Here is a 144,179-nt window from a genome sequence, read left to right as displayed (position 1 = left end):
GAGGACATCAATGCCATGACTGAGTGTGTGACCGACTATATAAACTTCTGTGTGGATAACATCATCCCCACCAGAACTGTGAGATGCTTCCCCAATAACAAACTTTGGATCACCAGTGACCTGAAGGACCTGCTTAACAAGAAAAAAAGAGCCTTCAGAGAGGGAGACAGATAATTATTGAGGAGTTTACAGAAGCAACTTAAAGTCAAGATAAGAGACAGCAAGGAGGGGTACAAGAAGAAGCTGGAGAGCAAGCTCCAGCAAAACAATATCAGAGATGTGTGGACAGGGATGAAGAAGATCACAGGCTTCAAGCAGAAGGATGATCAGACCGATCAGAACCAATGAACTGAACACATTCTTCAATAGGTTCAGTTCAGAAACAAGCTTCGCATCCTCCTCTCCTGCTCACAGCCAAACAGACATTCCATCTTCCTTTGACCCACAGGACCCACAGCTGTCCAGTAACACCTCACATTTTTAATCTTCCACCTCAGCCCTAGACCCTTCTGCTTCTACATGTTTGCCTTCAACCATATCAGAAGATGCTGATGCTTCCTTTGCCTCCACCTTCCACCTGTGTGTCTCAAGAAGTCAAGTGAAGATGCAACTGGAGAGACTGAATCGGAATAAGGCTGCAGGTCCAGATCATGTCAGCCCTAGAGTCCTGAAGGCCTGTGCAGAGCAGCTCTGTGGGATTCTGCAGCACCTCTTCAACCTTAGCCTGGCCCAGAAGAAGGTTCCGGTGTTGTGGAAGACCTCCTGTCTTGTTCTGATACCAAAGAAAACTCACCCATCAGTCCTCAATGACTATAGACCTGTTGCCCTGACATCTCACATCATGAAGGTCCTAGAGAGACTCCTGTTGTTCCACCTGAGTAAGCAAACAGTAAACCATCAGGATCCCCTTCAGTTTGGTTATCGCTGTGGAGTTGGAGTTGAAGATGCCATCATACACCTGCTTCAACAAACCCACTGTCATCTGGACAATGCCAGCAGCACTGTGAGGATCATGTTCTTTGATTTCTCCAGAACATTTAATACAATCCAACCTGATTTGCTTTGTCAGAAACTCCAGAAGACTCAGGTGGAGGCCTCAACAATCTCCTGGATCAAAGACTATCTGACAAACAGACCACAGTTTGTGAGACTGAAGGGTTGTGAGTCTAACCAGGTAGTCAGCAGCATAGGAGCACCACAGGGGACGGTACTCTCACCATTCCTTTTCACTCTGTACACCTCAGACTTCCAGTACAAGACAGACTCCTGTCATCTGCAGAAATACTCGGATGATTCTGCAGTTGTGGGGTGGATCAGAGATGGACAAGAAGCTAAGTACAGGAAGGTGGTGGACCGCTTTGTGGCATGGTGTGGAAACAATCATCTCATTTTGAACGTGACTAAAACAAAGGAGATGATTGTAGATTTTAAGAGAAACAGGAATAAGTCAAAATCTATTTCTATCATGGGAGAAGAAGTGGAGGTAGTGGAGGAGTATAAATACCTCGGTGTTCACCTGGACAACAGACTAGAGTGGAGATGCAACTGTGAAGCCATCTACAAGAAGGGACAGAGCAGACTGTACTTCTTGAGGAAGCTTAGGTCCTTTGGTGTTTGCTGCAAGATGCTGCATATCTTCTATAAGTCTGTTGTGGAGAGTCTGATCTCTTCTACCATCATCTGCTGGGGAAGCAGCATCAGAACCAGGGACTTAAAAAAGCTCAACAAGCTGATAAAAAAGGCTGGTTCTGTTCTGGAGACTCCTCTGGAACCTCTGGAGATCATTGTGGAAAGGGAAAGATGGATTCTTCATAAAATGAAGAACATTATGGAGAACCCTGAGCATCCACTTCATGAGACTGTCCTACAACAACAGAGTGTCTTCAGTCAGAGGCTTCTTCAGATCTGCTGTAAGATGGAGCGCTACAGGAGATCCTTCCTGCCCACAGCCATCAGCATCTACAACGGCTCTTTGAGGAAACCTTCATAATATGAGCTGCAACAACGTTTAATTTCCCTTTGGGATTAATAAAGTATTTTTGAATTGAATTGAATCTCATCATTTTTGGTTGTTCTTCAATTGATGGATACACTCACATTAGATTATAGTCAGATTTAGATCTAACTCTCCAGCAGCATTCCTAAGACATTCAGGAGGTGGCACGTTTACTTCCCAATGCAGTCAGCTGCAATGAGAAAGAAGCATAGCTGGGAGTGTTTTGTAAGTGGATTTTGTTCTTCTGTATATTTTTTCCAGCTCATGCAGTGCTAATTTATGAGGTGTTATTCCTTCAGGTGTCGAAAAGAGTGCCTATTAAAACGTTTTGCTGTGAAACATCACTCAGTTTTTAACATGGTGAATAAATCTCCTGTATATAACCACTCTTTATAACCAAGGTTGACAAAATAACATTTCTGAATGCACAACACTAGAAACCTTAAAGCATCACCAGCGGGAGACCACACCAGGTGCCAAATCTGTCAGGTTGGAAAGGGGGAACTGAGCTTACATTTGACACAGGCTTATCAAAACTGGACAGTAGCAGATTAAAAGAAAAACATTGTTTGCAGTCTGAATTGCAGCTGCAACAATAGGATGGTAGGTAGGGTCATGTAAACAACATGAAAGCATGAATTCATCCTGCCTTATAAAATGGTTCAGACTGCTGCTGGTGGATTCCATCACATCCAACGAGCTCCTTTTGGATGTGGTGGAATGGGAAATCCACACTGTGTGCATCTGACAAATTTGCAGCACCTTTGTGATGCTGTCATGTCAAGATGGACCACAATCTCTAAAGAATGTTTGTGACACCTTGTTGAGTCCATTATGCAAAACTTTAAGGCAGTCCTGAAAACAAAGCGAGGTCCAACCCAGAACCAAGTAGGTGTATCTGTTAAAACGAGTTCATTTGCTGAGCTGGAATCTGCTGAAGTGAAAAAGTGAGAAATAATACAACATACCTGAACGCTTCTACAAGCGAGGTAAGCATATCTCAGTTAGGGTGTACTTAGTGTTTCCGCCTCATCAGCAGAGCAAAGAAACCATGAAGCTGCACCAAAGGAATGAACGCCTGCTCCTATTGTCTGATTATATCAACAAGAGAACATTTAAGTTAAACATATTGTACAGGAGAGTGCAGTGTACTGTTTGTACAGAATCAGTGGGCTACACTGATTGGTGTGTGTGTGGGGACGTGGCACTCTATGGTTTGTAGTGCAGCTTCAGGCTTATGTGGCAGATTGGGGGCTATGTTTGTTGAAATAAGTCAATAATACACAAAATATAGTCACTGTGCTGGTACTACATGACTGAGAGAATAAACACTGCAACTGGATGGATGGATGGATGGATGGATGGATGGATGGATGGATGGATGTTCTTTATTGCCATGGCTTAAAATACTCTTAATACTCTAAAAGATCCTTTATCCAAAATCAAACTGGTGGAGATATTTTCCCAGAGGTTGAGTTTCAGAGTTTAAATACTGCTGCTCTGCACTACCTATATTGACCTGACACCTAGGATAGACTTTAGGAAACACCCTGTGTGAGAAAGAGGATGTTTGTGGAAAACATTACCTGAGCAAATAACCCTTTAAAGATCACTGACAATAAGACAAAGTGGATTCTGCGGAGGTAACGACTTAAGTGTACAATATGAAGGTCTTGGCAAGTCTTTCAGTAGCAGAAAAAAATAAATATATCAGAAAAATAGAGGGAGTTCCCTGCCCCTTTGATAGTTGACCTAAGGTGTCGAAAGGTGCAGAAATGGTGAAAGAAAAATAAATTTAGAAAAGCCCAAGAGATTATCGCTTTTAAAACCACAGCAGAAAATACATAGTGTCAGATAAGAAGCCTCAAAGAAAACATTTTCTTTTGATGAAAGGTAATATTTGTTGGCTTAGTCACCAGGTGCAATTATGTGCCCGCATTCCTCACGCACAGAGTTGGATTCGGGACTCATTGTTATTGTATTGGCTGCTTCACGTAGAGCACAAAAACCAGACCACAAGCAAAAACCTGGAATTATCTACATTCCAGAATGAATCAATCACTCTACAGTGCTGGTTACTGCTGGGATTCACACATGGGTTCTTTCGGAATGGCAACAGTTTGCAACATTTGGTGTAAGATTTTCCTTCTTATGTTCTATAGGTCTTGGCATATTCTGTTATTTTTGCCATTTGGGTTTTGCCATATTGTTCATTTCCTTGTGCTAATTACTGCTAGGTGTATTTCTTTAGTTCTTCCTTTGTGTTTTCTTGTGATCCTTTCACATTTAGAAAGTTTTATAGTAGATCTCTATTTGGCATTTTCCCTAGGGTTTCTTGTTCAGTTCCATTCATGTTTATTTGTTTTTTCTCTCATTCTCTGCACAACTCTCTTCTTGTGTCTTAGCTACTCCACTTATCCTCTGATAGCTCTGCCTTCTCTTTGCCTCAACTGCAATTAATTCCCTCTGATTAGCTTTTCTGGTTTGCCTGTCATTTCTCCACCCTGCCTCAGTGTGCATACTTACCTGTTTTCCTTGTTCCTCACTGGTTCCTTCCATTTTACTGCCATTTGGTCTGTTTATCTGCTCAATGCCTGATTTCTCCATGTTTCCAGTTGCTTTTGCTAGTCTGTCTGATTTTGTAAGTCATTTTCATTTTGTCTATTAAATGTTCTCATCCTCACTTTAAGTTTGCTCTACAGTCTTTTACAACCCAAGCATGACAATTCAATTCAATTTAATTCAATTCAGTTTTATTTATATAGCGCCAATTCACAACACATGTCGTCTCAAGGCACTTCACAAAGTCAGGTTCATACATTCCAATTAATCCTAACAATTGAACAGTGCAGTCGGAGTTAGCTTTTTATTCAAATTGGATAAAAAGTTTTTCTATCTAAGGAAACCCAGCAGATTGCATCCAGTCAGTGACTTGCAGCATTCACTCCTCCTGGATGAGCATGTAGAGACAGTGGACAGTCACTGGCGTTGACTTTGCAGCAATCCCTCATTCTGACAACTTTATTCCACCTTCTGCTGGCACTGATAAAAATGTGTTGGACTACACTTTGTGTCAAACTTTGTTCCGAATGGGGCAGCATAGCTATAGACCAGTCAGGGTGCTTATGTGAACCTCTGTACTCCACTGAAAACACCAACCTTGAGAACATGAGCATCAAAACCAAATTACAGAGCAATAGAAGAAGAGGTCACATTTTCTTTTACATCACATGAATGGCTGGGTGCATGTGCCTCACTTACCTGGGGAATACGTAGCACTAGAATGCACTATGGCTAATACAGTATGCCAGTGGACACAATATGATGCTTTGGGCAATTTTCTGCAGGGAAACCTTGGGTTTTGCCTTCTATAAGGATATCCCATCCTCCTAAAGCTGATGTCAAACTGTTTTCTATTTATCTAAATATACTGGCATTTTGAAAAACAATTGTTAGGTAGTTTTAAACATGAGGAAATGAAAGGCATTATGTGGAACATCAAGTCCTGTTATGTGTTCAAAATATTCACACAGTCCTGCTGCATCATAACCAGGTCAATATGTATTTCCTTTTTATATAAACAATTTAACTAAAATTTCACTGCCCTTAAGAGGTCTTATAATAATCAGCAAGTTATCCCTTAAATTTCACTTTCACCTTCAACCAACCAACCTCCCAAGGTGAAGAACCCATCTGTAAAGCTTAGCATAACAGTGAGTTGTTAGTGGATCATTGCTGCAATATTAAAGTCAGAGCTCTCAATGATAAAAGCCTTGAATCACATGTAGTATGCACAGTCTGCTGTGTCAGTGCAGTGTCTTTCTGCAGAATGAAGATGTCACCACAAGGAAGGCTTGAATCACACTGTGTACTTAGCCAAATAAAACACCTGTGCACTGCTTAATTCCATCTGTGCCAACGTCAATAAAAACAGCAGAGTAAGTTCCAAAAGCAGCCTTAAACGTTAAGCCCCGATACGATCTCCTACATGCTTCACTGAGGAATGTGAATGCAATGGATCTGTCATGTCTCCCCTGTCCGTTAACATTTCTTTTCAAAGCCATTTGTTACTTCTGATTTATTGTTGATAAGTGTTTAGCATACTGCAATACTGCCTCTGTGTTCAGTGAACAGGCAGGTTTAGTTTTTCTGTCACCAGCTGTGCATTTAAACTGAAGTACAACAGTTTTTTTATTTTTCTTAAAGGTGCACTTGATGTATTTATTCTTAGTGTTATATTTTGATGTTTTCTTACAGATGAAATGTAGTTCTGTCCTAGACAGTTCTGGGCTTGTCATACTGAAGTCAATAGATCTTTCTGATTGAACCAGTATATTTTCCACACAAACTGGACCAACAGTACAGATATTGGTAGAGGTATTTTTCAGAGAGGTCTGTAATGGCTTTTAAATTTAGTCCTGACCATGACACTGCCACCACCATGTTAGATGTAGAATCAGGAGACCTTAACGGGTTTTGCAATGCAAGGCAGATTCCGGAGGTATGTGCAAGATAAAAGTACACCTCTAAACCAGTGCTGCTCTTTATGTTAGTTGTGCTTTAATGTTTTTGGCAATGAGAGACAGGCAGCAATTAATCACACTAATTCCAGTAAAGAAGTGCAAGGCACTTTTCCAAGACTGAGCAAATCAAAACAAACCAAATGCAAAGGGGTGATTATCACTGGAGATGATCCTAAACCTATAATAATATAAGATTATCTAATAATATAAGATTATCTAATAATAATAGTAATAATGTGGCTAACCCTAACCCTAATGGACTATGTACAATATAAACAAGTTGATTAAAGATGATTGAAAATTATGACCAAAAGAGTGATGCAACATTACCATGCAATGTTTATGTTTGAGAACCAAGGATTATCTTGAAGAATCTGGAAATGAAGTTAAGTTAGTCTTGGAACCAACTTAGGCAATAATCAGCAAACGTTTAGACAACCATTCACAATGCAAGATCAGATAAAATATTATTTTAATGAAATAATGTTTTAAATAATGATCTGCTGAATAAAACCAACCTTCTGGGTGACCATTTCTCAACGGTGTCTAATTAGCTGCTTTTATTTATTGAAATAATATTTGAAGAAATATTTTTAAGGGAATATTTTGGAAAAGAGCCAAATCTTTCTGGAGAAATGGGGCTTAATGGTGTTTACTTAGTTTTCAAATCTAGTAAATGATGTTGAGGGACTATTATTCACTAGCTTGAAAACTAACAACCTTTCTGTTAAATACTCTTTAGTAGCTAGCACGTGTTCTTACCGGTTAGCAGTTAAGCTAACAAAGAAGCGGATAGCTTAGCACCAGAAACAAACACATACCTTTAAAATACCTCGGTTAATATAAGGCTTAAAATGCATAAGGGCAGACGGCCCGTTATGGTCAATGTTCTGTTTAAAATCACCCTTTAAATAAAGTTTGTCTTAAATTTAAAAACATACAAAGAACACAAATGTGTGCTGCAGATAGCCTGCTAGCACTAAAATAACCGAGTTTCACCCAAAACCAAACTTCATAAAAATGAAAAATGTTCAGATCATTTCATCCTAAACCTGTCTCTGCCCAAAACACTTAACCTCATGAACCGTGGTGAGGAAACGTTGTCCAAGGGCGAAGTTTGAAGAAGGTATCCACAGTGAACAAAGGGTTAGCTTCCCGCTAACCTCCTCAGCTTCTCACGATCAGAAGGTGCGTTCACTCTCTGAACAAAAGGGTTAGCTCCGGAGCTGTAGCTGGGCGGCCCGTCCTGTCCGCTACGGTCTCTGCTCCTACAGGGCTCAGAGAGACAGTCAAGCAATGCTTGTACCTTAATTACCCCGTTCATGAATGAAAATACCAGATACACAGACAGTATTTCATTCGTACTTAACTTTGCATATGATCAATGATCGTATGACATCCTTGGATCCAGTTGAAGAGTTTATGTCTGTTTGCCAGCAAAGAGACATCAGCGCGCTGTTCTCCCCTATCCGGTCCCTGTGGAAGGCCGTGTGGAAGAGGACAGATGTAGCAACAGCTGTGCATTAATGTGGGTAGCGGCGTCACAGGAAGTCTGCAGTTATCCCGTTTCCTGTCTGTGCCGGAAGAAAGTTAATGCACTTTATTTTAAAAGTTCCAGAAAAGTCCGTACCGGAGTTTAATGTTGAAATCCATGGCTATGGGTCCCAACACCATCGTCGGCGCCATCTTGGTTATATGGCTGGAGAGAAACGTTAGAGGTAACATAATGCATTGCGACATGCCTTCATTTTTTTAAATTGTCGCTTTCATGCCCACAAATTCATTTCTGGAGTAACCCCCAGTCCAGAGCAGACTCCATCAGGGTGCCAGAAGAACCAGACATGCAGACACACTTCAGCCTAACCTATAAGATTTGATATTTATTGCATGAACCTGTAGTTTGTATTGTTAAGTGTAAAGTGAAAAGTGAGGCATTCCAATAAAGGATCTCTAACAAACTGAAACACTCGCCAACATACACGACAGTCACCACGATCTTGCCTTTGAAGGGAAAACGCTGCATCACTTTTTGCTAATATCCAATTAGAGTCAATACATGTCCCTCAGTTTGCAGAAGCCATTTACTATGTGGCAGAACATTGCTTAATGTTGCCAACAACAGTTGCTCTCAGTTCCAAGTTCTTTAGGTTAAAAAAACAGCATCGTCTTGTGTCTGATAAAGCACAGTTCAAACTTCTTCAATTATTTAATGCCAACATACTCATCTATAAATATGTTTCAGGTCAATGCAAACAATTTTTCCATCTGTACTCTTGATTTAAGACTGATTTTCATCTTGTTAATAATATACGCAAGGAGTTTAGGGATAGAGTTGTAAAAAAGTTTATTTTTTAAATGACTTCATGTTGAGCCATTAATCTTTGCTTTGTGAAACATTTTAGAAGCTTTTACAATAACACTTTTAATTAACTGCTTGGGGAACTTAACTGAAAGCCTTTACCCAGTGACTCCTATGAGACTTTTATTTTTGTCTCTCAAAATTTAAGAAATCTGTAATTTATGCACGTAATTTTCATAAATAAGTAAATAAAGGAGTCATGCCCAGTGGCATTATTCAGGAGATCTGGAGGCAGATTTACTGCTGTGGGTCTACATAGATATATAATGGTTGCATTCCCATGACTGTCAACCATTTTTACTCCAGTTAACTTTGTCCAAATGAGGAAGGAGAGCACACATACATACAAGTAGAGTTATTTAAGGCACACAATCTGGAGTTTGAAAAATTTGGGAAACATTGTCATCCATCATGCCAATAAAGTCCAAACTTCTCTGCAATATATTTTTTCAATTTTTATTTTAATACAAAAACAGTTTTGTCAAAACAGTCTTGGTTTTCATCAAAAGCTAAAACCTTAAAAGCTTAATTTCCTTTTATTATTTCAATTTATTCTCCTTATAGACACAAAATTCTTACTTTAGTTGGTTTTAGTTTGATTATTTGCAAATTCAGAGCCAAAACATTTCCTGAAAGAAATTTTAAACTTGAATCATATAAATTGTTTTCAAAAATACAACAAAACATAATTTATCAAGTAATTCAATTAAAAAAGAAAAAGTTATATAATTATAGAAATTAATTACATGCAGTGATATATTTCAAAGATTTATTTGTGTTCAATTTGATGATTATGGCTTACAGCTTATGAGAACCCAAAACTGTTTATCAGAGAATTAACGGAATATTTTAGATCAAATTAAAAACAGAATTTTAATAAAGAAATGTTATGTAATGTTATGACCTACACAATCATGGGGAAGACTGTTAGCAGAAGGTCATTAATGCTCTTCACAAGAAGGGTAAACTGCTGAAGAAGCTGTTCAGACAGTCCTGTATCCGAGCATATTAATGGAAAGTTAAGTGGAAGGAAAAATGGTTGTAGAAGGTGTACAAGCAACAAAGATAGCCATAGCCTGAAAACTATAATTGTCAAAAAGAACATAAATAAATGTTTCACTGTGCTAGTAGTAAAATCATATAATCTATGAGTTTATATTTTGAATTAAATTACTGGAATAGATGATCTTTTCCATGTTTTATTGAGATGCACCTGTACATTTGCAACAGGAACAGGTCCTTAAAACATCTAACTTAACAGCAGGCATGCAACCTCATTTAATTTAATTCTTCCAAATGGGTGACACGTGTATCTCAATGGCTTGGTTTATTGTAGAAGTGAGTTTGTGACAATGCTTTTATAAAACGACAAACAAATTTCATTTTTCCCAGGTTATGGGAGCCAGTGAGAACTGGTGCATGATTAAAGCTTACTGTAGAAAATAAAACACATTGTGAGGTTGGTGAATAGGTGATAAATCCCTCCCTGTCTGTCCCAAAGGGTAAAGGCTACACAACATTTGTCCTCATATATTACATCCTTCCGGCCAACATTTACCTCCACTGTTGATTACCTACTGCTTTGTCACTCTAAAGTCCCATTTAATTCTCTGCAGGCAACACCCTTTTCCTCTCTATTGTACGCTTCCCCTGTTCTCACCAAGCACTCCGTGGCTTGCAACTTCATCAGACTAGTTTGTGTGAAAGCAAACTGATCTCTCCTTCTTGTAACAGTACAATATATAGTTCATTATTGCAATGAACCGCAAGATCTATCTACAGTGTTGAACTGAGCTTTCTTACATTTACTGGACATGTTGGACCCTGTGCTTTTAATTTTGACTCCACCACATTACATTTTTTTTTCTCCAAAAGTTAATAATACAGAACCGACCAGTCTAAAGTAAACTGAAAGCTTAAAGGTGTTCAACACTTTAAAGTTTTAGTCAGAATTATAATTTTCTTCTTTGTGGGGTATCCTAGAGTGGTCTTTTTAAAGTTGGGTTTTGTGGAGCATTTCCAAGTAATCAGTTTAACTTTTCACAAAACACTCCCGCAGTCCTGGCTAAGCGCAAGTGCAGAGCAAGGCAGATGTCACGGGAGGCACCAGAAAGAACTGCCCGCGGGGTTGCTCTGACCCCCGCAGGACCAAAAATCTAGGGCAATGGTCGGAAATGTGATGTGGAGGGCTCCCTGCAGCCCGGCGTGTGGGAAAACCACGAAAGAGATGGGAAAACTCGAGTAGTGCACATGGGGTCCGTGCGACCCCTCTACAACTGCAGGAGGGTTAAAGGTGTAAAGGACCACAATGTCATGGGTGGGTAGAATAAGTGACCTGCTGCTGAGATACCAAGCCACATAGCCACAGCTTTCTATCAGCTGACGTATGATTAAGTTATGTTTGAACAAGATGGCAATCTGTTTTTCCTAGGTAGATTGATAGTTTTCTTTCTCTGGATGCTGTGTTTATTCAGGTTATTTTTGTAAAATTGAATTAAATAAAATGTAACTATTTTGATATGTGTGTATGTTATGTGTAATTGGGCAACACTTTTTTCTAAAGCAGTAACATCGTTCAACCATCTGTAAGTTTAAATTTCCGCAGGATGCATCAGTATTGTTTCTATCCTAGCTGAATTGCCTCAGGAAATCCTGTAAATGTGTTTTATAGCAGCTTCCTAAAATAAATGCCTATGGTTCTTTGTACATGTATGTGGATTTTCTTGATTGAACTAGGAGGCAAATTTCTGCTGATGACCAGTGGAGTTCATGAAGCTTTCCAGGGATTTCCTGGAAATTATTGTAAAGGAGAACTACAAAAATTCTGTCCAACACAACTGAGCCTGTAAAGCCTTTTAAACATGGGAGGAGTCACAATCTTTTGACTCTTAATGTGTTTGCAATAAACTAAATAAACTAAACCAATTCCTTGGAAATCTAAACACCTCATCACCCACCTGTCCACCACTCTTACTCTTGTATAGACTTCTTTCTAATCAGCAACTCTGTTAAAAAGGAGGTATGTGAGGCACACATTCATACTACTTCATTAAGCGTCTGCACACCAGTAACTATGATGGCCATGGAAAAAACATTAACACCACTTATACATCTTTAGAGGTTTAACACCATTACTGCAGGAAAACGTTTTACCAGATTCTTTGAGAGAGAATGGACCAATTAATAATATCTTTTCTGATGTGCTCTCGGAGGCAGCAAAAGTTGTTATGTGTGGTAAAATAATTTCCTATTCATCATATAGGGAAATAAAAGAAAAAGAATCTGATGTAGAGCTAGAACAGAACATAAAAGACTTAGAAACAGATTCTGCTACACTTCAAGAGGAAAGTCTGTTAAATGAAACAAGAAAACTAAAACTAGATCTTAATAGAACACCAGAGGCAATAATACAATTCCAAATACAGAGATTTTAGTTGGAGAACTTCGACAATAGTAATACATCTAGAAAACGTCTTGCAAGTCAGGTGAAAAAGAATAAAGAAAAACTAACAATAGTAACAACAACTGACAGTAATGGTATACCAACGAATGGACCCTAAGAAATGCATTAAATTTTTAGAATTCTTTACAAAAAACTATACTGAAATAATGCCGATCCCTCCAAATATGACATGGATGAGTTTTTAACTAATCTTCCTAAATTAGATGAGCAACAGAATACGGTTGTAGCTTATCCTTAAGTCAGATAAAGACACCATGCTTCCATCTGGCTACCGCCCAATGTCACTTTTATGTCAACCCCTCATATTATACAACCTGACCAGCCTGGGTATATTCAAAATCGATATGCAAGAAATAATACAAGAAGGCTTATTAATTTAAAAGACTATTCAAACATTCAATAAATGATTCAATTGTTTCATTATGTGCAGGGAAGGCTTTTGACAACATTAATTTCTATTTGCTACCTTACTGGTAGTGTCACAGGCCTTTAATCATTCTCACTGCAAACCTCTAGTGACAAACTCGCACATTTCCACCCAATCAACAAAAACAGACTTATTTCTACACATACACCCCCCCCCCCCAACACACAAATAGTCCAAATAGTTGAAAGTCATACAAACACCGGTTACCATTACATCAGTGTGGTCTTTGATGCAGGATCCAGACTTATTTAATAAAGTCAATCATGCAGTTAGGATTCCATCTCCAGATTGCCTGAAACGTCGCACCAAGACACGTAAAAAAACAAAAAAATAACAAAGAGATCTAAACTGCAAATATTTCACGTCAGTATGTGTTGCCTCTTTGATGCCTGACTCCCTGTAACTAGAAGCCCTCTCCCAGCTCTATGAACGTTCCAATTGTCTTCCCGACTCCACTTCCCCTTCTCGAAGAGAGGGCTTTATTTACTCCATGAGGACCACTTATTCTAATGTTACCTGTTACCTTGCTACTCCCAAATGGGAACTGCTGGGTTATCAAACTGGGCAATCTAACCCAACAACTCTCCAGTGCTCTTGTACACTCACACAAATGCAGATTAAATAAAAAAAAACACATCTCCTTTTCTCCTATCTGGCTGAGTGATCTAATGCAGCAGCTCTCTTGCCGTCTGGCTGCCACGACTGGTAAACTAAGGCTGCGGCTTTGAATTACTCCCTGTCCTTTTACTTCCCTCTGCCTTTACCTGTCTTCCCCTGCTTTTCCTACCCTTTCTGTCCGCCTACACAATCTCACGCTTTAGGGAAGTGATCCATGCTATTGCGCTTGCCCTTACAACAGAGGCCCTATAGTGTACAGGTCCCCGTGTATATGTAAATATGGAAGAAAAGCTGACAGGTAAAGAGTGGCAGATAATGATTTCAGACACAAAACTTGCTCACATCTCTTAGACTAAAAAGGTTCTTATGGAGGTTTGCAGGTCCTGTTCTTGAACCAGTTGCAATCAAGGTATAAGGCGCAAAAATAAAGCATGTTTTTTGAATTTCCTCAGGTAATCTTATGAGTAGGAGTTACTTAATATATAAAATATGTAAAATATAAAAAGTGTTGCTCTGTTTATTAGGACTTGCATTTCTACTTAATGTTACCAAACCGGGCTGCCTGCACAGTGGCAAAGTTGGTAGCACTGTTGCCTTGCAAACAAGAAAGTCCTCGGTTGGAGCCCTGGCATAAGGTCTTTCTGCATGTAGTTTGTATGTTCCCCATGTGCATGCTTGGATTCTTTCTGGGTACTCCCCCCCCCCCCCCCCCACAACCAAAACATGACTGTTAGGTTAATTGGTCTCTCCAAATTGTCCCTTGGTATGAGTGTATGTGTGCATAGATGTTTGACCTGTGTCTCCGTGTTGCCCTGCGATGGACTGATGACCTTTTCAAGGTGTACTGCTCTTCTCACCGTAGACTGCTGAGCATAGGCACAAGCCCCCCACGATTCTGCAAGGATAAGCGGGTGCAGACAATGGATGGATTTTACACAAACTGACAGAACTTTGAAAGAGTTGCCCTATGGAAGTTCAAAAATCCCGCAATTCAGTAAAAAGACTTGAATTTTAAATGATTGTATAAATGCTTGTTTAATGTGATAAAGGAAAATAATTCCATAAAAATGTAATTAATACTTATTTTAGCAAAGAAAACTTAAAAAAATAAAAACAGCCCAAAAAGTGCTATTTATTTTTGCTTTAACAACGCTTGTTGACATTAAATTTATACCACCGGAAAGCATTATGCTGTCAACAAAAAGACCTCCGGGGAAAAAACCCTTTGGGGCGAACATGTAAGGGAGTCCTCAGGGAATGGTTTTCTCTGTGCTTTAATTACATAAGTTGCTCTGTGCAAGCTCAAATCTGTATTTTTATAGATTTTTTTTCAATGTCTACCTAAAAGCTGTCATAAACATAAAAAAACTGATGAATTTACCGTCAGATCTCTTGAGCTGTTAATTGAAGGCAAGGTAGAGCCATAATACATCTGATGGAATGCAAGTTAAGACAGATGGGTGTAAGCAAAAGGAAGGCTGCAACTGAGAAGTGAAAGCTGTGTGGCCATTACCTGTGCATTGGAAAAGTGTAAATGTGAGACTGTGCCAACAACAGGGCAGAGGAACGGAGAAGCCCCAAGGGAAGTGCTGCTCACTATTTATTGGCGAACCTCCCACAGTTCCTTGTTTTTCAAAATTGGTTTTAATTACCAGTTTTGTTCCTTTAATTGTTCATTGTGTGTTTAATCTTATTCCAAGAAATGCCTATTTGTAGCTGTTAGGTATTATTTAGTCAACTCAGAGGTAAGAACGATACAGTCATAGTTACTTGTGACAAGGGTAGCCCACTTTGCAGTGAAACTACAAAGTTTTGACACCCTATCTCTTTATTTATATACACAGTTCAACAGACAGTTCAGACAGGGTGTATGTGTGTGAGACGGAAAGGAGGCTGGTTCACACAGAGATAACAATGATCTCACACACACAGGGAGGAAGGCATAGTGCAGGTGCCTTGCAACCCAAGGTTTTTACATGAGTGATAACAAGTCCTCACACCCATCCAACAGTCCCTCCTTTTATCACAAGTAAAAACATTTAATATAAAAACGAGTAAGAAAAATACTTTGTATGAGCGAAAACCCACGGACGGTAAACAGATTATATTTTGTGGGAAATACTCATACGGCCCCGCCGCCCTCGGCGACCATTAAAAGTTAAATGTTGATTAATACTTGAAATCATAAAAATAAAATAATGATACTTGAAATCATAAAAATAAAATAATGATACTTGAAATCATAAAAATAAAAGAATAATACTTGAAATCATAAAAATAAAAGAATTAAAAAATCTGCCCTGTTTATGTCATCATTGTACTTTTTCTCATTTCACTTAAGCAACAACTTCTTCCGATTTTCTGCTGTAAGGTTATTTTATGAAATACAATGTATGAGTACACTCAGGCTTTTGATGTGATTTATTTACAACATGTCATCATAATCGTCCCCTTCATTTTCGTGTATTTCTACCTAGTTCAGTGTTGCATATGCCACCATGAACAATACCAGAAATTCTGTAGGAATGGATGTGCGTCATGTTCTTCCGTCAGTGTTCTGAGATGGGTCCCGTCTGATGTCCATCTCTTCTGGTTCGGTATCACCTCCTGTGGATCCTGCTTTAGATAGAGAAAGAGTCCTGCTACCAGAATTAAGCTCAGGCTTATCAGTCCTGTCCACAAGTTACAGAGAGCCATTTTATAATTGGGCGCAGATCAGCTGTTTTCTTCACCGGTTTGAGATGCTGGGCCATCTTTGAACCCGGACTTCCTCTGCTACCCCGTCGGTTGGTTTGGCTCCTGTAACGGCAAAACTGGCTTACAGTGGCTTTTATGGATCCAGGAAGACCTCTCTGCTATTTTCAGAGCTGTGGGCGTTGTCAGGAGTATTTGAAACGGCCCTTTCCACCAAGGAGTGCTCCAATCCTTCCGGTGGAGTGTCTTAATCAGGACCATGTCTCCAGGCCTCATTCTGTGGGATAGGAGCAGAGATTATCGGCAGACCACTGGACATTTGTTCTTCTTTTGTCTGCAACATTTTATTCATCCACTCAGCTAATGAAGGTTCCTGTTGTGCTTTCTCTATTTCATTCATGTCAGAGGGCAGAGAAAACGGTCTGCCATGTACTATTTCTTTGAGAATACAAATTCACATCAGCAACTTGGTGTCACGTGATCTCAGACTCAGAATATAGTGGGTGGAGCCATACAATGATGTACAGTAGGTGGCAAATGGAGTAAGACCAGTTTGATTTGGAGTTATTCTCATCCATAATTAACCAGGGATAGGCATTCGGGCCATGGCCTCCCTGTTTCTTCCATTGTTTTCCTTAATCTTTAACTGAAACCCTAATGCATTAGAACTTAGATCTATTAATTTATTTACAAAATGAGTTCCATTATCTGACCTTATAATCTGTGGGATACCATATGTGGGGAAGAAATGTGTCACTAGGTTCATCTATTACAACTAGGCAATATTTCTTCCCCCGTGTTTGCAACAACTTATGCATGATCTGCAAAAATGATTTGCATAGTCAGAAATATTTATAGTGTAGCATTAATGCTTTACCAGATGTGACATATTCCCCCCTTGACACGTGGGTCTTCCCAATGTGTCACTGTAGCCGCTGTGTTGTATAACTTTTTTGGGAGGATTGGTTTATCTTCTATCTGATAGATGTCATCTTTTTTCTGTGCTCCTCTCTTTAGCCAGGCCTTTATTTCTGTCTTGGGTGCTGACTGTTGGGCGTCTTTCAGCACGTCTGTGTCTATAAATAGCAGATCTGACATTTTCTCTTTAATAGGTTGAAATGAGTTAGTTCTGTCCCTGATGATGTTTTAAAACCTCTATTTTGCCAAATCTTAGCATGGTGATGTACTGATCTGAAAACGTATTGGCTGTCTGTGTATATAGTAAGTATTTGTCCCTCATGTAATTCACATGCTCTTACTACAGCATATAATTCTGCTGTTTGGGCTGAGCATGTATTGGGTAGAGATTTAGCTTATATTATTCTGTCGATGGTTGTTATTGCATAACCAACTCTATTCTTTCCATATTCATCTTTAGATGCTGAGCCATCTACAAACACAACACATGAATCTGGTATAAGGATTTGAGAAATGTCTTGTCTGGGTTTGGTGTCTTCTTCAACTTTTGCTTTATAAGAATGTGGTTTTCCATCTTCTGCAGTAGGTATTAGAGTATTTGGATTTAAAGAGCACATCTTTTTAGAGTTATGTTTGGCTGTGATAATAATAGTGATGTCAGTGTGATATGTCTTGCATGTAGCGTCAGGTGCTTCTCTTAATATTCCTGACTTCAACATATCTTGTATTACTGGCTTAGTACCTTCTTCAGCTTCTGGCTTTAAGGGGTATTGACGGACTAATGGCCTTTTTTCAGATATTAGTTTAACCTTGTATGGTGGGAACCCCTTTATAAGCCCTACATCAGTTGATGATTGGGACCACAGTTCAGGTGGGACAGCAGCTAGGGCAGGATGCATGTTGCTCTCAGCTAAGCCCTGTATTTGTCCCTCTGCCTCATCTAAATGTATCCTTGGATGGACTTTGACTATCCACGCCAGAATGAGCTTCCAGATTCCTGTATTAGGATCTACCTTTGACAGTGTCAGTGCTGTTCCTGCAGAGGTTTAAAGCCTCTGTTTTTCCAAATTCTTATTATTCTTTTTTATTATATTTTATAAAGTAAGTCCTTATTACATTTAAAAATGAGATCAATATTTTTGGTAGTTGCTATTATTATAAATAATGCTTGGTTTAGTTCTTATTAAAAATAAAAAATAAAAACTCACTCACTGATGAACACAAAAAAATGAAGGGCATATTATATCTTATAATCTTAGTTTATCTTACCCAGTTTTATAGATACAACATACAGTTTCAGTCAGCTTTGTATTTAGTTCAAGTAACTAAAGTTTGTTTCAATTAACTCACGTTTTCTCTATTTCAGTCCAGTCCAGTAATTCTGTTAAGGTTCATTTCATCTTATGTTAAGTTTGAGTCTAATTCAATCATTTTGAACCTGACTGGAAAAAGTCTAAACATCTGTTAAAATCTTTTTGTTTTACCATAGAGAACTGACCTAATATTATTATGGTATGTTGAGGACTCTAATTTTTACATAACATGAAACAGACATTTATTTCACAAAAACAGAAAGTCAAACACAGACATTTGGCCACATGAAAGTTTAAATAACCTGTTTGTAAAAGAATTAGGAAAAATTGAAGACAGATCTATGAACTTTCCTATGGTTATCAGTATTTTTAATACAGGTAGAACCTTTGCTATCTTTATATGATTTTTCGGAAAAGATTCTGGAAACCTTATTAAGATATAAATTTGGCAAAGATCATCAGAACATCAGATCTTTATTAGTGCTTTTAAGGTCCCTCAAAGATGCATTACAATGAAATCAGTCATTCCCATTCACACACATTCACACACTACTTACTTATTTTTCTGTCAGAGTAATTTTTATTTGCAAAAATTTGAACATAATTTGACTTCTATTATTCTTAAAATGCACATTGTTTCCTCATAACCCCTTTTGTTTCCACTAGGTCTGTTTTGAACGCTTCAATTCTTTTTTTTTTATTCACCAAGAATCAATAAGGTGGTCTTAGTGGGTCCACCTTAAAGGTGTTATCTGTTGGGTGTCATGTTATCATTGTCAGGTCAGTGAGGTTCATAAGTCAGTCAGAACCTTGGTCATTTGGTCTGTGCACATAATGTTTCATAGATCCAGCCTATGATTAATCAGCAAAACTTCCACCTATAGGAGAAAAATTGATTGTTAATGAATGAGCTGCATTTCCTAGGAACACTGTCTTCCTCCTGGATGAGCATCACCTGTTGAAAAACTTTCATCATTGTTTGTTTCACATATTCAATCAGATCTTTATATTATACCAGTAGGTGAAGTTGTTAGTATCTCATGTAGACTGACATATACTGTTGCATTTGGAGAGGATCTCAGATTAAATAAACATAGTTAGAGCTTCAATCCAAGTTCATTTTGTGTCTGCAGACTTTAGCCAATTTTTCTTTTCTTTCTTTTTTTTTTTATACATAAAGAGCAAGATTCAAAACATTTTCAAAAGGCAGATTGTGGCAGAATGTAGACAAAACTGCTTATTGATTGACAAAATAACATTCAAGCACACAATCACCATATTAAAAGGCTCTACTTCTAGAGAATCACTAAACTTCTGGGGTCCGGTTTTGGCCCGCGGACCTTGAGTTTGACACATGCAGGGTAGAGTTACAATTTATTTCAGACCTTTCAGCAGAGACAGGCTTCTGCTGTTTGCAGAAGTTTTATCTTTGTTTTCAGGCAGCTGCATCTCTTTATCAAGGTCGTTTCACAGAGCTGAAATTTAACTTCTCTCAAAGAGGAAAAATCAAGAATGCAAACAATCTGAGCCAAATATGGAATTATTTCCCTGTAAAATGAATCTTTTGCATTTTATCATGATATTGTTGGTAGTATAACACCATAGAATGATTTTTAAAGCACCTGTTTCTCACTAATGCTTGCCTACAAAATCTTTTACTCTCAGATTACTTCTTTAACAACATTCTGTTCTCTCTTCTCTAGTCATTGTTCACTGGGTTGTCCAGTTGGACAGTTTCCATGTTGTCCACATTGTCACCTCCTCTTTTAACTTCTTTTACCACGTCCTCTAAAACCATCTCTTAGTCTTTATAATTTGGGGCTACCTTGGTATTCTAAACTGGGATGGGTGGCAGTCCGCCCCCCTTTATTTGTTTTCAGTTAAGCTGAAAGTTTTTTCCTGTGCTTTTCTTAAGGCCTCAGTATTATGGTTATGTCAGTTAAAAGCTGCTCTTATTGTTGTTTTTTTAATTCATCTTTTTGTTTTAATCTGTTTATCAACTGTGAGCACTCAGGGACTGAAAAGTCCCCTTTGAAATTATAATCTGGCAAGGTTTTTTATTGTCTCTTGAATCTTTTGAATGCATAATCTCCAGTTTAAGATCCCCGTGTAGTTTTAGGATTTCAGTGATAATTAAGTTACCTGAAAATCCGTATTTTTATGCCATCGTGTACATATTTCTGTTAAATCAGAGCTTTTTCTCTGTTCTTCCCCATTGTTCTTTGTTATTTTTCTCTTTTTAGTTTTCATTATTGCTAATTTTAGATCCCCTTGTAATTTTAAGACATCCTTTGTATCTAATTTGCCCAAAAACCCATGTTTTTTATTTTTTATTCCATCTATGACAGATCATACCTGCTCCTTTTACATAGTTCTCCATAAACTTTACCTCCCCTTCTAAGTCAATTAGTTTACTTTGTTTCTTCTCCATTATGTTTTATGTTAGTTTAATTATAGTATAAATGTCCCAGATAAAAGGTCACTGGCATGAGACTTTAAGGAGAGGACATTAACACGCCCTTCTACTGCGACTAATTCGCAGCGGTGTTAATTTTCTGGAATGAAATCCGACCTGAATCTCCAAAGTCACCAGTACGTAGTTTTAATCTGGGCAAAAGAAAACACAGGACTAGCAGAATCCTGCTATGATTCTATTAAAATGCTTAGTCCTCCATACACACACAACACAGTCACACAGTTAGTTTCAGGTACCTTGTAATTTTTCTAAGTTAACTTGGTGTTATTTTATGAGCTCAATTTACTCCGTTCTTTTTACTTGTATAGCGCTTATTCTATTCCCTCGCAGGGGAATAACCCTTAGTCGTTTTATTTGGCCCCCTTCTTGGCGGGGCCCTACCTTAATTTGTCACTATTCCTTTCACGGTGGAATAAAACCATCCCAATGCAGCGTCCTTACCGGCGACGCACTACCAACGACTTTTAAGTACTTTTCTTCTTTTATTTATATAGCGCTTACTCTATTCCCTCTCAGGAGAATAATCCTCAGTCGTTTTCTTTAATCCCCTTCACGGCGGAATTGTACCAAATTTGTCACTATTCCTTTCACGGTGGAATAAAACCATCCTAATGCAGCGTCCTTACCGGCGACGCACTACCAACGACTGTTAAGTACTTTTCCTATGAACTGTATTTTAAAACTGTCTCACCTCGGAGTTGACTTCTTGGTGACTCTTTGGACCCTGTGAGAGTCACCCCGCGCAGAGGAAGGCAATAACCCACTGGCCAGGTGTGAATTCACACACACCGGGACTTTCAGCCACTCCGGCTAAAGGAGGCTGTGCAGCGGTGCTTCGCTCGACGTCAGGCTTCCCCCACGGATCCCAGAGTCACTGTTAAAGCAAAGAGAAATAAGGTTATTGAATTAATCCGGCTTCGAAGGACCAATAAATGTTAGGTATTATTTAGTCAACTCAGAGGTAAGAACGATACAGTCATAGTTACTTGTGACAAGGGTAGCCCACTTTGCAGTGAAACTACAAAGTTTTGACACCCTATCTCTTTATTTATATACACAGTTCAACAGACAGTTCAGACAGGGTGTATGTGTGTGAGACGGAAAGGAGGCTGGTTCACACAGAGATAACAATGATCTCACACACACAGGGAGGAAGGCATAGTGCAGGTGCCTTGCAACCCAAGGTTTTTACATGAGTGATAACAAGTCCTCACACCCATCCAACAGTAGCACTCCAAGGTTTGTACTTGTTCTTAGTGACTAGGGTTTTATGTGTCTATACTGTAGTTTTATAGACATGTGAGAGAGAGAGAGTGACATAAAACACAGAGCAAAGAACTTCAAAAGCAGGTGGAAATCTGACCCAGATAGCTGTAAAAGTTGATCTGCTGCTCCTTTCTCTGTCTTTGCCTCACCTGTTTCTCCGTTCCTGTCATCCTGATTGTTCTCTACAATCCATCATCATGTATTTTTCCACTTTCTCTGTCTCTTTTGTCCATGTATTAACTCCTCACCAAACAAACTTACTAGCCTATTTATGCTCTTCTACGTTTTCTTCTGCTTTACATTATCTCCCTCTGTCCTCCCACTCAGCTTCAAGGATCCCAGGCACACAAATTTACTTAATAACCTGTTGCAAGCGACAAGGTAATAATAGACGAAGGTTGGCGTAATCCTTAAGGATAAGTTAAAGATATGACACAGTAATGTTAAAACATAATGATTACATTTTATTGTGCCTTCCATTATCAGTTGAAAATTGTCATTCAAATCAAATCACTTTATTTTTAGTTTGTTCTTACATTTAAAACAGAAACAAGTTTTTAGCAGATAGAGATGGATGTTTGCATTATTTTATTAGATATGAGAGAGGTAGACAATCTCTATCTTAGTGGATACGGTACTTTGTACCATGACAAATGCTTGAAAAGTTTAAGTATTTTCTTCTGAGTGAGCTCAGAAACCAGGCAGTGTTCTACCTTTGCCTGGTGAGAACAAACAAACTCTGTGCAGAAAAGCCTGGGATGACTTTCTGCTAGACAACGGTGTTAACAACCGCCCTACCATGTGGCCCAGGTGAGCCTACCTGTAAAAGAGACAAATACTCACTGTCCCCTACCAGTCCACTGCCACATTCAGGCACCCTGGGATCCTAAGCCTACCCTCTATGCCAGGAACCAACTTGCTGCAGATAAGATTATGTCTAAAAATCCAAACTGCATTCCCACCTGATATTCAACCTTAACTTAAGAAGTGATGTTCTCGCCTCCTAATGAAATCCTTGACTGTAACACAGACTGCTGGAAGCAGTTTAAAGGTATCATTCACTTCAATTTCTATAAAAACATTTTTATAGAAATGCCGCTGAGGTCTCCACCTCAGCGGCCCGATCCCCGGATGCTTAGGCTGGCTCTAGGGACGTGGAATGTCACCTCGCTGGGGGGGAAGGAGCCTGAGCTTGTGCGGGAGGTCGAGAGATATCGACTAGAAATAGTCGGGCTTGCCTCCACACACAGCGTGGGCTCTGGAACCCATCTCCTTGAGAGGGGTTGGACTCTGTTCTACTCTGGAGTGGCCCACGGGGAGAGGCGGCGGGCTGGTGTGGGTTTGCTTGTTGCCCCCCAGCTCAGCCGTCTCGTGTTGGGGTTTACCCCAGTGGATGAGAGGGTTGTATCCCTGCGCCTTCGGGTTGGGGAGAGGTCTCTGACTATCATTTCAGCCTACGGGCCGAGTGGTAGTGCAGAGTACCCGGCCTTCTTGGCGTCCCTGTCGGGGGTGCTGGATAGTGCCCCTCCCGGGGACTCCATTATTCTGCTGGGGGACTTCAACGCCCACGTGGGGAACGACAGTGACACCTGGAGAGGCGTGATCGGGAGGAATGGCCTCCCCGATCTGAATCCGAGTGGTGTTTTGTTATTGAACGTCTGTGCTAGTCACGAATTGTCCATAACGAACACCATGTTCAAACATAAGGGTGTCCATCAGTGCACTTGGCACCAGGACACCCTAGGCAGGAGGTCGATGATCGAATTTGTTGTCGTATCATCAGACCTTCGGCCGCATGTTTTGGACACTCGGGTGAAGAGAGGGGCTGAGCTGTCCACTGATCACTACCTGGTGGTGAGTTGGATCCGCTGGAGGAGGAGAAAGCCAGACAGACTTGGCAGGCCCAAGCGCATAGTGAGGGTCTGCTGGGAACGCCTGGCGGAGCCCTCGGCCAGGGATGTATTCAACTCCCACCTCCGGGAGAGCTTCGACCAGATCCCGGGAGATGTTGGAGACATAGAGTCCGAGTGGACCATGTTCTCCGCATCTATTTTCAATGCTGCTGCCCGTAGCTGCGGCCATAAGGTCTGCGGTGCCTGTCGTGGCGGCAATCCCAGAACCCGATGGTGGACACCGGCAGTAAGGGATGCTGTTAAAAGCTGAAGAAGGAGTCCTATCGGCTGTGGTTGGCTTGTGGGACTCCTGAGGCGGCTGACGGGTACCGTGAGGCCAAGCGTGCTGCGGCCCGGGCTGTGGCAGAGGCAAAAACTCGGGCCTGGGAGGAGTTCGGTGAGGCCATGGAGAAAGACTACCAGTTGGCCTCGAAGCGATTCTGGCAAACCGTCCGGCGCCTCAGGAGGGGGAAGCAGTGCTTTGCCAACACTGTTTATAGTGGGGGCCGGAGACTGCTGACCTCGACTGAGGACATTATCGGGCGGTGGAAGGAGTACTTCGAGGATCTCCTCAATCCTGCCATTACGCATTCCGTGGTGGAAACAGAGGCTGGGGCCTCGGGGTTGGACTCTTTCATCACCCAGGCTGAAGTCACCGAGGTGGTTAAAAAGCTCCGCGGTGGCAAGGCTTCGGGGGTGGACGAGATCCGCCCTGAGTACATCAAGTCTCTGGATGTTGTAGGGCTGTCATGGTTGACACGCCTCTTCAACATTGCGTGGCGGTCGGGGACAGTGCCTCTGGACTGGCAGACTGGGGTGGTGGTCCCCCTTCATAAGAAGGGGGACCGGAGGGTGTGTTCCAACTACAGGGGGATCACACTCCTCAGCCTCCCTGGTAAGGCCTACGCCAGGGTATTGGAGAGGAGAGTCCGACCGATAGTCGAACCTCGGCTTCAGGAGGAGCAGTGTGGTTTTCGTCCCGGCCGTGGAACACTGGACCAGCTCTATACCCTCTACAGGGTGCTCGAGGGTTCATGGGAGTTTGCCCAACCGGTTCACATGTGTTTTGTGGACCTGGAGAAGGCATTCGACTGTGTCCCTCGTGATGCCCTGTGGGGGGTGCTCCAAGAGTATGGAATCGGGGGCCCTTTATTAGGGGCCATCCGGTCCCTGTACGAGCGGAGCGGGAGTTTGGTCCGCATTGCCGGCACTAAGTCGGACCTGTTCCCAGTGCATGTTGGACTCCGGCAGGGCTGCCCTTTGTCGCCGGTCCTGTTCATAACTTTTATGGACAGGATTTCTAGACGCAGCCAAGGGCCGGAGGGGGTCTGGTTTGGGGACCAGTGGATTTCGTCTCTTCTTTTTGCGGATGACGTGGTCCTGCTGGCCCCCTCTAGCCAAGACCTACAGCATGCGCTGTGGCGGTTCGCAGCCGAGTGTGAAGCGGCTGGGATGAGGATCAGCTCCTCCAAGTCCGAGGCCATGGTACTCGACCGGAAAAGGGTGGCTTGTCCTCTTCAGGTTGGAGGGGAGTTCCTGCCTCAAGTGGAGGAGTTTAAGTATCTCGGGGTCTTGTTCACGAGTGAGGGAAGAATGGAGCGGGAGATCGACAGACGGATCGGTGCGGCTGCCACAGTAATGGGGGCGCTGTGCCGGTCCATTGTGGTGAAGAGAGAGCTGAGCCGAAAAGCAAAGGGTGGCCGGGCACTCCCTTAGAGATAGGGTGAGGAGCTCGGCCATCCGGGAGGAGCTCGGAGTAGAGCCGCTGCTCCTCCACATCGAGAGGAGCCAGTTGAGGTGGCTCGGGCATCTATACCGGATGCCTCCTGGACGCCTTCCTCGGGAGGTGTTCCAGGCACGTCCCACCGGGAGGAGGCCCAGGGGACGGCCCAGGACACGCTGGAGGGACTATGTCTCTCGGCTGGCCTGGGAACGCCTTGGGCTCCCCCTGGAGGAGCTGGAGGAGGTGTCTGGGGAGAGGGACGTCTGGGCGTCTCTGCTGAGTCTGCTGCCCCCGCCACCCGGTCCTGGATAAGCGGAAGACGACGACCGAATGAACATTTTTCCTTAACCTTACCTGACTGCTTCTGGTGTGTTCATGCATTAGAGTCAGAAAAACCTTTTAACTCTATTAGTACAACAAAGAACATATATTTTTTATGTATGCTGTGTCAGAATCCACAGTGGCTGTGTGCAGGTCTTGTGTGTGCTGTGCTGTGCTTTTCTGTTTTTTCCTTTTTAGGGTGTGATGGGCAGGTGCTTCTGCACAGGTGTTCCGCATCTGTCAGTAATCAGCTGGGCTTCTTTAGGGAGTGGCGAGCCAGAGGAAGGCGTCTGCCCGTTGTTGTTCACTCAGTGGTAAACGGCTCGACCCCTGCTACTATGCAATCCTTGAAAACTAATTGTTTCATTGTTTTCCCTGATCTACGGATCCTGCCTTGTGGGGTGTTTCATGGAGTTATCTGCACCAGCCTTTTCGAGTCGTTTCTGAAGGAGTGTGGAAACTCAAAGACGCGAGGCCTTTGACTTATGGTCCTTGCTCTATTCTCCAACTCCAAGCCCAGCCTCTCAAGGAGACTCACCAAGCCTAACTCAGAGCAGCATTCACCTGTATGTCCACCCTCCAACGTTCCACTCAAGCCACAGCGGAGCTTCGCCGCAGAAAGGGGACAACACCTACTGGAGATTACTGGAATAAGTCGGCTCACAGCCTGCCAACCACAGACACTGTGGAGAAGGACTTATTCTCCCCACCGTCTAGCTCAGCCTCCCACTCAGTAAGTCTGCCGAAGGAAATCACTAAACACCAAGATCCTATTTTCCTGTATCTGAGCCCATCTAAGTTTGCCTCCTTTTGTCCACACGCCTAGATAAACTCCAGTCCGATCCACTGATCCAGTCCTGGTTCCTGTTCATCCACACACCGGGCTTTAAGAATAAACTGTTTTCTAAACTTACTCTCTGCTTCTTGTGATTGTGTGATATCAGAGTTTTAAACCTGCCATTATGACATGCTGTGTCAGTGGTGGTGGTAGGCAACGACTTTTAAGTGAGCATAATGCACAGCTGTGCTCCAAAGCAAATGTTCATTTGTGCCCATCATTTTTAGGGGGTTTTATTGCTAGGTAAGAGTGACTCTCAGATCTCACTGTTTTACTTCAAGATGAAATTGGATTACATGTTACAGAAAGTTTCATTTATAATAAACACATTTCTCTCTTCTATATCTCTACCTCCTGATATTTCAAAGAATTTATGATGACCTGCGCCCTATGAAGGTTCCTTTGGAAGACAACAGGCCCACAGCATTACAGTTTTCCACCATACCTTAAAATGTGGTGCTTTTTCATACATCCATTGTTTTATGCCAAACTTACCTAGTGTATTTGTTGCCAAAAAGCTCAATTATAGCTTCATCTGACCAAACCACACAGTCCCAATTAAAGCAATTTATAGTATATGTTTGCAATGAAGGGACAAGAAAAGCTTTTCTTAGGGGATGTCTCCCAAGCGTCTTGTAGGCATAGTGTCTAATGCTTGTTGTGGAGACTAGGTGATCCCTAGATGCTGCTCTTTGTTTCAGTTCTCTAAAAGTGAGCTGTGAACATTTGATTGACCCTCATTACCATCCTATTCATTATTTGTGGTGGAAAAATAAACATTACTTCTGCTGCATTCTATATCAAAAACCCAGTTTTTTTTTAAACTGGCTTATGATTTGACTGTAATTATAGATCAATGTTGGTCAATAGCTATTTTTCTTTCATTTATCCTTAGCACACATCTGCCATCAATGAATTAAGAAAATGTTGAGCAGCGGTGCCGTTTTTAAATAAAGAAAAGGCTTCAATGACATTTATTATATAGAAATAGCAAAGAAATAACTAAGCATGTCAGTAATGTATTGTGTCTCTATTATGTGTTAGAAAATGACTTGAAGACATTCTAATGGAACTGGATCACATGTTACTGTAAGCCTAATTTATAATAATATTTATAAACATGATTAAACCCACCAGTTAAATATTATATACAGCCTTAGGGAAGCAGAGCACATAAAAAAAATTTTAATTCTGGTAATGCTACTTTGTCCAAGAAACTTTCGTATTGTAAGTAACAAGCAGTAGTCTGGGAATGAAAAACATGAAAATAAACTTAGCTCACCAAAAATTAAAAATTTTCAACAGTTAGATATTTCATTCTGATTAGCTCTTGTAACATTTTCTATGGCTTTACTAAAAGCCTGTGTGTTTGGTTTAGGTGTACCCAACTGGCTTTTTGTTTGCCTGCAGTTTCAGTGCTGTTATTATGTTGCGTCTGTTTGTTCTCTGGCCAGTCTGGTTCATGCAGTCGTGTAGGTGCTGTGGAAAATATTTGTGTTTATTGAGATATGGTAGATGTTCCATGTGGATCAGCATCTGCAGCCTATTAGCAGAGTTAAAACAAACTCGTTTGTGATGGATAGATATGATGGCTGATGAACAAGAACTACAACAAGGGGAAGACAGGGATAAAGGGTTTTGCTTAGGAAAGGAAAGCTGCTGCACAGCGCAATGCTAGCCAATAACCCCCTCCTTCACTAAAGTTTGATTACATTTCACAACTAAAAGCACTTGAAAGAAAGCAGCACTCGGCAGGAGACGGGATACAAGGAGGCTCTGGTGCTTTTACCATTACCCTTTGAGAAGTGTCACAAACAATGTCACACTCAATACTAACTGACAAAACTAAGTAATAAAATAAAGGGATTGTCGGATTCAGTAAGTGTTTGTGATCTAAGCCTTCTGTGTACAGCTAACAGTGAAAAAGTAAAATCAATATTTTGGAAAAACTATAAATCTCAGTTTTTTGGTATTTCAAACAAGTAAATGGTATAAGCTGGTGTTAGGAGATGGATGGATGGATGGATGATGGATGTTTAACTACAGATGATCACATGTTGTCTAAACTCATTAAAAATCTAAAATAACTCTTTAGTTCAGAAAGCTCCAAAACAGGTGCTAACTTCAGCACTAGCAGTTAAATGTAAATAAGCCAGTGACTGCATTCTTTTCTATTGATTTGTCCTGTAGTTTTCTTATTTCATTTAACAGATTTTGTTCTTGGGATGTAGCATAAGTTGTTTCTGTTCTAGTTCCAGTTCAGTAGCTTTTTCTTTTTTATTCTTATATGATGAATAATACATTATTTTGCTGTGCATAACAACTGTTGCTGCCTCTCAGAAGACACCAGAAGAGATATTAGGTTGATCATTTATTTTAAAAAACTTCGGCCACTCTCAGATAATCTGGAAAAATCTTCTTCTTTAAGTAATGATGTGTTAAACCTCCAAAGTTTTACAGGTGGTGTTACTGTTTTTTCCATCACCATCATAGTTACTGGATGAAATTGTGCCATACATCCTTCATAACAGAGTTGCTGTTTAGAAAGAAGCTTATAGTCGATGATCAGGTGAGAAAAAAGTTAATTTCTTACCAGATGGGTGGCGAGCGGCTGGCATCACACAGTCCAAAATCTTCCATATACTGCTTTACTGTATTAAAGTTAGGAAGTGCAGATGATCTGCTGAGCCTGTTTAACCCCGTGTTCAGTTAGGTTAAAATCTCCTCTCACCACAAGTGCTGTACCAGTCTGAGTTGAAAGGGCAGAAAAGTTGGAGTCATCCACATTCGGACTGTATACATTAGCACTACACCATTCTTTGTTGTCTATGTTAATAGTTACACATCTGCCTTCTGGATCAAATATTCTGTTTTTGCATGTAACCTATGTCCTTTTATGATTTGTTTGAAATACCAGGATATTTCAAATAAAACTGAAGTGGACTTTGTCAGAAAACTGAAACTGGGTAATCTATTTGAGAAGGATAATAAACCAATATGGGCAAATCAACAGAGGGATGGTTCACCAGACAAATCTACTTTCTTCCGTGGCCATCTCAGTCCCCGGACCTAATTCACTTAGATAACCTGATGAGAAGAGAAATTAAGAGTGGATTTAAGGAGATTGTGCAAATAGCAATGGTCAAAGATCACCTCCATCCTTATAAAATATTATAGAAGAAGATCTACATTGGTAAAACGGTTTATACAAAGTCTAAAAAGCAAGTGCAAACTGTAAGATTTTTAGCAAGGACTTAGGATATCCTGAAAGGAAAAATAATTGCACACACATACTGTCATAGACTGATGGTCCTCCTTCTAGTTCTTAAAGCCCAGTAGTTCATTATGAGCTCGTGTGAACACAAATCCTCTCAATGGAAGGTCTGTGTTTGCTCTGACATGTTCCACTCTGTCAGAGCCATAGGTAGCGTGTTCAATGATACACACACATACCACACAGCTCCCTACTTCCGCTGTATATTTGTCTACATGTCTGGGAGGCAGCAGAGCAGAGAGACATAACCTTCCTCACCCTCTGTTTCAGCCTCCATTTTTTCTCCTGCTTCTTTATTTCTGTCTTAAAATCCTCCTTTAGCTTTTACTATGTCATGTGACCCTGGGGGTCATATTTCTTGTGTTCATTATTTTTTAATAGATGGATGTCTATCGTATGCTAGTTATTTTCCTATACAGCAAACCGCAGCACGTTTGGAAGAATGTGATAACGAATACACTGACATCTCCTGTACTTGATATGTTCAACAGAAAGTGTTTGTTTTAGCTGGAAATTTTTACGAAAGAAAAAAGGTTAATGAGTTGATTGTCTGACATTTTGCTTCAGGATTTTCTGCTAGAAAGCAAAATTCTTGGTTCCATCAATTACAGCAAGCCATCCAGGTCTGGAAGCAGAAAATCAGGCCTAGACCATCACATTATCACCACCTTGTTTGACTCTCTGTTGTTTTTCTGACTGTTGGATGTTCTGAATGTGTTGGTTTTGATCCAGATGCAAAGGTATGCCACATTCAAAAAAGTTCTACTTTTGTTTCATAAGCCTGAAGACTATTTTCCTTGTGGATATTAAAATGTTTTTTTGGTAATGTTAAACAGGCCTTTGTGTTATTTTTGGTCAGCAGTGGTGTTTACCTTGGAACTATGGATGCCCATTGTGCCCAACACTGACCTTAGCTGATGCTAGTGAAGCATGCAGAGCTTTAGATGTTCTGGGCTCTTTTGTAACATGCTTCATGACTCATCAATGCACTTTTGGAGTAATTATGGTAGTTCCCCCGGGAAATTTCGGTACTGTTCCATATTTCCTTCATTTTGAATAATGGCTCTTAACTGTGGTTCAATGGAGTCCCAAAGCCTTAGAAATGCCTCTTAACCCTTTCTAAACTGATGTCAATGAGTGTTTCTCATCTCTTATTGAACAGGTTGGCTTATGATTGCCTCTTCTACTTAATAAATGGTAAATGGTAAATAGACTGAACTTATATAGCGCTTTTCCAGTCATACAGACCGCTCAAAGCGCTATACACTAGAGCCACATTCACCCAATTGAATTCATTTGAAAACTGCTATTTGAAATCTGTAAGGGGTTAAACCTTTCACAGCACTGTATGTGACGTAGAATTTTCTGTGCAAACAACATTTTTGGTTCCTGTAATGTAGGATGTTGCTTGGGATCCTACCAGCTTTCAGTTTTCCAGAAAAAGCTCAGTTCTCTTGTTTAGGGACATCTGGGTTATCCAACAGGGCATCATATTTCACGCCATGGGCTGCAATTCCACACATCATCTCATGAATTCATGAATTCATTGTCCACTGGTACCCACTTAGCGTGGTGTGGCATGGCTCTACTCGCTTTTAAGGCTTGTAACGCTTACTTGGAAAGTTAGCTTACCTCACACGTCCTCTAGCTCGTACCCTTCAGATTGATGCCTCGCCATGGCTTCCCTCTCTCTCTCGTGTATTTATCCCGACAGCCTCTTCTTGCCACCACCAGCCTTCTATGGCTCTCTTCTTTCACTCTGAGGCTGACAACAGCCATAGACTGAGCAGCTGTCAAGGCTGTTGTTGTGTTTGTGTCGCATACAAATCACGTCAGGTTACTTTTTAGGACTATTTTTTGATGAGCAAGCCCACACTGAGATGGTCCTTAATTGCAATGGAAAGCGAAAGAACTTTGTAGAGCTTACACGACCCGACCCCAGTCAAGGAGAGTAGGTACTAACGGAAAATGGCCATAAGTTATATTTGAGAATGGAGAGATTTAACTAGAAAAAAAAAACCACCAAGCTAAAACAAAAAGTAGAAGGTAAAATTAAGGGAGAATCAGTAGGGACAGCAGATCCTACTTTATAATGATGGAGTAAACATATTCACCCATTTATCACCAGTACCTCAGACCTAAATGTAGCACATTTTGTGTCCAAGTATTGACTATACATTATCTTGTATTTCAAATGAACTAAAACAACCTTTGCGTTTCATTGAAAAGTTTATTTTAGGGAGTAATCCTAACAGTACTGTACTGTCTGTTATGTGAGTTAATAGGTCCCAGTTTATTGTAGGTATAGGCCAAATCTTAAGCCTAATCTTGGCACCGTTTCAAACTCCAACTACAATTAATTACAGTATTTACTCAGCAATTAGCAATTATCTATATTATTGTAGTATTATTCATTATTTCTTAACTAACAGTGGTGTGTATTTGAGGAAAATATTTTCTCAGAGCAGGAAATTTAAAGAGTTCAAGCTGGTGAAACACTACAAATTGTTCATTGTTTCATATCCACAGAACTGTGTGCAGGCTGGTGTATGTCCTTATCTTTGTACATACAGTGCCTTGCGAAAATATTCGTTCCCCTTGATGTTTTCAACCTCTTGCCATATTTCAGGCTTCAAACATAAAGATATAAAATTCTAATTTTTTGTGAAGAATCAACAACAAGTGGGACATAATCGTTAAGTAGAATGAAATTTATTGGATGTATCAAACTTTTTTAACAAATAAAAAACTGAAAAGTGAGTCTTGCAATATTATTCGTCCCCCTTGCGTTAATACTTTGTAGCGCCACCCTTTGCTGCAATTACATCTGCAAGTCTCTTGGGGTTTGTTTCTATCAGTTTTCACATCGAGAGACTGAAATTCTTCCCATTCTTCCTTGCAAAGCAGCTCGAGCTCAGTGAGGTTGGATGGAGAGCGTTCGTGAACAGCAGTCTTCAGCTCTTTCCACAGATTCTCAATTGGATTCAGGTCTGGACTTTGACTAGGCCATTCCAACACATGGATACGTTTATTTGTGAACCATTCCATTGTAGATTTGGTTTTATGTTTTGGATCATTGTCTTGTTGGAAGATAAATCTCCGTCCCAGTCTCAGGTCTCTTACAGACTCCAACAGGTTTTCTTCCAGAATGGTCCTGTATTTGGCGCCATCCATCTTCCCATCCATTTTGACCATCTTCCCTGTCCCTGCTGATGAAAATCAGGCCCAAACCATGATGCTGCCACCACCATGTTTGACAGTGGGGATGGTGTGTTCAGGGTGATGAGCTGTGTTGCTTTTACACCAAACATATCATTTTCCATTGTGACCAAACAGTTTGATTTTGGTTTCATCTGACCAGAGCACCTTCTTCCACATGTTTGGTGTGTCTCCCAGGTGGCTTGAGGCAAACTTTAAACAAGACTTTTTATGGATATCTTTGAGAAATGGCTTTCTTCTTGCCACTCTTCCATAAAGGCCAGATTTGTGCAGTGTACGACTGATTGTTGTCCTATGGACAGACTCTCCCACCTCAGCTGTAGATCTCTGCAGTTCATCCAGAGTGATCATGGGCCTCTTGGCTGCATCTCTGATCAGTCTTCTCTTTGTTCGAGATGAAAGTTTAGAGGGACGGCCGGGTCTTGGTAGATTTGCAGTGGTCTGATACTCCTTCCATTTCAATATGATTGCTTGCACAGAGCTCCTTGGGATGTTTAAAGCTTGGGAAATCTTTTTGTATCCAAATCTGGCTTTAAACTTCTCCACAACAGTATCCTCACAGAGATCCTCACTGAACTTCTGGAGTGAGTTTGTTGCACTGAAAGTAAAGGGGCTGAATAATATTGCACGCCCCACTTTTCAGTTTTTTATTTGTTAAAAACGTTTGACACATCCAATAAATTTCATTCCACTTCACGATTGTCTCACTTGTTGTTGATTCTTCACAAAAAATTAGAATTTTATATCTTTATGTTTGAAGCCTGAAATGTGGCAAAAAGTTGAAAAGTTCAACTCAATTTAATTCAATTCAGTTTTATTTTTATGGCGCCAATTCACAACACATGTCGTCTCAAGGTTCTTCACAACAGTCAGGTTCATACATTCCAATTAATCGTAATCATTGAACAGTTCAGTCAGATTCAGTTATTTATTCAAATTGGATAAAACGTTTTTCTGTCTAAGGAAACCCAGCAGATTGCATCCAGTCAGTGACTTGCAGCATTCACTCCTCCTGGATGAGCATGTAGAGACAGTGGACAGTCACTGGCGTTGACTTTGCAGCAATCCCTCATACTGAGCATGCATGTAGCGACAGTGGAGAGGAAAAACTCCCTTTTAACAAGAAGAAACGTCCAGCAGAACCAGAACCAGGCTCAGTGTGAGCGGCCATTTGCCATGACCGACTGGGGGTTAGAGAGAACAGAGCAGAGACACAAAGAGAACAAAGAAGCACTGATCCAGGAGTACTTTCTATGGGAAGGAAAAGTAAATGTTAATGGATGTAGCTCCTTTAGTCGTTTAATCTAGAAAGAAAGAACAGATAAACTCTGAGCCAGTTTTCAAAGTTAGAGTCTGAAAGAGAGCACATAGAGTTTGTTACAGTTAAGCTCAGTCAGTAGCCATGTCTAGGAGAGAGAAAGGGTTAAACACTAAAAGACAGGACTATGTGGATCATCTGTAGAAGGTGAGCATTAAGTTGTTCAAGGGGGCTGAGTACTTTCGCAAGGCACTGTATTACACAATAAACCCTTTTCAAACTGTCACCTCTGTGTGAATAATCGTTGCCTGCTCCAGTCTCAGATTCTTAAAACATGACAAGTTGTCCTCACCAGGTAAAGACCTGAAAGAGTACATCAACCATCGATCTCTCAACTATTCATTTGTTCTTCCGTCTATCTGACTGTTCTTCAATCCATCCTCATCCTTTTAACTTGGACCACATATGTTTTAGCTGTCCCTAGATTGGCAGTGCATGGTTGGTGTCAAAGATAATCAATCCCTCTCATTTTCAGTTAGGGATTGATTGGGGGACCTGGTTTGTCCACAGTCACATTAATCAACTTTGTGAAATACTGTGTGACTTTGCTATTGATGAATGAATATTACTGATTGTTTAGATTGGGAGATTGCAAACTCCTGTCTTCTGAAGTTTTCAGTTTCATTTTTAGAGGCCTAATAGAATTAGTTGCAATATTAAGATTAATCTTCCCTTAAATTCACTTTGTAATATGTTGCTCCTTCCCTTTAGTCCATCATTCATTCCTCTTCTTTGTTAACTTAGCCTCTATCGTCTGATGTTTATATCTCCTCTCTGAGCTTCTCCCACCCCCCCTCCATCTAAACCTTCTCTTCTTGTTACATATTTAACGCAGTTGTCCTGCCATGTTCGGAGCCTCCAGGACCTGCAAGCTAAAGATGTGTGTTATCCTTGTAATGATAAAACATTTACAATGCTTTGAACAAAAGGCTGCGTTAAGGGACTTCTCGTGATGTATGACTAATGCTTAGTCATACATCACAAGAGGTTGAGGGAAAGATAAGTAGAGTGGTAATAATTTTCAGACTTAAAGGGTAAGAAACAAAGTGTGTAGAATATAAACGACTCTTTGTAAGAAAGCAAATGTACGGAAATGTCTTGTAATTAAAGTTTTAAACACTCTGGATTGTCATTTAAAGGCTCAATGTATAGGATACAGTGACACCTAGTGATAGTAACTGCAAACTGCAACTAACAGACCATCACCTACCTACCCTGAAACTGCTCAGATCATTAAAGTATAAAGAAAAAGAGGTGTTGTAAAGTCTGTATTTGTGTTGTCCAGTTATTATTTTTACTAAACAGTTTAAAAAGAAAAAGATGCGGAGTCGCGTGAATTTTTTAAAAACAAGTTGATGATTATCAGGTATCACTATGCAACATGATTGCCTAAAGTCCTGTGTCATGCATTAGTAACACTGATGCATGACGCTGCATGTAATATTGTACATATACTTAATAAAGGGGGAAAAAACGCAAACCCTTCTACAGTCAGATTAGTCACTGATCAGGAAATTTGTGTCATGCTCTGCCCTTTTGGAGTGAATCTTTTGTTTACCTTTTTCGTTTATTGATTTTTTTGTTTACTTGTGTCGGTTTTTACCTTCTAGCTTCTTGTGTTCATTTTAGTTCATTTATTTATCTGTGTTCCCCGGGATTTGTCATTTTGTATTGTTTCTTAAGTTTCTGTCCTCATGTTTGTTTTTTCTCCCTTAGCAGCCCAGTCACCTTCCCTCAGTTCCCCTGCAACCCAGTTCCACACTTGTTTCATGTTCCATCTGATTACCTGTCACCCATTTTCATTGGTTCACACTCCTCTTCCCTCAGTATATATGTTTGGTTTTCATTGTTCCTCACTCGGTCCTCCTGTTTACTTCCATGCTGATCCCTGTTCCTTGTCATTGTTTTGAACCTTTGGAAACTCGTGTAAGTTGATCTATTTTGTTATTAAAGCCTAAAGATTCTTATATCTGCAATGCTGCTGCCAAGTGTTTTTCTACACTCCGGTTCCGTTCAATCTCACATTATGATAGTAGGACCGAGCCATGAAACGGACCGGGCAGAAAAACTAGTGCAATGGTGTCAGCAGCAGGATTTTGAATTAAAGGCTAGATATGGGGAGAATATAGAAATAGAGCCCTCACCCATTCTGTTGGCCGACATTGAGGAAGTATTTGGAGGTTCCGGGCTGGTTCTGGCTTCTCCTGGCTACAAGCCGAATCAGAGGTCCTCCATGTTTGTCTCGTCTGCTCCAGTGTCTTCTTTCTCTTGCCAATGACGTCGTCGTCGCCCGTCATCCAAACCAGCAGCAGTGACTGCCGAGCCATTCCCACCAGCATCAGTCGCTGTCGAACCATCCACGTCAGCTACAGCCTCTGCTTAGCAGCCAATGCCAGCTGTGTTTAGGGAGGAGCTCTCTTCTTATGCGGCTAAGATTCCGTGCCTCCCAGACCAGATGATGGAGGCAACCAGAAGGGGTAGAATCCTTGCCGGCTTTTTATCATGTCTGATCGATTCTAATGGTTCTCCTTGGTGGATTCTGGATATATTAAATCAACTCAAGGACTGGCTGGGAAAATGGGGAGATTGTTTTCCAGGCCCATTGACTACGGAGGTGATCGAGTGCTATCGCCATGATACCCTAAAGAAAAATTTCTCACAGCCCGCTGCTGAGTCCCTTGAACCACAGCCTGCTGCAGAGTTTCCGGGGCCTCAGTTCGTAGCCAAGTCCCCAGAAGTCCCAGAGGGATCCGAGGACGGACCGCCTCCGATCCAAGTCCCAGAGGGGTCCGAGGAAGGACCGCCTCCGATCCAAGTCCCAGAGGGATCCGAGGACGGATCGCCTCCGATCCAAGTCCCAGAGGGGTCTGAGGAAGGACCGCCTCCAATCCAAGTCCCAGAGGGGTCCGAGGATGAATCACTTCTGATACAAGTTCCAGAGGGGTCAGAGTGTGGACCGCTTTTGGTCCAGGTTCTAGGTCCGACTGACTGGTTTCCAGATCCGACTGACCGTGTTCCAAGGCCTACTGACCATTATCCAGGCCTTATTTACTGTGCTCCTGAGCTGACTTACTGTGCTCAATATGACAATTTGAGATTTCCAACACCATCGTGTGTCAAAGCGTCCATCCTGTTACCTTTGATATTCAGCCATATGCCAAAAATTTTATTTATTTACATTTTGTCATGTTAAAACCACAATATTTATTAGGATTCTTTGTGACGGAAAAATACAAAATAGCGCAGGATTGTTAACTGGACTGAAAATAACGCATAGCTTAGAAGTTTTTTATAAATAGAAATCTGAAAAGTGTGGTTGCACTACTTTGTATTGGGGTGTGAATACTTTTGCAAGCCACTGTGGGTGGGCCCACAGAGGAATTACTGCTTATGACCTCCAACAATCTTGGCTCGCCTCTGTAGGTATTAGCTATGTTAGAGATTAGTAATGATAGGTGTTTTTATTGCATTTTGTTACAAAATTTTGAACTTTTTACCTTTGAGAATCAAAAAAGGTTGCGTGAGTGCGTGCGTGACTTTGGGGTTCATCCGACACGCACTTCCTCACTTCAAACACATGTTTGTAATTCGGTGTCCTAATGCATGTCAGCAGGCACTCCAGTGATACAACGGCCAGAGCTGCATGCAAGCACGACTGTCTTGTGCTAGAAGCCATCTGTCTTTTAAGAGAGAGAAAGAGAGAGAGAGAGAGAGAGAGAGAGAAAGAGAGAGAGAGACTTCTCCTCTCCCGCACAGATCCAGTGTGGCGCATTGACAGGCGGCAGTCCTCAGAAAGTAGGAAGTTTTCGCCGAAAGCTTCTGTATGAGAATTAATCACATTCATGTCGACTCTGTTGGATACTAACCCGCCGATGCTATGGTTACCTTTATTACGGTAGGACCATTTTTTTTTATTGTGGTGCTTTTTCTGTGTGCAAATTTGTGAACTTGATCCAATTGAAACAGAGAATATAAACCTAATTCTGCCAGAACTCTGAAAAGTTTCCAAAGAAGCGCTTTTTAAAATGTCAGCTGGGTTCAATCAGATTTGGAGATTTCAGGCTGAAAAAGTTTCGTAGAGTTTAGATTTGGCTCTGATATCATATTAAAATTTTCTTTCTATTGTTTTTTCCTTGAGATATTCCCAAAAACACGAATTCATACAGGTTATTCTTGAATTCTGGTAGGAAGACTATAGAGAGTATAAGGTGAGACGCGCATTGTGCGCTGCCTCAAGGCAAGACAGCATGGACACACTCATTTTACTCGCCTCTCTGGCTGTGTGTAGACAAAAGGGATGGGTATTTCCACACACATACTTAGGCGGACGCACACACACACATGAATGTCAGGGACTCCATTTGGTTTTAGAAGCCAAAGTCATAAGGCGGGTGCTGGTTGTTGCTGCGGGGAGTAAATTTGGCTGAGTGCGCACGAATACGGTTCAGCCTGCGCCGTTCGGTTCCCCACGCGTCAATTGTGGCCCCTGCGCGCGGTTTGTAGGTGTGAAAGCTGATATGTAACAGATGACTCCCAAAACAAAGGCAGGCTATGTCTTCAATGTGGTTATTTCTCCCCTCCTCACCCTCCTCTCCACCGCCGCTGCCTTGCGCATAACCCGCTCCTACTGCATGGGTGCATAATTGTTGGTAAATGCAAAGAGTCCCTCATAGAAAGTGTAAACGGGCTCTGAGACCGATCTTTCTCTGGGGAATTTACTGTTTTGGAGCAAGTGCAATATGACGCACTCAAAGAACCACAAAGTATGTAAATTTTGTGAACGTTAAACAATTTATTAATCTGAGTTTTATCAAGTTTACCACTGCAGTGCAATGCCCGCTTTGCGTAATGGCGCGCCTGAGTGGGCGTTGTGGGCCCTTTGCCGGATGCCTTCCTGCTGCTGTTGCAGAGGCCTCGAATAAAGGATCCGACCTTGGAGCCGAATGAGGACGCACGGAAGGAGGACTGTAACTTCATGAAGTCAGTAATGGCTTCCCTTTGGCACTGAAAGAGAGAGAAGCACCAGCTGCGCTCACCTGCGTGTTTTGCAGCAATTTGTGAGCCGGTTGCATGGTGATCCGCTTTTAAAACAGAAAGAAAACAAAATGGAGAGTTCCGTTTTCAATACATTTTAGGTGGAGCTAATAGGAAGCGCATGGAGTACGGTACAAACAGACGTCATTGTGTTTTATTTACATTTTAATGCGATAGGCAAACACAAAATACATTTTTCCTAGTGAGTTTCCCACATGACTTTAATTTTTTTATTGAATAAAATCTAAAAACTGCAGCAAGCAGTTGTATTCAGCCCTGACTCAAAACTGAGGTATATCAGTACCAAATCTGAGAGAGTGACTTTTTTGCTGTCCTATTATCTGGATCTTTACCTTCCAATTTTTCCGACTCTGTATACATGTGACCTATCTCTTCCAGCTTGTTGTCTTCTGTGTGTTTCCACATTAAAAAGGAAGACTCTTGACACTCTGGCATATGTCTGGATGTTGACTGGGTCTTTGTAAAACATAAATATGTTTTGATTTGAACGATTCCATTGTAGCTCCGTGTGTATGTTTATGGTCATTTTCCTGCTGGAAGATGAACCTCTCCAATTTTTTGGCAGACTCTAGCAGGTTTTCTTTCAGCATTTCTGCTCCATCCATCTTTCCATCAACTGTAATCTGAAGTGTGTCCACTGTATGCTGTTCTTCAGTAGGAACAGGAAAGATGAAAAAGGATAATCTCGGGACACATGGTGGAGGCAGTTACATGCTGTGGGGATGCTTTTCTTTAGCAGGAATGGGAAAAAAGAAAAGGATTCCCACAGCCTGATACTGCCACTTCTAATACCTGGTTCACAGAGCAGGATTTCTATGCTGATTTTTGACCCAATCGTCCCTTTCCGACATGCCCCGATCATTGTGGTGGCTCTTAAGATAATCTTATGAGATATTCCTGCAGTGTGTGGTGTGGTAAGAGTGATTTAGTCTGCTCGGAAGGATGTCGGGACCGACCTCAAATCGTGGAAATTTAACATATTGCATTGTTTTGGCCAGATATCCTACCGTGTGGGGTGTTCCCCAAGGACAAACGTGTAGCCCTTTAGAAAGCGAGGTGCGGAAACACAGAGGGGAATTATTCTGAATCTCAAGAGGGTTTGTGAGATTTCCCGTCTGACATCAGAACTTAAGTGAGTGAAATCTGTTTGTGTGTGGTGTGTTGTGTTTGCTGTGTTGCAGGACACCACAAACTGTAGGAACAAACCTGTTATATGTAAGAGTTTTTTATTGTCATGTGTGGGATCTCTCAGGTTTTGAAAATGAACAAACAATTTTAAAATCTTGCTGTGTGAACCAGCCATTAGTGTCAGCAAGAGGATGTTGTGTTCAGGGTGCAGTGTTCGTTTTATGTTTCACGCAGCCTTTTAAATGTGGACCAAAATTTTGAATTTTGGTCTCGTCTGACCAGAACCCCTTCTTCCACATGTTGACCATGAATAGCGAACGTTAAAGAGGACTGCTCGTTGCTGTCTTCCAACAGTTGCTTCATTTCCATGATGCAATAATTGTCCTGTTGATGGATTATCCTACCTGAGCTGTGGATATGTGCACTCCTCCAGGGTTACCAAGGGCCTTGTGGCTACTTCTGTGATTAATGCTCTCCTTGCCTGGCCTGTCCGTTTAGGTGAACAATATGGTCTTGTTAGGTTTGAAGTTGTGATCCTTCCTTTTCTGATGATGGACTGAACAACAATATGTGACATGTTCAAAGCTTAGGAAATTATTTTTACTTGAAATCTTGTTTTAAACTTTCCCCTTGGCCTGTGTGTTCTGTTCCTTGGTCTTTATGAAGCTGTTTGTTCACTAATGTTCCTGCCTTGGGTGGACCACATTTATGAAAGCAGCTGTTTGTATTGGAGTGGGAGGTATCAGAGTATCATAGTAAATGGAACTAAATATAAGTGCATGCCACATTTTTGTTTTTTAAAAATTAAGAAAACTGTCATTATCCTTCTACTTCACAATTATGCTATCCAAATAAAATGTACAGAGGTTTCTGGTTGCAACCTGACCAAATGTGAACCTGTTCAAGAGGTGTGGATACTTTAGCAAGGCTCTGTATCTCCAATTTGCTGCTGTAAATCCTTCAGACAATCTAAGAAAATGTGTTACCTTCAAACTGATTGTGCTGGCTGTGCCAGGAAGTAAAAGGTGAAAGATTAAGAACAGTACAAACCCATTCTGAAAAGAAATGATCCCAGACACTAAACTTCAAACATATAGTAATGGATATATTATTGTGTGCTTGTGATTGGGCTTTGAAGATGCATGTACCTTTGCCACAGTGATGCTGGTAGAAAGGTGCCTGAGAAAATGTGACCATGTGACCAAACTCCTTTCATATTCCTGAGCTTGGTTCAGCCAGAGAACAGGGCGGTCTTAGTGGATCAAAAGTATTATTTCAACAGATGTTCCAGTTACACTTCCAAAAGTGGCTGGGTTAGTATGTAATGTATTACCTTTGTTTTTCACCTTTACTAATGTCAAACCAATGAGTGTAATTTACTTGAGAGATGGCTTTACTCAATTTCCAGAAATTTAAATGAACATTTCTCTAAAAAGGGAAACTAGTTAACTTGATCACTGATCAAGAAAATCAAATCTCTTTCAAGGATTTTTGCCTCAATAAGGGGGAAATCCCATTTACGCATTAGCTTAAAAGACTAATTGGGGCAAGTGCTCTGAAGTCCCAGCTTCAAAGAATGTTACCCTGATGTACATGATTCAAGTGATTTATAGCTAGTGAGGTTTTAATTGGATACTGAAATATAGCTGGATAGCTGCATAAGTTCATATCCAGTTTACTCAGATGAGAAAAGATTGATCTGGTTGAAGGAATGTTTCAGTGTAGGACTACTGCATGTAATGGAAATGGGCTGAATTCAGTCCATCCATCTATTCATCCACCAGCCGCACATCCTATGTGTTCCTGCTTGATTACCATGTGAGTCCTCTGAAAGAATCTGTCAAATATCTTCAAGTAAATAAAAATTTAAAACAGTTTAAGTTGTGTGGGTTAGTGCTTTTAAACAATATAAAATGTAGTTTAAATTGAATCATGATGGGACCTAGTCATTTTGTCCCTTCACCATGTCGTACTTTTAGCAGTTTTTGTTTTCTGTCCGACTTTACGAGTACAAAATGATGACATCCACTGTAGGACATTTTGGACTGACCATGTGTCAGTTTCAAATTGGGATCTAGAGTAATCACATTTCATTAGAATCAGCTGGCAAAACATGGATATGAATCCAAACAATTGGGAGAAGAGCATAATGCAAAGTTGTCTGACAATATTATGTTTAATTCTATGTGAAATTTGCAAATATTTAGGAATTACTCTATAATTTGTGGAAATACTTAACTACTATTACAAATAAACAACAAGTACGCAATGATTAAAAAGGGGTACGAATTGTTGAGGGGCAAACTGACCTGGAGCCATGCTTGGCATATATATATATTTTACACTAGCGGGTTAAAAACTATACAAATGTTTAACCTGTTAAAGGTTTTTTTTTTTTTTTAACAAAATAGTGCTATAAAGGATTTTTGTTGCACTATTGGCTTTAGACATGTCTAAGCCTTTGATACTGTGGCTCATGACATCCTGTTGTCACAATTCGAACGTGTTGTCGGTATTAGCATAATAGCTCAGTGTATACATGTATATTTCACAAATTATGCTTAGTATATGAATTGTATTCACCACTTACAAATTATACTATACTATAACCTGCTAAGGTTCATTCTGGGTCTACTTTTCTTCTCATTTCATAGGTTGTCTTCGGGGTTTGTTGTTAGAAAACGTGTCTTTGCTGATGATATTTCTGTATATCTAACGATACTGTTCTGTTGAATTTGTGAGTGGTCGGTACCTTAACTTTTTTTAAATGAGTATTTACATTAAAGTCTAGGGGTGTTACTCTGAAGACTGTGGCAGGTTGTGGTTTGTAACAATGACCTTCCCATTTGTAACACTACAAAATGAAAAATGTGACCTGCATACAGCTATTTAACAAAATATATTTAGCATTCACTAACAAAGGAAAAATATTCATGAAAGGACATGGATAGAGGTGGCCAGAAGACAGATTATATTATGTGCCAAAGTTTGTCACCGGTCCTGTTCATAACATTTATGGAAGGGATTTCTAGACGCAGCCAAGGGCCGGAGGGGGTCTGGTTTGGGGACCAGTGGATTTCGTCTCTTCTTCTTGCAGATGTCCTGCTGGTCCCCTCTAGCCATGACCTACAGCATGCGCTGTGGCGGTTCGCAGCTGAGTGTGAAGTGGCTGGGATGAAGATCAGCTCCTCCAGGTCCGAGGCCATGGTTCTCGACCGGAAAAGGGTGGCTTGTCCTCTTCAGGTTGGAGGGGAGTTCCTGCCTCAAGTGGAGGAGTTCAAGTATCTCGGGGTCTTGTTCACGAGTGAGGGAAGAATTGAGCGGGAGATCGACAGACGGATCGGTGCGGCTGCCGCAGTAATGAGGATGCTGTGCCGGTCCATTGTGGTGAAGAGAGAGCTAAGCCGAAAAGCAAAGCTCTCAATTTACCGGTCGGTCTACGTTCCTACCCTCACCTATGGCCATGAACTTTGGGTCATGACCGAAAGAACGAGATCCCGGATACAAGCGGCTGAAATGAGCTTCCTCCGTAGGGTGGCCGGGCACTCCCTTAGAGATAGGGTGAGGAGCTTGGCCATCCGGGAGGAGCTCGGAGTAGAGCCGCTGCTCCTCCACATCGAGAGGAGCCAGTTGAGGTGGCTCGGGCATCTATACCGGATGCCTCCTGGACGCCTTCCTCGGGAGGTGTTCCTGGCACGTCCCACCGGGAGGAGGCCCAGGGGACGATCCAGGACATGCTGGAGGGACTATGTCTCTCGGCTGGCCTGGGAACGCCTTGGGCTCCACCTGGAGGAGCTGGAGGAGGTGTCTGGGGAGAGGGACGTCTGGGTATCTCTGCTGAGTCTGCTGCCCCCGCGACCCGGTCCCGGATAAGCGGAAGACGACGAGTACGAGTACGAGTCTAAACAAATCCTGTGAGGAAACATTGTCTTCTGAAAGAGCAGCAGTCCTTCACCCATCTCTCTACAACTCTAAAAGCAATGTTTCTTGTCCGTTGTCATTGCTTTTTCAAAGGGTTTTGACAATAAAGTCAAGTAGGGCTCAAGTATTTTACAATATTAAGATTTGTGTTAATATGGTCCCGGGTCAAGTACCTAAATTAGGATGGAGCTGTTTGTAGCAGGTTACATAAGTTTTCTGACCCGATCTTTTATGTTTTCTCGGTATTGTTGATATTCTCAATACTTCTCTTGGTGTTTGCTGTTCCTCCAATCAGATATGCTTGCAGTCTACAGTCCCGGCTGCAACGAGATGGTTTACACATTTAGCAGAGTGTTTATGTGCTGCACATTCTTATGACTAGTTAGAGCAAAACATACCGCAAGGATGTGGATTAGATGGATCTCTGTGTTCAGTGGAAGTGTGATGACACGTTACAGGCAGTTAGATGCAGCAACTCTGGACTTTCTTTCCCATAAACTTTACACTTTCCCTTTATGTGAATAATTCTAAATCCTCAGGTTTGTAATGAGCAAAAGCCTCCCTGCTTGTCTTGTTCTTACACTTCCTACAACTCCCAGGGACAAAACAGATAGGGAACTTGAGGTTTAAAGGTGAGGCTTCCTGGTATATTGCTCATATGGCTGCTCAGCTGTCCTCATTCTGTCTGTATCGACCTGGTAAGCATTGTCCCTGTCCCAGCAATCTCCATCTTCCTTAAATCTATCGTCTGGATCTTTACCTTCCAATTTTTCTGACTCTGTATACACGTGACCTCTCTCTTCCAGCTTGTTGTCTTCTGTGTGTTTCCACGTTAAAAAGGAAGACTCTTGACTCTCTGGCATAAATTTAAACATAACCCCATGCATATGCAGACTCCTAGCATATATATAATATTGATGTAAACCTGTCTTGTTATGGCCTAACAAAAGGAAACAACCAAGAGTAACATTGTGGATCCATACTGGAAAGCCCAATTGGTACCTCATAAAAAAATTCCAATCACGACTTTTAATCTGAACATGGTTTTGTCAGGGCACGGTACATGTATATGTAAAAAAAACAATCAAAATAAATCCAAGAAATCTTTCAAAAATTCCAGGAAACATTTGTTTGCAACATCTCATCTTTCTTTAAATGTAACTCTGTAGCTAATGGCTGACCTACATTTGCAAAGAATTATATATCCATGCTGTGTTTCTTAGTCAATCTAAAAACTACCCAAGACACAATCTGAAAGTGTTGTTTTGGGGCAGAGATTTAACTTTCTTTCCCCTTTATCTCCAAAAATAAGCTGAAAAACCCTGCTGGGTTTCCATGTATTTCTCACCCAGGTGACCCCTCACAGCAGTAAGACCTATCATGCCGTATTTAAGGTTAAGTTGAACTACCGTGCTAACAGACTGCAGATGGACTCAGATGGGCACACTAGGAAGATCCACCTTATTATCTCCTCTGAAAGAGACACCTCGGAGTGACACATGCATGGACTGATGTGGCCACCTTTGATATTTGAGCTGGCAGATATTCAGATGACCCGAGGGTGAAACCTGCTGCTTTAAACATCATCTTGCAAAAATCCAATCCCCTACATTTGTCACCTTATTTGAACCTTAATGCTATCAAAATACTAATCCAGACATTTAATCTTTACCTTGGACCAAAACAGCCCTAAAAACTAACCCTGCTGATAGAAAAGAGCGTTTTTTTCACTACAAAAACGGAACTTATTTTGGTTATCTGGTTTTGGTCGCCATTTTGGTGATGCTTAAAATTAAATAAGATATACAGTTCTGTAAAAACGTATGTACCCCTTTTCAGAGTTTTTCAGTTTTTTGTTTTTGTCTCTCTTTCTTTCAGATCTTTAAACAAGTTTTAAAATTAAAGATAATGACAGTCAGTCATTCATTTTCTACCGCTTATTCCATAGTGGGTCAAGGGGAAGCTGGTGCCTATCTCCAGCAGTCTATGGACGAGAGACGAGGTACACACTGGACAGGTTGCCAGTCCATTGCAGGGCAACGCACAAACAACCACGCACACACTCATTCACACCTATGGGCAATTTAGAGAGACCAATTAACGTAACAGGCATGTCTTTGGACTGTGGGAGGAAGTTGGAGTACCCAGTAAGAACCCACGCATGCACAGGTAGAACATGCAAACTCCATGCAGAAAGACCCCCGGCCGGAAATCGAACACAGGACCTTCTTGCTGCCAGGCAATAGTGCTACCAACTGCACCACCGTGCAGCCCTAAGATAATGACAATTAATAGAAAATGTAGTTTCCAAATTATGATTTTATTTATTAAAGGAGAAAAACTATCCAAACCAACCTGGCTCTATGTGAAAAAGAAATTACTCCCTAAACCTAATTCTGCTGTACCACTCTTGGCGGCAAGAGCTGCCATCACACATTACACATCATCACTGTGGAGAAATTCTGACCAACCCGTTTTTGCAGGATTGTTTTATTCAGCTGCTTTAGACGGTTTTCAATAATGAATAGTTTAAGATAATTTCACAGCATCTAATCCAGATTTAACCCTGGACTTTAACTAGGCCACTCCACAACCTATATTTACTTTTTTTCAGCCATTCAGAGATGGACTTACTGGTGTGCTCATGAGGTCATGAAGCGATGGCCGGGTGCTCTTCTTCAGGATTTTCTGTGAGAGAGCAGCATTCATTGCTCCATCAATTACAGGAAGTCGTCTGGGTCCTGAAGCAGTAAAATATGCCCAGACCATCATACTATCATCAACATGTTTGATTGTTGGTATGATGGTCTTCTGATCTTCTGTTAGTTTTAAACCAGATGTAAGGAGATGCACACCTTCAACAAAGTTTCATGTTCTCTTGTCACTCCACAGAACATTTCCCAGAAGTCTTTAGTAGTCACACTTGGGAAAGGAGAAAACTTATCCAAATGTTCTCAATTTGAGGCTTTTCCACCAAGAGCTTAAAGAGGGCCAGTACTAGAGCTAGTTCTTAACCGGTTCAGTAAAAACTGTTTTGCTTAGCTACAAACTCGGAGCCAAATCCTAGCCATGTCATTATAAATGTTTCCCCATGCAAATTCTCTCATTTATTCCACTATCTTTGCAAACAGATGCCCTAATATCACTAGCATAATTTATTAACTCTGTTTTAAACAACAAACAGTGCTTGTGAGTGCTTCACAATCCTGATCAGCTGATCTTTTATCAGCACCAGCAGCGCTGGAAGCCAGGAGTTAAGCAACTTTTAAAGCAAGATTTATTAAGAGCATTGGGTAATATAATAAAAACCACATACTGAGAGATAAAAATTCAGTTTATGGATTTAATGGAAAATAATCAGCAGTGAACGTATCCCAAATTGACCTATGTAAATTCTGTGATGGGTGATTTTAAAATTAAGAGAGTCGTCAGCTTGTGGTTGCCTGATGCTAATCCAACCTTTTTTATCGTTGAAGGGCAGTGTTTTTACTGTTTTATTTGTTTCCAATTAGACAGTTTCAAAATCCAACTAATCTCCTTAGTTCTAAACATGACACTCGCAACATTTTCATTGGGATCTGGTCCTCTTGTAAAGCAATAAACTGGTGCTAGATTAACACCAGTTTTCTGGACCCAGATGGCGTAAACACACAGAGCTGTTGCTTAGTAAGCACTAGTACCAGTTATGCACCAAAACCAGTTTGGTATAAAAGGCCCATATATTGATAATGGCTCTCTCTGTGGTTAGGTGGAGTCCCAAAGCCTAGAACCTCTCTTTCTGAATGTCTTCAGATCTTTAGCCCACCAAGTGAATTCCTAAATGTACAGGTCTGACAGTAATCAGGTCTGGGTGTGGCTAGTGAAATTGTTCTGAGCTTTCCAACAAAATGTTGTCAATTGATAACCAAAAAACAAAACAAACAAAAACACACAAGATGAAATCTGTAAAGGCGCCCATACCTTTTTGCAACACTACAGAATTCATAAAAATGCAATCAAATTTCCCTCAATATCAATTGTTGTTTGGTAGACTGTTCAGACTTTGGTAAATTGGCACCAAGTACAAATGTTTCCCTACGTTATTAGCAGTTCCAGTGTATACAGTGGACTAGTACAAGTTTTTAACATTTGTTTACAGAAATACCCAGACAGTCACCACTCACAGGATGCCTGCCTTTTATCTCCTTTTGCTCTCTTTACATGAGTTAAAATATCAAGGACAGCCTTGAAGGGCCTCAAGGAGTTTATACCAGAAGGTCAATAGATGGCAGTATTGGTTGTGTTTAAATATTTTTCTGAAACCAATATTTTAAAGACTTTTCAGCAACAACTCTTACAATGATTTTTATATTTTTGCACCATATTTGATTTCCACACAAAAGTTTGCAGTGACAGTTACCTATTGTGAACTGGGTCGAGAAGTTGCAGCCACTGAAAAACATGATCAAAAAATCAGCAGCATCAATTTCAAAAAGATTACACAAATAGACAAACTGGATTTTTTTTTTATATCTTACTGATTCCCATTCTTCACTCCCAGGATCTTACTGCATTTCCTCTGGACAGAAAAAATTAAATGGCATTAATCAACGTAATCAACGTTGGATTCTGGAAATGATGTGACAGGAACTTCCTGTCTGTCGTTCTGATATCGAATTAAATAATGATCTGGGATTATTCAATTCAGTCTCATCAGTACAGTCAAAAGTCTATTATAAGTAAAATTAAGTAATCAGGCTTCACAGGTTCATCAGTGTTTGCTAAGAATTGACCTTGCTTTCCCCAGTTCTTGGGAACATGTGGCCTATTTATTTTAGATAATTAGCTAAGGAGTCTTATTCTTCTCACATGCAAATTTTTTGACAAGTGAGAGCTTTATTTCCTCATCAAAGTCTTAGATCTCTAAATATTATGATTCAGGATTCCTTTGGCCATTATATCAGTTATTTTAGGTTGGGCAATTTCACATTTTCAGATTGAGCAGCTGGTCCTCGGGACAGAAAACCAGGGACCTCTGGTCTACAGTAGTATTATAACTCATTCACCAATGATGTTCTGGACGATGCAATCTCTCCTATCCATTTTTCTTGCCAGCCACAGACATTTTGTCCCAGAGTTTCTGCAGAAGAGCTGTAGTATTGTGCTCCAACCTAGGTTTAGCTAAGTAGGAGAAAGCAACTATAATGTTTTAAAAACCAAAGTTATTTCTAATCATGTATCTAAATCAAAAGATACCCCTGCGATCATGTTTCGCAACTAATAACAGTATTTTCATACAAAGCAGTTTGCAAAAGTGACAGGCTAACACTAGCATGTTTACTGTCTTTTGATAATTCAGGTCTGAACATATTTTAATTGGGTTTCAGTAATTGTGTGCAGATTAAAGTAATTTTTTCCCCATATTTTATAAGTTTAACATTAAACTTTATGAATGTCATAAAGTTTAACATTAAGTGTTTCAGCTGCTCTCTAAGTAGCTGTCTACACTGAAAGCTGTTTTATCACCGTTGGCAGGACAGGTCACATGACAGGGGGAAGCTCTAGCAACCAATTTAGTCTCTTTTTCAGTAGGAATGTCATTATAAGGGGTAAAAACACAAATTGTTTTTGTAAAACCTAGATTGTTAGAGTAACATAATGTGCTTTTCCTATATATACAATATTGGGAGTTGGGTGAAGTTCAGAATTCCTGTCATTTAAAAATGCCTTGATGGAAGATCTCCTTACTAAGTATGCTTTCATTTTTGGGAAGGTTCATCATTCCTATATTTTTACAGTACATGAAGTTAATTCTGCTTCACACTGTATTAGATTTTTGTTCCCCAGGTTGACCATTGAAGAACAAATATTCTTAGTATGTAAACAGAACACACTGAATTATTTCAATATTACTCTGATTTCTGTAGCGTTGTAAAAAATCTAAATGACTGTAGCTGTTAAATAGGCTTGGAGTTATAATGATTGGAACCAGTGGCAGGGTTACTGGTTATCAGCCAATCCTGTTATTTCAGGATAATCCAAACAATGCGCAAGAAGAGACGTTTACCACAGCCATTACAGTCTCGAAATTAAAAACCTTTAAATTAAGTGAATAAAACCCCAACTGGTTCTGCGGATATAAAAACCTCACCGTTCTTAAACCAAGAAGCAAAAGCCTGAGAATAAATTGTGTTTACAAGCTGTAATTCTTGCCAAAGGCAGTGTTAATAAGGACTCAAAGAATGTTGGTGCCCAGCAATTTCCATGGTAGGCTATTTGCCTTTTTTGAATCTGAAAATGTACCCAACTTTAAATGATGAAGCATATTGATATAAAATGAATTTTGATGCTTTTTCTTGCTGAATATTTATACCACTGGACCAGTGGGGGTGCTCTTTATGGGCAACAAGGGTGTCTACCCGTCTTAGGCTTCATGGCCTAAGACAATCAAAAAGGAAACAAAGAAAATTAAGCTACGCTCAAATGCACCCTTCATGACTCTTCTGTTGGTTACTTTTATGTCCAGTCAATAGGAATGGGTTGACCCTTAGTCCTGCTAATCTTGACTAGGTTTAGTGCAACATTTTCGCCTGTAAATATCATCAGACAAGGTTGCTCTGGCAATGGCAGTGTGGTGGTAGGATTTAAGTGGGGATTGAAATACATCAGCTGCTTTACTCAACTGTAATGGTTTCAAGCTCCAGGTCAGAAATACAAGAACAGGGCCTTAAGTTGAAATCTTGACCTGGAATATGTCGGAATATGTGAGTAAGAGTTATTAAAATATTACTCTGGGTTTTGCAGCATGATGGCTGTTAAGCAGGCTTGGGGTTATGATGGTTTACTAACTTACATTAGGGTAACTGTAGAACTGCTATAGAGGTGCAGTGAAATAAAAAAAAACATAACTGAAACTACATTTCCACTTGTTTCTGTTTATGCACAAACTAGCACTGCAGCACAGCTTGCTGGTACAAGAAGTTAGAAAGGTTTAAACTCACATAAGTATTTTTTCACAGTCACACTTAATTATGATCTATAAACTTTGCATGTTCAACAGTGTTTCAATACATCTGAGGATGACACACTGATGAAGCTTGAATTCGGTCAATGACATTTTGACACAAGAACATTTTTTTTATTTGCTTAATATTACATGAGACAACTTACAATGTTTTTAATCACAAGTTAGTTTAAACCTGAGATGTTTCAGAGCTTTTCCTAACAAGTGAGCAATCTTTCCTCACAGCTTGAACTGTCTGCTGAGGTTTCTGCAAGAGCAGTAACTAAATACATTTTTAGCAGGAAGTAATTACTAAATAACATAAGCATGCTAATTTCCTGTCATTGTGGTTAAATTTAAGCTTTTTCACTCTAATCTGTATTTATGAATGAAAATAATCGTTGATTACTGAATCAAAGTTGTCCATCTTTTTCTTATATGTGCATAGAGTTACACTTAGGCATAACATCTTGACACTTGATAGTTAAGGACTGCTTTCAGTGGAAATAGGCATCTCCTGTCCTGAAACATACTTGTTGACCGGGGGTAAGTACAGCATTAAAGCTCAAACATTTTCAAGGAGCTAAATCTAATAATAAGTTGGTAACCTTCAAATTGGATTCTTGTGAGATGAGTATCTGTGGTTCAACTTTTTATTTTGGTATGATTTACATTCTTTAGTTTAGAGAGGAATATTTGATTGTAATTGATTTATTCTGTATAAAAATACACTATTAAAACAAACTTACAAACAGCTTTTTTGAAATTCCTATCAATCTTAGTTAAATGGTTCAGTTCTTGGATTTTCCTTCCCTTTCTTTAGTTTAAGTTCTTTGAAGGACTGGAGACCAAAGCAGATCCTATTTCGACTCTCTCCTGTTTGTACCTTATTTTAACAACAAAAAGGGCAAAGAAGAGTCCTTGTCAACAGTCTCGCTCTTCACCCAAATTCTTCTCATTTCCAGTGTGATGACTGGAGCTATGTCAATAGCCATGTGGTATTTATTAGCATTTGTAATATGTTTGTTTCACTGGAACTTTTTAGGGTGTGGCACTACACAGTTGCATGTAGTTTTCTTGCCACTCAAGGCTGTCTTGTATGACATTTTATTATAACGTTTGAAGTAATTGTACAAACGTTGTTATGTTGTAGTAAGCACTGTTTTCCAGTGATTAATTAATTGCTGTAAGGCTTAAAGCTAAAATGAGAGCCTATTGGGGGTGGTTTTCTTTTTAGAAAGAGCTACTGTACAATACAAGCTCTACCGTTGTAATTTGCCGTGCTGACATTAATTTGTTTTTCAACTCCACCAAGTACACTCTGTGTAGGTGTGCCTCTCAGCTAAATGAGATGAGAGAAGTGATTGAGATGGTAGACTAAATCAAATGGTAATCTCTGACCTGATTAGAGAATATTGTTATATCATTCAATTCAATTCAATTCAGTTTTATTTATATAGCGGCAATTCATCACACATGTCGTCTCAAGGCACTTCCCAAGTCAATACAATCGAATCATACAGATTTCAAGTCAGGTACATACATTACAATTAATGCTGACTATCGAACAGTTCAGTCAGATTCAGTTATTTATTTAAATTGGATAAAACGTTTTTCTATCTAAGGAAACCCAGCAGATTGTATCCAGTCAGTGACTTGCAGCATTCACTCCTCCTGGATGAGCATGTAGAGACAGTGGACAGTCACTGGCGTTGACTTTGCAGCAATCCCTCATACTGAGCATGCATGTAGCGACAGTGGAGAGGAAAAACTCCCTTTTAACAGGAAGAAACCTCCAGCAGAACCAGAACCAGGCTCAGTGTGAGCGGCCATCTGCCACAACCGACTGGAGGATTGAGAGAACAGAGCAGAGACACAAAGAGAACAAAGAAGCACTGATCCAGGAGTACTTTCTATGGGAAGTAAAAGTAAATGTTAACGGATGTAGCTCCTTTGGTGGTTTTATCTAGGAAGAAAAAACAGATAAACTCTGAGCCAGTTTTCAAGTTTAGAGTATGATAGAGAGCCCTTCCAGTTTGTCACAGTAAAAGCTTAGTCACTAGCCATGTCTAGGAGAAAAATAGGGTTAAACACTGAAAGACAGGGCCATGTGGATCATCGGTAGAAGGTGGGCATCAAGATGTTGGCAGTAGAAGCTTGGACGATGCCCCTCTCCAGAAAGGTGGGAAGGATATCATGTAGTGAGAGAGAGAGAGAAACCAATAGATTTAAATCTTATAACATCTGGGTAACCTGGGTGTGATCTGAATTTTTATACATGCAAGTTATTCATGATCATTAAGTAAGGAGATGACTGTATTTTGGCAATTTCAGATATGGATGTTTTTACGCTAACGATTAGTGATGGTCAGGATTTGTTTTTTCTCCAATACATATAACATATAATACATGTACTTAATCTAACTTATATCTGACTCAGGACATACAGCTATAGTCCTCAACCAAATTAGGCCTTGCTCCTGCTGATGATGTGTTCATGCAGAGGAGTATTATGAAGTGCTGAGGTAATGCTAGCATGGCTTCTTTCCATTTTGTTAGGACTCGATAATTCAGTTAATATGAACAAAATGTACAGAAAATAATTGCTGTGTAGCTTCATAAATGAATGCTTTGCTTTAAACATCATAAAGTTTAATGACTAATGTTTCAGATTCTCACTAAGCAGCCCTCTCCTACACCAACAGCTGTTTTAGGATAGCATGAAGAGCAAGTCACATGAGGAAGGAAAGCTGCAGCGGCGAATACATTCTTTATTTCACAAGGATCATAACTAAACAGAATTACAACTTAATTAGAAAACATCCGGATTTGTTAGATGAATAAATTCATGTGAATGGCATAGACTAGTTTTGCAAGTAGGGCTTGCTAAAATAGACCAAGATTTAAGAATATTTTGTACACTAAATGCAGCTACATGACCCACTAAGGGTGTTGCTGACAGCACCACAAACAGGATTCAAAAGTGTGTTGATTGAGACCCTGGCGGAATACTTGGGATCAGATCAGGACATTTTTGTCAAAACTCTCCATGATTTTTGTTTTCGAAACTCAGCTATTGTCGATTTAGATTGTTGACTTGTTTCAGGATATTTGGTACATCCTTTGCTGGAGGGAAAATTGCTCACAGTGTGTCATCCTTACTGAACTCGACACACTATGTAAGTGAATTATTGGATCTTGAAGCAAACTGGTTTTAGATCTGATTACCTGTTTGTTAACAGAATATTACAGTAATGTAGGAAAAGTTAAATCACAGAACAATGGATGTTGTTTGCTAAACGTGTGGATCTCCAGATTAGCTTTCAGTGTCTATGTTTGTAACATGTTCCGTTTGATTTTATGGACCTGCTCTCACATCCATTAACCCCTATTGCAAGTTGGCACACAAGACAGCAGGATTTTCTGGAGATTAGTAAGATCACGATCACAAGAGAATACAGATTGTGCTGTGCGTAAGACTACAATCTTCCTTAGTCAGTGCTGGAGTACGACCTCATCCCAGATCTGCTATGCAAATCGGTAAGAACCATTAGCGACCACAGACCCTGCTGGGCCTTCTAACGTTAGATGGTCTATAAAACAAAAGAAGGAAAAAAGAACAAAACTGATGCTGATGGGTAACTTTCTGCTAATATTTATGTTACAAATTAAGCTTATTCAGATGACAAACTTGAAGACTGCACTCTGTCGGATCATGTCCTTGTGAAAAGTGTTGCTTGGTTGGGAAAGATAAACAGGAAGAAATTGCATGTGAAATGCAAATGTTGGGTGTGTTTTTGACATTGCCTTTCTTCTTGAGCAGTTATTTGCTGAACATGTAACCACAAATCTCTCTCTCTCTGAACCAATGCCAGTTCTACACAGCAAGTTGTCTGCAAATGAACAAAAATGATTGGTTTTGACATCATATGCTACATGCTAAATGATATGAGATAGATGTCAGACGAAGCTCCAGACATTCCAGACTTCTGATTGTCATCTTAGTGTAGAAGAACCTTCATTTAAACTAGACCTACTCTTCACATAGACCTAGTTCCACTGCATGAGATGCAGTGACTGTATTTGTGACTGTAAGCCAATGAGAAACCTCTGTACCCAGAGACGAATTTTGTCAGTTAATATCAATGACTTATCCAAACAATGCAAAACCCCTAATGTGAGTTTAGTTTTCCCAAGAAGTGGCATTAAATTTCGACCAAGCACTCCAGGTTACCATCATTTGAGTCTTAAACTGTCAAACATTATCGTTGAGCTTTTTGAAACTATTAGAGTTCTTTGCTTTTACTACAATTTACGAGGTCTGAAAGTGGTGTGTGCGTACAGGATGGCTAAACACACACAAGTCAAAGCCTCTGCTGAGCCCTACAGTCTATTCCTGCTTCAGTGATTGTATTAGGCTTGATGCAGGATTAGCTCCCCTGATCTCTTTGTCTTATTTTGTTTGGTAAACTATTACTGCTCTGTCCCCCTTTTAACTAGCACAACCTTTGCTGGCAATCCTTTTACCCTCATCTTACGGAGTTTGCAGTTTGGACATTCCTCGATTGTCAAACTTGTTCCTGAGCCCTGTGTTTGTTTGTTCTCCTACTAAGGCTCGGTTTGAAGGGGGGAACATAGGATTTAATGTATGAGTTGCCAAAATGTAACTGAAAATCTGAGAGATTGAGAAACAACAAAAGAAATATAAGATCAATTTTAAATAAAGGCTAGCTAGAACTGAGACCATTACCACTAATTAATGTAGGTGTGTGGGATAAGTGTCATGGTGATCTCTGTCAGATGAAGAGCACAAAGAGAAGCACATCAAGGTAACATAAGCCCATTTCTCTTTTGTCCCTAAAGAAACCTCACAGAAATGTAACCCTGGCCAGCCATACTGTGTCCGTCTGGTATAGTTTATATAAGAAAACTATACATTAAGGCCCTCACTTTTCTGTCACTTCCTCTTGTTCACACAAGGACTAAACTGTGTTTGTTTATCCAGTCGACCAAGCAGTGGCAATCACTCTCAACTTGAATTTTACCTGACTAATTGCTCGCTTTGCCACACAAATAGTCCTGCAGCTGCTTTCAGTTCTGAGATTGCTTTCTTTGTTTGAAGTGTGACAGCTAAAATATGTTTGCTCACCATTGGGTTCTTTTTTGATGATAGTCTTCACACTGTGAGAAGTGGTAACCTATTCCTGAATCTCTCTTTTGCACATGTACACTCTGCGCTTGGACAAACTTGTTTAGTTAGACAAAGATCTATGTGCAACTTGGCAGCTTTGAAAAAGTAGGAATTCCAGATCTGGAGCTTTAAAAGACACAGTTGGAAAAATAACAGTCCAAATGCTGTCTCACAGATAAAGTATCTTAGAAAAGTATACACACCCCTTGACATTTTTTGTCATTTGTCCCCAGAACGTTCCAACCCTTAAATTATATTTCGATTTTGAGATCTGCACATAGTAATCCCATTAGCTTTTGTTACAGTTACAAGTCTGACTTGGGGTATGTCTTTCCCAGCTTTGCACATCTAGAGACTGAAATGTTTTCCCATCCCTCTGTGCATAATAGCTAAAGTTCAGACCAAATATGATGGAATGCTTGGGCTTGGAAGATGTACATGTGCACCAACCTCTAGTTGTCCTCTATCTTTGCTCTGTTTTTAGTTCTATCCATTTTCCAGTCATCTCTGACCAGTTCCAGTGTTCCTAGATTACAGTATCCCCAATTAAATTAAAGTATCCCCACAGCAGGACACTGCCACCACAATTTAAAATACTTGTAAAATACTTAGAGCATGCATTGAGTTTTGTGGCTTTTACTTGGCAAAATATGAAAGATTTCCTGCAGGTATTGATACTTCTAAAAAGCAGGTAAAATGGAAGAAATACAGGTCCTTCTCAAAATATTAGCATATTGTGATAAAGTTCATTATTTTCCATAATGTCATGATGAAAATTTAACATTCATATATTTTAGATTCATTGCACACTAACTGAAATATTTCAGGTCTTTTATTGTCTTAATACGGATGATTTTGGCATATGGCTCATGAAAACCCAAAATTCCTATCTCACAAAATTAGCATATCATTAAAAGGGTCTCTAAACGAGCTATGAACCTAATCATCTGAATCAACGAGTTAACTCTAAACACCTGCAAAAGATTCCTGAGGCCTTTAAAACTCCCAGCCTGGTTCATCACTCAAAACCCCAATCACTGCACAACGAGAAGAGGTGACCGGACCCTGAGGAAGATTGTGGAGAAGGGCCGATTCCAGACCTTGGGGGACCTGCGGAAGCAGTGGACTGAGTCTGGAGTAGAAACATCCAGAGCCACCGTGCACAGGCGTGTGCAGGAAATGGGCTACAGGTGGCGCATTCCCCAGGTCAAGCCACTTTTGAACCAGAAACAGCGGCAGAAGCGCCTGACCTGGGCTACAGAGAAGCAGCACTGGACTGTTGCTCAGTGGTCCAAAGTACTTTTTTTGGATGAAAGCAAATTCTGCATGTCATTCGGAAATCAAGGTGCCAGAGTCTGGAGGAAGACTGGGGAGAAGGAAATGCCAAAATGCCAGAAGTCCAGTGTCAAGTACCCACAGTCAGTGATGGTCTGGGTTGCCGTGTCAGCTGCTGGTGTTGGTCCACTGTGTTTTATCAAGGGCAGGGTCAATGCAGCTAGCTATCAGGAGGTTTTGGAGCTCTTCATGCTTCCATCTGCTGAAAAGCTTTATGGAGATGAAGATTTCATTTTTCAGCACGACCTGGCACCTGCTCACAGTGCCAAAACCACTGGTAAATGGTTTACTGACCATGGTATAACTGTGCTCAATTGGCCTGCCAACTCTCCTGACCTGAACCCCATAGAGAATCTGTGGGATATTGTGAAGAGAACGTTGAGAGACTCAAGACCCAACACTCTGGATGAGCTAAAGGCCGCTATCGAAGCATCCTGGGCCTCCATAAGACCTCAGCAGTGCCACAGGCTGATTGCCTCCATGCCACGCCGCATTGAAGCAGTCATTTCTGCAAAAGGATTCTCGACCAAGTATTGAGTGCATAACTGTACATGATTATTTGAAGGTTGACGTTTTTGTATTAAAAACACTTTTCTTTTATTGGTCGGATGAAATATGCTAATTTTGTGAGATAGGAATTTTGGGTTTTCATGAGCTGTATGCCAAAATCATCCGTATTAAGACAATAAAAGACCTGAAATATTTCAGTTAGTGTGCAATGAATCTAAAATATATGAATGTTAAATTTCCATCATGATATTATGGAAAATAATGAACTTTATCACAATATGCTAATATTTTGAGAAGGACCTGTACAAAGGCAAAATATTTGAAAATGCATTAATCACAGCATTTGACTGTCAAATTAGCACTGTCTAACAGAAGAAAACCATAACCATTGTTTTGGGCTATTAGCAAACAGGACGTCTGGTTCTGTGACAGATAATTTCTATACGCCCTATTTGCCCACTTAAAACCAACTGTCACTGCTAATGTTTCTTTCCAGAATGACAGTCTTAATCCATTAAGCATAAGAGATCAGATAACAATTTAACTTGTTTGAGGATGATTTGACGATTACCTGATGTATTACATCTAACTTGATCGACTGACTGACTTGAATAAGTTTGAGAACAATGTTTTAGAACAACTCAGTTTCTGGATGGCAGGCACAACAAGTTTTAGTCATTCACCTTCACAGCCTAAATATCAAGTTTTCCAAAGAAATGATAAAAAACTGTAATATGACTTTTCTTACAGAGTTGAAAAAAAGGCTTTTGTCTGTCTGTGATTTATTCAATATCTGACGAAGCTCTCCAATAATACTGAGATCTTCTCAATGGCTGTCCTAATGTAGTCCTTCAAAAATAAGAAAAGCCATCCACAATATTCCACATGTCCAGAACATTTAGATTACCTTCAAAACTTTCTCTTGGTAGAGGTTTGTTTCTTATCCTTGACTGTAAAATCAGCATCAGATTTTGTTGCACAACAAACATGGCGCACCTCTCCCATGATCCCAGTTTCCCGTCTCATGTTCTGGTTGTTTGGACTCTGTCACTACTCCAAAGGTAGCTCAGACTTCTAACCTCAACCCTCCATTTGATGTCAAAGCTTTCAGGTGATCTCCAAAGCATGTAGAACACATGTAAATCACAGACTCAAAGTATGATCTGACACCTATTGGTCAGGATAGGTACTACAGTGAGCACAGTGCATTTCAGCACAGCTATTGTATTTCTCTACAATCGGTATGACTGTAAAGCAATGGACTGCAGGCTGACTTCCCAAGGAGAAAGCCTGTCTAATTAACCAGTTTGGTATAGTCACAGTGTTGGTAAAAAGCAGGACAAAAAAAAAGTACAATGTTCTGCACAATAAGCAATTCAAAATCTAAATGACAAAGATTTTCCTGATATCTTTTCTGATTTCTGTTGATTTTACCATAATGTTATGTAAGGAAGTGTTGTGTTTTAGGTTTACATTAAGCAGTTCTTCATAGGTAGGCCTCCAGTTTACTCAAATGTTAAGTATTAACCTATCAAAAGCTTCCAAAAGCAATGACATCATCATGTGGGTTTTCTTATTCAGTGTATTTTATTGTTCTGGCATTTACCAAATACAAAGCATTTGGTTATCCTAACTAAAACCTAAAGCATGAAACATTTAGCTTGATTTAATATAAGAAAAATTAAGTGCCTTTTATAATACCTGGTTTAAACTCTATATGGCGTACTTTAAATGTTAAGCATGACAATTATGGAGTAGTATTTATTTGTTTTATGCTGTCTTTAAAGTCACAACTTTCTATTACCTATTAGAAAACTTGCTGACAGCTGAAGCAGATTAATAGTGTTGGGCTTTTTTCATCTTGAGCACTGGCGAAAATGTGAGGTAGTAAGGTCATTCTAGGTGAGAAAAAAGGTATTCTTGTCAGAAATATTTACAGTAAGAATCTCTGCTCATTTATTATAGTTTAGTGTTGGTTTTTGCTAATGGGTGAACATGCTGATGGACAGAAAAAAGTTACATTGTACAAATTCTTGCCAGGACCCAGAAGTTCCCACAAAAACATTATCATTTCTCAATCTAAAATTTGACAGCATCAGAATGTGAGTTGATGCAAGCCTCCATTAACTTAATTCAATTCAATTCAATTCAGTTTTATTTATATAGCGCCAATTCACAACACATGTCGTCTCAAGGCACTTCACAACAGTCAGGTTCATACATTCCTATTAATCCTAACAATTGAACAGTGCAGTCAGAGTTAGCTTTTTATTCAAATTGGATAAAACGTTTTTCTATCTAAGGAAACCCAGCAGATTGCATCCAGTCAGTGACTTGCAGCATTCCCTCCTCCTGGATGAGCATGTAGAGACAGTGGACAGTCATTGGCGTTGACTTTGCAGCAATCCCTCATACTGAGCATGCATGTAGCGACAGTGGAGAGGAAAAACTCCCTTTTAACAGGAAGAAACCTCCAGCAGAACCAGAACCAGGCTCAGTGTGAGCGGCCATCTGCCACGACCGACTGGGGGTTTGAGAGAACAGAGCAGAGACACAAAGAGAACAAAGAAGCACTGATCCAGGAGTACTTTCTATGGGAAGGAAAAGTAAATGTTAATGGATGTAGCTCCTTTAGTCGTTTCATCTAGAAAGAAAGAACAGATAAACTCTGAGCCAGTTTTCAAGGTTAGAGTCTGAAAGAGAGCACATAGAGTTAGTCACAGTAGAAGCTCAGTCAATAGCCATGTCTAGGAGAGAGAAAGGGTTAAACACTAAAAGACAGGGCTATGTGGATCATCTGTAGAGGGTGAGCATTAAGTTGTTGCCAGCAGAAGCTCGGACGATGCCCTTCTCCAGAAAGGTGTCACAGGTAGACACAGAGCCAGGCCAGGTGTAGCTTCTAGGAAGAGAAAAGAGAGAACAAGGTTAAAAACTGAAATAACAGCAAACAATGCAAAATTGGAGAGTAGTGTGAGAATGTAGCGAAGAAGGTGAAAGTGGTCGTTATGTCCTCCAGCAACCTAAGCCTATAGCAGCATAACTACACAGATAGTTTCAGCTTAGCCAATTTAGCCACTTCTGTAACATTGGTCCTATTTTAACACTGCCAAAGTTACTTAAAATCATACAGTAAGAGAACCAGTATAAATCTTATTATATTAAGACTGGTTTGCAATGCGTTTAGAGTCAACAGGAAATTCTTCTTCAGCCTGCTTTTGTAAGTCAGTCCACTCTTACTAGCTGCAAGGTGTGGGTTTGGACACGTTATCCTCCACGTAAAGGAATATATACCTGTAGGTGTGTGTGGATGGATTTACGTTCTGTCCTCACTTGTTACACTTTGACCTAAACCTGCTAAGAAATGGTTTTTTTTTGCCCGCTCCACCAGAGTAAGTGTGCATCAGTGCAAAAGCTTTGGTTTTACTTTTCCCTTCTTTGAGACGCACACAAACACTTACCACAACAAAGCCACCTTCTGCGTCAACACACGCATGGGCACAAACTCGTTTTCTCAAGAGATAATCAGCCGGGAATGCCGATGAGTCACCTGGCTCAGAGCTGCAAAACATCCAGAGGGTAAATCACTGTTATGACTGGAATTCTGCCCTTCCCTCCACTCTCCCTGACACCATCGGGGGTTCAAAGATGGGGAGGTGAGAGGTGGAGGAGGCCTGGTAGGATAAGCCATGCAACTTTACAGGCTAGATTCATGTATGTCTAGGGGTGTCAGATTCACTCGGATGAAATATGTAATCAGTTATGACCAGTTGTTCACCTGCAGATAAAAGTTTGTCCGTAGAAAATTGTAATTTTGAAAACCAGCCCTGCCAGCTTTTTATTGAGGCTTTGATGGGAAAACTGACATTTCTACTAGTAGAGAAGCACTTCATGACTCTTTATCAGTTTTAGTGCTCTAACTAGGCAGAGAAGATGGAAGAAAAAGGGCATGGGATGATTACTGGTTTTCTTGCAAACCAGATTTTAAAAAGTTACTATTTAAAAACTAAATCAAATTGACGTTTACACAACTTAAGCTTCCTTTTAACCGGATTCAAGAGAAATTACTCAGGTGACCAGAGTTTTCTCCAGCTTTAATATTGTAATTATTGAATAAATATCTACTAACTTTTCGTTGAGTCTTTGATGGATAAAAACTGATGGTACAAAGATTCCAATTACCAGCAGATGTTTTGAATAATGAAATCAACCCACTGAAAGCATTTCCCAGCTGTTCTAAGCAAGATTATGGTCCTGGTAAAACTGGCAGTGTATTCTTATCTTTCATTTAATACGGTTTCCAAAACACACAATCTGTGACTACAATAAAACAGAATCAAAATTTAATTTATTGTCCCTCAGAGCAGAAATTCAAGTATACCAGCAGCAGAGTAACAGACGCATGGAAACATGCAGATTCACACAAATATAATTTTCAATTGCAAAAGATGAAACGTTAAGGTGTCATATCCACGGTGGTTTGTGTGCAGGCTGTGTTTGTGTGCTGTGTTCTCTCTGTGCAGGGTGTGACTGGCAGGTGCTGCTGCACAGGTGCTGCTCATCTGAGAGCAATCAGCTGGGCTACTTATGGAGTGGAAACCCAGAGGGAGGCTTCAGCTCGTTTTCTCACTTGGCGTGATCACCCTTTGCTGAAGGAAGTTGTGGAACCTTTCTAGTCTCCGTTTTCACTCGTGTCATGTTCAGAGGAGTTTGGGAACACCAGCCTCGACACCTCAGCTCTGAGCCTCCTCTCTGCTTCCAACTCCAAGCTCAGCTTCTCAGGAGTCACCTGAGAACCACCCATCAACTTGCCAGCCCACCCTCCAACGTTAAAACTCTCCAACCATAGTGGAGTTTCCTGGAAGAGAAGAAACAAAGCACTTCATCCTCCAAAAACTGTTCACAGCCTGTCACCCTCAAGCCACCGTGGAGAAGGACTTATTTCCCCCGGTCTTGCCAAGAACTCTACCCCTAGAGACCCCGCGTTTGTCCACCAGCTCCAGCCCTGGTTCTAGTCCAACCTTTATCTGTGTTTCTAAATAAACTGTAAAAACGTTGTCTTTGTCCTCATGGTTGTGTATCTCAGAGTCTAAGAAAACCCCATTATGACATAAGGTGTCCAAACATTGACAGCTCATCACCCTCACACACCTCACATTTGGCAAACTTTGAGCAGGATGTGTGTTAACTCGTTGACTCTATCTAAACAAATATACCAACTGATTCAATTAACTTTAGCAAAACTGCTAAAAAATAAAACATTTTCTGCAAAAGGTATGATTATTTGAAAATTAATACAAAATTATTTTAAAGTTTCTAATATATTTTTGCTAGAGTATCTTATACAAATCTACAAAACTAATTATAAATATATGTTACTGTAATAATAAATATAATATACAGATGTATTTTTTTCTGTTTTTGCTTTATATCAAACCTACATGTTTCAGATCATCAAGTGAATTTCATTATCCCTCTTAATAAATACACCATTAATAAATCTGAAATGCGGTTTTGAAATGATGGATTTTATTTATTAAGGGAACAAACTCTTTTTTTCCTATGTTAAAAATAATCTCCCCCTAAAGGTCATAACTGCTTATGCCTTCCTTAGCAAAAAAACCTTCCATTGAATAATTTTGAAAAAATTGTCAGTCACTTTTGGAATATTCTTATTTGCAGAATTGTTTGACAACATGGGAGGGTTTGCATGAACTGAACATGAACTGCCAGGATGTTCTGTCAGAGAGCACAATTCATGGTTCAACCAATCATGGGAAGTCATCCACATTCTAAAGCAGCAAAGCACCCCCAGACCATCACGCTACCACCGCCAAGTTTAACTGCAGGTATAATGTTCTTTATCTGCACTTTAATATTTAACCAAAAGTTTTACGGATCATCAGAAGTTTGTTTGGCAATTGTGATCAGGACTTATTGTTTTGTCAGCAGTGGTTTTCACCTTGTAACATTGGCACAATAACCCAGTCTTTTTTTTAGTGTTGAGTCATGATTACAGATTTTACCTGATGCTTTGGTTCTGGGTTCTGTTGTGACCTCCTGGCTGAATGGTCGATGTATTCTTGGAATACGTTTGGTAGGCTGGCCACTCTTGGGAGGTTCCCTATTGTTCAGTTTCCTCCATTTGTGAATAATGGCTCTCAATGTGGTTTATTAAATCATCAACTTATCTATTCTTGAATTTCTTTAGATTGGGATGTGCTGTTCTTTTAGAGATCCTTTTGCCTATATCGTGTTGTCAGACAGGCTCTAATTAACTGATTTCCTGATTTGGTTACCATTCAAGCAGTAATCATACCTGGGTGTGGTGAGTGAAACTCAACCAAAACTCAACCAAATTGTCCTCTAAACCTTAAAATATTTGAGTAAATACATTTATTCTGTGGCATTGAGATTCTCATGCCGATCGATGCCTAGTATTGAAAATGGGATTAATGAAATCTGGCTAGATGAGCTGCAATCATGCTCCTATGCTACACTCAACTTACACATGCTTATTTTTATGTCCTTTCATTTTTCTCTACTGATGAAAAAGAGTTACTTGTATATAGTTGCATAATTTCACAAAACCGTTGAGGTTACTGCCAATTTTTATATTGCACGTTTGAATAGATTATTAGGTCCATCACTTCTTACATTCCCACTTATTTGGGTGGCAGTTCAGTGCCTTGCTGTTTTTTATTCTGTCTGTGTTGAAGAATTATTATTTGTGTCTGGAAATCACCCTACAGACTGACCTGGATGTGGCTCATATGTGCTGAAACATCTGGAGTCAACTGGACAGCAGGGATAGGGCTCAGACACTGCAGGGTGAAAATCCCTCAGGAGGATTTGCTGGTTTGGCACGCTGCTTTGCAGTGCTAAGCCTGTCACTAAGTGTTCCCGACTGGGGGGTGGGGAGTGGCTGTGACCGGGTTCTCCATGGTAACTCAACCACTTTACGGCCTCAAAATGATAAAGCTGTGGTTTCCTGAAACAGTACTTTCCAATGGAGACCCCCAAGGAAAGTTAAGCTTGAACAAGTGGGTCAAGGCAATATTTATGCAGAGTGATATTGTGTGATGATAATTATTATTGACTATGGCAGATAATATACATGTACAGAACACACATAGGTTTCACTACTGGTCCAATATTAATTTTGGGTCAAAAGTTCAAACTCTGGTACCTTTAGTTTTACAATATGTATTTACTTATTTGAGAAAGATGAGCCATTTTTACTATTTGGTTTTTATGATTGCTATGATAGCTTCTAACTTATTTCTTCTAAGCATTAATTGTTTCCTCTAATTGACTCCAAATTAAGGCATATGTGACTTTGACTGCCAAACCAGCCTCATCAAGAGAGATTTATCCCCCAACACAACTAATCGTGGGGATTCTAGTGGATAAAGCTTGAGCTTCTTTTCAAGGTTTTCTAATACGCAGCCCAATCCATCTGTAAGAGTTGCCAGTCATTCTGTTATGTTATTTATAACTATATGAGATTCTGTTGCTTCTGTTGACATTATAAACCAGTTAGAATCAGCATTTCAGTTTAACCATGTAAAACTATTCATGAATTCAATATATTTTTAAATACCACCAGTTCACAACAGGACTCAGCACCAGAGGGTAAACATTTTATTTACTTCTGTTGTATAAATTAGTTATTTAAATCATTCAAATCTGGAATCATAACCGACTCATTTCAGTAAAATCCAAATTAGTTTTGAACAATTGAATTCAACTTAGGTCTGTTCCATTTAATCGAATTTAGTTCAGGTTAACTCAGTCAATATAACAGTTTAGAAAAGCTTCAGACTAGGAATGTCCTGATAATGATTTTTTTATTCATAATACCCTCAGACTATATGTATATGCTTGAATTTTCAATTTCATGTTTACCTTAACTTAGAAAGTTAAGCTAAAGTTGAGATAAAAAAACCCAAACTAAACAATATGGTGACTTTAACCACCCACCTTACATTGTCTAAAAATATGTCACAGAAAACATGCATAGCTTTATAATTTGTCTTTAAAGATATAGCAGACTTGACTTTTACAGCCACAGTCTTGATTAAATTCACATCTCACTCCTGGTGAGGATGCTTTAATGTGACCAAGTTTACTGATTTCACTATTTATACAATGTTTATTCTGTTTTGATATGACTCTGATAAGACGTAGCTTGAAGTGTATGTAGTTTTATCATTAATTCCTAGTGCTATATCTGACTTGATTCACACAGCTGGAATCTTCAGTAAATTTATATATTTCTTATGATGAAGATGTTTTCCAGCAGCTTGAAGAAGCTGAACATTATCATATTTACCTTCTGATATGCTAGGACTTATTGACAATTCAGAACTGAACTTTTTCATATCATTTGCAGAGAAAACATATTGAGAAAGCTGTATTCACCTCCCCCACACCCACCCCGACCCCTCTACAATTTTGTTGCCTCACAACCTGGAATTGAAATGGACTATTTGAGAGTTTGCTCTATTTCATTTACAGATCATGCCTACAACTTTGTTTCACAATAAAACAAAACATTACATTTTCAAACAACTTGGACAAAACAACAGAAAACTTGCATAACCGTTCACCACCATAAACTCAATACTTTGCATAGGCACTTTTTGTGGTAGTTACTGCTACACGTTGCTTTAGATAAGTCTCTTTGAGCTCGCCACATCTTGCTAATGGGATTTTTGCCCATTCCTCAAGGCAAAACTGTTACAACTCTATCCCATTGGAAGGATTCTGCTTGTGAACAGCGATCTTATCAAATAAAACACACAGATGTGACCGTTTTTTTTTGAGAAAGTGCGCATTTACATTTGTAGTTGAGCAGTCAGGCACTCATATACACGTTTCAATTTTTGCATCCATTGAGCAACAGTTGGCGAACACGGTTTGATCCAGTTTAAAGTAATAATCTTCCTTGCAACTAATAGTAGAATATGCAATATGTGACATTGGTCTTTGGTGAGTAGATTCGTGAGGTATATATCCAGCAGAAATACAAGAGAGTGCATGGGGAGATCTGCTCTTAGAATGTCCTCAGTCTTCTGTTTAACATTCCCCCAAAAGGTCTTAATTTTTGGGCATTCCCAGATGATGTGTGTGATCACCGACCATACCACAGTTTCTCCAAAATCTGTTTGTATTTGTACTCTTAGAAATAAAGGTTTTTAGTTCTGAAAAATCTTGTTTTCATTTTTCAGTCAAACTCTTTCCAGATCTGGCTTCCGATCCCTTTATGGCATTGTGAGCACACTTCTCGCCATAAATTATCTGTTGGTGTCACATTCATCTCCAGTTCCAATTGTTGTTTGATATGTAATGTTTTCTCTGACAAATTCAGCAACAGTATCCCATACATTACAGAGAATAATTTATTTGTCTTGTCTGCTTTTCAAGCATCTGCACAAACAATATTTCAATGTCAGTAGGTTTCTCCTACCTTTCTTTGGTGCTGACGGGAAGCTTTAAAGATGATGCCAAACGTAGCATTGCTAACCCCTAGTCGTTCGTGGCAGATGGCCGCTCACACTGAGCCTGGTTCTGCTGGAGGTTGAAATGGAGGTTGAAAACTCCTGTTAAAAGGGAGTTTTTCCTCTCCACTGTCGCTACATGCATGCTCAGTATGAGGGATTGCTGCAAAGTCAATGCCAGTGACTGTCCACTGTCTCTACATGCTCATCCAGGAGGAGTGAATGTTACAAGTCTCTCGAAGTAACTCCATGCAATCTGCTGGGTTTCCTTAGATAGAAAAACGTTTTTATCCAATTTGAATAAATAACTGAATCTCACTGAACTGTTCAATGGTTACGATTAATTGGAATGTATGTACGTGACTTGTTGAAATCTGTATGATTTGATTGAATTGACTTTGTAAAGTGCCTTGAGACGACATGTGTTGTGACTTGGCACTAAATAAATAAAACTGAATTGAATTATTTGGAATTGCTAGCAGCTAATGCTTAGCCAGTGAGTTTTTGTTTTTGTTTGTTTTTTCCAAGAAAACACAATGGCCACCACTATCACCACAACAGGGCAATGGAAGAACAACTCCTTTTAAAATAAGAGTCTTAAGCACAGAAATCCACCTCATTCCTAGGTCATGTAATAGTTTGGGTGAATTCTGTTGGCAAATTTCGAAGAAGCATTTGTAAAGCAACAACTCTGGCCTGATCACTCCAACCGCCGCTAAGCCTGCAGCCACCGCAGCCTGTCAGTGGAGCTCTGCTGCTCCATAAACTCCAGAGCACATTTCAAAGTAGGTTCAATCCTGATGAACTGTCTGCATAGATTACGTTTTAAAGTCAATTTTCTTGCCTCCTATAACTATTGAGAAATGGTCCTTTCTTCAGCATCGTGACCTACTAACCTGCCATTGTTTACATGGTCAGGTGCAGACCAAAACACGTGAGCTTCGGGTACACAGACCAATAGAAATGTAGCTGCCAGTGTCCAAGCCGACTAAGAGACATGCATACTCTCCACCTTTCAGAGGAAGCCCAGCCCCAAGTGTAGAGACAAGAAACGTAGAGAATGTAATCTGTAAAAATGGAGTTTTGACGAAAATTCAGAATGAAAGACTCACCTTCACCGCCTCCATCTTCCAGTGACTCTTCAGTGCATTTCCCGGCCTTCCAATCAGCATCCTGTCCATCTGATTCTCCATCCAATCACCTTCCGATGCCTTGCTTTTAAAGGAGCTTCTACCGTGTTCATATTCGCTTGTCAGCTGAGCTCATCCCTCCTCCACCCCACCTCCACCATCTTCCTTCACATCTACTCCTGGCTTCCTCGCTCCCTTGCCGCCAATCCACTACCAGTGTCAGATCAGGGGAAGACATATTTAAATCTAAGCCTTACAAATGATCATCTTAGCTCATGTCATTCTCAGCATTCAGGTCTTCCTCCCAGGTCAGAGCACCAAAGAAATAACCATGTAATTTCTCATCATTAAAACTTTTCTAATTGCCATCCCTTTCTTTGTGAGTCTTTTCAGATTGAAAGCTATTTCTAAAGAATACAAATTCATAAAACTCGGTCTTCAAAAACAAAATAAAAAACTCTGAAAAAATAGCAAACCGCATAAATAAAGGTTCATATTTTATATACACACTGTAAATTACTCTCAAAACAGTTTTCTTGCTTGAGAGGTTTTTCAAAGTTCCATTTCTGAAACATGTTCCTTGCAAATTTTTGTCCACAGTTTAAGGATCGCACCTTCCGGGCTTTCAATGTTTGCTTTAGATTTGGACTCTTCAGTAACATTCGTCTTGATTCCTGTCTCTTGTAAACCAGTTTGAATTAAGCCACAGAACGCAGGAATAAGCCATCTTTAGCCCATATAAACTGAAGCAACAGGTTAGGTTTAGCCTGATAAAGGTGCAGCTACTAACAGGGAAACAACTAGGCACGCTCAGACATGTATAAACTTTAAAAAGGACATTCACCTATACTTGAATTGGAAATAAAAATACGAAGCAACTGCCACAGAAGTGATGTTTAAAAGTAATGACAAATGTAAAGTTTACAAAAAGAAAATATTGTAACGGTGCGCTCGATAATGTGTCCAATCACAAGATGTATTGGTCAGTTGGTAAATTTTGAGTCTCGGTCTTGTCATGTTAAACTTTGGTAGTGTTGATAAGGAACCATCTGCTATGGATCTCCTGGTAGAATAGGTCAGGACCAATTGGGAACACCTGGTTGGGGAAACAAAATGGGAAGAAGTGAAGTGTTCTTTGTAACATTAGAGTGTTTCTTTTTATTCAGAAGGTTAATGCTCTGATCCGACTATGACCAGATGTTTTGCAGTAAGTGCAGTGCGTCAAAGAGGTTGACTTGTAGTACCATAGAAACTTGACTATGCATGGATTGTAGGCTTTTGTGTGAGCAGTTCTTGCTTTGTGGCTAATGCTTAATGGCTTTTACTCACTGTGCATGTTTGAATCACACCATCAAGCACATGTATCTGTCTAGATAGACAGAGCCAATCACAGGTGAGGTTCCTTCCCTTTGCTGCTCTTGACTTGTCTGGCCTTGAAGTCAGAAAAAAACCTCAGACTAGACTGCATGGCAAAAGACATCTAATGTTTGCCGCACTATTGCAAACAAGGTAAAAATGTTGCACTCACCAGACTGGCACCTGGACTATTGCTGTTAGGAGATAGCATGTGAAGAGTACACACACTTTTCTGTGGAGGTGTGGTGATTCATTCAAAAGAATCCAGCAAACATTTTATGAATACACATAGGCATCCCATAATCACATGCACCAAAATTGATAACATGATGTGACTTGTATTGCCACAGGTGCTATGGACTCCAGTAAATGTTTGCATTTTAACAGCTACTTGCATAATATTTCTTAATGCTTAAACAATTTTCTTAGAAAAAACAATATTTGTGAACAAAAACACAAATGTTTCACTAGTGTTAATTTACTGAATACCAAAGTAAAGGTATTGCTACCTGTTTCAACTCGTAAAAAATCCAGGTTTATGGCTTGCAGCGGATTCTCAAAAAGATTTAAATCTGGACTTTTACCGGGCTATACTGGCAAAGGAATATGTTTGATCTAAACCATTCTATTTTAGCTCTGGGTATGTGTTCAGGGTCATTGTCCTGCTTGAACGTCTACCTCAATCTCTTTTAGCCTCTTCCAGGTTTTCTGTCAGGGTTTTCTGTGTTTAGCTCCATCCATCTCTTCCATCGACTCACAATTTCCTCTGTCACTGCTTAAAAAAAGCCTCCCACCAGCAAGAAGGTGCCACCACCATGCTTCAGAGTGGGAATGGTGTGTTAAAAGTGATGTGCAATGTTAGTTTTCCAACACAGCCTTTTACAAGTAGCCCAAAAAGTTACATTTTGGTCTCATCTGAACGCAGCATTTCCTTCCATGCTTGCTTTGGCTCTGTGCTGCCTCTCCAATTAATGCTATCCTTGCCCAGCCTGTCAGTTTAGGTGGACAGCCATGTTCTTTGTAGATTTGTAGTTCTGCTGTGTTTCCATTTTGAGTGGAATGATTATACTGTGATTTATGAGATTTTTAAAGCTTGGAATATCGTTGGGCAATAAAGCATTTACAGTATATAGCTAACTAACAGAAAACGACTATAACCATGATAGAGGTAATGCTTTAAAGTTCAACAGGACCATTAATACCTGTAGCCAGTATGTATGGCCACCATTATTTTATCATTTTTACAAGATACAGATGAGATTGCAACCAGTAGCGTAAACTTTACTTGCATTTTTTTGTACTGAAACATATTTGCACTGCAATTAGGCTCTGAATACATGTTTTCACCTGTGTTCTTGTAATCCATATTGTCCAAACATTTTTCAAGAAATTGTGTATTTATTTTATGGCAATTAAAAAAAAAAAAAAAATTTCATTAGTTAAAAATGTGTATTTTTTTCTCTGGGTTTGTATTGAAACAGACATCTTAAAAACTGGAATGTACATTTAAAACTGTGTTGATATCATTTTTGAAATCATTCAATACAGAATTTTGTTTTGCCCATATAACCCAGCATTACTGTTTCGTAAGCTAACCTTGTAATCTTTTTCACAACTTTCTCTCAGACCTGTCTGCCGTGTTCCTTGGTCTTCATGATTCACTAATGTTCACTGACACACCTCGAAGACCTTCACAGAAAATGGTGGTGGCACGTACTCATGTTTCAACACCTCATACCATCATAATGCTCCATTTACGTAAATCCAAAGATCAGATTTATGTCACCTCTATAAGCCAACACACTGAGGCGACGAGGCCACTACAGCAATTCAGGAAACCCTGTGAGTGTGGCTGCTAACACGTTGCCACCTTAAGGGTGATTATCTGCATCAATCCTATTAATTAGGTGTTAAAAGCTCACACGGTGTGAAGCTACAATATTAGCCTTTAACCTAATACATGCCTGAGATACAATTTTGCTACAGCACCATATGTTCTCCTCTCTTACAAACCTGCCCTTCCTCTCACAGTTGTGTATGCATGCAGCCTCAATGCGTGTAGGGGTTAGTTGGGGCATTACAAGTAGATGACCATAGTAAAGCCTTCAATACAATTAGAAAACCTGGCCTAAGCATTAAGTCTTAACTCCATTTAAAGAACTAACTACATGCAGAACAGCTTTTGAGAGGTGCTAGGGGAAATGAGTGAGGCATGTTAGAGGTGTGGGAAAATGAAAATCAGATTTGTTCAAATGAAAGATAAAAGTTATGTTTATCACTGACATTTTGGTTTACTCTTTGTTTTACCATCATGTGAGTGCCACATAGTAAAATTTTACAGTTAATGATCATTTAAAATATGCCCATTTTAAAAGCACAACTTCCACTGCAGGAGAAAAACATAACCAAAACTCTGTAACATATTGTTCCTCTAAAAAATAAAACTAATCATTTAAACAAGAAACATTTTCCAAAACTGTTCATGTTGGTTTGTTGTTGGTCTTGTGATGGAAGGTTGGGTAGTTTTGCATTTTCTTTCAGGGTCAGCAGTAATTCCTCTACATGCTGATATGATTACACAAATTGAATAATGACCAATTGTACGATCAACCCTAAGTGACATTTAGAAAATTTTCAATCAGCCTAACTGTCATTGACATTGCCATTTTTCATCTTTTGAAACTACAGATAGTGTTTTTGAAATCCAAAATAAACAAACTATAATTAAATTATTCCCGTATGGACCTTTTGAGAAAAATGCTGAATTGATCATCAAGATTTCATTTTCATGTACTAATTGTGTAACTATTTTTCTTGCAAAGACCAAAAAAACACCATTGTGTAAATGAAAAATGAACTTACAACACAATACTGCATATATGCCATAGGTTTCAGTGGTGTACAAAGATACGACGCTTTAAGTAAATACAATTCCATTATTCCTTTTTTGTGGGATGAGCATAGCACCTTAGAGATTCAATATATACTGCATACATGGATGACTCCTCTGTAATTAATGTGCTGTACAACCCAGCGTTACTCAAAAGTAACTTTGTCTTACTGCAGTCGCAGTGTGTGTACATGTATTTTACACCGTTTATCCCAATACACCTGCAATATAAAACATTGGGTGCATTTTAACTGAAAAACAGAATCCATAGACAACTAAACTAAAAGTACGACAAAATTAGCTGCCTTTCTTCAGACCTTTAGACCCATGTAAGAAGCTGTCATTTAAACACAAGGAGTTTTCTTTGTGATTGAAATTTTTCATGCTAAAAATTGTTGCCAGTTGGAAAAAAAAGTCATCGAGTTTTATTAGCATAGGTGTTTGTTAAAAGCTACTTTTAGTCTTTATTACTTATGGTTCGAATCACTGTTTTAGATTTGTAGGCAGAAAGTTCAAAGTTCACGTAAAAGGTCTTTACTTATTTATTTGTGCTATTTTCCCATTTTAATCAGAGCACATTTTATGATTGGCTTTGCCAAAAAGCAAAAGAAGTTTAGCATATACTCGATTTCAATCTAAAATTTTTTGTCTTCTAATTGATTAGAAGCTATATTTTGGTCATGTACCACAGTTTCTCTTGCATGAATATATAGTTTGCTATTGGTGTTATTTTTGACCAGGACATGTCATTTAAATCCCATATTAAACAGGTTTCTAGGATTTCTTTCTTTCACCTCCAGAACATTGCCAAAATTAGAAATATCCTATCCAGGAGTGATGCTGAAAATCTAGTCCATGCATTTGTTACTTCAAGGCTGGACTATTGTAATTCTTTACTATCAGGATGTCCACAAAATGCAGTTAAAAGCCTTCAGCTGATTCAAAATGCTGCAGCAAGAGTTCTGATGAAAATTAAAAAGAGAGATCATATTTCTCCTATTTTAGCTTCCCTTCATTGACTCCCTGTTAAATCCAGAATAGAATTTAAAATTCTCCTCCTCACATATAAAGCCCTTAATGATCTAGCTCCATCATACATCAGAGATCTGATTGGTCCATATGTTCCTAACAGAGCACTTTGTTCTCAGACTGCAGGTTTACTGGTGGTTCCTAGAGTCTCTAGAAGTAGAATGGGAGGCAGATCCTTTAGTTATCAGGCTCCTCTCCTGTGGAACCAGCTCCCAGTTTTAGTCCGTGAGGCAGACACCCTGTCTACTTTTAAGACTAGGCTTAAAACTTTCCTTTTTGATAAAGCTTATAGTTAGAGTGGTTTAGTTTATCAGGGAGGGAGCCTTCTTCCCTCCCTGTTGGTTGGAGTAAAGGGGAGTCAGGTTTAGCCTAAACCGGCTCAGTTATGGTTGAGGTGCAAACACACCCTCCATTTCTGCTACCTGTATGACCCCTTCTCTTTTCCAATGGTTATAATCAGTCTGACAGAGAGAGGTATCCCAATCCTTGTGGTTTTTAGTATAACAATGACCATTAGTGGGCTCTAGATGGACAAACTTTATCAGTTTATTATTTTACTTAGTGCCCCTACACGTGGCCCGTTCTGGGGTGGCCGGGCTCTGGCACTCGGTGGTTTGGTCTGGTGGTTTATTTCAGCAGTCCATTTGACTTGGTGAATTCCATTTGAGGAAAAATCTGTTGTAGATCTCAGAAAAACATTTTATTAAAAAGCCCCATAATCAATGTGAAGATCAATCCAACACCACTTAGCAGCTGTGCAGCCATTACTATTGCTTACTCTGGAGCAAGAGCTGGTTTTTCCATAATGACGCGGAAATATTTTCCTACTCCACAATGCCAGGTCATTAGGGTCACAATGTGATAAAGTGGTCTCGTGAACATGAGACATAATTTTCAGACATTAATCAGCCATTGCCTTTTTTCAGAAGTGCACATCCTACTGTTTTCCCACTGTAGTCATATTTAAATATACAGGGCCTTGTGAAAGCACTAATTACAAGCTTTTGACATTTCATGGATAGTGTATGCGATAGACCAACTATTACACTGATTTTCTTACAGGTTTTTCTTGAATTTTGCTTTGTCCATTTCCCCATCCTCTATCATCAAGTTCACTTCTAAAGAAAAGTCTCACCTCAGCATGATGCTGCTATCATCATATTTCATCATGGGTTCATTTTGGTCTGATCTGTCAGGAGCACCTTTGGTGTGTCTCCCACATTACTTGTAAGAAACATTTTAATATTATTTGTTATGGAGTTATTTCAACACTGGCCCTCCTCCTGCGAGTCTGCCATAAAGGTCATATTTATGGAGTGGACAACTTATAGTTGTCCTGTCAACATATTCTTCTACTTGAGCTGTGGATCTCCACAGCTCCTTCATAAAAACATCTGACTTCTTTGCTGTTTTTCTAATTAATGTTCTGCTTGCCTAACCTGTCAATTTTGGTGGTTTGAGTCGTGCCATACTACACATTTTATTCTTGGACTGCACTTGAACAGATCTATTTTTCTAAAATAGCTCTTTAAACATCTGCCATGTGCCTTTCATTTCTTAATTATGTGGTACTTTGTGTTGGTTTATAGGAAAAAAGAAGACATTGAAGTTTGTGGTTGAAAAGATCTTTGATGATTATTTTGTTTTGTCTGTTTTGGCCCTGGTAACTGAAGTAGTAAGTGGAGTTAAACTCAAATGGTTTGTTCTTGTTTCTCTGTTTACAAGAGACCATTCTGAAGTGTTCTTCCTCACACTAAGCCAGCAGGGTCGTCTTTTTGCATTGTTGGATTCCATTATCCGCTGCTTACCTGTCTACAAATGTGAAATAGTTGGGTATAAATGTATACAGAACTGACAAAGATTCAACAGTGATCTTAGATACTGTGATGCAAAATGAAACTGAGAAGCACTGATGTTATTGAGGCTTTTCCTGAACCTTTTTGCTGCAACTCTACACATTTTGGGACTGCAGATATGAAGCATAACCAATGCAACATTAAGTTTAATCATTTTCATACTAATTTCTCCTACCCCACAAGTTACTGGCTGTCAGAAAATCATGTGCCATTTAGAGAGTAAAAGAGCTCTCCTAAAACATTCATAGTAGTCTGCATGATTTATTTCAGATGTGGGCTTACTAAAATGCAAATGTCTAACTCAGTCTTACGCAAAAGAGATTTTTGAGTCACTTCTGCATAAACTGACCACATCAACCTGAAGAGCTAGTCCTGTGCCTCTTAACTGTCATGTACAAGCTGGGTCTCTTCTGCTTTGTCTCTACTCTCTGATGCAGCCACTGCCAAATCCAAGCAGCTTCTGTCAGAAGACAAATGGTGTTTAAACAAGCTTTTAAGCAGATGCTGTATGTATCTGGTAGCCAGATTTTCTCCTTCCTTGTAGATCAAGCAAGTTACACTGATGATTTATAACATAGTTATGTTCTGTTTTATAAATTGTTTTGCTAATTGTTGTGTTAAAAGAATGATTGGTGAGAGGAAACGTAAAAATCGTGAATCTGCTATTGAGCATTCAGTAATGAACCACTTCAGCATGTAGCTGATTCTTCTCAATGACTTTCAGAAGTATTATCAACCCTTAATAAAACCTTTCCACATTTTGTGATATTACAGCAAGCTTTAATAAATTTCAAAGGGATTTTGATGTGTGGCCCAACTTAAGGTGGGCCATAATTAAGAAATGAGCAGAAAATGTCACATAGTTAATTGTCATTGCTAATGCAAATTTGAGAAGTGTGATGTGGATATGTATTCAGCCCCCCTTTATTTTGATTCAACTAAATGGAATCAAGTGCAGCCACTTGTCTTCAACTATAAAAAAAAAAAGTGCACCTGTGTAATTTCATGTCCATTTGATAACTCTGAAGGAGCTGCAGAGGTCCATAGGTCAGGTGGGTTAAGCTGTCAACAGGACAACTATCGGTTATGCAACTAGGAGACACAGCAGACATGTGGAAAACTAACGCTGCACATCACCCATCCTCACACTAAAACATAGTAGTAGCAGTATTATGATGAGGGTTGCTTTTCTTCAGCAGGACCTGGAAGAATATCTGTTGCTGCTGCAATGATATGAGGCTCATCTGCCAGCAGGCATGGCAAATGTTTTAAATATTAATTTATAAAAACATAAGAACATGTACTACTTACAAGAAAATACAATTCATTTTTGTAACTTGACATGATTTAAAAAAGATCAAGGAGGGTGAATACTTTTGCAAGGTACTATCAGCCACCTTGATCATAGGGGATGGATGGATGGATGGATGGATGGATGGATGGATGGATGGATGGATGGATGGATGGATGGATGGATGGATGGATGGATGGATGATGGATGGATGGATGGATGGATGGTCCCAGCATGGGTTGGGTTATTAAATTCTAAAATTACATCATAGTTCATACAAGGGGGATTATCAATATAGAACCAAAATAGAAGGCAACTGAGTTCTCAGTTACAAACTTATGGCTTTTTTTGGAGGATTTATTGCCTGTGTAGAAGGAGAAACTAGATTAAAACAACTGTTTTGAACTATGGCACACTGGCTGGATTTAGAAAATGTTTTGGCTTTATTTACTTTTCATTAAGGCAGTGATTTAGCTGGAGAACTGCCCAGGGATCATCCTCAGTAAGGCATGTGCTTCCTTACAAAGCAAAATGGCTTCATGGTGAATTAATACAAGTCATCTGTAGTTAGACCGAGGGACAAGAAATGGAAAGCCTGCATTCCAGTTTCTTCCAGTTCTGTGACTATTTTCAGGGCTCAGTACCATCCAAATATCACATGAAGAACAGAGTTACCCAGAACAATTATCCAGTTAAGTGTGAAACACAGTGTGAGATGCACAGTTATTATCTTGTGAACAAGTTTTGTAAAATCATTTGAAAGCAGAAGATGGATCATGAAAATCTGTCTATGGAAGAGATCTCAATGTCATTTACTGATACAATAACAATAATAAGAACAGAGGACTGTTTAAATCGGCGAAAATTCTCTGGTGAAATGTGAGGGATCTCATGACAGTTAACTTGGGCTTTAAACAATTTGACTGAGCAATGGACTTGATTGCAATGTCAATGCTACATTTAGGCCTCATTTAGACATGTGTCAATGTTAAGTTGTTACATAACCTTGATATAGACACACATAACACATAAATTAGGTTTAAGCTTTATTGAGTGACATCCAGTTCCTTAACCCACTGGGTGTAATATTGCATTGGACCACACTTTGTGGCTAAAATAGATTAAAATCCTTTAGGAATGCATTCTACAAGGTGGGAAAATAGTGGGAATATTAGGGGTAATTTTGACCTTTTTTTTTATAAGCGCATATGTGGGGTAAGGCACAAAAGTTGAACAAGACGAACTGCCTTGCAGTCTCTCCTCTAATTTATCCCAAAGGTGTTTGGTAGGGGTTGACGTCAGAATTCTGATCAATTCTTTTGCAGCAAACTTAACTCATCCATGTATTTCAGTCATGTTGGAACAGGAAGGAACCATCCCCCAAACTGTTCCAGCAGTGTTGGAGGCATGAAATTGTCCCTTGTACAATTTTTTGGTATAATGAAGCATTAAGAGTTACTTACCATAGAACTAACAGGCTGATATCAACTCCTGAAAAACACTCCCACCACAATCCCCTAAGCATCTAACTTTCCACTTGAACCACTTTAGTCAGTCAAATGCCGTTCTCCAGGGAATTACCAAGCCCAGATTCATCCATTGGGTTTCAAGACAGGGAAGCTCTAGCCGTCTCTCAAGACAACAACTCCACTTTTAGACCAAAAATATACAAATTTCAACCCAGATGTTGGTGGACCATTTAGAAATGGTTTAACCCAGGGGTCCTGAAGAGCTTCTGCGCTGGTGTGCTGTAGGTTTTAGATATTCCCCTTTTTAACAAACCTGAATCAGATGATTGGTTAGATACCAGGATAACTTCGTGACATGCTGTGGAGTTTATTTAGCATATAATTAAGTTGTGTTTAAGAAGGGACACATCTAAAACATGCAGAACACTGGTTCTTGAAGACTGGAGGTGGACATTCCAGGTTTAAACCAGAACAATAAAGTGTACTGGACTCACAACACTAATGTTCTCTACAGGAAAGGTCAGAACAGACTATCTGCTAAGAAGACTGATCCTTTGGAGTGCCTGGGTGCTCCTGAAGACCTTTTCTTACTCTGTGATTGGGTAAGCCATCTTCTATGGTGTAGTATGTCAGAGGAGCCGCTTATCTGCAGCTGATGGGAAACGGTTAGATAAGTTCATTAGGATGGCTACCTCTGTCCCAGGATGCCCTCTGGATACAGTGCAGGTGATGAGAGACACAAAGAAAAAATAATATCACTGTTGGACTATATATTGCAACAGATAATTTTCCAAGTCTAGTATTACTGCTGACCTAATTTCTGTGCTGTTCATAACAGACTTTGCTAAAGTATTTTCAGAGGGCCAAAAGTCTTCCTTCCATTGGGCTCAAATGAACAAAAAAACTACCTATAATTTAAGGAAAATAGCATTTTAAAATGTATTGGGTCCACTAGGTTCTTAGTTAGTAATTTATGGCAAAAAATACATTTAAACTGTCTAAATGGTCCATATGCATCTAAGCTAATTGTTTATGCAGTTGGTATAAAAGTGAACCATTGTATGATGTCTAAATTTGGTTTTGGTCATTTACTAGAAGTCTAAATGTAGCGATTGACAAGTATAAAAAATTGGAATGTGCTGTAGTCAGACTTGCTACTTCTCACTTTAAGCTACACATCAGCATGTTTTGTTTTCATTGATTACTATATAAATATGCAAGATTAATTGTTGTTGTTGTAAAATGAAAAAAGTAACTTTTTCTATTATGAAATAAATTCCATTCCCAACCTGTCTCAGAGATATTATATCTGCAATCTGTTGTCACTGTGTTACAAGCAACTCGGTCCAAGAGGTGCCCCTGTAGGACAGTGCAGTCGTTCTGGCAGGAAAATTCTATTTTGACAACAAACTAAAATGCATGCTTGGTGATAATGACAATGTGCCTTGTTGTCCGTGCACAGCCTGTAAAGCTTGAATTTACGACACTTTAAAATAAAATGTCTGTTGCTTCCATCAGCCAGTACAATACAAATATTTAAATTTAAAACAGCCTCATATTTACCACTATTTGTTCTCTATACAATTAGACACAATGCTTTCTTTGGACATGAATATTATTACTGTAATATGCTGTGTTGAGTTACGGCCAATTCTTCAAGGCATTTTTGCAGGATTTATAGAAGACATTTTTGGGCCGTATGATTTTTTTATGAGGTATGAGCTTAAACCACTATTAAGAGGACTTGCTTGGTCTAAATCACCGTTACGTACAGGGTTAACGTTGACTCATTCCTAAATGCGGTCTATGCATAGCCTGAATACAGAAATTAGGAGCATTACTTTGTATTTTGCCCATGTTTCATTTTGATTGCCTTGTCAAAGCAAGTATGGTCCTTTGGGGGTAGAGTTTATTTTGCCTTATTTATACTACACCTATTGATTAGGTGTAGTATAATACGGGGGAATTGATATGACTATGCATGGACATTAAAATCACATGACTTTTTCAAATATCACTGCTCAATATGAAAACTGACGAATAGGATTTTTAATGGCCTACCCCCTGTCCATGCAACCAGTGTTTAAATACCAAATATCTCATGTTGAATCAATCACTGGCATTTGCCAGAAAAATTTGATTGAGACTTGATGAATGAGGAACCTGCATGATCAATAAAATCATGCAAGTAAGCAAGATTAATACTGTAGATGTTTGTTATTTCCAAATATTTCAATTTTTTCTTGTCTAGGCCAAAATTTGGGGAGTAGTTAAAGAAAAAAAGCAAACAAAAATGACCAGTCAGATGGATGAACCATCTAGTCATAGACCCTGACTCATTTGAAGAGTCAAAGAAAACATTTGTTTTTCTTTTGAAATAGGGTATTTTCTTTGTCACATCCTACAAGCCCCAAATTTTGACCATTAGCTGCACTTTCTGAGAATTAATACAGAAGTGCTATAGATGTTTTTCCTGACTGCCATAGATAGGCCATAGGCCACATACAAGTGTGTGTGTGTGTGTGTGTGTGGGTGGTGGGGGCGGAAATACAGGGACAATGACTGGAAAACCAAAAACAGGGTATAAATGGTTTTAGAGACATCAGTGAAAAGCAAAACTATGGGAGCTTTTAGATTACAGTTAAATGTGTTGTTTAGCTTCACTACAGGCCTGTTGTAAATATGAATCTGAGAATAGTATTTAATATTTAATATTAATATTTTTATATTTTATCAAATAATATTTCGGTCTGTTAAGGGTTGTCCTGTGAATACCAGCCCAGTAAGGCGATGGTATTAGGACAGAATAGAAAGGTGTGAGACAAGCTCTGGCATTATTGAACAGCATAAACTCTGCACATATATGGAATAAATTCACACAATTTCTTAAAATACGAGAATTTATTAACAAAAATAAGTCAACTCAAAGTCAAACATATTTCAATCAACAAACTCTTTACTTTACTAAAACAATCCAACTAAACTACCAAGCAGAATTAAAGAATAATGAAGACTAATGGGCTATATACAATATAATACAGTATACAATCAAGATGGCGCCGACGATGGCAGCCTCGGAGTTTCGCTCTCTCTTGGTTTTTGTATTTTGTGTGTTTTTATGTTTTTCGAGCCACAGTCCTGTGGTCTCATTCAGTAGAGAGGAACTTCTCAACATCAGAGAGTCCTCTCTTGGGTTTTTTTCACCATCTTTCATTGATCCGAGGTTCACTGAGCTCCTGGCAAGCGGAGCTTTGGCTCTATATGGGATTCTGCACCGAAAACGGCGGAGGGGAAAGCGCGCTGGTAAAGCTCCGCAAAAGAGGACTTCGCACACCACTGCCTTCAATCCACATGGCAAATGTCCGCTCTCTCAACAACAAGATGGAAGAGCTGCTTCTCCTCACCGGTAAAAACACGGACCTCCGCGGATCAGCGGTTCATTGCTTCACCGAGACATGGCTGAGTGAAAACATCCCGGACTGCTGTTGCCGGACTTCCAGCTGATCAGAGCGGATCGCAGCGCGGAGCTATCGGGGAAGAAGCGAGGAGGCGGAATCTGCTTTTATATAAAGGAAGGTTGGTGCAGAGACGTAAAAGTGGTGGGAAAAACATGTAGTTCTGATCTGGAGTCATTTTCCATAATCTGTAAACCGTTTTATTCAACGAGAGAGTTTTCCTCGTTTATAATAATCGGCTCATATTTTCCACCTCATGGCTGAACTTCTGCTGCTGAAAAACATCTTGCTGAGCTGATTACAGACCTGGAGAAAAAATACACGGACTCTTTCATCATAATACTGGGAGATTTTAACAGAACAAACCTCTCCAATGAACTCCCCAAATACAGACAGCATATTAAATGTCCCACCAGAGATAAAAACACACTGGACCATTGTTACACAGCTTTAAAGGACTCATATCATGCTGGTACCAGGGCTGCTCTGGGTTTTTCGGATCATTATCTAATCCACCTCATCCCAACCTACAGGCAGAGACTAAGAGCTTCCAAACCCAAGGTTCACACTGTTAAGAAGTGGACTGAGGAATCAAAGCAGATGCTACAGGCCTGCTTTGAATGCACAGACTAGACTGTTTTTGAAACCTCAGCCACTGACTTAAACCAACTAACTGATGTGGTGACATCATACATCAGTTTTTGTGAGGACATGTGTGTGCAGACCAAGACCTTCTGCACCTTTGGGAATAACAAGCCATGGTTTACTCCACACCTCAGGAATCTGCGCAGGGAAAAGGAAGAAGCTCACAACAGTGGAGATTGGGCACGGTACAAGCAGGCCAGGAACAGACTAACAAAAGAGATCAAAGCAGTCAAGAGAAGCTACAGTGAGAAACTACAGTGAGAAGCTGAAGAACAGCCTTTCTACTGGTGACACTTCAGCTGTATGTACTGGTCTGAGAAACCTGACTGCCTACAAGAGCCCCTCCACCCATCCTGAACAGAATCCTCACCTGGCGAACCGTCTGAATGGCTTCTACTGCAGACATGACAAGAAGCCATTCACACCTCAAATCATCCCCTCTACATCCCATTCAGGAACAAATTCCTCCCATAAAGCAACCAACCCCCCACCATCAGATCCTCTGCCTGCACTAAAGATCTCCGAGGAAGATGTAAACAGCTCTTTCAGCGCATGAAAACAAAGAAAGCTGGAGGACCTGATAACGTCTCCCCATCATGTCTGAAAGCCTGCGCATATCAACTTGCTCCAATCTTCACAAGGATCTTCAACAAGTCACTGGAGAAATGTGAGGTCCCCTCCTGTCTCAAACGATCCACCATCATCCCGGTTCCCAAGAAACCCACCATCGTAGGATTAAATGACTACAGGCCTGTAGCCCTGACGTCTGTGATCATGAAATCCTTTGAGCGGCTGGTGTTGAAGCACCTGAAAGACATCACAGGCCCCCTGCTGGACCCCCTGCAGTTTGCTTACCGAGCAAACAGGTCGGCAGATGATGCTGTTAACTTAGGTCTACACTTCATCCTGCAACACCTTGACCACCCAGGGACGTACGCCAGGATCCTGTTTGTAGACTTCAGCTCGGCCTTCAACACCATCATACCAGACATCCTCCACCAGAAGCTCACACAGCTCAACGTCCCAGCCTCCACTTGTCAGTGGATCAACAGCTTCCTGACAGACCGACAGCAGCAGGTGAGACTGGGGAGCATCTTCTCCCGATCCAGATCAATAAGTACTGGTGCCCCCCAGGGGTGTGTTCTATCCCCTCTCCTCTTCTCTCTGTACACAAATGACTGCACCTCATCGGACTCGTCCGTGAAACTCCTTAAGTATGCAGACTGATCCAGGACGGTGATGAGTCTGCATACAGACAGCAGGTGGATCGGCTGGAACACTGGTGCGATCAGAACTACCTTGAACTGAACCCATTCAAGTCTGTGGAAATGGTGGTGGACCTTCGGAGAATACCACCCCTATACACCCCCCTCACCATCCTCAACAACACTGTATCGGCCGTGGACCACTTCAGGTTCTTAGGAACCACCATCTCTGAGGACCTGAGATGGTCTTCACACATAGACACTGTTCGAAAGAAGGCCCAGCAGAGACTTTATTTCCTCAGGCAACTCAAGAAGTTCAACCTTCCACAGGAGCTGTTGGTCATCTTCTACACTGCCATCATTCAGTCTGGCCTGTCTTCATCCATCTCAGTGTGGTTTGGATCATCCACCAAACAGGACAGGTCCAGACTGCAACGAATAATCAGGACTGCCACAAAAAAACCAGCCGCCACAAAGACAGTTTCTTCCCCCAGGCTGTTTCTCTGATGAACATTTAATAGAGTACAGAACAACAGCATACAGATGTTGCAAATGCACCTTTTTATTAGATATGTGTATATTGTACATTGTAAATTGTAAATTTGTATATTCTGTAATGCAAAAACAGAACAAAAGAGCAAAGTGTACCGGAGTCAAATTCCTTGTTTGTATGCACGAACTTGGCAATAAAGCTGATTCTGATTCTGATAAACAAGTTGATTAAAGATGATTGGAAATTATGACCAAAAGAGTGATGCAACATTACCATGCAATGTTAATGTTTGAGAACCAAGGATTATCTTGTAGAATCTGGAAGTGAAGTTAAGTTAGTCTTGGAACTAACTTAGGAAATAATCAGCAAACGTTTAGAAAACCATTCACAATGCAAGATCAGATAAAATATTATTTTAATAAAATAATGTTTTAAATAATGATCTGATGAATAAAACCAACCTCCTGGATGACTAATTCTCAACGGTGTCTCATTAGCTGCCTTTATTTATTGAAATAATATTTGAAGAAATATTATTAAGGGAGTATTTTGGAAAAGAGCCAAATCTTTCTGGAGAAATGGGGCTTAATGGTGTTTACTTAGTTATCAAATCTAGTAAATGATGTTCAGGGACTATTATTCACTAGCTTGAAAACCAACAACCTTTCTTTTGAATAGTCTTTAGTAGCAAGCACATGTTCTCTACCGGTTAGCCGTTAAGCTAACAAAGAAGCTTAGCACCAGAATCAACACATACCTTTAAAATACCAGGATTAATAAAAGGGTTAAAATGCATAAGCGCGGACGGCGCGTTATGAGCAAAGTTCTGGTTAAAACCACCCTTTAAATAAAGCTTATCTTAACTTTAAAACATACAAAGAACACAGAACCAGCGTGTGCCGTAGCTAGCCTACTAGCACTAAAGATAGCCAGGTTCCACAAAACAAAACTTCATAACATGAAAACGTTTAGATCCTTTCATCCTAAACCTATCTGTTAATCTGCCCAAACCTAACCTCTGACCATGGTGAGTAAACGTTGCCGCTCCTCTTTAAATCTGTCTGCTCGTATGGTTAAAAAGCCTGGCAGAGAGACGCTGGAGTCGGGGATATGATCCTGCAGCCATGTCTCAGTAAAACACATGATACTGCATGCCCGGTACTCTAGCTGGGTTCTTTGTAGGGCTTGGAGTTCATCCAACTTGTTTCCCAACGATCTCACATTGCCCATCATAATCGACGGAAGAGATGGTTTGAACTTCCTCCTTCTCTCTCTTCTCTTAGCTCCTGCTCTGCATCCACGGCGTCTCCTTTTCAACTCATCAGGGATTTGGGGTTGTAGCTGAAGTATTATTTGAGCTTTTGAGATATTAATCAGCTGCTCCCGGTTGTAAAAAACAACCCCGTTGCCATGGCAATGCATCATAACAAATGTCCAAAAATAGAAAGTATTAAGAAAAATCCTCCAAGCTGCACAGCATCGTCCCAAAACAAATCAACTGTATCCACCACAAGAGGAATAGTTCCTAAAAAAGAATAAATCAGAATCAAAAGTAACAGAGCTACTCCAACCTGCTGCCACCTTGAGCGGCGCAATTCTAGAAATGAGGACATTTTGTAGGGTTAGAGTTGCGAGGCACTCTTGTGAGGCACTGTACCTCTTTAAATGAAAGAAAATAATTTTTTTTATTTATTAAGGGCACAAACCAGATACATATCTTTCTGAAAATGTCTCTTTTTCTGTCTTTGCAGATTTTGCAGGTGAATCTAGTGATGTCCATCCTGCTGTATGTGATGGTCCTTGTGTACCTATATGGTATCCAAGCATCCAGCATGAACAGCAGCCACCATGGGCAGCAGTCGCCAAGTCCTGACCCATTAAACTCCCTCATAATCCAGCTGCTTCAGGCTGACCTGACGAGAGAGAGGATCCAGGGGAACCACAGCCAGCAGGGGAGAAGCAGGGACAGGGAGGATGCCCTCCTCCCACTCCTGGGTCCAATCTTACCATTCACGGAGCAGGAGGATGCAGAGCAGTGGGAGGCAGGGGGTCGCAGTGGTTGGAGCAGTGAAGTGGCTGTTGAGCAGCAAGTGATGCTGGTGAACTCGGACCTCCTGAGAAAGCACAAGAGATACATTTCACCTCGGGTGGTGCTGAGTGACAGGCCACCACTGCAGCCACCTCCTCTGTACCTCCCGGATGACTTTATAAGTGGCGGGCTGGAAGAAGGAGCAACAGGAAACAATACACGGATGAAGCGTCAAGCCGAACACCGGAGTTACCGTGGAGAGTATTCTGTCTGTGACAGCGAGAGCAAATGGGTGATGGACAAAACCAATGCTGTGGACCTAAAGGGAGAAAAAGTAACTGTTATGGCCAAAATTAAAACCATTGACAAGAAAGAGATCAAACAGTTCTTTTATGAGACGAAGTGTCGGGACCACATGTCCCAAAGAAATAGGTGCAGAGGAATCGACGACAAGAACTGGAACTCAGAGTGCAAGACAGTGCAGACATTCGTTCGAGCACTCACACAAGATAAAAGCCAAGTTGGATGGAGGTGGATACGCATAAACACTTCCTGTGTCTGTGCGTTGTCAAGGAAACGTCACAGGACGTAACCAAAACCAAGTGAGCTCCACTAGGAACTACCTGTGTGGAGTTCCACCTCCTTTCTGGGATTTTATTTCCACAGCAACCCGCACCACAGGATTAGGTGTCGTGGGAGCGAAAAGCAACATTCTGCTGCAAATCATAAATCTGAAGCAATCTTGGGTCCATTTAAATGCTATTTCAAACCAATGTGCTGCAAGCTGTAACGAAAGATCTCATTTGAGAGTGTAGGAGAGCGAGGGGAGGTCTTGGCAAAGTAAACCTGTATATATAAATTATTTAAATTATATGAAATGCATGTAGTGAATACATGGTTATCTATCTTTATATGATGTATGAATATATTTGTGTTATTTATTGAAAGAAGTTTTCCTTAAAATGAGAAGAAGAAAAAAGCAACTCAACTTAAATCTGAATTGATGACTATAATGGAAAGCAAAGGTGCTTCACAGTGAGACTTTATAAGTGCCTTCACTGAAGTGTGAGTAACAGGACATGGCAACAACAGTTGCCGTAAATGTGTTGGCAGCGAGTCATTAATAAAGTGACCCATCAGCAGGGACTTATCCTACCCCATCGACCGACACGGAGTCCACACTCTAAGCTGCAACGATGCAGGTGACTCAATCAGAGTTTACCCGACACCCAAAAGGCAGATATGTAACAAAAAACATATTTTCAGTGTCTTCACAATGATGTCGACCAACAGGGATTCAAGTGAATGCACCCACTATATCAACTCTTAGTCAAGTTTTGCTTCTTGTGGTTTCATTTGTTTCTTCCTTTGAATAAAAAGCCCATTTATTCGAAAGTTGGAAAGTTTGTATTAAAAAAAATATTCATTTCAAATTGTTACAGTGCCAAAGATTAGATAACAAATTTTAGAGAATAATAAAATGATTTAGCATTCACACCTTATCTTCCACATCTGTTTTGATTTTACGGTTTTGGTGGATGAGCCTGTTTTTAATGGCCATTGGTTATTTTGTCCACATGGAACTTTGTACATAAGCAATTTTGGCCATTTGGTGCAACATTTTTCAGGTTCGGGCATTGGGGGCAGTTAGCATCCAATCATATGGCCAAAATATTTCTTATATTTAGGGAGTGAATCCCCAGCACTTGAAATAATATCTTCGACATTACAACATTTCATCCAAACAGTCGATTAAAATATTGAGCAAACGTATGTTGCAATGACAGCTGTAAATCCATTTGTTGTGTCATTTCATATGAAAATGTGCCTTCTGCCACACATTTTATATTGAGCATGACTTGATTCATATCTTCATGACCCCATTTAACAGCTCATAGCTTCAAGCGACAGTTCAGATTTTTTGGAGTGAGGGTTTTGTACTACCTGAATAAAATTTAGTTTCCTGGACATAAACAAAAAAAATCCCATGTTTGCCTAAAACAGCGTGAACATGTTGATAAAAAGCAAAAACTTTAAAGGTGTGCAAATAATTCATTTAATTTCCCTTTGTGATTAATAAAGTATTTTTGAATTGAATATGAATTTGAATCGACTTGAATTGAACTGAATAAAGACAAGGGCATGTTTATGGAGGAAGTGAGGAAATCCTCCAAGCAGTGGAGGGCTAACAGCTAGTCAGAAGGGAGAACTGGCTGATCTTAGCCTTTTAAAACAACTGTAACAGAAAATGTCTGTGGGGTATCATATCTGTGGGACACAATGCTGTATTAGCTGGAAAGACAAGTCTCAACTTTCACCCTTTTACTATGTAGAGCTATGCTGCCTGAAGCTCCAGTATTGGCTGCTTGTGAGTTTGCCGGGATCGTTTCAAACAACCAAGAAAAGCACAGGGATGTACCATTTTGGATGTTATTGAACAAATGACAACCTTTTGCAAAATATAAACAATGATTGATGCAGCCGGCAGCCTCGGCCAATGTAACTTTCTATAGAAACGCAGTTGTTGTTTGGTTGAGAAAAACTGTGAAAAATAAAACAACAATCTCTTGCTAAAATAGTGTTGCATCCTGTGGAAATTAACGTTTTCAGTTTGTTTTATTTAGTTAAAATTAGCTAAAACAATTTTCTACAAACTTACTACAAAATTAGCTTACTACAAATGCAGAAACTATTACTGATAACCTTACAGAAACTCACTTTAAAGCATCTAAAATGACCTCTTAAAAGCGTCCGGTGTCAGAGTTTGTTTCCAAGCAGGGAACAAATTCAGACATGGTTGGTATCGTAATTATTGGTTGATGGGTAAAACTTGGGTTCAGAAATTTAAAAAATATGTTTTGGAAGAACACACAAGTAAGAGCTTGATGTGTTGCCTAGTGAGACAATTAGAGCAACAATGCAACCTTGACATCTGATTGTAACAAGTCCGGGCTTGTTTTTCTAGGGCAGATGAAAGAAACAATATGCAGCATTGCTCTAGCAACATACCGATACAAAAACAACAATTGTTTTGGACTCATTTAAAAGTATTACAGTGACTATTCTCGTACTCGTACTTGTCGTCTTCCGCTTTATCCGGGACCGGGTCGCGGGGGCAGGAGACTCAGCAGAGACGCCCAGACGTCCCTCTCCCCAGACACCTCCTCCAGTTCCTCCAGGGGGAGCCCAAGGCGTTCCCAGGCCAGCCGAGAGACATAGTCCCTCCAGCGTGTCCTGGGCCGTCCCCTGGGCCTCCTCCCGGTGGGACGTGCCTGGAACACCTCCCAAGGAAGGCGTCCAGGAGGCATCCGGTATGGATGCCCGAGCCACCTCAACTGGCTCCTCTCGATGTGGAGGAGCAGCGGCTCTACTCCGAGCCCCTCCCGGATGGCCGAGCTCCTCACCCTATCTCTAAGGGAGTTCCCGGCCACCCTACGGAGGAAGCTCATTTCAGCCGCTTGTATCCGGGATCTCGTTCTTTCGGTCATGACCCAAAGTTCATGGCCATAAGTGAGGGTAGGAACGTAGACCGACCAGTAAATTGAGAGCTTTGCTTTTCGGCTCAGCTCTCTCTTCACCACAATGGACCGGCACAGCGCCCCCATTACTGTGGCAGCCGCACCGATCCGTCTGTCGATCTCCCGCTCCATTCTTCCCTCACTCGTGAACAAGACCCCGAGATACTTAAACTCCTCCACTTGAGGCAGAAACTCCCCTCCAACCTGAAGAGGACAAGCCACCCTTTTCCGGTCGAGTACCATGGCCTCGGACTTGGAGGAGCTGATCCTCATCCCAGCCGCTTCACACTCAGCTGCGAACCGCCACAGCGCATGCTGTAGGTCTTGGCTAGAGGGGGCCAGCAGGACCACGTCATCTGCAAAAAGAAGAGACAAAATCCACTGGTCCCCAAACCCGACCCCCTCCGGCCCTTGGCTGCGTCTAGAAATCCTGTCCATAAAAGTTATGAACAGGACCGGTGACAAAGGGCAGCCCTGCCGGAGTCCAACATGCACTGGGAACAGGTCCGACTTAGTGCCGGCAATGCGGACCAAACTCCTGCTCCACTCGTACAGGGACCGGATGGCCCCTAATAAAGGGCCCCCGATTCCATACTCATGGAGCACCCCCCACAGGGCATCACGAGGGACACAGTCGAATGCCTTCTCCAGGTCCACAAAACACATGTGAACCGGTTGGGCAAACTCCCATGAACCCTCGAGCATCCTGTAGAGGGTATAGAGCTGGTCCAGTGTTCCACGGCCGGGACGAAAACCACACTGTTCCTCCTGAAGCCGAGGTTCGACTATCGGTCGGACTCTCCTCTCCAATACCCTGGCGTAGGCCTTACCAGGGAGGCTGAGGAGTGTGATCCCCCTGTAGTTGGAACACACCCTCCGGTTCCCCTTCTTATAAAGGGGGACCACCACCCCAGTCTGCCAGTCCAGAGGCACTGTCCCCGACCGCCACGCAATGTTGAAGCGATGTGTCAACCATGACAGCCCTACAACATCCAGAGACTTGAGGTACTCAGGGCGGATCTCATCCACCCCCGAAGCCTTGCCACCGCGGAGCTTTTTAACCACCTCGGTGACTTCAGCCTGGGTGATGAAAGAGTCCAACCCCGAGTCCCCAGCCTCTGTTTCCACCACGGAATGCGTGATGGCAGGATTGAGGAGATCCTCGAAGTACTCCTTCCACCGCCCGATAATGTCCTCAGTCGAGGTCAGCAGTCTCCCGCCCCCACTATAAACAGTGTTGGCGAAGCACTGCTTCCCCCTCCCGAGGCGACGGACGGTTTGCCAGAATCGCTTCGAGGCCAACCGGTAGTCCTTCTCCATGGCCTCACCGAACTCCTCCCAGGCCCGTGTTTTTGCCTCTGCCACAGCCCAGGCCGCAGCACGCTTGGCCTCACGGTACCCGTCAGACGCCTCAGGAGTCCCACAAGCCAACCACAGCCAATAGGACTCCTTCTTCAGCTTAACAGCATCCCTTACTGCCGGTGTCCACCACCGGGTTCTGGGATTGCCGCCGCAACAGGCACCGCAGACCTTACGGCCACAGCTACGGGCAGCAGCATCGACAATAGATGCGGAGAACATGGTCCACTCGGACTCTATGTCTCCAACATCCCCTGGGATCTGGTCGAAGCTCTCCTGGAGGTGGGAATTGAATACATCCCTGGCCGAGGGCTCCGCCAGACGTTCCCAGCAGACCCTCACTATGCGCTTGGGCCTGCCAAGTCTGACTGGCTTTCTCCTCCTCCAGCGGATCCAACTCACCATCAGGTGATGATCAGTGGGCAGCTCAGCCCCTCTCTTCACCCGAGTGTCCAAAACATGCGGCCGAAGATCTGATAATACGACAACAAAGTCGATCATCGACCTCCTGCCTAGGGTGTCCTGGTGCCATGTGCACTGATGGACACCCTTATGTTTGAACATGGTGTTTGTTATGGACAATCCGTGACTAGCACAGAAGTCCAATAACAAAACACCACTCGGATTCAGATCGGGGAGGCCATTCCTCCCGATCACGCCTCTCCAGGTGTCACTGTCGTTCCCCACGTGGGCGTTGAAGTTCCCCAGCAGAATAATGGAGTCCCCGGGAGGGGCACTATCCAGCACCCCCGACAGGGACGCCAAGAAGGCCGGGTACTCTGCACTACCACTCGGCCCATAGGCTGAAATGATAGTCAGAGTCCAACCCCTCTCAAGGAGATGGGTTCCAGAGCCCACGCTGTGCGTGGAGGCAAGCCCGACTATTTCTAGTCGATATCTCTCGACCTCCCGCACAAGCTCAGGCTCCTTCCCCCCCAGCGAGGTGACATTCCACGTCCCTAGAGCCAGCCTAAGCATCCGGGGATCGGGCCGCTGAGGTCTCCACCTTCGTCCGCCACCCAATCCTCTTTGCGCCGGTCCCTCACGGTTCCCCCTGCAGGTGGTGGGCCCACTGGGGGATGGCCTCGTGTCTCTCGTTCGGGCTTGGCCCGGCCGGGTCCCGCGAGTAGCAACCCGGCCACCAGGCGCTCTCCGACGAGTCCCGACCCCAGGCCTGGCTCCAGGGTGGGACCCCAGCTCCTCCGTACCGGGCGACGTCACGTGCCTCGATATTTTTTTCTTCATGAGGGATTCATGAACCATTCTTTGTCTGACCCATCACCTAGAGCCTGTTTGCCATGGGAGACCCTACCAGGGGCATTTAGGCCCCAGACAACATAGCCTCTAGGATCATTTGAGCACTCAAACCCCTCCACCACGTTAAGGTGGTGGTTCAAGGAGGGGACTATTCTCCACTTTTAATAGTTTGCATAAGGACATCACCAAATTGATCAATAACACCTGAGTGTGCGTACCTCTTCATATTGCTTGGCAACAAGTACGCACGATCACAAGATCTGAACTTCATCATTGATGTTTGCTTGGTAAATATAGGTACCGTTACAGCACCTTTTGCTGAGAATAATATTTTATTTGTTTTTTTTTTAGTTCTGACTTTCTTATTCTGAAGTAGTAGTTTGGAATCTAACAGAAAATTAAGGGACTGATCCCCATTTCTGCTTCAAAGCAAATGTCCCAAACTCAATGGTGTTTAGACTTTTGCCTAGTTTTAATAGTCTTTTCTTGTAAAATTGTTGTTTTTTTAAGAGAAATAGTAATGTAAAAAAAGAAAATCAGAAAACAATAATTTCCAAACCAGTAGTTATTCCAAAACAGATGTAAAACATAATGCATCATCTTAAGAACAGCCGCTGAGGGAGCTTTATCAGATTTTATTGATAAAGCGACTTATTCTTTTCTGAAGCTGTTTTCTTAAGTCATTTTCCTCATTTGAGTGGAGTCCAGGTGTCTTTCCTGAGGTGTTTAGGTTTGTTATGATTATTTTATTAGCTTTTACAAATTGGTCTCTTTTTAGCATTCACTGGAACTTGACTAGCAGACAATTCACCCTCGTGCTATTGTTTAATTGCCCTTGTTCAAATTTCATGCCATTGTTTAAATTTCAACCACATGATATTTGTATGAATCTGAAGAACCAGTGTTGCTGTTTTACTATCAAAACAAGAATTCCTGAGACCATTTTCAATGTATGCATGTGTTGAGCAATTAACCTTAATGGCCAAACCCCGACCTGAGGGACCGCGGCACTGAGAGTGAAGTTCTCCCGTTTAGATCAAATAGCACTAATGAAGTGTTTAAAATAGAGTTGAGCTTTGTCATTAAGAGATTTTTTGTGGAAGGAGAAAAATGTTTCAGTTTTCCAACAAACATTCAAACTTGACCAACTCAATCTACCTTAAATAAATTATGAATCAAATAAATCAAATCAGACTAAATAAAATAATGAATGTGAGTACAATTTTACAGCAGACTATGAATAGTGAAGGACACTGTTTTGCCACAGCAGAATGTGTCATCCACAGGATTATTGGTTCTCTATAACTGTAAAAGTCTGCGACTTGATATAAACTGTTTGCACAAGTTCTTACTTATGTTTTATTGGATTTTGCAGTATAAGGGAGTGAGTGTAAGGGTTTTGGCTGGGCCTTTCCTATTATTACACTGAAGTGTGTGAACCACAAACTCGTGTTTCCTGCAGACAGTTTTGAACTAAACACAAGCACCAGATTAGTCTCTCTACAACACTGGTGATCTCTATTTACCAAAAGAAAAATGTGCTTGGAGCTTTGAATGGAAATTTGACTGTCTTCTTTTTGTTTCACGGGGTCCCTCAGCTTGCAAAATATGATGAAGTGTGCTACTCTCCACAAGTCCAATGCTGAAAATCATAACCTTGTTTGTATCACAAGGTTAGAGTACAAGATGAGTAAAGGTAAAGGATTTAGAGGTTAGTCTGGTCTATGATCATCATGTCTCTCTGTCCCAGCAACTAATACTGTCCACTGGGAGGAGTTCTCTTCCTCAACCCTACCTTGACTTACAGCATAAATGACAATAATTTCTGACTATTAATGATGCATTTGCACCATTCTATATAAGGATAGAATTACTATACAACACAGCACTTATGTGAACTGTAAAATTCAATTCAGTTTTATTTCTATAGTGACAATTCACAACACATGTTGTCTCGAGGCACTTCACTAAAGTCAGGTTCATACATTTCAATTAATCCTAACCATTGAACAGTTCAGTCAGATTCCGTTATTTATTCAAATTGGATAAAAAGTTTTTCTATCTAAGGAAACCCGGCAGATTGCATCCAGTCAGTGACTTGCAGCATTCACTCCTCCTGGATGAGCATGTAGAGACAGTGGACAGTCACTGGCGTTGACTTTGCAGCAATCCCTCATACTGAGCATGCATGTAGCGACAGTGGAGAGGAAAAACTCCCTTTTAACAGGAAGAAACCTCCAGCAGAACCAGAACCAGGCTCAGTGTGAGCGGCCATCTGCCACGACCGACTGGGGGTTAGAGAGAACAGAGCAGAGACACAAAGAGAACAAAGAAGCACTGATCTAGGAGTACTTTCTATGGGAAGGAAAAGTAAATGTTAATGGATGTAGCTCATTTAGTCGTTTCACCTAGAAAGAAAGAACAGATAAACTCTGAGCCAGTTTTCAAGGATAGAGTCTGAAAGAGAGAACATAGAGTTAGTTACAGTAGAAGCTCAGTCAGTAGCCATGTCTAGGAGAGAGAAAGGTTTAAACACTGAAAGACAGGGCTATGTGGATCATCGGTAGAAGGTGAGCATTAAGTTGTTGCCAGTAGAAGCTCGGACGATGCCCTTCTCCAGAAAGGTGTCACAGGTAGACACAGAGTCAGGCCAGGTGTAGCTTCTAGGAAGAGAAAAGAGAGAACAAAGTTAAAAGCTGAAATAACAGTAAATAATGCAAAATTGGAGAGTAGTGTGAGAATGTAGTGAAGAGGGTGAAAGTGGTCATTATGTCCTCCAGCAGCCTAAGCCTATAGCAGCATAACTACAGAGATAGTTTCAGCTCAGATTATTTAGTTAAACGGCGCTTATTTACAACAATGTCGTCTCAAGGAACCTCACAAAGGGTCCCACTGATGGTCATTGTTATACTAAAAACCACAAGGATTGGGATACCTCTCTCTGTCAGACTGATTATAACCATTGGAAAAGAGAAGGGGTCATACAGGTAGCAGAAATGGAGGATGTGTTTGCACCTCAACCATAACTGAGCCGGTTTAGGCTAAACCTGACTCCCCCTTACTCCATCCAACAGGATCAAAGAATCAAAATCAAGAATTAGGTGCTCAAGCTTTTCAGGATCAAATATGCTTGGATTAATGTTCCTTGCCAGGTTTCACAGACCATATGCTTTCTGGAGCCATCACCAAAGTCCCAGCATAATTCCGGCTGGATATTTCATCACTGTTCTTTTCAGAACATAGTTGGTAAATTTCCAATAGTCTTGAGGTTGGATCACCCAAAATTTTCAACCATCTAGTTGTTGATTTGTGGTGAAGTAGCTATTATAATTCTATCCACTTTGTCCTTTTTTTCTTTTTAACTATTTTCTGTCCAGCAGAGTGCCAAGAAGAAATCCATCAGATTTACTTTTACAAGTGGAGGATTATGGCTAACGCTTCAATGCTTCGCTTGATATTAATAAAAGAAACTTTATTATAAACTGCTTAGGGATTATTTCAATTGCAATGGACAAGGAGACGGAAACAGAAAGGAAGAAAAAGAAGCAGGAAAGAGAGAGAGATGGGGTGAAAAGGAAAAAGGGAGAGAAGGAAAAAAGAATAGAGGAGAGAAAGAAGGATGAAGAGAATACAAGATAACACCAGAAAAGACAGCTTTTACATCTGCAGAAACATATTTAAGTGCACGGTACTAATGAATGCAAGTAACTCTGTCACAATATAGAAAATCTGTGTATCTGTTAACACCTGAATCTAAACACCTGTGGGTGGATGTGTGAGCGTGTCTGTGTATATAAGTGCGAAGTGTATATAATAGCAAGTGTAAAGAGCCACAGACCTGGCCACCTGGACCCGAGACAGACATGGAGGAAATCAGAGCCACAGCCATACAAAGGCCCCCCCCCCCCCCAAGACCACAGGAACCCAGGGAGGACTGAAGACCACAGGAAAGAACCAGGGGAACCACCGAGCAGCCACAGTGCAGATGCCCCAGGGATCTGCAGCAAGGAGCCCATAGGCCCCGCTAGCAGCCAGGGTCTGAGGGACTGCTTCACTGTCATTGGTGGTGGAAGATTGCAAAATGTTAAATTATTCACAAAGGAGGACAACCTCCGCGTTCTTTATCTTCATTTTGAATCAACTGCTACATAGTTCACCTTTGGAAATAACTTGGTGCTCCATCACAGTGGTGAGACCTGAACTCCATTGAAAACTGATGGAGCGTGCCAAGCCCGTGGCAGGAAACAAACCTTTTAAATTACTTGTACCATTTTCTAGAAGAATGGTCAAACATCCAATCAGAATTATGCCACAAGAAGTGTATGTTTTGTCTGCCACTTGTTAAGAAACATTTCAGCAAAAATTGGTGGGCTTGTATGTAGAATTCAAGTCAAATATAGAGATTTAACATTAATATGACATTTAAGCCAATCAAGAGTGTTATGTTAAAAACATGCAGCAGACTCTTTGTGGAAGCGTTTGAGCTGGTAATAATGTGACAGCGTGGAGTAAATCGCTGGGATGGAGCAGCAGAGTGTGTTACTTCTAATGACCCAGGAATTTTACAGAAGGGTAAAGCTGTCTTGAGGAGACCCACATACTGGCAGAGCTGGGATTTGCGGCTGTAATCTCCACTCTAAGAGGATCTTAACACTTGTCAGGCTACAGAGGAGAATAAATCAGCAACACCTCCATTCGGTTGACTTCATGTCATACATACAAAGGTACATTAAATACCTGTGCAGTCCTTTATGGTTTTTTAAGTTATTTATATGGGGTGGTAGGTTCAACACCATCAATAGCTTTCAATTTTTCCCTCTTACAGTGGCAGCTTAAATGGACAAGAATGCCAACTAGGCCACAACATGTACACAACATGTAGGTCCTATTAGCATTAGCTGGGGTCATGGTTGGAGTAGCCAGAATGTTTATATATTTGCAAGAGTTGATAGAACCGATGAACACATTTTCCTTATAACTAGCTTTCTACCTTAATAAATATGTTATTCTTATTAGCCTGCTTGTTATGATCCCTGCTGATATAATAGATTAAAGCTCTAAGAAATGTCAGGGCTTTTTTACTTACTCCGATGGATGTGGTTGTGTAGCTGCTTGACCTGGGTATTAGGATCTTAACTTGCATCCCTGCTGCATGTTTGACAAACAAGAAAAGACAATGGATTAAACCAGGAAATAGGATTCTTCTAGCATTTGGCAACATGGCTTGGCAGACGTGGGTGTTGAGAGGACGAGCTGAACTTTAAGAGGTTATTCCTCTCATCCTTCATTGACATCTGTGTGGTTGCTTCTTTTTTTACATTGGTGGGGAGCTAAAGCAGCTAGGCAAATCAATGTTTATAGTCTTATAGCTTTGTGGCAATTGCAGATTCGGAAAAAAATATATAGGTTTTTGGGTTAGGTTTGGGTTTAAAAAAAAGGTCAGGCCTCCAGTCTGACTGGTTTTAGTGTTAGAATGATGTTTTTTTAATTATGTTATGATTAGGGTAGGGCATAAAAGGTTGATGGCAGGATTCCACAATGTCAGACAAGCCAGGTTTTGTGGTTAGGAGTATTCCCGGCCATTTACACTGAGTGCTGCAGAAGATTCTAAGCTTTAACTAAGTCGCTAAAATCTGTTTAGGGACTTTGAGATGATTCTGCAGCCTGTTGACAAGCTTCAAGTTGCAGCTCACAGGGGTTTGGAAAAGAGACAACCACAACAAGGATTTGACTTTATAAGATGTAGCAACAGTTAATAAATTTAACTCTTGTTCATCTAACTAGAGCTAAATAATTAGATTTAAATGGTGGGAAACTACTTCTAAGCGACTATTAAAAACATATTTCTGTTTCACTTATAATAATCTGTTTGTTCTGAAAATATCCAACATTTCAATGATAATTTGGAAGGAATTTATGGCCGATGGCTTGGAGATCAGATTAGATATAATGGATGATTTCCAAACACTACTTTTTTTCCCTTCTAGTCATAATTATTATGCAGTATTTAGTGCTTGTGTTACAGTTTCTAGTGCATGACTGTTTGGTCCTTTTTATCATTCAGTCAAAAATTTACCAACATGACTGATATGTTTTCTGAGGACTGTTGTGTAATCCTGCATGTGTACAGTGCTGTGAAAAAAGTATTTGTCTCCATACAGATTTTGCTTTTTTGTGACACAATTAATTGTCTGAAATCATCAAACAAATTTTAAAAGCAGTTTCAAATGAAGATTTTATATATTAAGTGGAAAAAATATTAAAACCATCTGGTCCTATGTTTAGTAGTTGGTCTCTAAAAATAATAGCTGGTTGTATCAACCTTTGTGGAAACAACTCCTATAAAGTTTTTGTGATAACTGGAACTGTATCTTCTACATTACTGTGGGTGAATTCTAACCCACTCTTCTTTGTAGGATTCTTTTAATACAGCCAAACTGGAGGGTTTCAGTTCATGCCACAGCATTTCAGATTGATTAAGTCTAGACTTTGAGTAGGTCACGCCAAAACCTTAATTTAGTTTTTTTTGTTGTGTGTTCATATTTTAGCCATTCAGAGGTGGTGTGGCTGGTGGCTGCTCCATAACATGGTACACTTGAGCTTAAGGTTCATGATCTGATGGATGGATATTCTCTTTTAGAATATACAATCACATAGCAGAATTCATGGTACTATCAATTACAAAGATTGTGGTACAAGCCCAATTAAAATGAAGCTGCGACATTGTGTAAAATGACTTCCATATCCTTTTCAACCTATATGCAATTGGATAAACTACAAAAACTAAATATTTAATGTTCATACTGATAAACTCCATTACTTTTTTGTAAATATTTACTTATTTAGAATTTGATGTTTGCAACACATTTCCAAAAAGCTGGAACAGAAACAAGAAAAGACTGGAAAGTTGAGGAAATGCTCAAGAAACCCCTTTTTGGAACATTCCACAGGTGAACAGCTTAATTGGAAACAGGTGAGTGTCATGATTGGATATAAAAAGAGCATCCCTGAAAGGCTCAGTCATTCACAGGCAAGGATAGGGTGAGGCTCGCTAGCTTTGTGCATCAGCAAATAGCCCAACAATTTAAGAACAACGTCTCTCAATGTACAATTGTGAGAATTTAAAGATTGCACTGAAGGAATTTTTTAATTGCAGCAGGTTGGAGTGGCTCTGTTACTTTTCATTCTGATTAATTCTTTTTAAGAACTCAAATTCCTCTTATTGTGGATAAAAATAGATTTGTTTTTGGACAGTTATCCTCTCCGGTATTAGATTTTTGCTGAAATTTTATTTTATTTTGGGACAACTGGGAGCAGCTGATTAATATCTCAAAAGCTCAAATAATACTTCAACTACAACCCCAAATCCCTCATGAGTTGAAAAGGAGACGCCGTGGATGCAGAGCAGGAGCAAAGAGAAGAGAGAGAAGGAGGAAGTTCAACCATCTCTTCCATCGATTATGATGGACAATGTGAGATCATTGGGAAACAAGTTGGATGAACTCCAAGCCCTACAAAGGACCCAGCCAGAGTACCGGGAATGCAGTATTATGTGTTTCACTGAGACATGGCTGCAGGATCATATCCTGACTCCAGCGTCTCTCTGCCATGTTTTCTGACCATACTTGCAGACAGTGATTTAAAGAGGAGCGCCAAACACAAAGGAGGTTGACTGGCAGTAATTGTGAACAACAGATGTTGTCATCCAGGACATGTTTCTATGAAGTGTCATCTCTGCACTCCAGATATTGAACTCTTAGCAGTAGGTTTTTGTCCATATTATTTACCTAGTTCATCAGTGTTATTTTGGCAACAGTTTATGTTCCACCTTTAGCTGTTGCCGACACTGCATGTGATGCTACCAGTTCAGTTGTTGATAACCTACAGACACAACACCTCAATGTGTTAGTGGCCACATCTGATGATTATAACCATGCTTCACTCTCTGCTACACTTCTAACGTTTCAACAGTTTGTCAGCTGCTCTGCCAGAGAAAACTAAATGTTGGATTTGTTTTACACAAATGTCAAGGACCCATACATCTCTAAAGCCACAGGAATAGGTCAAACACTATTTCCATCATGGGAAAAGAAGTGGACGTCAACCAGAAGTTGATCTGTCAGGAGGCACTGCATAAAAAACCGACATCATTCTGTAACGGACATTACCACGTGGACTCAGGAACATTTCAGAATACACATGTATGGAGCATCATATCATGCCATCCAAGCAATGCCTTTTTCAGGGATGTCCCTGCTTATTTCAAAGAGACAATGCCAAACCATATTCTGCAGGTGTTACAACAGCATGGCTTCATAGTAAGATTGTGGGTACTAGACTGGCCTGCCTGCAGTCCAGACCTGCTTCCCATTTCCCAGTTGGAGTAAGTTTCTGTTCTCAAAGGAAAGTGGTGTATTAAGCAAAAGTATAATATTTTCAATGAGAGAATTTTATTAGTTTTTTACTTATCTATTCAGCAGTTACTTTGATTTGAGATACTTTACTTGCTTTGTTCTCTCAAACAACTACAGAATGTTGTCAGATATGAGAGTTGTTTTTAAAATGATAGATGTCCACAGTTGTCTTAACCCTTCTACAGAATAGTTGTTAGCCTTAGCTAATCCAAACTTCTACTGAAGATGCCAAAAGAGTTACTAAGAAAACTGAAGAGGAAATCAAAGAAGGAAAATCTCTTTAATCGTTTACATTTATCATTGACTCTTGCAGCTGTTATTAGTAGAAACTCCACATGGAGGCATGACATTTATTGACAATAGAAAGAAAAAGGTCATGTTGGTGCAACAACACATACTTTAGGACATGAACACAATATGAAATGAGAGGTTTCTGTTTGCTAGAATGCTTAGCAGGTTAAATTTCCTGAGGTGTTGGGTCCTGACCTGTAGTTTGTACAGGTGACACTAAATGCAGCACTGACCACCCACTGGGACCCTACATATTCTCACAGGCAGTGACTGTGTTGTGCCAGTTCATCCTTAACAAGAAGTTAATTCATTCAAATATTTTGTACTAGGTTCCAGCTCCAGCTTGATCTAGTTCTCATTTTTTATATATATATTTGAGATGACATTTAGTCCAAGGTTCTTTAAACATATGAGGTCCACTCATAAGCATCCATGCACAAACAATAGATTACAATATCAACAATGGCATGAAAAAAATACTGCTTTGTAAACTTACCTCTGGACGGTTAGTTTTGTTTTTCATTGGTGTATTAGATAGGGCCATAGATATGTAAGCTCACAAACTCCCAATTATTTTCTTACATTATAACCAAACCTCATGGGGTATTATTGTGATAGTGTAAAATATAGAGCAGGATGGTAAAGTAGAAGAAAAATGCTAGCTACTTAGATTTTTTGTTGTTATATATACACAAATCCAAAAAAGTGGGGCATGTCTCAACACTTTGTAGACCCACCTTTCGGTCCAGTTAAAGCTGCAAGTCTTATTGGCTATGGACATCTAGACACTGAAATCACTGCCTTTTTTTACCTTTGAAGGGAGCTCAAGTTAAATTCTGTTCAGTTCAAAAATACTTTATTAAACCCAAAGGGAAATTATTTTATTATTATTGTAGCTCATTTTATGCAGGTTTCTTCAAAGAGCTGTTGAAGACGCAGATTGCTGTGGGCAGGAAGGATCTCTTGTAGCAGTCTGTCTTACAGCAGATCTAAAGAAGCCTCTGACTGAAGACACACTGCTGTTGTACATCAGTCTCATGAAGAGGATGCACAGGGTTCTCCATAATGGGCTTCATTTTATTAAGCGACCATCTTTGCAGAATGATCTCCGGAGATTCTAGAGGAGTCCCAGAACAGAGCCAGCCTTCTTTATCAGCTTGTTGAGCTTTTTTAAGTCCCTGGCTCTGATGCTGCTTCCCCAGCAGATGATGGAGAAGAGATCACACTTTCCACAACAGACTTATAGAAGATATGCAGCATCTTGCTGCAAACACTGAAGGACCTAAACTTCCTTAAGAAGTACAGTCTGCTCTGTTCCTTCTTGTAGATGGCTTCACAGTTGCATCTCCACTCTAGTCTGTTGTCCAGGTGAACACCAAGGTACTTATATTCCTCCACCACCTCCACTTCTACTCCCAGGATGGAAATAGTGTTTGACCAGTTCTTGTTTCTCTTAAAATCTACAATCATCTCCTTTCTTTTATTCATGTTCAAGATGAGATGATTGTTTTTACAGCTTGCTACAAAGTGGTCCACCACCTTCCTGTACTCAGCTTCTTGTCCATCTCTGACCCACCCCATGACTGCAGAATCATCTGAGTATTTCTGCAGATGACAGGAGTCTGTCTTGTACTGGAAGTCTGAGGTGTACAGAGTGAAAAGGAATGGTGAGAGTACAGTCCCTTGTGGTGCTCCTGTGCTGCTGACTACCTGGTTAGACTCACAACCCTTCAGTCTCACAAACTGTGGTCTGTTTGTCAGGTAGTCTTTGATCCAGGAGATTGTTGAGGCCTCCACCTGAGTCTTCTGGAGTTTCTGACAAAGCAAATCAGGTTGGATTGTATTAAATGTTCTGGAGAAATCAAAGAACATGATCCTCACAGTGCTGCTGGCTTTGTCCAGATGACAGTGGGTTTGTTGAAGCAGGTGTATGATGGCATCTTCAACTCCAACTCCACAGCGATAACCAAGCTGAAGGAGGTCCTGATTATTGTTTGCTTAATCAGGTGGAACAACAGGAGTCTCTCTAGGACCTTCATGATGTGAGATGTCAGGGCAACAGCTCTATAGTCATTGAGGACTGATGGGTGAGTTTTCTTTGGAACTGGAACCAGACAGGAGGTCTTCCACAACACCGGAACCTTCTTCTGGGCCAGGCTAAGGTTGAAGAGGTGCTGCAGAATCCCACAGAGCTGCTCTGGACAGGCCTTCAGGACTCTAGGGCTGACATGATCTGGACCTGCAGCCTTATTCCGGTTCAGTCTTTCCAGTTGTCTCTTCACCTGACTTCTTGAGACACAAAGGTGGAAGGGGGTAGCAAAGGAAGCATCAGCATCTTCTGATATGGTTGAAACATGTAGAAGCAGAAGGGTCTGGGGCTGAGGTGGAAGATAAAAAATTTGAGGTAGGGACAGCTGTGGGTCCTGTGGGTCAAAGGAGGGTGGAATGTCTGTTTGGCTGTGAGCAGGAGAGGAGGCGGCGAAGCTTGTTTCTGAACTGAACCTATTGAAGAATGTATTTAGTTCAGTGGCTCTGTCCAGACCTCCATCGGTCTGATCATCCTTCTGCTTGAAGCCTGTGATCTTCTTCATCCCTGTCCACACATCTCTGATATTGTTTTGCTGGAGCTTGCTCTCCAGCTTCCCCTTGTACACCTCCTTGCTGTCTCTTATCTTGACTTTAAGTTGCTTCTGTATAATCCTCAATAAATCCCTGTCTTTCTCTCTGAAGGTTCTTTTTTTCTTGTTAAGCAGGTCCTTCAGGTCACTGGTGATCCAAGGTTTGTTATTGGGGAAGCATCTCACGGTTCTGGTGGGGATGATGTTATCCACACAGAAGTTTATATAGTTGGTTACACACTCAGTCATGGCATTTATGTCCTCTCCATGTGGCTGGCACAGTGCGTCCCAGTCTGTAGCCTCAAAGCAACCTTGCAGAGCTTCTTCGGCTTCCTGGGACCATTTTCTCGCAGTTCTCTTTATTACAGGTTGTCTCTGAACAAAGGGCTTATATTTCGAGCAGAGAAAAACAAGATTGTGATCTGATTTGCCTAGAGGAGGTCTTGCTGTAGAGATGTATGAGTCCTTGACATTTGCATAAAACAAATCCAATGTTTTGTTTTCTCTGGTAGAGCAGCTGACAAACTGTTGAAACGTTGGAAGTGTAGCAGAGTGTGAAGCATGGTTAAAATCACCAGAAATTGCCACAAATGCATTGGGGTGTTGTGTCTGTAGCTTAGCAACAACTGAGCTGATGGCATCACATGCAGTGTCGGCAACAGCTGAAGGTGGGACGTAAACTGTTCACAGTTACATGTCCTGGATTACACCATCTGTTGTTCACAAGTACTGCCAGTCAACCTCCTTTACATTTGCCGCTCCTCTTTAAATCTCTGTATGGTCAGAGAGCCTGGCAGAGAGACGCTGGAGTCGGGGATATGATCCTGCAGCCATGTCTTAGTGAAACACATAATACTAGATAGTACTCTGGCTGGGTCCTTTGTAGGGCTTGGAGTTCATCCAACTTGTTTCCCAACAATCTCATATGGCCCATCATAATCGATGGAAGAGATGGTTTGAACTTCCTCCTTCTCTCTCTTCTCTTAGCTCCTGCTCTGCATCCACGGCGTCTCCTTTTCAAATCATGAGGGATTTGGGGTTGTAGTTGATGTATTATTTGAGCTTTTGAGATATTAATCAGCTGTTCTCGGCTGTAAAAAAAAGACAACCCCGTTGCCATGGTGACACATCATAACAAAGTAAAAAAGGATCAGCAAAAATCCTTCTAGCTGCACAGCCTCCAACACCAGAGAGGTTAATCATCCAAAAAATATCAATTTTATCCACCACAAGAGGAGTTTGTGTTGTTAAAAAGAAATAATCAGAATAAAAAGTAACAGAGCCACTCCAACTTGCTGCCACCTTGAGCGGCGCAATTTTAGAATTCATTCAGGTTTTGAACATCAATTATTTTTTATTTATTGCCACAGAATATCAATTGGACTCAGGGCTGGACTTCAACTAGGCCATTCTAACAAATGCATATGTTTTGATTTGAACCATTTTAATGTAGCTCTGGCTGTGTTTAGGGTTGTTTTGTTGCACCTGTCTGTCCTCTAAATCTGCCATGCTGAAGAAAAGCATTCCTACATGATGGTATGATCATTTATATTTTAGAAGACAGGGTGTCAATAATTGTTGAACATTTAAGCTACTAACCTGACACCTAAGACTTTTGTCCCTTAAAGCCTCCTGAGAAGTAGAAAGTGTTTGGAAAAGAAGAGGAAGTCTTTAATAAATACAAAACATCGATCATTTATCAATATCAAAAAGGAACTTAAAAAAGAAAACGTTACACATGAAGACAATCTCGTCCAAGGGGGCTATGAACAAATCCAGATCAAGTATTTCATGAGTAAATATAAATGGAGTGTAAAAAACTAAACACAATATACAAGCTTATGCCTTTAAGAGCATTATTACTTTCTATCCATCTGTCTGTCTTTATGTTTAGCATTTGCAAAGAGTTTACTCTAAAGGGTTAATAGGTCTGTGGAGGCGAAACTGGGGTTCAGCATGATTCATTGAGACATTTCAATAAAAAGACAAGCTGAAGACCCTTCAACCTGGCTAAATATGGATATCTTTCTCTCATGTTGGAAGCCATTGCTTTTAAAGACAATCCCTAAATCCTGTTCAATCCTAATCCCCAGATAATGTCTGGGTTTGTGAATATGGTGTATGGAATGAACTAAGACTCTTGTTGTTATGGTGGCTGACTTATAAAAATTCCAGCAGATACTAAACTGACTTTGTATTTGCTCAAGTCTTCCTCTGCTGCAAAGTGCAGACATCCATTTTGAAGCAAAACTGGATACAGTGTAGGCCAACTGACTGTTTTTGATTTGTTTTGAGGGCAACCAGACATCATTATGCATTTTCACAACAATAAAACTGCCCTGAAATTCCCTGGAGGCTGAAATACTGCAACTTAACTTTCGTTTTCTACTTTGGCACATCAATGTTTCTCTTTAGATTACCAAGTTACACACAATCAACAAAACAATGATATGTTAACAATATGTTATCTTTAATATAAAAAAAATTTAAAACTTGAAGCCAGAAATTTCAGGACAGGTAAGATTTTACAATTTGAATGAAAAAAAAAAATTCTGATACCTCAAAAAACAATAAAGGACAAATTCCGGAGAAGAAGAGTGGCTGATTAGAGACAGGTATGTAGGTTTACATCCTAAAAAGAGCTCAAAGCACAACAAAAGATACCAGCTTTTTGTTGTATATAATTTACTGCTTTGGAAAAGCACAGCCTGTTATTGTTAGGAAGCCAAAGTACTTGGAGAGAACCCACGCATGCACAGGGAGGACATGCAAACTTCATGCAGAAAGACCCCAGGCGGGGAGTCGAACCCAGGACCTTCTTGCTGCAAGGCAACAATATTCAATTCAGTTTCAATTCAATTCAGTTTTATTTCTATAGAGCCAATTCACAACACATGTTGTCTCAAGGTTCTTCACAACAGTCAGGTTCATACATTCCAATTAATCCTAACAATTGACCAGTGCAGTCGGATTCAGTTATTTATTCAAATTGGATAAAAAGTTTTTCTATCTAAGGAAACCCAGCAGATTGCATCCAGTCAGTGACTTGCAGCATTCACTCCTCCTGGATGAGCATGTAGAGACAGTGGACAGTCACTGGTGTTGACTTTGCAGCAATCCCTCATACTGAGCATGCATGTAGCGACAGTGGAGAGGAAAAACTCCCTTTTAACAGGAATAAACCTCCAGCAGAACCAGAACCAGGCTCAGTGTGAGCGGCCATCTGCCACGACCGACTGGAAGTTAGAGAGAACAGAGCAGAGACACAAAGAGAACAAAGAAGCACTGATCCAGGAGTACTTTCTATGGGAAGGAAAAGTAAATGTTAATGGATGTAGCTCCTTTAGTCGTTTCATCTAGAAAGAAAGAACAGATAAACTCTGATCCAGTTTTCAAGGTTAGAGTCTGAAAGAGAGCACATATAATTAGTTACAGTAAAGGACAGTCAATAATTTTACAGCTCTGATGCAGGCAACAATCACACACACACACACACACACACACACACACACACACACACACACACACACACACACACACACACACACACACAAACAGTTAGAATGGTTTATTAAGAAACACAAGTGGAGGACTTCAATATTTCTGCACCGGATCAGGACACTAAAGTGAGAAGGTGTGTATTAATAAAGGTAGGCTAAGCTAGAGGTTTGTGCTGGCTTGAGCATCTGTTTTGTCTTTCTCCTACATGAGACAGATGGGAGCGCCACAGCAGGCTGACGGTGGACAGGCAGCTGAGCGAGGGGTTGCTGAGCAACAGTGTAGCTAGACGGTAGGAGAGTTGAGGAGCAGTGAGGAGACTAAGAGCAGCAGCCTGAGAAAGGACCTTCTAGGAAGTCCCCAAACCAGAGGAACACCAGCCACTGAAGTTGAAACCCAACACTGGCTCTTAGGACAGGACACTGGAAGCAAGAAGGTAATAAGATCAATGATAGATTTCTCAATGGAGTCAGCAAGACCTGGCCTGATTACCATGTTATGTGAGCAAACAATCTGGTGTCTCTCTCAGGGATTCCTGCTCCTCTTAAGCACCTCCTGATGATCCTGATGAGCTATAGCTGCAGGGCCTGCCAGTTGCAGCCTTCTCGAGAACCGTGGGAAGACAACAGAGAAGCACCACACAAACCTACGCACAGCTCATGGTGTAACACAGCCAGAACATCAACAAGATTCTCATAGAGAATCTGTGGAGGAAGCAAAGATTAAATCTCATTGCAACAAATATTCAAAATACATGTCGAAAACATAAAATTCTTTTAGCGACTTGTTTTGTTTTTACACATATAAATTTAGGCAAATATGGTTGCTTACGGTTCAGATGCTGACTATGTTTATCAGTATCTTTTTGCATTGAGATGTTTTCTTATTACAAAAACTGACCTACAAAAGTCAGTTTTTCCTAAGAAATATTTGAAAAGATTGTATTTAGCCACACTAAGACAGAACTAAGGCAGCAGAGAATTAGTCTAATATATTAGATTCCACAACCGCTGCTACTTTACAGTCTGCTGGGAATGTATTCTTGTTTTTATATTGACTCTTAATCCCAGCGTACTGGTGTATGTAGCTTCTCCAATTACCCTGAATAGTTACTTTATATGCTGTAAATTGTTTTCACAGGGATATTTCCTCCATTCTCTTTAATGGTGTAATGATATTATTAAATCTCTGTGGAAGCAGGGGTTCTGGGTGCTTGTTTTAAATCTGCTGAGAACTTGTTTAAATATAAAATCATTTTAGATTATTTTGTCAAGTCCAACATGACTGGTCATGCCTCAGCACAAGACGGCATAAGATGTTTGAGCACTCAGCCTTGGTGAAGTGAGATCTTCTCAACAGGATCTGTGTTCCCACACGTCTCTGACATAATGTTATTTTAGTCGCTGTTCAACCAGAACCTTGACCTGGGAACTAGAAATAGTATCTCATTGGCTCTCACTACTCGAGTGCTCCAGTTTTGGACATAAAACTCTGTGTTTATCTTTCCTTCTTTTTCATCAACTTTATCTTTTTCTCAAAAAGACAACATTGGCCTCAAGTGCTCATGGATCACCAAAAAAGATCTCATTAAGGATTTTTCTCTTCGCAAGGCACATTGTTATTTTTCTCCAAGTTCTGTTTCCATACAACTTTCAGAGTTTACATTTTACATTCAACTGTTTCAACATATTTAATCGATCCAGATGGATCTGCAGTTAAAACCATATATTTCCATATATTGTCTAAAAAGGCTATTTTTTTCCTCACTCTCACATTAAATTCAACATCACATTAAAAACACTCATGTCAGCTAAGAACAGGAAACTGAGGCTACAATTCACACAAGTTCACCAAAATTGGACAATAGATGATTGAAAAAATGTTGTCTGGTCTGATGAGTCGATTTCTGCTGCGACATTCGGATGGTAGGGTCAGAATTTGGCATCAACAAGATGAAAGCATGAATCCACCCTGCCTTGTATCAACGGCCTACCTGAGAATTGTTGCTGACCATGTCCATACCTTTATGACCACAGTGGACCCATCTTCTGATGGTTACTTCTAGCAGCACGAATCATCTCAGACTGGTTTCTTGAACATGACAATGAGTTCACTGGACTCAAATGGCCTCCATAGTCACCAGATCTCAATCTAATAGAGTACCTTTGGGATGTGGTGGAACAGGAGATTCTCATCATGGATGCAGCCGACAAATCTGCAGCATCTGTGTGATGCTATCATGTCAATATGGACCAAACTCTCTGAGAAATGTTTCCAGTACCTTGTTGAATCTATGCCACCAAGGATTAAGGCAGTTCTGAAGGCAAAAGAGGGTCCAACCCGGTACTAGGTGTACCTAATAAAGTGGCCGGTGAGTGTTTATCAAGCAGACCATTATAGCAAAGGCCATAATGCTCAACTTGTGAAAGTAAATCTGTTTGACTTCTTGGCACTGAGGCAACAATTCTGAGTGCTTCTCTGCTGGACAGCACACGTTAAAAGAAAAAAATATATATATATATTTAGCAAAGGCTTTTGCACTTAGTAGACAATTTACACTCATGCACACACTAGCCTTGAGTTTGAGGTCAGAAAACTGTCAATGCAGTAATGCCAACAAAGTATTAAAGATATGACCTTTCTCTCTCTTTACAACATTAACATGATCATATTCAACTCCCATGGCTTACTAAATGAACAGAACAGAACATTTATGCTAATGACAGATTAAGCCTCTTTAGCACTTCTTGGCAAAAAAGCAATAAGGTAGTAATATATCGCATAGTTTTATTTTTATGACTTAAGCTTTCACAGCATCACTCTATTCACCTAATTTTCTTCTCATGCAGTCCTTTGTTAGTTGTACAGATAGATACAAGTTTGTAGTAATTACACTGCCTTCTAAAACACTTGTTCTGTCCATTTGACTGACAGAATAGCAAGGGAAGTCTATTTAGAATTGTACATACACAAGGCAATCCAAACTGCTTGAAAGAAAATCAAACTATATTGAATCTTCTTGTAGATAGCAAATGCTGGTTTATCCCATAATAACGGAACTATAGCACTGCTTGTTTAGAATCTTCATATCATTTATTTCAGAACAGAATTTTGTGGCTATGGGTTAATTCATACCCACAAGCTTTTATTTGTTGAAGCTGCTGATCCATGAGTTCAGCGTTATTAACTACCATCACATCATCACTTCCTATTAGCAACCTGCTGAAAATCCTATTAACTATGTTAAGAAGATGTGATGAATGTTGCTGCAGCAGAAACATGTGATTTCATTTGCAAAGATGTATGACTCTGATCATTAGAGCTTTATATTTTGCCCTAATTAACACTGCAAAGATGTATTTTTTATATATATTTTTTAATATCTGAAAAAGGATTACTAAAAACACTATATATAGCTCAGTTATATTAAGAAAAAATAACAAGGACGAGCCAAACAAAATCTTAGATTTTTGTTTAATAAAGGCCTGCAAAACAAAGTACCTCCATATTTGGCCTTCAGGCAAACCTAGCTTATTACATGCCGGCATAATGATCACATATTCTCTTTTAGTCTCTTGAGTTTTTATTAGTGGACAAGTGGCACTTCTGTCACTGTACTGTGGAAATGACTGGAATGAAGCTGTGCGCCATCAGTGGTCAGAAACCTCTATAAGGCTGAAGGGACGGACATCCTGATACAAACACAACAACTGATCAACTAACTGATCATTGGGTAAGCCTTTAGAGATATTTTGTTGATTGATACACTGCAAATAGAGCAGAAGATACATTTTATGTGGACATATTGGTGAGTATATTATCTTTTGCTTGGGTTCAGGTTTTGCAAGAATTAATGTTACAACTTAAATTAGACTTAATTGTCTGCATAACAGGGGCTACAGATCTATCTTCTGCAAAGATGAGCCACGTGAAGCGATTCCAAAGTATCCCCATGTCAAAGGTGTGTGAAAACAAAACAACATAATCTGTGTTTTAACAGATACTTTAATTCATATGAATTCTTGTTTTTTTTTTCAGTCCTGTAATGATTGCGCAGCAATGTTTTTGCCATTTGGCATTGTTCATGCTGATGTTTTACTTTGAAAGATGCACAATATTATGTGAAATTGCTCTGACTTTGACTAATCCAGCTGGATTGCTTCTGTACCACATGTGGTTTCCTTTAGCCTGGTCTAATATGAAAGCATAACAATAATATGATTTTAACAGCTACTGCACTGCATGTACTTTGAAGGTAAATCCTTTTCCCCTTTTCTTTACCCTTTACACATTGAAGTGATTTTTCTAAAGTAGCATGAAAAGTAAAAAATGTGAGTAAATTAAAAAGTGATTTTGACAGAAACACTGCATCTACGATGTCTGTGGGATTCCAGTCAACAGTTAAAATGTCTATTCTCCACCAGCACATAGAGATAAGGTTGACATTAACTCCATCAAAACTCAGAAAACATTCTGAGCATGGCTATTGCAGTGCTAGGCTACAGATTTACCCTAAATAATTGGAGTTCATGTTTTCCTTGACACAGTAAATAATTAATTCTCAGTCAAGAACTTCTTCAGATTACACTTCAAATTTAATTGATATAAAAGTCAGTCACAAGGAACAGTTGCACATTTAAAAACAAAAATTATTTAAAAGAAATCTTTGCTTTAGTCACCAAAACATCTGTATGTAGAATGGAGGTGCAAACAAATGTTCCCAACTTACAACTTTGTCTCTATATTTTGAGAGTTTTCCAGACCTCTTTCGTGACTCTTTTTAAAATTTCAGTTAGCAACACATCTAACTTATTTGGTGTTTTTCCCACTTGTAACCATGTATCATTCTTACTATTCTCAACAAGCAACAGGTGCTGCCGTGGGTCCCCCATTCCAAAGCACTGACCTGAGGTCTTGTCTTTTCACAGCAGTCCCTCTCAGCTGCTGTCAGAGGCCTCCTTCTCCATCCTGAATGACAACTTATGCAGAATTAACTAAAGAAAGTTTGTTAGAAGTTCCAAATATATTTAGGTGGTGTTGTGCAATTACATATTTAAATTTGATTATTTTATATTTATTCAAACAACTTTTGGTCGTGTCAAGTATTGTCCTGTCAATACCAGCCCAATATGGCGGTGCTATTAAAACAATAGATGAACAAGTGATTCAAACACTGGCGTTCTCAAAACAGCAAACTCTGCACACATATGGAATAAATTCACAACGACTTGGGGTCACTGTCTATTCTGGGGGAACTCTTTCCCCAGAATCCTTTTCTGCAGAAGCTCAGAAACAAAGGTTTAAGACAGCTTGTCTTAAACCAGGATTCTTTGAAGTAAAGTGTTACTTGCCAGCGACCTTAAAAGACATTCAGTTGGTGATGAGCTGTTTCTCAATGCAATCAGCTGAGCTGTCGCGGGTAAAAGAGATAGAGCTGTGGCTCCATCAGGAGGATTCCAGCTTTGACTCCTCCTTCCTGGCCTGTACTAGAGGTAGGTTAATACGGTGCATTCTTTGTGTACAGTTAAGTCTATGTTTCATCCCTTGGCTGGAGTACAACTGGTATACTCTGAGCCCACATTGATGTTAAACTTGTGCTAGTGTGGACCGTGACAACAATGTTGCAAAATTGTCCAGTTGGATCCAGGAGAGAGTAGGAAGTAGAGCCACTACTGCCTTGCATGAAAAAGAGTCCCTTGAGGTGTTTTGGGCATCTGATAAGGATGCCTACTGGGAGCTTCCTTGGAACATTCTCCTGGCTCATCCCACTGGGAGGAGAGCCTGGGGCAAAAACAGAACTTGCTGGGGGGACTGCATATCTATTCTGCCCTGGGAACGCGTTGGGATCAACTAAAATGAGCTGAAGACTGCCCCTTTTGAGAGCAATATCCTTCATTGACTTTTTAGCTCTGCAACCTGATCTAGGATATGCTGAAAACAATGGGTTGATAGAACAGCGTCTTACTGCCTTAGCTTTACGCTAACTACAACATCTGGCCAAATATAATTCAGTGTTGAAGGAATAATTGATTGACTGGTCATATCATGTAATAAAGCTTTATCTTCTGCAATATCAGTACTGGAAATTAAAGAACACACTCAATGAAAAAGCTATCTTATCTGCTGGTTGTGTAAAGCAACAGTTAAAAGAAATGCTTATCTAATTCAGCAAGCAGATACAGAATACAAAACTTAGCTGGAAAAGAGATTTTGCTTTATATTTACCGACCACTATTTCTGTCTTTGAGCATTACCATAATTTAAATTACTTTTGGAGATAAGATCTCCCAGTGATAGTGATACAAGTTGTCTGGTTCTAGTCCATGCGGGGTTTGTGTAAAGAGGAGGACTATGCATTTCTGGAAACATCAGGAAGCTCAACCGAAGGCTACACAGAGGACAAGGTAGCTTTGGAGGATGACTGGAAGGACAAAAAGGAGGTGTGGGTAAGAGATATGACAGCCACCAATCAGGACATCAAATGTCACTAAATGCAAATTTCTGAGTGTGCATGTTTGTGTGCATAAGGCCTGTCGACATTTGGAATGGGAGCACCAGGAAAAGGAACGACTTAGAGGAATAGAAGAAAGCAAGAAGGTTATTACATACACACACACCCCAAATGAAACAAGTCTGTACAACTGTAAAAGCAAACAGCATATTTATTTCCAAATGTTGGCACAGAATTAAGGTTTTAATTATTAGATGACATGAGCTCAACCTCAACCTTGTCCTCGCCGGCATGATGAGACCACATGCCTGCCAAGACTCACACACAGGTTGCACACAGCAGCCAAGCAGTAGGAACTGAAGCTGATGGGTGTAATGACAGATCATTCTGGCTGGCGGCACGGTTAGAAGAAGGCCAAGCTCTTAAGGTGATAAAAGATTCAGGAGTTTGGATTGTTGCCCTAAATAGTTTAGTGTGCTTTCATCAAAAGCTTCCAGATAAAAAACCTTTTGTAAAGAAGGTATTGAGTGTTAAATTTCAGTTTTGAAAAAAAAAAAAAAGTCTCAATATATTATCAGTAACAACAAAATTTTCAAAAAAACTATCTTTTCCCAATGTTTGGACAGACCTCTTAATTATTTGTGTGTGCTCCTTTCTGACCTAAAAACAGATTAAATCTCAAACTGTCTTTTAAAAAGCTGGTTGCTTCCTAAATCATCATGGTTAATCTTTGCAGTGACTCAGAAATCACAGATCTGATGTCTTTATTAACCCAGATCAGGTGACCCTCATCATTTACTTCAAACCTTTTCACACCTACGTTTTTAAGCGTTTTACTACTTCTAGGGTTAGTGAAGATAATTCCAGGTACTGCCTCACCAGTCTTCATTCTTTACATTTTAGGCTGGGCATGATAAAAAAAAAAGGAGTCCCAGTCTCATAAAAAGTAGTGATATTGGTCCTTTAGATGACTCTTAGCTATTTACACTGTCAAAACATAGGCGCCACTCACTTTCAAATTGACTGGACATGCAAGTAAGTAGGAGAAAGCTTATTTTTTTTAGTGACGCGGCTCCCACTGATGGAGTGGTGCTCTGGGCAATGAGCTATAATGCCCAAATAAAACGTTGCCACTGCTCAAATTTCAGAAACTGAAGAATTTACTCATAATATTTGTCAGTCAGTTAGTCATTTTCTACCGCTTATTCCATAGTGGGTCGCAGGGAAGCTGGTGCCTTTCTCCAGCAGTCTATGGGCAAGAGGGCAACACACGTACAACCATGCACACACTTATTCATACACCTAAGGGCAATTTAAAGAGACCAATGAACCTAACAGGCATGTCTTTGGACTGTGGGAGGAAGCCAGAGTCCCCGGTGAGAACCCACGCATGCACGGGGAGAACATGCAAACTCCATGCAGAAAGACCCCTGGCCGGGAATCAAACCCAGGACCTTCTGTGCCACTGTGCAGCCCCTCATAATATTTGTAATTTATGAAAAACTTCAATTTTAATGACAAAGGTCCGCAAAAGGACTTCAAAAGCTTTCAATTTAAACTGCTGAGTTGCAGAAAACGGGATTAAACATAACACTGTTTTAAAACAACAGTTGGTAAACTACATGCTGGTTGGCAGTCTTTTTTACGTCATACATTATTATACATTTTTGAGAATGTAAGACCAGAACATGCCTACCTGGCTGTCTAATCAGTTTGCATAAAAAAGCAGGCTAAGCAACTCTGCAGTGAAGTGAACTCGCATCAAAGAGTGTTAACTCCAGTCTAGATTCACTTTATAGCTGCAGGCTAAATCAGATTCTCTCCCATGGAAACACAACTCTGGGCCACAGTCAGGTCTTATCATTCAGTTACACCTGCACATACAAACACAAGCAGGCACACACAGCAGCGGCAGGAATACATTCTGTACTTTGGAAAAGAGAAAGACTGGTGTGTGGAATAATATACAAAACAACGTACACAGTTGGAAAACAGATGCTCACTCTCACGGATGTGGAATTTAAACATACAAAAAACAGCTGTGTAGGCCTAATTTCTGACAGGTGTGTGTTAGATTGGCAAGGGATGTACAGTGCCTTGTGAAGGTACTCGGCCCCCTTGAACTGCTCACCCTCTTGCCACATTTCAGGCTTCAAACATAAAGATATAAAATAAAAAATGTTTGTGAAGAATCAACAACAAGTGGGACACAATCGTGAAGTGGAATGAAATTTATTGGATGTGTCAAACGTTTTTAACAAATGAAAAACTGAAAAGTGGGGCGTGCAATATTATTCGTCCCCCTTGCGTTAATACTTTGTAGCGCCACCCTTTGCTGCAATTACAGCTGCAAGTCTCTTGGGGTTTGTTTCTATCAGTTTTCACATCGAGAGACTGAAATTCTTCCCATTCCTCCTTGAAAAACAGCTGGAGCTCGGTGAGGTTGGATGGAGAGCGTTCGTGAACAGCAGTCTTCAGCTCTTTCCACAGGATTCTCGATTGGATTCAGGTCTGGACTTTGACTAGGCCATTCCAACACATGGATACGTTTATTTGTGAACCATTCCATTGTAGATTTGGTTTTATGTTTTGGATCATTGTCTTGTTGGAAGATAAATCTCCGTCCCAGTCTCAGGTCTCTTGCAGACTCCAACAGGTTTTCTTCCAGAATGGTCCTGTATTTGGCCCCATCCATCTTCTCATCAATTTTGACCATCTTCTCTGTCCCTGCTGATGAAAAGCAGGCCCAAACCATGATGCTGCCACCACCATGTTTGACAGTGGGGATGGTGTGTTCAGGGTGATGAGCTGTGTTGCTTTTACACCAAACATATCGTTTTGCATTGTGACCAAACAGTTTGATTTTGGTTTCATCTGACCAGAGCACCTTCTTCCACATGTTTGGTGTGTCTCCCAGATGGCTTGTGGCAAACTTTAAACGAGACTTTTTATGGATATCTTTGAGAAATGGCTTTCTTCTTGCCACTCTTCCATAAAGGCCAGATTTGTGCAGTGTACGACTGATTGTTGTCCTATGGACAGACTCTCCCACCTCAGCTGTAGATCTCTGCAGTTCATCCAGAGTGATCATGGGCCTCTTGGCTGCATCTCTGATCAGTCTTCTCCTTGTTCAAGATGAAAGTTTAGAAGGACGGCCGGGTCTTGGTAGATTTGCAGTGGTCTGATACTCCTTCCATTTCAATATGATTGCTTGCACGGTGCTCCTTGGGATGTTTAAAGCTTGGGAAATCTTTTTGTATCCAAATCCGGCTTTAAACTTCTCCACAACAGTATCTCGGACCTGCCTGGTGTGTTCCTTGGTCTTCATGATGCTCTCTGCTCATTCAGAGATCCTCACTGAACGTCTGGAGTGAGTTTGCTGCACTGAAAGTAAAGGGGCTGAATAATATTGCACGCCCCACTGTTCAGTTTTTTATTTGTTAAAAAAGTTGGACACATCCAATAAATTTCATTCCACGTCACGATTGTGTCCCACTTGTTGTTCACAAAAAATCAGAATTTTATATCTTTATGTTTGAAGCCTGAAATGTGGCAAGAGGTTGAAAAGTTCAAGGGGGCCGAATACTTTCGCAAGGCACTGTAGCCAGCTGTTACTGTCAGTGTGTTTGCGAGGATCCAAAGACAGTCACTCTCACCTTAGTATGGAGTGTACATTCCATTAAACCTTTATCTAAACCTTTAGTCATGTATACTTTTTCTGGACAAATCACATGCATTCAAAAAGCTGATCAAAATTAAATTAATGCAGACTGGATAGCTGTAACTATTGGAAGTTCAGGGATTTGGCAAAACCTCATAATCCCTAATCCAGACCTCTAAAAAAGCCAGACAAATACCAGAAGCATACTTTTAAGTTTACAAGTCGATGTCATGAACGGCTCTTGGAGTGTACCAAAATGCAGACAGACAAGGGCACATTGGTGAAAATAAAAAAGTTTAATAAATAAACAAAAACTTACAGGCAGGAGGTGGATGAAAGCATGGAACAGAGACAAAAAGGGGTGGACATCAATCTGGCTTGGCTTTGCAAAAACAGTTGTGGACAGCAGAGCAGATGAGATGAATAAACCAGCAAGGAACAAACAGAAATGAGGAGTGTTGAGGTAAAATAATTTCACCACTAATAACACAGCCTCAACCTCACCCAGTCCAGATGTCGTGAGAAAGAACAGATGAAGAGTAGGAAATTAAGATTAACACAAGTTTGATTTGATATATAAGTCCAATGATTTCCAATGCATAATTGAATACAAAAGAAGAAAGATTACCTAAGGCCTTAGGGAGAGACTCAGATCAGCAAAGCTAGGCTGTATTTACAGAGTGGTCTGTCTGACCATCAGTTTTAAAAGTTTTTATACCCTCAAAGAACTTCAAAGCTGACCGCTGAAACCTTCCCTCCAAGAATTATTTACAAAGTCTGTGTTGCCGCTGTAAATTAGCCAACCCCCATGGGAGTACTTAATTATCTATACCATGCCCAACAGCCGGCATTTATTGCTTTACTGCCCATACAGCCGGCATTTACTGCTTACAGCTGCTGGCGAAAATCCTGACCTTCTTCCAGCCTGAACCCAACTGTGACCTCTCTCTCCCTGCGGTCCACAATACATGATATATTTCAGTTTTATGCATACACGTGCAAACTGAATACACAGTACTCGTACTCGTCGTTTTCCGCTTATCCGGGACCGGGTCGCGGGGGCAGCAGACTCAGCAGAGACACCCAGACGTCCCTCTCCCCAGACATCCACCTCCCCCAGCTCCTCCGGGGGGAGCCCAAGGCGTTCCCAGGCCAGCCGAGAGACATAGTCCCTCCAGCGTGTCCTGGGCCGTCCCCTGGGCCTCCTCCTGGTGGGACGTGCCTGGAACACCTCCCGAGGTGTCCCAAGCCACCTCAACTGGCTCCTCTCGATGTGGAGGAGCAGCGGCTCTACTCCGAGCCCCTCCCGGATGGCCGAGCTTCTCACCCTATCTCTAAGGGAGTGCCCGGCCACCCCATGGAGGAAGCTCATTTCAGCCGCTTGTATCCGGGATCTTGTTCTTTCGGTCATGACCCAAAGTTCATGGCCATAGGTGAAGGTAGGAACGTAGACCGACCAGTAAATTGAGAGCTTCGCTTTTCGGCTCAGCTCTATCTTCACCACAACGGACTGGCACAGTACCCCCATTACTGCGGCAGCCGCACCAATCCATCTGTGGATCTCCCACTCCATTCTTCCCTCACTTGTGAACAAGACCCCGAGATACTTGAACTCCTCCACTTGAGGCAGGAACTCCCCTCCAACCTGAAGAGGACAAGCCACCCTTTTCCGGTTGAGAACCATGGCCTCGGACTTGGAGGAGCTGATCGTCATCCCAGCCGCTTCACACTCGGCTGCGAACCGCCCCAGCTTGGCTAGTGGGGGCCATCAGGACCAAGTCATCCGCAAAAAGAAGAGATGAAACCCACTGGTCCCAAACCCCTGCCCAACCCATGCAGGAGAACAGGCTAATGATAAGCTTCTGTAATGTTAAAGTCAAAACCTCAACCTTACTGTAAAGGGCCTGGTTTTGGTACTGTGGGCCAGAAGAAGTGTTTCTCAGGGACACCTTTGACATTCTGGTAAAACAATGTTTTTACATATCAGACGCCCTTGATTGCATGCTGTAATAAAATAATAATAAAATAATTTTTTGGTTACTTTGGAAATTGTTTATTAATATATGACAGATTATTTTTGCCTATAGTCTATCAACAGTTTTTTCCAAATGAAGCAAATCCAGTTAACTGCAAAAGTTTCACTGATTGTCTATAAATGCCTCAGTTGGACCACAGCAAAAGGTTTGGTGTGTTACCAGATAATACTATGACTTATTTTCACACATGCAGTCCACAGCCATTATAACAGGCCACATGATCAGCTGTCATCTGGTTAGATCTGAGGCAGAAACTAATTCAACCAGTTTGTTTAGGTGTGGCTAAATCAATGTCATTGTCATATACATAAATGGATTAGACAAATTATCATTATTCGACACAAAGAGAATAAGTTGTACTGGCAGCTCCTCCCAAATATAGGACTCAAGTACTTGTGTTCAATACAATGTGGAGGAGGTACAAGTTTAACTGATTTCACCTCTTCCACATATGTTTCAGCTAGTCTTTCTCTTTAAATTGACTGACATTGAGCTAAATGTCTCCCTTGCTCACATCGACTTCCTCCACACTATACAGCTGCCGAAACACTCGCGCACATACACACAAATGTCAGAAATGTTAATCGATGGCAGACGAAGATCATTTGGAGCAACTATGCCTGGCCGTTTTATATGCATGCATCCCATGTAAAGTCTTCTATACACAAGGAAAAAATATTTCCAATTCTCTCTCTCTTTTAGGCACACACAATTTTTCTTGAAACACACAGACACACACACACATACACACACACACACACACACACACACACACACACACACAGAAAGAAACTTGATCCAAGAGAGACCAATTTGAGGTCGGGGTAAACCTCCAGCAGGCCCAGCACTTTTCACTACATATAAACTTCAGAACTAGGGTACAGCTCCAGGAGAATGTAGTTTGCTGATATATTGTGGTACCGAGGGGATTTGCAGCTTTTAAAAGCTGAAGAATTATTAAAGATCTACTATAAAAGATTAGGTTTGGTGGCTGTGTGAACCTTTTTTTAATCCTAAGCTGAAGTCTTGAAATATGACATCCGCTTTAAAAGGACATTATGGTGAAGAGTTTGATTTAGATAGCTACAGCTACCTGGGAACTATTGGAAAACCAATATTTACTTCACCATTGATTGAGAAGATGCTAACCAAGAAAGTTCTAAACATCTAAAATGTAAAAGGTAAAGCTCAAGTAAATTTTAAGCTGCCCACGGTACCAAACCCCTTCAGGGAGAGACATTTTGTGATTAAATAAGACAGACTGAGCTATTTGGTGACAACTGTAAGTAGTATGTTAGAAAGAGCCAGTTTGAGTCCAACTGGTGCATAACACAAAATGGCTTACATAACAAATACGGAGGACTACTTTAAATTCTTCCACTACAAATGAACAGCTAGGTGGTTCCATACAAGGGAGCAATTGGTTGGTTTAACAGGAAAATGGCCGCAAAGCATGTAGAAACTTGAATGACACTCACAAAGCCCCAACCTCAACCATGAACATTTCTGGAATATGCAGAGAAGTGGTCGCACATCCAGCCGAACTATGCAAGAAGCTTGTTGATGGCTACAAAGTTGAGTGTGGTTCACCTTGACCTCTTATGGTCATGGTCAAACTAGCAAACCCATATTGACAGAGTATTCTGTCCATTTTATGTACATATTTTTGAAGCAAATTTGTACCCAATCACAACAAATTAGTAGCAGTAGCACTGGATAGCCTGACGGCCGTGTGGCACGGAGTAGCTCACATGTGATCGATGAAAAGAAAAAAGAAGTAGATGAGGATCATGACAGATCTACATGCCACAATGTATTTAAGGGCCACCTAAACCACCTTTGTTGATGCCCCCTTAAACGTCTCTTTCTGGGAATGTACATTATCTGTCATGTTTTGAGTTGGAGGTAGGACCCAAATGCAAAGCGTAGGAGATGATGAGAATTTAGTGAGTCACAAATTTACATATTGACCAGGTTCAGGAAAACAGCCAGGAAAGGTATATGAGCAGAGGACATGGAACCAGGTAGCAAGCAGGATAATTTCCAGGAAGGTATCCGGATGACAAACAGACCAGGTAGCAAACAGCGTAATGTCCAGGTAGCGATCAGGGTGATAAACAAACCAGGTAGATATCAGGAGGAACCAATTGCAAACAATGAAACACAGAGAGTTTAAATAATTCAATTCAATTCAGTTTTATTTATATAGCGCCAATTCACAACACATGTCGTCTCAAGGTTCTTCACAACAGTCAGGTTCATACATTCCAATTAATCCTAACAATTGAACAGTGCAGTCGGAGTTAGCTTTTTATTCAAATTGGATAAAAAGTTTTTCTATCTAAGGAAACCCAGCAGATTGCATCCAGTCAGTGACTTGCAGCATTCACTCCTCCTGGATGAGCATGTAGAGACAGTGGACAGTCACTGGTGTTGACTTTGCAGCAATCCCTCATACTGAGCATGCATGTAGCGACAGTGGAGAGGAAAAACTCCCTTTTAACAGGAAGAAACCTCCAGCAGAACCAGAACCAGGCTCAGTGTGAGCGGCCATCTGCCACGACCGACTGGGGGTTTGAGAGAACAGAGCAGAGACACTAAGAGAACAAAGAAGCACTGATCCAGGAGTACTTTCTATGGGAAGGAAAAGTAAATGTTAATGGATGTAGCTCCTTTAGTCGTTTCATCTAGAAAGAAAGAACAGATAAACTCTGAGCCAGTTTTCAAGGTTAGAGTCTGAAAGAGAGCACATAGAGTTAGTTACAGTAGAAGTTCAGTCAATCGCCATGTCTAGGAGAGAGAAAGGGTTAAACACTGAAAGAAAGGGCCATGAGGATCATCTGTAGAGGGTGAGCATTAAGTTGTTGCCAGCAGAAGCTCGGACGATTCCCCTCTCCAGAAAGGTGTCACAGGTAGACACAGAGTCAGGCCAGGTGTAGCTTCTAGGAAGAGAAAAGAGAGAACATAAAGTTAAAAACTGAAATAACAACAAATAATGCAGAATTGGAGAGTAGTGTGAGAATGTAGTGAAGAGGGTGAAAGTGGTCATTATGTCCTCCAGCAGTCTAAGCCTATAGCAGCATAACTACACAGATAGTTTCAGTTCAGATTATTTAGTTAAGCGGCGCTTATTTACAACAATGTCGTCTCAAGGAACCCCACAAAGGGTCCCACTGATGGTCATTGTTATACTAAAAACCAGAAGAATTGGGATACTTCTCTCTGTCAGACTGATTATAACCATTGGAAAAGAGAAGGGGTCATACAGGTAGCAGAAATGGAGGGTGTGTTTGCACCTCAACCATAACTGAGCCGGTTTAGGCTAAACCTGACTCCCTCTTACTCCAACCAACATTGAGGGAGGAAGGCTCCCTCCCTGATAATCTAAGTCACTCTAACTATAAGCTTTATCAAAAAGGAAAGTTTTAAGCCTAGCCTTAAAAGTAGACAGGGTGTCTGCCTCACGTACTAAAACTGGGAGCTGGTTCCACAGGAGAGGAGTCTGATAACTAAAGGATCTGCCTCCCATTCTACTTCTAGAGACTCTAGGAACCACCAGTAAACCTGCAGTCTGAGAACGAAGTGCTCTGTTAGGAACATATGGACCCATCAGATCTCTGATATATGATGGAGTTAGATCCTTAAGGGCTCTATATGTGAGGAGGAGAATTTTAAATTCTATTCTGGATTTAACAGGGAGCCAATGAAGGGAAGCTAAAGTAGGATAAATATGATCTCTCTTTTTAATTTTCATCAGAACTCTTGCTGCAGCATTTTGAATCAGCTGAAGGCTTTTAACTGCATTTTGTGGACATCCTGATAAAGAATTACAATAGTCCAGCCTTGAAGTAACAAATGCATGGACTAGTTTTTCAGCGTCACTCCTGGATAGGATATTTCTAATTTTGGCAATGTTCCGGAGATGAAAGAAAGAAATCCTAGAAACCTGTTTAATATGGGATTTAAATGACATGTCCTGGTCAAAAATAACACCAAGGTTTTTTACTTTATTATCGGAGGTCAATTTAATGCCATCCAGGTTAAGTGATTAACTAAGCAGTTTCTTTTTTAAAGACTCCGGTCCAAAGATGACAACTTCTGTCTTGTCTGAATTTAGAAGCAAAACATTTAACGTCACCCAAGTTTTTATATCTTCAAGACATGCTTGTAGTCTATCTAACTGGTTGGGTTCATCAGGATTTATGGATAAGTAAAGCTGAGTATCATCAGCATAACAGTGAAAATTTATTCTATATAATTTGACCTATTGGAGGCATATATATAGTAAAGAGAATTGGCCCAAGTACTGAGCCCTGTGGTACTCCACAATTAACCCTGGAGTTTAAAGATGATTTATCATTTACATGAACAAACTGGAATCTGTCAGACAGATAAGATTTAAACCAGCCTAGCGCTGTTCCCTTGATCCCTACAGCATATTCCAGCCTTTCTAAGAGAATATTATGATCGACTGGATCAAATGCAGCACTGAGATCTAACAGAACCAGAACAGACACAAGTCCATTATCAGAGGCCATCATTCATTAGTGACTTTCAGCAGAGCTGTTTCAGTGCTATGATGAGCTCTGAAACCTGACTGAAACTCTTCAAACAGGTCATTGCTGTATAAATGTTCACACATTTGATTAGCAACTATTTTCTCAAGAATGTTAGATAAGAATGGAAGATTGGATATAGGTCTTTATTTTTCAAGTCATCTCAATCAAGCGAAGGTTTCTTAAGTAAAGGTTTAATTACAGCCAACTTAAAAGCCTGTGGTTCTGATCCATTTACTAAAGATAAATTAATCATATCTAAAATGAGGCTGGTAATCAGAGGGAACACTTCCTTAAATAATTTGGTTGGGATTGGGTCTAACATACAAGTTGAAGGTTTAGATGAAGCTAATATTTCTGATAACTCAGGAAGCTCCACAGGATCAAAACAGTCCAAACACAAATCAGGTTCTGCAGTTATTTCCAATGTTGTCTCACTTGCTGACGATGAAGTAATCATCTTCAGGAGTATGTCAAAGATTTTCTTTTTAATAGAATCAATTTTATTTAAGAAGAATCCCATAAAGTTATGGCTGCTGAGAGCACTGAGGGAATTGGAGTGTGAACAAATGAACTGGGAGAGGAGCTAATCAGGAGAATGTGAGACAGCTGGGGACCAAGGATGCAAGAGAACTGAGGGAGAGTGACCAATCAATACAAATGAGCAAGGAGAGCAGGCAGGTGACCAGAATACGAGAAAACAATCACTAGATTTAAGAACATAAACAAGAACCAGATCTATCAGAATATAACTGAAGTATCTAACACCAGAACACAGAAAAACAACAAAACTAACCAGAAGGTATCTAAAGAACTAGAAATGAACAGAAAAGCACCTGGCAGAGCAGAAAGTAAACAAACAGCCTAACACAGACAGATCCTGACAGTATCATTATTTCCTCGAGCGTTGCCAAGTTTGCTGTTGTCTGAAACTTACTTCTGAATTCGGAAGCTAATGCAGGACCATACTCTGGTGGATGTAGTGTCTAACAGCCATGTCAGCTTAACCAGGCAGACCTATTTTTGTGCGTAAACGGCACTTAATAGGAACATGTGACGATGTGTTAATAATTATACATAATATTTTTTTCAGGCACGTTTTACAAATCCAAAATGTTAAGTTGTAAAATTAAATAATTTTCTCAGATCTGAAAACTAAAAATTTAACATCTACCAGAAATAATTATTCTCTATTTTTTCTCAGAGATTGTATACTGTCTACAAAATCTTGAACCATGCACTCTATTTTTTAAACTTGTCCATGTGAAACTTTATTGTGGTGTTTCAGGAAAAAGAGCAGCAGTGGAGGACTCACATTGCAGAAGTGACGTCCAACCAGAAGAAGACTCTGCAAGACAGACTGACAAGACTCCACAGATTCAGAGTGAGAGGGACAAATGCAGATATACATATACAGCATGAAAGATTGCTTCGTTAATCAGAATCACTACTAGAATAAAACAACCAAAAAGTTTGGGATTTGGCCTTGAATTATTTATTGTGCAGTTAAGATTACATATTGACTGAACAAAAAGCAAATGATAAACTATAAAGTTTGTACTGGAAAACAAACAAGCACACTGATTATTGAAACTGTTTCCTTTTTTATGATTTCTATTTTATACACTGTTTTGCAATGGACATGAATGACTAAAACAAGGATATAGTGAGAGAAAATGCAATAAGCAGAACAGGCGTACAGATCAGGAGGACACTATCGTTTTGCCCCTATTCATCCTGTACCTTTCCTTTACATAATCTGCCTTGTGACTGCAGACTGTTGATGTCAACTGAAACATCTCCTGTTGTTTATCATGCCTGTCCTAGTCAGGCTTACTGTTAGGTATATGAAATGGAACATCACTATGTGACAGCTTCAACAGCTATAAAATGAGTAAAGTTGTAAAGCTCCTGCAGCACACACAAGGAGATGAAGCAGGCAATATCTAACAGCAAGGACTGCAAAATGTGCTCAAGTCAAGATCATTCAAATGATTGCCTAGTTTTTAAAACCAAAGAAAATTGCATGTACATTTTGCTATGCATGCCTAGAACGTTTTTTGCATCACAACCAAAAACTTTAAAGTGATGTTCTGAGATTTTATGTGATAGACCAAAGCAAATTATTGTAACATATGGTAACATTACTCTCATATGTATATACATTATAAAAGTGTGTGTATTTGTATTCACCCCCTTTTAAATAGTCCTGAATGAAATCTTGTACATAAATGTGCCTGCAGAAGTGAACCTGTTTGTGTAAATCAAGCAATTTAATGAAGGCCTCAGAGGTTTGTTGGAGAATACTAAAGAACAAATAGCATCATAAAAACCACAGAACACAGCAGTCAGGTCAGGGAGAAAGTTTAAAGCAGTATTAGGTTAGAAAACAATATCCCAACATCACCATCAACGCTCTTAAATGTATCATTCGATATAGAAACAGTATGGCACACCTGCAGACCTTTCAAGGCATGGCCATCCACCTTAACTGACAGGCTGGGCAAGGAAAGCAGCCAAAACAGCCATGGTAAATCTGACAGTACTTTTCAGTTCACTTCAATTCAGTTTATTTATATAGCTGCAGTTCACAACACATATCAAGGCACTTTCCAAAGTGAGTTCAATCAAATCTTAGAGAGTCCAAGTCAATAACATACATTCCAACCGATCCTACACAGATCAATCAAATAAGCTCAAGTGGACAAATAAGTCAACAGGACAACTTTTGGTTATGCAATCCACAAAGTTGGCCTAGAAAAAAAATGATTGTTGAAAGAAAGTCATTAGCCAACATAGCAACTTTGTGAAAGAAGGGGTCGGGTCATATGACACCACAACAGCAATTTTAGGCCCAAATTCAAATGTGTACGTGGTGGAAAACCTGCACGGCCTATAACCTCAAATGCACCATCTGCACCAAGAAACATTGTGCTGGCAGTACAGGGCTGATTTCTTTTTTCAGCTTTTTTCAGACAAGAAAACTGGTCACAGTTGATGGGAGGCTAGATGGAGCTAAATACAGATCAATCCTGTAAGCCAACTTGTTGGAGGCTGCAGAAGACTTGAGAATGAAGTGGAAGTTCCCGCTTCAGTAACCCTAAACAGACAGCCAGAGTTAAATTGAAAAGTTAAGATCGATGCATAGTCATGTACTATAAGTCCAATCAATCTGCACACTTAAAACCAACTGCAAATATTTGTAAAAAACTTGAAAATTGATGTTATCAGATACACTACATACAGTATGAATGAGTTTGAGCTTTTTATAAAACAGACATACCTCAAAAGACTTAGAGCCAAACTACAATGAAATGTGGTTCAACAAAGTACCAACTCAGCTTGGATGGGTATGAATTTACAACACACTTTTCAGATTTTTCTTAATTGTTTTTTTTTTTTTTAAGTATGGTTGTCCATCCATTTTACAATTATGCACTAGATGTGTCACATAAAATGTCCATAAAATACACGGAAGTTTGTGGTTGTAACGTGACAAAAGTTGAAGTTCAAGATGTATGAATACTTTTCAAGGCACTTTAAATTCTGCACTCATTGGATTTCATACAAGTGTCCTGAATATATCTATTTTTACTTGCAATGCTTGTTACCTCAGCCATTCCTCTCAGCTGCAAGGTTTAGAGCTAACAGAGCTTTTAAATAAAATCCTTTAAGTTTTCAACCCTCCCACTTCCTCCTTTAGGAGTTCCAGAGGAGGATTTTAGCAGAAGAGGAGGAGATGGAAGGCGTGGCCGTCGACCAACTATTCCCAGGCATCACAGGACACCAAGACTAAGTTGTGGATAGTTGCTTTAACAGCCCTAACAGTTACTTAACCAAGTAAGCATTAAGTTAACAATGGCATAGTGTTGTGAAACTGTTGTGAATTCTTAGAATCATTAGTATCATTTGATTGGCAGTACTCAAAATACTGCAAACCAAATGAGTGTTGGGGGCCGCCTCAATGATTTTAAAAACTGTATTGACCCTGTCAACACAATAGTGGTTCAAGAACCAATTCCCTTCTTACTTAAGAACAAAACGTCCCCAAAATGGATACAGGAAGTCAGGTTTAAAAAATGTACCTTCTTATGCTAAACTCATGATAGGGTAGTCCCATTTTACCAGATGAACTCACATTCTGATGGTAACTAGGATTAATTTTGCGAGACAACTTTGCAAATCCGGTTACAGGGTTACTGTGCAGTCTGGAAAGTATGGAATTTTATCTTAATATTTTACAGGTCTGGATAAGTATGAAAACAAATACGGTACTGTGCAAATGTTTTAGACAGGTGTAAAAAAATGCTGTAAACAAAGAATGCTTTCAGAAATATAAATGATTGTTTATTTTTTATCAATTAACAAAATGCTAAGTGAGTGAACCCAAACATACATCCAAAGTCATTAAGAAACTATCTTCAGTGTAAAGAAGAACAAGACTTACTGGAAGTGATGGTCTGGCCCCACAGAGCCCTGATTTCAACATCATGGAGTGTGTCGGGGATTACATGAAGAGACAGAAGGATGTGAGGAAGCCTCCATCCATAGAAGATCTGTGGTTAGTTCTCCAAGATGTCTGGAACAACCTACCAGCCGAGTTCCTTCAAAAACTGTGTGCAAGTCTACCTAGAAGAATTGATGCTGTTTTGAAGGCAAAGGGTGGTCACACCAAATATTGATTTGATTTAGATTTCTCTTTTGTTCATTCACCGCATTTTGTTGATTGATGAAAATAAATTAACACTTCCATTTTTTAAAGGATTCTTTGTGTACAGCATTTTTTCACACCTGCCTAAAACCTTTGCACAGTACTGTATATCTGAATTTCGAGACTTTATTGCCAATCCCATTTTCTAAATGTTGTATCCTTGCTTTTTTGTGTACTTCCTGTCTTCCTGTTTGTTCCATGTGTAGAAAACCAAGGTTGTATCCTAAAGTGAATAAAGTGGCAGTGAATCATGTTTACTTCAAAATAACATCAAAAGCAAAGATCAGATAAATCTGACAGTCAGAAATAAAGAAACTCCTCCAATAACATTCCCTCATGAGTTCTCTTCTGTTTTAGAAGGCCAGGCCTAATAAACAATTATAAACCGTTAAATCTCATTGTTTCCGCTACCTATTAAAAGTTATCGATGGGTTTTGAGTATGTGTTATTTACCCACGCATATTGTAAAGCTTTCCATTTCTATGGGAGTGTGCATTCAGTGTGTTTGACAGCAGGAAGTGTGTCTTTAACTGCTTGTTTTTTTTTAAGTGCTTGTTTTACGGTGTGTATTCACAGGATGCAAGTGTTGGCTTGTCCATCCATGAAACCTGCTATTATTTTTTTCTTGTGTGTGTGTGTCTTGTCCGGCAAAGTAGCACTCAGAATTGTTGTCTGAGCGCCAAGAAGAAGGCTATGATACTCCGCTTGATGTAGCATATAAAACACTTTATCAGAAACTGCTTTGGGATTTTTTTCAATTGGATGGACACAGAGACGGAAACTACATCGAAAAAAAAGAAGCAAGAAAGAGAGAGACTGGAAGACTGCTTTTACACCTGCGGATGCATATATAACAATAGCAATGTTACCAAAAACTGCACGGTACTAATGAATGCAAGATGTATTTAGCGGCAACTCAATATAGAACATCTGTGTATTTGTTGACACCTGAATCCAAACACCTGTGGGTGTAAGTGTGAGGGTGCTTGTGTATATACCAAGATTTCTCCATAAAAATATGCAATAGCGAGTGTGATGAGCCACAGACCTGCCCCCCTGGACCCGAGATAGACACAGACGAGATCTCAGCCACAGACATCCAAAGGCCCCCAGAGCACGGGAACCCCAGGAGGACCACTGCCAGAACTATTGCAACCCCCCAAAGAAAAGCAGAGGAGAGCCCCAGGGGAACCACCCAGCAGCCACAGTGCAGAAGCCCCAGGGAGCTGCAGCGACAAGCCCACAGGTCGGGCCAGCAGGCCATGGACCCAGAGACCTGAGACCCCGGGCCACATCACTCCTAGCAGTGGGCTGACAGAGCCTAGGACTCCAGGCCCCGTCAAGTGGCCAGCGTGTAAATGAGCCGGCACACACCAAAGCACCCAGACACTGACACCTTAGAACCACCAATACACCAGCGGGCAGAGACATCAGCCACCGGTTTGGAGTGTGGTCCCCATCAAATGTGGGCCCTAAACTAATCCGGGAGAGGGAGCAGACCAAGACCCAACCTGACACAAAGACAGGTACTCACAATCACAATTACACATTCCCACCCTCATGGATATACAATAAAACACTCACACCAACACAGCCGACGTAAAGACACACAACAATGGACGTTGTACACTCAGTTACACTCCCCATACATACTCTATAGTCCTAGATCCAGGTACCGATACCCCAGAGGGGCAACCAGCCTCCGGACCCAGGAGGTGGTCCCATTTATTCTGGGGTGGAAACAGGCAGACCGCCCCTGCAACAGTCTAGACCATTGCCGAACCTGAAGTTCTCTGGCCCAGACCCCGACCCCCCGCACCTACCCCAGTCCCCAATGACCCCTGTCCCCATCTGGAGAGGGGGCCATGAAAAAAGAGGGTCCACCTGGTCCAAAGGAGCCTGCCAACCAGAACCGTCCCAGGACGAAACAGTCCCAACCCCCAATGAATTCTGATCTCAACACCACGAGCCCCCCTCCACTCCCCATGAACCCCACCATGAATTTCCCCACAAGGCCATCCCCAACCAGGACACAGATATCAAATACATGCCCCTGAACTCAAATGTCATGATTCCCCTCCCCACAGGGGCATACCTCAACAGATGAGCTCCACCTATCAAAAGCCAATGAAGACATACAGCCCCACGTCAAGCCCCCCTAATGCATTCCGCCCTTCATCCTCCACCACACAGCGCACCGTAACGGCAAGGCAAGAGCCCCGTACAACATCACCCCAGCCTCTGCCCACAATAGAGCAGACACCACAGAGCACCGGACTCACAACGGACCACCCAACCCCACACCAAGATGGGGCAAGCTCACCTTATAAGCCTCCAACATGGCCCTGCAACAACTCAACATCACCACCACTGCAACGACAGTGCAAGCAGAAACACCAACTAGCTCAGCTCCACCATCACCACTCAGCCAAACCAAATACCGTCAACCATACATGCAAAAAGAGGACACAACCCACCACCCCACACACTGCAATAGCGAGCGCCCCACCCACCTCCCAGCATCACCCTCCAGCACAAACGCAGCAAAGAGAACCCAAAGCAAAAGGCATGCACAATGACCACACTGTGCAAATCCATTCCCGCAAGCCTCTTCAAAATAAAGCACCCTGCGAAAGCACACCCCCGCGAAGACCCACAGCATCCAACACATGCCCAATACCAATACACCACCCAGAAGCAGCACCGCAAGAAAGCCCACAAAAGGAAGAGAACCCACAGAGCCAAAACCAAAACCCAAAGGGAAGCCGAGACCACTCCACCCTGAGAACAACTCTGGCCTTCCGCCTGCCCACTCAAACCATGCAGACCCCTCCTACCCCTTCTCCAGTCAGAATTGGAGCAGAAAATTGTAGGGAACCAGAACCAAAACAAGGAAGCATAAGCCGAACTGGAACAGCCCTATCCCCACCCAAAGCCGACCAACCTCCCCCACCCCAGAAGGAAACCTATACCCACCCCAACATTTGAACAACTCCCAGAGCACATAAGACATTAGACACTCAGGTTTACTTCGCCCCACACCCTCCCACACCCTCCCACAGACCCTCTGCCCCACCAGCAAAATGCACCCTCTAAAGAAGAGAGCACCTGCAATGAGATGGTACCTCCCTGTTAGTTTAGGAGGCCCCGAAGCCCACCAATGCACCAAAGACCCCTGGCCCAGGGCTGGGCACCATACACAGGGATAAAACCCCGGCAAAATACCCACCAGGACCCAAGTCCCCCAGGCCCAGCCAGGACTCCAGTCTGGGGGCGACACAGCCCCAGGAACCCCTAGCCCCCAAGCCCACACCAGACCTATCCAGGAGCAGCATAGCCAACAGGCCAGTAACCTATGTTCGCCAGCACAGGCCCCCAGAAAGAATCGCATGCAGCCACCAAAGCCCCACCCTGGTGGGGGCCACAGCTCCCGGCACAGGACCCCTGAGCGACCCCAACCCAGTGACACCTCAAATGCCCCAATCTCAGACACCCCTAAATCAGCAACAATGCCCCACCGGGCGAGGCCAAAGGTCCCCCACCCCCACCAGGTAATGGACGTGATCAAAGAAGACCAGAGAGATTGATCTGATGTGGAGGCAGATGCGGTCTCCAAATTTATCTAATCCAACAAAAAGTCTTTATACTGATTAATAGAAAGAACATTTTTATTTACCAAGTCATTAGGATAGTTTTCTTAGCGATACATAGGGCAGTGAAAACCAAGTGAACTAAATTTGTCTCCATGGTGACATCATCTAAGTTACCAAACATGCAAACTCAGGGGGAAGGTGAAATATTAAATCTCAGGCACTTTGATAAGTCTTCACATATCTGGCATAGATAGGTGCTATTAAAAACCTAGTTAAAGTCAAACTTGCAGCTGCTCTGCTGTTTAAATGATCCATTTTACACCTCCAACATTTTGTGGCACCATTAGTAAATGTGTGTCAAAAGCCCTAAAATAAATCTCTCTTTGTTGACACTAAAAATAGTTGGAAAAAAAACTTTAATGCATTTACTAAGAGGGGAAAAAAATCCACATTTAAAAAAATAACATAACAACCAGTAGCACACTTCAGTCTACACTTTGTACAACCCCTTTTTGAAAATATGACAGGTCTTTGTTATCGTCTATCACTTTTTACAGGGTTGGAACACACAGAAAGAGGGCTCTTTGAGGGCTCTTATGTGCTCTCTTCTCTTCAGTTCAGCCTGCAGGTTGTCTTCAGGATTTAGGCCTGGGGTGTTATGATTCTGGCACGTCTGCTCTCCCCTGTCTCCCTGGCTGCAATCAGCAGATTAGATGCACCTGGTGGCTGCTGCGGTGTAGTGCAATCTGTGGAATGCCAAGCACCTGTGTCTTCCCTGATATATACTGACTCTGACAAGCAGACAGTGCCAGATTTTTGAAAGCCATTGTGTGAGTAGATATCCAGCATTCCTTCCTGTCTGATCATTGTTCTTGACCTTGCCTTGCCTTTTGGATTTATGCCTCTGCCTGCTCCCTGTCGGACTATTTGGATTTTGGTTGTCGACCTTGTTTCCTGCATCTGGTTTATGCCTCTGCCTGCCCCTTGACTGACGCCTCTTGTTCCGATCATTGACCCTGTTTCTGTCCTTGGATTATTGAGCCAGCCTAGCCCTCTGATTATTCAGCCTGGAGTCACTTCTTACCTGTGCTGTGGAGATCACCGCCTGCCGCCCATTGAGGTTTCCCCTCTGGGTTTCAAGTTCCACTCAAGACAAAAGCAGGTTAGTGACTTTTCGGATCCCTGGAAAATCTGGAAAGACTACAAGTCACTAATCCCTCTTTCTGCCTCAGTGATTCCTGGAAGCTGTGAGGAGTGTTACCTGTGTGATGTTTTCCTGTGGCTGAATAAACCTTTTAAACTTTCAGTACTGTGTCTGGCTGAATCTTGGGTCTGCCTTTTTCTGATTCATAGCATGGGGTCTGAGATGACCATGGAAGAAGGTTGATTTTTTTTTTTTTTTTTTTTTTCAATTCTTAACTATTGATTGACCCAGTTTCAGTTACAAAAAATGTCATGTATTTCAAAGAGGTTCACGATGCCACGATCACGATGGTTCACGATGCTCTTGATGCCACGTACTCTAACAAAGTTTGCAGGGCAATTTGAGGAGACATAGTAATTTGTTTCTGTAAATACCTTGGAGGAGGCTTTAATGTTGATGAAACAAGTTGTCCAATTTGTTTTTTACAAATACTTTCAGTTTTACAGCACTTTAAACACACAAGATGATGCTCAGGGGTCATTCAGGCATATCTGAGTCTTTACATAAAATGCTAGAGGAAACGTGCTTTTCCCCAACCCTGTCTTTTTTGGTGCCAATGGAAAGTAGGGAATCCCATCTTTTCTTTCAATAAAATTCCTAAAGTTGGAGACAAAATAATACAATTTTAGTTTGATTTATTTTCATTATATTAATTTTATGCTGTGCACAATTGTACATTTTGATGATATACAGGGTAAATGTCATGACCAAAAGCTATGTCAAATGCAGAAAGAGTCCTACAGTGGAAATCAGCACTGGTCAGCAATTTGACCAGCTTCCCTTTTATGAGATGAAATACACATTCTGCACAGTTTTGGCACATTTGGTTAAATTATGCCAAAATCCCAGCTCCACCTGGCACATTGCCCACTAAAACCTTTGTGGATCAAATGTGCTTCAACTGATTCAGTCCAATTTTGCTGCAGTCATAGTCAAGATGAATGAGTACAACCTGGCAGTTCTCCTAAGATTTCCTAAGGATTTTCATGGTGTTTTGCAATGTTCATTTAGAAAAAACTTGAAAAATATTCTTTTATGTCTTACCTTTACACAGGTACCAAAACTTTGCATGTTGGCCTTTATATGTCGGAGCTATCCTTGATTTATTTAAGTTATGTAATTTCAGGTGGACATTGCTCTAAAACCCCTTAGGGCTTAACAGGTTAACAGATACATTAACATGTAGTAATTTCCCACATATTCATGCTATGTTTCACACCAAATCAACCTGTTTCATTGTTAGAAAGCTCAATCTTAGTCTCCATGACCAAGTAAATATGAAAACCTTAACAAGAAAGGAAATTGTCAGGTTATTATTCATGATTTTATTCAAATCTGTATTATTTAAAGTTTGGCTAACACTATGTATAAAAGAATTATTTTACGAAAATCTATAGAAAGACTTTTATGAACCCACACACCCAGGTGTCATACTTCAAAGTTAATGTATTTGCACAGATGGGTGGATAATAGGGTGTGTCCGAGCTGTGCTCTCTCCCTATATGGTGTGTGAACACTGGAGAGCGTGGGTGTTAAAGTGTTTGCTTTGTTTCCATTTTCTTTCATTCTGGAATATGTGCATACACATATGGACCTCTGTGCACGTGTATGATTTAAACACTTGTTCTGTGCTTGTGTTTGGACGTTTTAAGCAGGTTGCAGATGCGTGGTTGTGTGCATTTAAGGTGTGGCCTGGTCATGAATCAAGCTGACATATGAAAGAACTCCCATCAGTACAAAAAACATGAATTGGTGTTCTAACAAGTCAAGATACATGGAGAGAATGTAAGATGAGGAGTAACAGAAATTGTGTCAAATTGAGAAGAAAATTGTAACTATGCAAAAATATAAAGTCATTTGAGGACACGTGCAAAAACAAATCGTTTGCATGTCTTTGGTTTCAACAAACAGCATAAGACGCCTGTGTTGTAATACTGACAAATTTCATTTGGATATTTTGTTATTTTATAGTCATTTTAAAAAGCTTGCTTTTAAGCAATTCCTCAACTCTTCATAGATATTTTAAAGAAAAGCTAAAAAATAAACAAGATAGTCAGCTTACCTTTTTTCAGTTCCAACAAACAGCTTTTTTTGCTTGTTTCTTTGTTCTAGGGGGTAGTGTGGAGTAGCTATGTATTGTCAGCTGGCTTCATGTGGCTTTCAGCTGTCTTAGGCAACATCTTTCGCAAAGATGTATGAAAACCTTTAAATTTCAATTGTCTTTGTAAATACATGTGCAGTATCATTATTATAAAGGACTGCTCTGCTTGAATGCAGTATGTGCTAGGCTATAACATTTCTGGGGCCAAATCAAATCATGCCATCAATATGTCATAATTATGAATATGAATATATTATCTAATTTGTAATATTAATATTTTTATATTTTATCAAATAATATCTGGGTCTGTTAAGGGTTGTCCTGTGAATACCAGCCCAGTAAGGCGATGGTATTAGGACAAAATAGAAAGGTGTGAGACGAGCTCTGACATTATTAAACAGCATAAACTCTGCACATATATGGAATGAATTCACACAATTTCTTAAAATAAAAGAATTTATTGACAAAAATAAGTCAACTCAAAGTCAAACATATTTCAATCAACAAACTCTTTACTTTGCTAAAACAATCCAACTAAACTACCAAGCAGAATTAAAGAATAATGAAGACTAATGGGTTTTGTACAATATAAACAAGTTGATTAAAGATGATTGAAAATTATGACCAAAAGAGTGATGCAACATTACCATGCAATGTTTATGTTTGAGAACCAAGGATTATCTTGAAGAATCTGGAAGTGAAGTTAAGTTAGTTTTGGAACCAACTTAGACAATAATCAGCAAACGTTTAGACAACCATTCACAATGTAAGATCAGATAAAATATTATTTTAATGAAATAATATTTCATCTGTATCAATATAAATAATGATCTGCTGAATAAAACCAACCTTCTGGATGAATTCTCAATGGTGTTTAATTAGCTGCCTTTATTAAAATAATATTTAAAGAAATATTATTAAGTAAATAGTAAAATAATATTTAAGGAAATATTTTGGAAAAGAGCCAAATCTTTCTGAAGAAATGGGGCTTAATTGTGTTACTTAGTTATCAAGTGTAGGAAAACAATATTTAGGGAAATATTATTTTACTGGATTGAAAACTAACAACCATTTTAGGTAAATGATCTTTAGCAGGCTAGCACTTGTTCTTAGCTGTTAGCAGTTGAAGCTAACAAAAGAAGCTTATAGCCTATCATCAGAATCAAACACATACCTTTAAAATACCATTAATAAAAGGGTTAAAATGTACAAGCGCGGGCAGTGCGTTATGGCCGATCTTCTGTGTTTAAAATCACCCTTTAAATAAAGTTTGTCTTAACTTTAAAAACAAAAAAACACAAACACACAAACTGAGCACGTGCTGAACAGATAAACAGCTAGCACTAAGATAGTTGAGTTTCAACACACACAAAACCAAACTTCATAAGACGAAAACATTTTTTCAATTATTTCATTCTAAATTACTTCTCTCTGCCCAAACCTAAACTCTCAGGTGAACCGTGCTGAAGAAAAGTTGTCTGGAGCGAAGAAGTTTGAAGAAAACATCCATAGTGAACAAAGGGTTAGCTGCAGCTATCCTCCGTAGCTGTGGGCTGGGACGGCTCGCTCTGTCGGCCGGCCATACTGCATGTTACTGCTGTAACCATGGTGATGCAGTTCCGTTGTCCTTCCTTCAGGCCGGGAAAACTGCTCCACTCAGCGTCGTAGAGACAGGGTCTCTGCTGGGAACTCTCTAGAACACAGTTCGGCTTCTGTAGGCCTCAGAGAGAAAGTCAAGCAACGCTTGTACCTTAATTACCCCGTTCATGAATGAATACCGAATACACAAACAGCAATTCATTCCTACTTATCTTAGTGCATATGATCACGTGATCTTATGACACTCTTGGATCCAGTTTGAAGAATTATGTCTGTGTGCCAGCAAAGAGACATTAGCGTGCTGTGTTCCTTCGTCACAGTTCCCCTGGAGAACCCGCGTAGAAAAGACAGGACGTAGCGAAAGCGATGATTTTATTTGAACAGTGACGTCACGGGAAGTTTGCTGTTACCCCTTTTCCTGGCTGTGCTGGAAGTAGGTTATTGCGATTTATTTTGAAAGTTCCAGAAAAGTTCATACTGGCCATTCATTTTATAACCATGGATGGGGTCCCCACAAATATTTTGGGCCACTTCGACGGGCTTTTATTTCACCAACTGAAGTCTTCCAGTAGTTCAAGCAAAGCTGTGTCAAGATAAAAAAAAAACACTGGGAATGTGACGAGACACAAACATAAAGGATCTATACATTGAGTGGCACTAGTGACTTCAAGGCATGATTAGAATTTTTAAGAGGTTCTGAGAAGGTTTTATCTGTAATTGTTGCCTTACCTGTAGTAGATGTCGTATCTGTGTTTGTATAAAAGCCTATAAATTGTCAGAGTGGTGGAAGGCTCAGGTAGAGGGAGGACCATGTCATTGTTTTGCAAGGCTCAGGTCTGTCCACTCAAGTCTTAAGTTAAGTCCGTAGTAAAATCATGAAAGTCCCAAATCGAGAATTTCGATCCTTAAGCAAGTAATTTGACCAATTATATAATTTAATCAGAGCAATAATAATTCTGAAATAAAAAATTATTATTAAAGGTGTTTTATTTTTTCCATTAGAACAACCAGCACGAGAAAGTACACTTTAAGCACACCTGAAAATTTCTGCTAATGTTGCATTTACATGAAATATTACCCAAAACAAACAAAACATCCAGCGAATCTGCCATTTTGGATGCACTAGCTTTGTGGTTGAGGTGCAAAGCATAGAAATGTGCCTTGCACACATGATAGTCAGAGGAAATCATTCAATCTGAACAAAGACAATCCTACCATGTTACATAGTAACATGGTTTTAAAGTCTATTCTAAAGTTAGGACACTGCACTACTAACCATCTGATTTAAATGCCAATCTGTATTCTTTTATCAGTTTACATTGCAGTCAGAATCTATGCTTTTCCAGGCTCTGTGATTACATTATTGAGCTCAAAAGAAACTTAGTTTTTAAGCTAATATTAAACATACATTGGTTCATTTATGGGCTGCACGGTGGTGCAGTTGGTAGCACTGTTGCCTTGCAGCAAGAAGGTCCTGGGTTCAATTCTGGGCCTGGGGTCTTTCTGCATGGAGTTTGCATGTTCTCCCCGTGCATGCGTGGGTTCTCACTGGGTACTCCAGCTTCCTCCCACAGTCCAAAGACATGCCTGTTAGGTTAATTGGTCACTCTAAATTGACCTTAGGTGTATGAATGAGTGTGTGCTTGGTTGTTTGTGTGTTGCCCTGCGATGGACTGGCGATCTGTCCAGGGTGTACCCTGCCTCTTGCCCATAGACTGCTGGAGATAGGCACCAGCTCCCCCACGACCCACTATGGAATAAGCGGTAGAAAATGACTGACTGGTTCATTTATAAACTATGATTCATTATTCTTTAAATGTTAGTTTAAATGTCACACGTAAGTTAAATGTTGTTGCCACCCCAGTTTTTAGCTCACATGTCTTCCTCAATCAAATTTTATTTCTCTCTGACCACCTTTTATTCTGTGTAAGCAAATTTAATTAGATATAATTCTTTTCTGCTGTGTTAGATGTGGGGGTTCTGCGAATTTACTCAGAAATGGCTGCAAATTAATAAATATAACTTTGACTGATTCTACAAACGTTTAATTCGATTCAATTCAATTCAAAAATACTTTATTCATCCCAAAGGGAAATTAAATGTTGTAGCTCATAATGTAGGTTTCTTCAAAGAGCCGTTGTAGATGCTGATGGCTGTGGGCAGGAAGGATTTCCTGTAGAGGTCTGTCTTACAGCAGATCTGAAGAAGCCTCTGATTGAAGACACTGTTGTTGTACAATAGTATCATGATGAAGATGCACAGGTTCTCCATAATGTTCTTCCTTTTATGAAGAATCGTTCTTTGCACAATGATCTCCAGACGTTCCAGAGGAGTCCCCAGAACAGAGCCAGCCTTCTTCATCAGCTTGTTGAGCTTTTTTAAGTCTCTGGCTCTGATGCTGCTTCCCCAGCAGATGATGGCAGAAGAGATCACACTTTCCACAACAGACTTATAGAAGATATGCAGCATGTTGCTGCAAAAGGTCCTATGTTTCTCAAGAAGTACAGTCTGCTCTGTCCCTTCTTGTAGATGGCTTCATAGTTGCATCTCCACTCCAATCTGTTTTCTAGGTGAACACCGAGGTATTTCTACTCCTCCACCACCTCCACTTTTTCTGCCATGATGGAAATGGTGTTTGACCTATTTCTGTTTATCTTAAAATCTACAATCATCTCCTTTGTTTCTGTCACGTTCAAGATGATTCCCATGACTGCAGAATCATCCGAGTATTTCTGCAGATGACAGGAGTCTGTCTTGTACTGGAAGTCTGAGGTGTACAGAGTGAAAAGGAATGGTGAGAGTACAGTCCCCTGTGGTGCTCCTGTGCTGCTGACTACCTGGTTAGACTCACAACCCTTCAGTCTCACAAACTGTGGTCTGTTTGTCAGGTAGTCTTTGATCCAGGAGATTGTTGAGGCCTCCACCTGAGTCTTCTGGAGTTTCTGACAAAGCAAATCAGGTTGGATTGTATTAAATGTTCTGGAGAAATCAAAGAACATGATCCTCACAGTGCTGCTGGCTTTGTCCAGATGACAGTTGGTTTGTTGAAGCAGGTGTATGATTGTACCTTGAACTGCAGGGGGTCCTGAATTTTGCTTGTTTGCTTACTCAGGTGGGCCAGCAGGACCTTCATGATGTGATATGTCAGGGCAACAGGTCTATGGTCATTGAGGACTGATGGGTGAGTTTTCTTTGGTACCGGAGCAAGAGAGGAGCTCTTCCACAACACTGGAACCTTCTTCTGGGCCAAGCTAAGGTTGAAGAGGTGCTGCGGAATCCAACAGAGCTGCTCTGCACAGGCCTTCAGGACTCTAGAGATGACATAATATGGACCTGCAGCCTTGTTCAGGTTCAGTCTTTCCAGTTGTCTCTTCACCTGACTTCTTGAGACACACAGGTGGAAGGGGAGGGAAAGGGAGCATCAGCATCTTCTGATTTGGTTGAAGACAAACATGTAGAAGCAGAAGGGTCTAGGGCTGAGGTGGAAGATAAAACATTTGAGGCATGACATGAAATCTGTGGGTCAAAGGAGGGTGGGATGTCTGTTTGGCTGTGAGAGGGAGAGATGGATGTTGAGCTTGTTCCTGAGCTGAACCTATTAAAAAAGTTCTTCAGTGTCCAGACATCCATCTGTTCGATCCGCCTTCTGCTTGAAGCCTGTGATCTTCTTCATCCCTGACCACACAATGTTTTGCTGGAGCCTGCTCTCCAGCTTCTTCTTCTACACCTTCTTGCTATTATCTTGACTTTAAATTGCCAACAATTTGCAAATTATAGAGGATAGTGTGATGGAAATTCTTGCAGTAAGCATTCCACAGTGTATGACCTTTTTTTATCTTCTCCTCAGAACATCTGTGTTAGTGGAGGAAGCTGTAAAAGCCATTATCAGAAGTTTAATGGTTCAGACCCATCATTTAGGATGATGTCAGGAAGGGCAGTTAGGTCTGTTCCTAGATAACCTTGTCACCTTTGAACTCAAGAAGGGTTTGGGTCATAAAACACAGACTCTTTGAAGTTGAGATAACACTGTCATGTTCTGGTATAAATACTGTGTGTAAATGTTGATCGGGGCTCTGCTTCACTGACTAACCTCAGTGACAGAGTCATTCAAACGCCGAATGCCTTTGAATAAAACTTATAAAGACAAAGTCCGGATTTTTCTCTTCTTGTGAGTCAACTTCTATCCACTTTGATAAGAAAATTCCACAACAATATAGAGGATATGTAGGATGCAGAAAAATAAATCTGGTAAACAACATAGTAAATGCACTGTGCAGAGGAGGTCAGAAATATAGGCAAATGGACAGAGGCGGATAGTGGATCGCACACATGGCACAGATCTATCGTTGCATGCCAGTCATGGTTTTATTAAAACATTTTCTGTTTGGTGTAAGATAACATGGTAATGCCTTCACATTTTAAAAGTTTGTGACTCCCAGTACTCTTTGTGTGTCAGAAATGGGAGTTTACTTTAACGTGCTTTAAAAGGAAAATAATATTGTGATTTATGATATAGACTTTCAGGATTTTTTAGGTTTTCAGACACTAAAATATAATTACTTTGTATAAACTTTGTACGAGATTAAATATTTAAAAAACATATGTGCCTCTGGAGGAGGAAAGTGTCTCTGTGGTGGCTGTTTTTTCCAAGCAGATCTCTGTGCTGCGTGCCTTAAAGTAGACGTTTGAATGGATCGTGTCCAGGATGTGTGGGATCTGCAGAAATGCCAGCAGTCTGTTTCCTGACTTTAGACCATTACAGCACAGTCCTGGATGGAGGAAAGGTCAGCACTAGGGATCTTCATTGCAGTTCTGATTGTTCGTGGCACTCCGGCCCTGTCCTGTTTTGTGGCAAAACCAAAGCAGACAGTGATAGACAAGTGAGGAATAATGGCAGTGAAAAAGATGACCAGATGCTCCTGAGTCAGGTTGCACTTTTTAGGTTGCAACAGGTAACAATGGTAACTTTGATAATAAAGAATGTAGGATGAAGTTTATGTTTTGTTTCTTTAAAAGATGACGATAGTAACCCTTTTTTGCCCTTTCTTTTGCAACCCATAACTCATCAATGGAATTAACAGCCCCAGTCAATGAATTCTATGTTGTGTCATAATTGTGCAAAATAGGAAGGCTTGATAGAACATTGTTATTAAAAATAAATTTTACCTGTGTTTCTCTGTTTCTATCTGTTTCAATGCCTGCTGTGTAAAAGGGGAAAAAATGCAGAGAATCAGCCTGAAGAATTAGAAACACTTGCGCTGTTGTACATGTGTTGTAGAGGCGACTGTGGCTCAGTAGGAAGGTTGCAATCAGAAGGTTGTGGGTTCGATTCCAGCTTCCTCCTGCCATATGTCGATGTGCCTCTGGGCAAGGCACTTAACCTCAAGTTGCCTACCGATCTGTGTATCGATGTATGAATGTGTGAGCGTTAGTGAGTGCGCTTGGGTGAATGTGGCTCTAGTGTAAAATGCTTTGAGTGGTCTGTATGACTGGAAAAGTGCTATATAAGTTCAGTCCATTTACCATTTGTTTTTCCTTCTTGAGTCTTTGTAATATGAATATTCATGTGATATCTGTGCTGCTGAACCGATAGCTATACTAAGCCGTAGGTCTCTGAGTGTCACAGAAACAGTGGACGGAATAAAAGCAACCTTCAAGACATCTGAACCAGTCATTATGGATAGACGATACCTTAAAAATGATGGCAGTGTCTTCTTTTTATATTCAGTTTAGTTTTCTGTACATTTTTATAACTTATGCTAGAATAAAGGCCAATCTACTTGAACCAGCTGCTTTCCAAGAGTTAAAAAGAAGCATGGAAGAAACAAATCTGGGCAGGCCAGGAATTAGCCAGAGGCAGGAAACACAAAGATGTGGAAACAATACAAAAGGATGTCACTTTCTGATACTGATCTTTCTAATTATGCTGTTTAGGAGAAGGTATCTACAGATATCCCAAATAGATAGAAATGTTTTAAATAAGCAAAACAATTTGAGTACAAAAAAGCTATTTAAAACCAGAACAGCTTTGTTTCATAAACTTACTGCATTGTAGATCTGTTGGATGGAAAGGATTTTAATTGTCCTGGAAGGGTCTGGAATTATGTTTAACAATGAACACAGTCACTAGAATATTTACTGATTGACTACTAACTACTTTTCTAAGTTCCTATAGAGACCAACTGTGCTCCAACGTGAACACTA

The 144,179-nt window shown here is 40.5% G+C and overlaps 2 protein-coding genes across 5 annotated transcripts; both read left to right on the top strand.

The window, feature by feature from the left end:
- Positions 1-38,384: 38,384 nt before the first annotated feature.
- On the top strand, positions 38,385-88,610 carry ntf3 (neurotrophin 3). Of its 2 annotated transcripts, XM_047389296.1 has the most exons (3): positions 38,406-38,533; positions 64,440-64,606; positions 86,831-88,610. In XM_047389296.1, exon 3 carries the CDS (start codon positions 86,852-86,854, stop codon positions 87,698-87,700), a length of 849 nt encoding a protein of 282 aa, XP_047245252.1. In that variant the 5' UTR covers positions 38,406-38,533; positions 64,440-64,606; positions 86,831-86,851; the 3' UTR covers positions 87,701-88,610. The 2 variants fall into 2 exon arrangements, with proteins under 2 accessions (XP_047245251.1, XP_047245252.1); XM_047389295.1 differs by lacking the exon at positions 64,440-64,606 and having other exon boundaries at positions 38,385-38,533.
- A 22,804-nt stretch (positions 88,611-111,414) lies between these two features.
- Positions 111,415-129,112, top strand: LOC124883201 (U2 small nuclear ribonucleoprotein auxiliary factor 35 kDa subunit-related protein 1-like). 3 transcript variants are annotated; one of them, XM_047390193.1, is made up of 6 exons: positions 111,415-111,871; positions 111,957-112,024; positions 114,384-114,503; positions 114,592-114,660; positions 126,056-126,151; positions 128,471-129,112. In XM_047390193.1, exons 2-6 carry the CDS (start codon positions 111,983-111,985, stop codon positions 128,561-128,563), a joined length of 420 nt encoding a protein of 139 aa, XP_047246149.1. In that variant the 5' UTR covers positions 111,415-111,871; positions 111,957-111,982; the 3' UTR covers positions 128,564-129,112. The 3 variants fall into 3 exon arrangements, with proteins under 3 accessions (XP_047246149.1, XP_047246147.1, XP_047246146.1); XM_047390191.1 differs by having other exon boundaries at positions 111,686-111,796; positions 114,384-114,509; positions 128,471-129,110; XM_047390190.1 differs by having other exon boundaries at positions 111,729-111,871; positions 114,384-114,509; positions 128,471-129,109.
- Positions 129,113-144,179: the final 15,067 nt, after the last annotated feature.

Source organism: Girardinichthys multiradiatus, chromosome 17, assembly GCF_021462225.1.
Source record: "Girardinichthys multiradiatus isolate DD_20200921_A chromosome 17, DD_fGirMul_XY1, whole genome shotgun sequence".
Taxonomy (NCBI): domain Eukaryota; kingdom Metazoa; phylum Chordata; class Actinopteri; order Cyprinodontiformes; family Goodeidae; genus Girardinichthys; species Girardinichthys multiradiatus.
Note: the sequence above shows the minus strand (reverse complement) of the source record. Positions and strands in the feature narration are given on the sequence as shown.

Excerpts from the sequence above, each read along its gene's own strand:
- LOC124883201 (XM_047390191.1), top strand. The coding sequence starts at position 111,983 with ATGAGCCACGTGAAGCGATTCCAAAGTATCCCCATGTCAAAG. Across the intron at positions 112,025-114,383 it reads AAAGTATCCCCATGTCAAAG|TCCATGCGGGGTTTGTGTAA; the intron begins GTGTGTGAAAAC and ends GTCTGGTTCTAG. Across the intron at positions 126,152-128,470 it reads CAAGACTCCACAGATTCAGA|GAGTTCCAGAGGAGGATTTT; the intron begins GTGAGAGGGACA and ends TTCCTCCTTTAG.